Source organism: Denticeps clupeoides, chromosome 19, assembly GCF_900700375.1.
Source record: "Denticeps clupeoides chromosome 19, fDenClu1.1, whole genome shotgun sequence".
NCBI lineage: Eukaryota > Metazoa > Chordata > Actinopteri > Clupeiformes > Denticipitidae > Denticeps > Denticeps clupeoides.
In genome coordinates, this window is record NC_041725.1 from 12,426,397 (window position 1) to 12,568,512 (window position 142,116).

The following is a 142,116-nucleotide window of genomic DNA, read 5'->3' on the forward strand; positions in this document are numbered from 1 at the left end:
AATTAAAATAATCAAGAGGGGTTCATATGATTATATACTGAGAACTATATCCAGTGACATTTTGCCAACTTTACAAGATAGTGTATGACCATATTTTAATCTAACTTTATGAGTTAATTTTTAAAAACATTCTTTGAACACAATATTTCTACAATTTTACATTTCAAAATAGTCACAAGAGCCATTTTGGCAGCAACTGCTGCTTTTGGTTATATATTTAAAACTAAAAATATATTCATATTTTTAGCCAGTTGGAATAGTTGATCAAGCTCTTACATTTGATATATGTATCTCAATTTAGCCCAAAATATCACTTATGCCAATATAGTCCTCCCATGTCGATATATCAAATGTTCCTGTTATGCAGACAAGTCAATATATGCCAATATGAATTTTTTTTTAGATACTGTTCATTTGTGCAATATCCTTTCTGATGTTCAAGCTGATATAGCTGAGAGAATATGACTGTGAAAAACAAAGCATGAAAAGAAATGAAATTCATAGATGGTTAAAGTGCGCCGAACACAATCCTGGCGCATGCAGGCTTTTAACACATTTGATTAAGGAAAGGAAGCTGCCCTTATCTCCCCAGACTCGGGGAGCGAAACCGGACAACATAAATAAACATGAGGGCCTTTGTGCCAAATGCCAGAGGCCATGGATGTGCCTACCCATCCCATCCCCGTGGCCCAGCCCATCCTGGCAGGCAGCCATCATCTTTTAATGCACATGCACACACACATAAAATCCCCTAACCTGTGACACCCTTCACACACCCATCCCTCCTGACTATTAAAACCAGACCGACTAGTTCATTAGGAACGCAAAATGGAGCATCTTGTTCAGGGCTAAAAGTCCCTGTGACGAGGTGGAATACCAAAGCAGCCCGTGTTGTCCTTGTAAACCAAACAGTGCTCGGCTTTCTGTCAGTCTCCGAGACGTGAGCATACCATGGAATGGACTTTAATTGTTTTAATTAAAGGAAGGGTGAAGACAGCTGTGCATCTGAGGAGCGGAGAGAGCAGAGGCGGACAGGAGCAAAGACCACCTCCTGCATATTCATGGACTCCACCTCTATCGTGACCTTCCACTGTAAACAAAGAATATGAAATGCGGCTTTACTCCACAGCACTCTAACGTACATATATTACTCCAGTGGCGTGAGTGACTGGTTGAACCCCTTCTTGCATAAAATATTAATTAAGGGAATATTTCTGAGGACAACAGCTTATATAAGGGGTGGCTTACTGACTGCATCTGCATGACTGTCAATGTGTAGGCAGTAAGTTTTGTAATCTTATATAATCAGTTGTGCTTCTCTGATCTGGCATTGTCTGAGGATTTAATCTCCAGTGTATCTTCATTAGGTATTAAAGAATATGTCAAAAATCATACTTTGTTCCTTGACTAATGAAAACACATAACATATTTGCAGTTATTCACTTTTATGAATGTTTGGTTAATTTGGGTATTTTTAATCAACCATCCATTAAAATGTGTTCTGTATCAAGCATGACAGCACAAACAAAATCGAAAGAATTGATTCATTTAGTTTCAGTTCTGGGGCCTTGTCTGGAATAGTTATAGAACCCAAAATGAAGCATATTTTTGGAGCGTAAGAAATCGGCATGAATTGCTTACAGTTATTCTGTGCCATTTAAAGTAATAAAATATAATTTTACTACATTATACAATAATTCAATTAATTGGAGTAATGGGATCTTGACATTCTGTTTGTATTTTGGTGATTCATCAGTTACCATCACCAAGTGAACCTGGGCAGTAGGTACACCATAGTAACTAACAGCAAGATCGGTCACCAGCTTGTTGGTACTAATAGAAAATCTCTGTGGACCCTCGGGGCCCCGTCCACTGGGATCTGCTGTTACCTGAAGCCCCTGTAAACAGCTGACAGCTCCAACCTGCCCGAATCGCACGACAAGTCCTTGAAGCAGGAATGTGGGTGAGCAACCATGCCTGGCTGCTGAGCCAACTGCTTACACTCCTCTTCATCCTATAAGCATCTGCTGGGACAGCTGTCAAATGTGGCATGCGTTATTTCCTCCCACCCGCTCCGTTTGTCTCGCTCTCTTCTGCTCCCTCTCTGCAGTTAAAATCATCTACTAAACGGGGCAGAATTAATCAAGAGCATGGAAACACGAATACATGGGCACAAAGTTCAGGTTCATGATGCTGATAGATTGTCACTATGCACCAGGAGATGGCCAGAGTGGAGAGTGCTGCCATTGTCTGTATCAGGCATGGCTGGTGAGCTCCCTCTATTGGCCCTTAGATATTTGTTTGGCCACTAGATCACTTGCACTTATTATTTTCCCATGCACAGTGTGATTATTCAGTGGTGGAGTATTGAGCAATAACTAAATGTCATTCATAAATATCAATATGATGAATATGATAATCACACGCATTGCCATAGTTTGCATAACTCGTATCATTTGGCCGAAAAGAAAACAAACATTTTTTTTTTATTTGAAAAAACTCTCATAAGACCTGAATAATGGTGTAATTATCCCTCTTGAATAAATGAAATGAAAGATTATTAATAACGCACGTACTAATTTTAATTGTGTGTCTTTACAGATTTTTGCGGATTTACACTGCGCTCAAGACTAGGCTTTCCTAGCAAATTAAAAAATGCTTTTCAAATGAGTAAAATGTTCACAGCATGAATAAAGCAACATATTACAATTTTAATTTTATGGAACAAAAAGGTAATCACCATGGTTGGTGAACCCACATTTGAATGTTGTACACAGTTCGCTGTTTTGGATTCAGACGTAGCCGTGTCTGTTGAATTGAAAAAGATGGCAAAACTTTGTAGGAAATTGGAAAGAACAGTTTGACACCCCCCGATACCCCTACCCCCCACCCCTGTGGGCTACCCTAACAATGAAGAGTGAGTAGGATCTTTTTTCAAATGGATTCAATCCCTCCGTTTGATTAGACATGGCTAATCCTAACAGTCATCTAATCACAATGTCAGTCAAAGGGGCCATGCTCCTGAACGTATCACTCTAGTTATGAATTATGCATGGGGCTGTGTCGCAAACCACAATCCATCTATCAGAATCGGAGAGGGGGGGGGCAAACAAAAATAATAAGCAAAACAATTTCCAAAAACAGCATGCCATGAAATCCAGCCCAGTCTCGTGGGTTTCATTAGTAATTCAAAGAGCGTGCCAGATTGCATTGAAGAGCAGTTACGACGTTTATTTAAGCTTCCTGCAAACAGATCCTGATTTTTCAGCTTCAGCAGCAGCTAAATGGGCATTGCACACCGCATCCTCACACACCTCACAGAAAAAATAATGTTAGAATAATATTCTGCACTTCCTGGACCCTGCAGGACATGAGCCGAATGGCTAAGGGGGTTGTGCAAGGTGAGTGCATGTATTTACTCTATTCCGACAGCTAATAGAGACCTGAAATAAAGTTGATACATGCATGTAGGATGGAAGGTGATTAATTCAAATCCATTGAGATTACGTCCCTGATCTAGGGTCAGGGTCGTAACAAAAGGGAAAGGGGGAGCATAGGCTTCAAAATGACATGAAGATGCATGTGTTTAATGGTTTATTAAAAAACAAACAATAAGTACTTTACTTTATTACTTTACTTTATTTTGCAGATGCTTTTCCAAAGTGACTTACAGGGGGAAGACACCAGCAATTCTCGTTCGATTTCTTATAGAGCTTGAGTTTACAATAGAGCTAGAGAGAGAGAGAGAGACAACCAGAAACAGACACACCAACCGACACGGGACGTCACAATTTATGAAAACAGTGGGTCAGACAAGACATTTTCTCAACAAGTGGTCAAGTGTTCTCATACTATAAAGGCCTGAATGCTACCATGGATTGGGCCTGCTTGTCACCACTTGTCATGAGGTGACCATCACAAATAAATGCATAGTTATTGTGAGTGATCATTTTAATCTAATAATAATATTTAATGATGGCAACACCAGCCTAATCACAATAGCTGAATAGCATAATAGCTGAACTATGATTTTATATTTCTAAACTTGTTACTGATACAGCTTGCCATGGAATTTTAATTTGAAATTTAAATTTGAACATTAAGCATTTGAATTGCATTGAAATTCACGTTCAGACAAGACATTTTCTCAACAAGTGGTCTGTCAGGATTGCCTGCAGCTGGGCTCCACACCGGAATCCAATCCTGACGCCCCATAAATGCCGGAAGTTTCCGCCCGTTCGGGGTCGCTGGCATTTTCGTGAACTTCAGTTGGTAACACTGTTTGTAATTTGAGTTCTGGCAATCGCCACACGCCTACGGGTTAGTTTTAGTTTATCTGTATTTAAGTTTTCGGCCACCGCGCCATTGTTTATTTGTATTTCTTTGTTTATTGTATAATAAAACCCCCTTCCCAGTATGTCAGACCTCTGCGCTTCCTTCCCTCGTAAGTCTGTAGTCGTGACATGGTCAAATGTTCTTGAACTGTAAAGGCTGCCATGAATTGGGTCCACTTGTCACAGCAAATCATGGTCACAGAAAATCAATACATAGTTCTTGCAAGATATCATTTTTATCCAATAATAACATTTAATGGCGACAACACAATCAGTATCACCTAATATAATAGTTTTCTATTACTGATTCACTTTGTTGTATTTTTTTGATGGCTGGAATTTGGATTAAAAACTTTTCAAAGTTTTATTTGAGTCAGGTATGTGCTGAAAAGGGACAGAAAGTTTCCTTTCTCTGTCACACACCAGTGGCTGCTGTTAAATGTATGAACTATGCGGCCGTTGTGAGGGACAGGGTGCATTAATGTTTATTGAGCAGGAGAAGAGGATAGGGCCGCCCCAGTTCTGGCCACCGCACACAACTTGACTTTGAAAGGCTGTGTGCTGTACGTCTTTGAGGCGTAACAAGCGTATTTTTTTTTTATTTTATTTTTTTGTGCTAACAGAGAAAACATTCATTTCTGATGTATGCCGCTATTTCTCACCCCACCACCTTTGCCAAATAACTGTAACTGTTACCATGGGCACGCCTAACGTGTTCTGAGTCTTGCATTGGTTGGGTAGTCATGCATACAGACTCCCAGTGTGTCTGTTGCATGCTGAGAGGGAAAACAAGTTGTTGTCCCGGTGCAATTGAAATGCAGCACAGTAAAAAGAAAAACATGAATTTTCAGGTGGAAAGCCTCTGGGCCCACATTTTGCATGACCTTATCTGCCAAGATCGGGGGCATCTTTTCAGGCAAGCCAAATGGCAGGAGCTGACGGGGCGATGCCTTTAATGAGCTGTGCCGGGCCCCTTCCTCTCTCATGGTTCCTGGTTTAATTAGGCAATTATATACCTGCCCAGGGAATTACAGCATATGGGGTCACCAGAGAGATTGGAGGGGCCTCGCTTTTTCCAGGGTGCATCACTGTCAAATAGATGCGGGGGTTTGTTCTCTCACAGGTGAGACCTTGTGAGGTAGCCTACCTGAACCTCTTGCAAATGTTAATTTATTAGAAGGGCTAAAATTCTTTGTCTTTGTCTGCCATCCATTTGCTTTCTAAAATTGCTTTTCAGTTCAAGGGTTACATGTTACCTGGAGCCCAGCCCACCATCAGACAATACATATATTGCAGTAAAATGAATGAATATGAAATTCAGGCAACAAGAATTCAGCAAAGTGCTGAGAACTTTTTTAGCCCACGTTTTTCTCAGTTACATAAACACTTCATATGGTCTCAAAAGCATCAAAGATGATTGCCGAGGTCCCCATGGAAACCAGACGAGAGTCCAATCTTTTGATGGTGAGGCTGGTGGGCGGGGTGGAGACATTTGGAGAGGATGCCATGTGATGGAGTGACAGAACAACATTCCTCCGGGCCCATGCTGCACACCAGACCGTTTTGATTACAGATTCATTGCCATCTGTTGTCCATGTTGGTGCCTGCCTATGCCACACCGGCACCAAAGCCCATACCAATTTCTCCCCCACCACCTGCCTTGTACTTGCATGCAGAGAGAATGTGTCCTGAATTGCTGGGTTTGGGATTCTGCAGCGGTAAAGCACTCCTTTGTGCTCTTCTCCTCAGGAGAAGAAGAACATTACTCACTGACAACAAATCATCCACGATGTGAACAAGTACTGAGAGTAAATCAATTTCTGTGATTTACGGAGCATTCTGCTAACAAATACTCTTTGGAAAAGAATCAAAAGTGGCAAATGCCTTTCATTTTTTATCTCTTCTTGTCTTCTTGTTTGGGGTCATGCGGTGGTCACAGGCAGTGAATCTCAGCCCAGCAGAGGGACCATTTCTCAGCACATTGCTTAATTGTGCCAAACGTCAGCAATATTTGAACTCACCATAAAGGTAAAAACAATAAATCATTTATATTTGCAGCCTTAATTGTATTTAGGCTATTGTACCATAATAGTTTTAATAGAAATTAACACAAATTTTACAAAGATTACTTTTCTTCGTGATGGAAAACATATAAAAATGCACTTTTAACTAGTGGTGACTAGTAAATAATATCTTCTGATTACCTATTAGTGGTAATTATTCCTGGAGGATATGACTTACAAACTTAATAAATGTTCCAAAATATTGTATAAAAGCAGTTTGTAACAGTATTTATTGTTATATTAAATTACGTTCACCAGGCACGTTCAAAATGTTAGCATGTTATTCTAAATTATATTATATGAGATGTCACCATGGCTCAATGTGTAACTTATGTTTCAGAGCATAATACAGGGGTTGCGAAATGTTTGCTTCTGAAAGGTTCTGCAAGGCACCCTATGATCTTCAGTTGATGTTTGTGATGGTGGCCTGCAGACATCCACAGAAGACATGGGATGAAGCTAGAACAAATGGCACCTTGTGAGCTCATGACTAAGAACCACCAGAGTTTTCATTTCATCCATTATGCAGGAAGCATTTATTATTTGTTTTGTGTTCGAAAAAGCCCCAAAGACGTACTGCTGTCTATCTGTCTGAAAAGGAAGAGCTAGGGGCAAAATAATTGACGTTGAAGATAATTTAATAGAATAGGTCCAACCAAATACTTCCTTAAATGCATAGAAAAACGCTTGCCCAGGGGATGATTTAGTTATAATAGTGATTATTAATCAAAATTGCAGCGTTTTGCTTGATGCGAGGCCGTTTGTAGCATGTAAATGACCGAATTCATGAATAAAAATGAGAGGAGAAATCATCAAAATGGCTTTTTTGTTTACCGCTCTCTGCTACACAGAAATGTGTTGGGCTTGCATCAGGAAAGGCCTGGATTGAGCCAGTAAACGTATACAAGCAGGAGCTACTGCGTGATGAGAACGTCTTCGGCATGCTACTCAAGGTCGTGGCTATTCCATGCTGTGCCTCGCCTCCATATTCAAGCTGCTGTGCATCGTGCCTGCATATGAGGCCTTGCTGCCTCAGCTTTCTGTCATGCAGCCCTGGCTGCTCGTCCCCCTCCAACTGACATCAACCTGTCCACCTCACCGTCCCCCATGCATCCAAACAACCCAATGGATTCTAAGACAACAACAACATTAATTTCTCATAGAGACCACATACAGTATGTCTCAATGGGCTTTGACAGGCCCTACAGCTGACACCCCTTGGACTTTGACACTCTCTGCACACAAGGAAAAACCAGAATTAGAGAAACCTTCGGCAGGCGTGATTCAGAGAGAGACCCATCCAGGGTAGAGTGAGCCTGTGATTGTGAGGTGTTGTAAGGGTTTGTAATGATTTGAGCAAGAAAAATAATAGTCCAACAGGTGTCGTGGTAGGAAAGTCCAGTACAGTGCAGCCTACAGCATTTATCCATGTTTGGAGGCACTGGACAGTGTAGAGTAGGTTTTAGTCCAGTGTCATGGTCTACATGTATAATTCTACTGGTCCATCTGAAGATCCCTGAAGCTTCAGCTGTTATGGTGATGGTGGCTGTGGTGACCCTCTGGTCAGCAGCTCAATGACAGGAGCCAGCTACTAGAGTGACTCGAGAGAAACAGATTAGGCTGGGACTGAGTGGTTATGGTAGATGTCGAGTGCAACAATGGCCCTGGTGGCTCTCATCTCACCTAGGACAGCCTAGTATATGTGTGTTTAACTGTTATGGAATGCTTAAAAAGTAAAAAGATGTGTCTTTAGCCTGTACTGAGATATTGACATTGTATCTGAGTTCTGAGAACATTAGCTTTGGAAGTCTGTTCCAAAGCAGGGGAGCTCTGTAGCAGAAAGCTCGTCCACCTGCTGAGAGTGGAGAACAGTCCTCCGGAGGTTGAATGAAAAGTGAGCGATGGTGAAATTGGGAAGTCTGATGGATGAGAGTGAAAAGAATGAGCCAAGGAAAAGGGAAAGCTTTTGAAAAGCTTAAATCTTTCTTTGAAAACGTATGGCTACATTACTTTAGAGTGGAAGCGGCGGGCCTATCTTTCCCCATTTGTTTTTGCTCTTGGCTGTGGTGGGAAAAGGAAAAGGCAATTTTCCCCACGGGCTTCCATTCAGCACTGACAAAGTGTACTTTTAAAAAGTGTGGAGGTAAGAGCATTCATCACAAAGGACCCCCCCCCCTTCCTGCCGTCTGTCCCCCCCTCTCTGCGGTAGCTGGTAAAAGCTTGGAAAGTCGAGCTCCTCTGATTAATGACTTTCTCCTTGTGCCGTTTAACAGCGAGTGGTGGGGGTGCACTCACTGTCTGTCATAAGTGGGGCCAGCAGTGGGCTCTGCTCCCACCTAATTCGCTTACTGAGCACTGGGCAGCGCGCCCGCATGGTGAAGACATGAAGCGGACTGTCTGAGGCCGTCTGACATTACCTCAGAGAGCGCTCGGCCTGCCTCTGAAGGCACCAGAACGGAGCTTCACTCCTCCTGCCATGCAGCAGTCAAAGACAGAGGAGCTCAAGGAGCTCAGAGAGACTCAGGCAACCGACCACAACGAAAAGTTGCTGAAATGCTGGGACTAGGAGGGTGGAAGAACTATTTATGAATGTTTTATTTTTAGGGGTGTAACAGTACCAAAAAAAGAGCACTGTTCAGTCCAAACAAATAAAACATTGAACAAAATATACAAAAAAAAAAAAGTCAACTCAAGGTGCATATTATCTAAATAATAATTGTATAATAATCACTAAAACTCAATTAAGTTTGTCAAAAAATGTTGAGACATCCACAACAAATTGTGAACTTTATATGCTTACTGCATACATTTTGATCATTTTGTGTGCAGCCCAGTAACACTTTTGGACTTATGTTTCATTTCATAAATTTGGTTTTCATTTTGTAGGTGGCGTGTCCAGAGAATTTCATCATTGCATAAAAGAGAAATACTTTTCTTAACAATTGAGCTATAAGGGACTGCAAAGTGCTAACTTACAAAATTGTGGTAGTAGCCTAGTGGGTAACACACTCGCCTATGAACCAGAAGACCCAGGTTCAAATCCCGCTTACTACCATTGTGTCCCTGAGCAAGACACTTAAACCTAAGTTGCTCCAGGGAGACTGTCCCTGTAACTACTGATTGTAAGTCGCTCTGGATAAGGGCGTCTGATAAATGCTGTAAATGTAAATGTAAATGCTGACTTCCAGAAAGCAATTCACACCACTATTATCTAGATTTCCTTATCAAACCTTTATCCCAGGGGCATGGAAGCTCAAAAACCAAAACACCTACAACGTCATGACAGAATTCTGTACAATCAAAATCAAACGTATACTAAAATGATATAGATGACCCTCTATGCCCCTTCAGGTTCTGGCCTGTCAGTGCACGGGCAGGACTGGGTCTAGAGATCATATAAATATTGATTACACCTGTGTTTATGGTGAGGTTATATGAGGGCTCACTTCCTTCTCTATTGGGCTCACTTCCTTCTCTATTCAATAAAACTATTGATTACTCTTACCTTACATTTTTCCCTTTTTTTCTTTTTTTTCTGCTTGCTGTTCCTGATTTTCCAAATTAAATGCTATTTGCTTTAAACTCTGAACTGGTGAGGGTATCCCTTTTATGTTGTGGCGTGGCACAAGTCTGCCGTAACAATAAAGTGAAGTGATTGTCACATGTGATACACAGCAGCACAGCACACGGTGCACACAGTGAAATTTGTCCTCTGCATTTAACCCATCACGGTGAGTGAGCAGTGGGCAGCCATGACAGGTGCCAGGGGAGCAGTGTGTGGGGACGGTGCTTTGCTTCTGATTACGGGGCCGCTTCCTTAACCGCTAGGCCACAACTGCCACAATAGCCTAAAACAGCCAGGGGGGAATGGGTGTCGGCATTATGACTATCTACCAAGTGCTTTCTCTCTTTCTTTGCCCATTGATCCAGTCCCATCAGAGGTCTTATAAATATTAATAAGCAGCAGGCTTTGTTTTAGAAACCCATGAGGAGATCAGAGAGCAGATGAAGGTTTTTTTTTTGGCTATGTACAGGAGGGTAGTCCCATGGCACAGACTGAGAGGAGCTAAATGAAGGGCATCTCAAGGGGACTATATACTATATGAAACTAAAATACTTTTCAAATTAGTCATCAACACATGAACCTCCAACAGGCTAATCATCTGTGAACTAAAAAACCACAAAGTCAAACCCAACCTACTTCCATTATGTCCCTGAGCAAGACACTTAACCCTGGGTTGCTCCAGTAGTAACTACTGATTATAAGTTGCTCTGGATAAGGCCACCTGCTAAATGCTGTAAATGGAAATGAAAAAATATAAACTTTTATTAGTTAAAAAATCTGAACGATGAACATTGATATTTGTTCATTGATCGTTGTTTGGGTATGTCCCTTTATGGATAAACAACCATGAGATGAAGGTACGGTGCCGAAAAGTTTACTGCACGCACAAATGCATTTGGGAGCTCCGCAAACCAGATAAAAGAGGCACAGAGACTCATGTCTCTGCTTTCATTTTATAGTGCCCTTTTATCTGTCCTGATAGCTAAGGGAAGAGAATGTTTTTTTCCTTTGTGCAGTCTTTTCAGTCTTCTCTTCTCCAGATATGGTCCCACCAAAACTGAACTTATATTCATTCCAGCAGATTCTTCACCACATCAGGATCTTGCTATTTACCTGCACAAGTCACAGCTCTCTCCTTGTACAACAGCCCGCAACCTTGGAGTAACAATAGACAACCAACTCTCCTTCTCGACTCACATCAGCAATCTTTCCCCCTAATGTAGATTCCTTCTCTACAATATCAGACGAATCCGCCCTTATCTGTCAACCCAGGCCACCCAGATACTGGTTCAGTCCTTAGTAATCTCACGACTGGACTACTGTAACTCCCTTCTAGCTGGTCTACCTCTATGTACCATCCGACCTCTACAACTCATACAAAATGCAGCAGCACGACTGATCTTTAACCTTCCCAAATTCTCCCACACCACCCCTCTGCTACATTCCCTCCACTGGCTCCCAGTAGCTGCACGCATCAGGTTCAAAATACTGATGCTGGCCTACAACGCCAAACATGGAGTAGCACCATCCTACCTCACAGCCCTTATTACACCTCGCACTGCACCTCGTATACTCCGAGCCTCCAGTACTGCTTGCCTGGTCCCTCCATCTCTGAAGGTACGAGTAAGACATTCATCTAGACTCTTCTCCGTCTTGGCCCCTCGGTGGTGGAATGAACTTCCTCAAGGTCAGAACAGCTCATTCACTGAGTACTTTCAAATGGCAGCTCAAGAACTTCCTCTTTAGAGAATATTTTGATTAACTTGTAACCTTCTTATTGTCTGACTTATGTATAGAAACAACAGAGTGAATAAAAAGATTGTATTCATAGTTGGGGTCCTAATGAACCGGAACTGATCACTTCATCGATGAGAACTTGAAAGCAGGATATTTATCCATCTCCTGCACATATCACTTTATGTATATACATAACTTATTTGACCTGTATCCTGCACTTGCTGCTTATTGCACTTCTGGTTAGACCTAAACTGCATTTAGTTGCCCTGTACTTGTACATGTGTAATGACAATAAAGTTGAATCTAATCTAATCTAATCTAATCTAAAAGTTGCTCTGGATAAGGGCGTCTTCCAAATGCCTTAAATGTAAATGTAAAATGTGGAGACACAAAAAAATGATTGTAAGTCACTCTGGATAAGTGATTGTCATTCTACACACTGCATCACAGCACACAGTGCACACCAAGAAATGTGTCCTCTGCTTTTTAACCCATCACTCTTAGTGAGCAATGGCCTAGCCATGACAGGGGACCTTTTTGGGTGGAGGGGGTGTGGCTATGAAAGTGACATATCTTTAAAGCTCAGAGGAAAGCACTTTATCCAGATTAGCTCGCTGGCTCTTGGGTGGTAGTAGTCTAGTGAGTAACACACTCGCCTATGAACCAGAAGACCCAGGTTCATACCCCACTTACTACCATTGAGTCCCGCAGCAAGACACTCCAGGGGGACTGTCCCTGTGACTACTGATTGTAAGTCGCTCTGGATAAGTACGTCTGATAAATGCTATAAATGTAATGTAATTGGCTCTTGTAACATTGCCCCAGTGTAAATGGCACCATAGTACAGCAAAAAAAAACATAGTTAAATAACCAAATATTGCAATTATCCATATATTACTTTCAGAGGATCACACTAGATAACACCCAACAAACCTGCAAACAACCCCCTCCCATTTCCAGCCCAGGAGTCCCTGTGGCAGACCCCACATCAGCCATGTCACGCTCCGATAGCTTAATTTAAATGGAAATTGGATGAACTGCTTGGAAGTGATCCAGCCATCCAGAACAATTAACCCATATTACTGGCAGGCCTTGAAGGAGTAATTTGACTTTGAATGAGTATGGAGGCAGAGCCGGAGGTTCTTAATGGAGCAAGCGGCGAAAAAGGCCCTGGAGTCCCGAAATCGTATTCTGTCCCGTCCAGTTTGTGCCTAAATTTCTTTGTATTTTCTCACAACCTCCCCCTTCTTATCACAAAGACATTAAGCCATACTTCCTTGTTAAAGAGCAAATTAACATAATCATTCACAGACTAATAAATCACAATAAATAAGTCAGCACCAGGTTTGCTTGGCTTGTTTCCTGGATGGAAGCTGAGTGAATTTGACATGTTCTTTGTCCTTGACAACTTTCTTTACACCAGACCAATGTTGAATCTTATCGAATTGGAGAGGTTCTACGTTTACATTTGCAGCATTTGACAGAGGTTCTTTTCCAGAGCGACTTGGATAAGTGCTTCAAGATGAATATTAGGGGTGTGTATTGGCATGGATCTCATCTCACGAAATGAATCACGATACATGGATCAAGATATGATATGATATCACAATATTTTCTGATGCTGTACATATTCCGATATTCTACAGTTCACTGAAAATGTAAAAACATTTATGATCTGTATCATATTAGATTAATAAATATTGATATTTGATGTCCCTGTATCGATACAATATTTCCACGTAAAAAATTGCAATATATTGCTGTATCAAAAATTTCTAATGAATATCATTGAAATCCCACATTTGGTTCACTAGGACCCAATCTGTGAAGTCCAGGGAGTCAGGGACATATGTTTTTTTTTTTTTTGTGCGCCATGACCAGCCTTTCAAAGCACTTCATTTGAAGCATGCTGGGACACAGAGACAGAGTACCTGTTTGCTGAAGGGAGGTATCAGTTGTTCCGTGCATCAAAACTTTGCAAACACACATGCGACTGTGCGTCTCTAGTACTGCTGTCCATTGATTCCTGCTCATAGGTCTGCTTAGCTCTCCTCTCTGCATGAGACAGGTTGGCTATGGCCAGTCTGAGAACAGCCTTGTCTCCAGATAAAAAAGCTGCATTTCTGGTCTTAAGCAAGCATGCACATTTTTTTAGATTGGCTTTCCTGAGGATGTCCTTTCAGGCAGAGTGTACTCCTCTAGTCTCCATTTGTAGTAGCCTACCTAAAAATGTCCAGAACCAGACGGCCACACTCTGAAGTTCTTACCGGCTGGGTTGGTGCGTCTACGTGAACCATACACTCATTGATATGGAGTACGGGGGGTGGTGCATGGCATTGCCTTGCGGCCCCAGGAAAATTTGTCAAAAGCAAGTAGCCAGTGCTTTTTACAGATCCGAATAAAAGCTCCTGATATCCAGTCTGAGGAGAGACATTCGGGTAATGGGCAAAACTGTGGAGGCCAAAGAGCTTATAAACCAGGGGGCTGGCGTTATTTATCTCTGTCTCAGAAGGTTCCCGTGGAAGAAGAGGATCACCGAGTAAGAATCAGCAGGTCCCACCCTCAGCCTCTCCATCAGGTCATTCTCTGCAGCAGCACGAGTCAGATAGTGGGATTGTCTTTGTGCCGGGCTTTCGCCAGCATGGCAGAAGTTCATACACTACAATTTTGGGAGCCATTTAATGTATGTCTATGCAAAATGTTGATGAAAACACTACTTCCTCTACTTGCTCTGAAAACAGCATCTACAACTAGTCTAATGCCCCAGGACTAGAAAGGAATTTCAAAAGGAATGAGGGGAGGTGCTAATATTGTTGCTTCATTGTTATTCCAATCCCACTCGTCTACCCTCCCCAGCAGCCACCGGTGCACCGCTCAGGGTTATAATCACGCCTGTTGTCAGGCTAGTATCCCAACTGAGATGCAGTTGATTGCTTGTGCAAATTTGCAAGTAACAATGCAATTTGCTGCTGAATACCAAGCGGGCATTAACTGCAGCCTGCAGGACTGTTGCACACCCCATGGGGGGATCACCATACACATTGGAGGTGACAACAATCACCATCTATCTCCATGTTCTGTTAAGTTAAGCATATACTTAATTAGCGGACCTACGTAAACTGGTAGACACTGGCTGATAAAAAAAAGCATGCGTGTGTGTGTGTGTTCAAACTGCAAATTGTGAATAATAGTCATGCACTAACAATCACAGCCACTGGCAGAGAAAATGGCCTTTCATTTGTACAGATGACAGTTCTATTTAAATAAAAGTGGCTAGTTTTAACAAAGAAAGGGGGAGGATATAGAGGTAGGAAAATACATTACAGTTCCAGTTGGGTCAGTGGTGACCTAGCGGGTAAGGAAGCGTCCGCGTAATAAGAAAGGTTGCCAGGTCGAATCCCCTCCATCTATACGGGCTGGTAGGAAAATTATTTTTCACCACTGTGATGTGTGCAGGGAACACATAGGGTAAACTGTGATAGTAGTACATTGGTGCTACAGTGGCCTGGTACCCTAACTAGGACAGCCTAACTAGGGTGAATTTAACTTTGTCTGTGTCTGTGTCTAACAGGGGGACTCTGTGATAAACTGGACTTTATAATTGACACTGTGTCAAAGTGAAGTGAAATGAGTGTCTAGGACTTTAACAAAAAGCCAGAGAAAACAGATAGGTTTTGAAATTGGAATTTGCCCACTGAGTGAGCAGTGGGCGGCCATGACAGGCGCCCGGGGAGCAGTGTGTGGGGACGGTGCTTTGCTCAGTGGCACCTCAGTAGCACCTTAGCAGATCGGGATTCGAACCGGCAACCTTCTGATTACGGAACCGCTAGGCCACCACTGCACCTAAAGTGTCTAGTGCTTCATGTCTGACTTGGGAGTCAATTTTTTACATGGACCAATCATCTGCAGTCAACATCAGTAGGAAACACAAACACGTGCATGTGCAAGTCACCATTTAATGTGGTCACAGTTTAGTTGTATTCAGACACAACTTAGGGATTTAGCCAAGATAAACATGTTATACTTAAACATCCACCATCCCCAGCCATTTTCACACAGTTGGACATAGTTACTTACATAGAGCATAACAATGAGCAAATGTAGCACAATTTTGTTAACATTAAATAAAACTCCCAAACTTTTTATGTAACAGTTTATGTCATTTCAACACTTGAAAAGTTTATGTAATTGGCTGTAAACTTTGTAAACATTTGATTGGCTACCTTTTGAAAAAAAACACTTGTGACTATTTGTGCATCATGTTATTAGTCGAAAAATGTATTTGTGAATTTATTTGTAAGTCATAAATGATCTTTGTGAATGTTGTTACATTGTTTGTGAATGGTGTGATATTTATTTGTGAATATTAAAACTAAACCATCTCAAAATTTGAGTTTGCTCAACATCTGTTGATTCATCTTTATCGGGTTACAAATATGAGTAATGATGCAAAAGAATAGTGTCATGTGATTCCATCCACATGATGGGTAGCAACGCAAAGATGAGACAACGTGACGCGTAACATGGCAAGATGGCCACTGCCAGCTGCTCAGTCATTGATTGCTTTAGTTGGCAACCGATTTGGCAGCAGTACCCCAAAACAAAGTAAAAGTTATCTTGTTTATCCTCACCTCTCATCTCATTCCTGTCGTCCTGTCCATTCCCCAATTCAACTTAGAAGGCAAACATCATCATCTGTGGGGTGTTGCGGCTCACAAAGGAAACTAACCTGCCTCCTTGCGTCCATTCGCACCAGGGTTCCTTGTTTCTTCTCACATGCACTCACGTTCTGGTACCGTGAAAAATAGCAAAACGCATGCCATTTTTTCCTTTAAAATGCTCTGATGCTTAAAAATATTTTATCCCCGTTCAAAAACCTGTGTTTATTTAGAGCCCACCGCATATAAATAAACCAGTGACTATATTGAATTTTTTATCATTATTTTTGCCTCACATACTGTACCTTCTTAGCTATTTTTGTGAGATGTGAAGTAGACATCCCTAGAGGCTGAGCATCAGGCAGAAAGGTTGCCCCCCACTGCACTTGGGGAGAAAGCAATGTTCCACAAGGCTACACATTCATTACTCCAAATAAATCTCCATTACGTAAATGGAGCTATGCATAATTATAGAAATAATTATAATAGTGATTATTTTCCCAGGGAGATGAACGTGGCAAATTCTGACTGACAATGAGTGAATGGTAAATGCAAAATGCGCTGACGCTGGAATAATAACAGTTAAAGCAAGCAGAGCCATCTTCAAAATGTAAGAGACAAGGCTTTTGCAAGGCTGGTAAAAGACAAGGCTGCTGTGATGGCTGTTGAAATTCAAAACTGTGAATGAAAAATGTGGAGCAGTGGTGGCCTAGCGGTTAAGGAAATGGCCCCGTAAAAAGAAGGTTGCCGGTCCATGTCCCGATTCGTCAAGGTGTCACTGAGTAAAGCACCGTCCCCACACCCTGCTCCCCGGGCGCCTGTCATGGCTGCCCACTGCTCACCAAGGGTGATGGTTAAGAGCAGAGGACACGTTGTGTCACCGTGTGCTGTGCTGCAGTGTTTCACAATCACTTCACTACAAACCAGTTCACAACTCCTGTCTCTCCTCTGTCGTTCAGGGGTGCAGATGTAGAGTTTATTCAGGAATACAGATGAAAATTGGTTCAGTGAATGTCCCAGCAGATATCACACCACAACAACCACTACTGATTTTCTACTGTCCAGAGCAAATCTGAAGCGATCCAGCAGACAGCACCGCCATGTGATATAAAATTCACTAAATAGAAAATGTTGAAATAACTGGAAATAAGAGGAAGAGTGAGTAGAATCATTGTAAAATTAGTTAATTTTGTTAAATTGACCAAATTGAAGTTTTATTTACATATTATTAACACAAAGCGTCTCAAGGAATTTAATGACATTAGGAGTATGTTGAAAAAAATTAGCATTCTAACATCAAATAAACAAAAATGTGGTAGTTGCCATCAGTTGTAGTAGCCTAGTGGGTAACACACTCATATATGAACCAGAAGACCCAGGTTCAAATCCCACTAACTGCCATTATTTCCCTGAGCAAGACACTTAACCCTAAATTGCTCCAGTGGGACTGTCCCTGTAACTACCGATTGTAAGTTGCTCAGGATAAGGGCGTCTGATATATGCTGTAAATGTAAAAAAAAGTATGAAAAGGGATGAAAAAGAGGCAAAGAAAATAATTAATTTTGTGGAATGGGTAAAATGTAAAAAGTTACAAGAGCAGAAAAAAGTGGAATCTTTGTTAAAATAATTAATTTCATGCAATTTGTGAAATTGTAACATTTTTAGAAATGAGAAGAAGAAAGCATGAAGTGAAGTGAAGGTGAAGTGATTGTCACTTGTGATACACAGCAGCACAACACACTGTGAAATTTGTCCTGTGTGAGCAGTGTTTGGGGACGGTGCTTTGCTCTGTGGCACCTCAAGTGGCACCTTGGCGGATCGGGAATCGAAACGGCAACCTTCTGATTACGGGTCCACTTCCTTAACCGCTAGGCCGACACTGCCCCTAATAAAGAGGAAGAGTGAAATCACTGTTTAAAAAGGAAATCATAATTTGCATATTAATAACATAATGTGTCACAAGGAATTTGGTGACATTTGGAGCACGTCAAAAAAACAGCAGGCTAACATTGAATACACAAAATTTGGTAACAATTCATGCATGGAGAAATTTTTACATATTAACATGTTAATGCTGGCATGCTAACATTAAAAAATGCTAACATGACATGGCCATGATAAATCACATAAAATTTGTTGAAGTTTTCGAGCATGTTGAAAATAATTTGCATGTTAATGCTAGCATTCTAACAGGGCATGGCCACAATGTGTCACATAAAATGTAATGTAAATGTAATGTAATGTAAATGTTTAAAGCATGTTAAAAAAATTACCATGTTAGCATGTTAATGCTAACAGGGCATGGCCATTATGCGTCACATAAAACTTGGTGTGGTGACATTTCAAGCATGTTGAAATAATAGCATGTTCATGTTAGCATAAAATAACAGGTAACAGGGCCTGATGCATCTCAAGGAAGTTAGTGACATTTGGAACATTTACAAAAATGTGCATGTTAATATGCTAATGTTAACATGATAAAATAAAAAATGCTAACAAAAAGTAGCCACAGTGACTCACATAAAATATGGTGATATTAATATATAGTAACATGCTAACATCAAAAGTGCATGATATGCATGGTAAATGCTAAATTTATCATGTTAATATGTTAATGTTAACATAGTAACAAAAAAATGTGACAATAATTTTGTGACGTTTCAAACATGTTTAAAAATTAACATGTTGTCATGCTGGTGCAAGTATGCTAACAAAAAATATGCTAATAAGGAGTGCTGCTAGGCTAGGCTAAGCTAGCAAAGCTATGCATTCCTGTGTTCAAGTCAGCCTCCAAACAACGTTTTGGCTAAACGTAGGCATTAACTATTTAGACTGTTCTTAGCTGTTTAGTTAACTTTTCTCAAACTTGGAAGGTTTCCTAAAGAAATTCACCTCAGTTTACAAATCTTAACCTTAGCTAAGCTAGCAAAGCTATGCATCCCTGTGTTCAAGTCAGCCTCCAAACAACGTTTTGGTTAAACGTAAGAACTATAATACGGGATTTTATAATGGCCAAATATAATCAAAACAGTTGTTTAGCCTTACCAAGGTTTGTCATTCGACCGTAATGTAAAGAGTTTTTTGTGATTATTTAATTTAGTAGAATATTGTATTTTGAAAGCACTGCTCCTGGCTCGGAGTGTTGCATTTCAACCAGTTCCTCGTTACAGTCTTTTTACATGCCAGTGTCATTGTTTTGAATTTATATACATGGCTTCAGACATTGATCCAGGCATCAGCCCCAGGAGCATAATCCTTAGAACTTGTCCTCCTTAGTGGAGGATTGTTGTATTGCACACATGATATGCCATCCACTCTCTGACGTCTGAATGTTCAATTCTTGTTCCCACTTCAATTCATCATACAATGAATGAAGCACCGTGCCAACTGCTCTCTCAGGGTGATGGGATAAAATGCAGAGGACAAATTTCACTGTGTGCACCGTGTGCTGTGCTGCTGTGTATAACATGGGGCAGTGGTAGCCTAGCGGTTAAGGAAGCGCCCCCGTAATCAGAAGGTTGCTGGTTCGAATCCCGATCCGCCAAGGTACCACTGAGGTGCCACTGAGCAAAGCACCGTCCCCACACACTGCTCCCCGGGCGCTGGTCATGGCTGCCCACTGCTCACTCAGGGTGATGGGTTAAATGCAGAGGACAAATTTCACTGTGTGCACCGTGTGCTGTGCTGCTGTGTATCACATGTGACAATCACTACACACTTTAGAACATGTGACAATCACTTCACTTCAACCATCTCAAATCCAGTACCCGTATTGCGCCTGTAGGGGGCGATGTTCAGCTAGGATTACAGTCAGGAAATCTTTTTCAGAAATAAAGAACATTTTAACTCTGTATATGGTGATGATCTCTGTGCCCACACAACATCCTGAACTATTAGAAATGGTATCAAGTGTTACCTGTCTGGCCCAACGCCGTTTTCACTGAACTTGGAATCTGTGCATTGGATCTGTGCATTTCAAGTTGTTGTAAGTAGTTTCTATGTTTCACTTTGAAATTAAACATTTCACTATTAGTAATTTGTATGCGACTTTTCATTGATATAGAAGCAAGTGTCCTTTATCGCAATCGCATATTGCAATATTGATCTCAAAAGCAGCCCTACTAATAAGGTATTGTCACAATACCTCACATAAGATTTGGTGACATTTGGATAGCATGCTAACATAAACATGCTAACAGGAAATGGCCAGTATGTGTTACATAAAATTTGGTAACATTTCAAGCATGTTAAAAAAATACATTCTAGCATTCTGCCTTCTCATGGACAATAAACTAAACCGGTCTGCAGCACTATGATGAACTGTGTTTAGAATAATGTTTTTGGCTGGTTTCGTCATAACATTGTATATATTACTTTAGTTATTATTGGTCAACTAACAAAAGTTCTAAAATGCTGCTTACTGATTGGCTCATTACGGCATGACATTGTTATATAATACTTTTGTTCTTTTATGACAATAACAAAGCTTGTTGATTGGCTTGTAACACCATGACATGGCACTATATTTTGTTCTTATTGGTCACCAAAGATTCTTAAATAAAGCTTGCAGACGACGCCTCCATCGGATATAAAATTCATTAAACAAAAAATGTTGAAATAACTGTAAATTAATTAACCCCTTTCCATGACACCCGCTAAAACACTCCCTTTTAAATAATATGTATACCTAGGTCTTCTGCAACACTATATTGCACTATGTTTAGAATATTACTCTTCATGAAATACAACAGATTTATGTATACTGTTTTTAATTCAACAGCATGACATTGTGTATATTAGTTTTGTTCTTATTGGTCAATAACAAAGGTTCAAAAATGCAGCTTGCTGATTGGATGTTTATACGAAGACATCATCATACATGTCTCTATGTAAGAAGCCAACTTTACAAGAGGCCTCAGAAACGATTCTTCAGGAGTACTGTTCACATCTATTGGAAAGACTGAAATGCATCCAGACAAACAAGCCGGGCCAGTGAAGGCCGCCCCCCGGTGGAACATCACCATCCTTATTACACCCCGCAATTACACCCCGCAACATCCTTATTACACCCCGCACTGCACCTCGTTTACTCCGAGCCTCCAGTACTGCTCGCCTGGTCCCTCCATCTCTGAAGGTAAAAGGAAGACATTCATCTAGACTCTTCTCCATCTTGGCCCCTCGGTGGTGGAATGAACTTCCCCTCGAGGTCAGAACAGCTCAGTCACTGAGCACCTTCAAACGACAGCTCAAGACCTTCCTCTTTAAAGAATATTTAGATTAAATTGTAATTTTCTTGTTGTCAAACTTTGTGTACAGAATCTACAACAGAGTGAATTAAATAGATGTATTCATAGTTGGGGTCCTAGTGAACCGGAATTGATCTCTTCATCGATGGTAACTTGAAAGCACGTTGTAAGTCGCTCTGGATAAGGGCGTCTGCCAAATGCCGTAAATGTAAATGTAAATCACCGAGAACAATGACTCAGCACACCAGTGCAACCAGTGTGGCAAGAGGTTTCTTACAATGACCTCACTTAAAGTCCACATCAGAACCCACACCAGGAAGAAGCCATATCGCTGCACCGAATGTGGCAGGGGCTTTTCACAAAGTGCAAATCTTAAAAAACACCAGCTACTACACAAAATATATATTATACCGCCATCACCACCGCCATATGACGAAGATACCTATATGTGGTGATCAGAGCAAATCTGAAGCAATCCAGCAGACGACGCCTCCATCGGCTATAAAATTCATTAAACAGAACATGTTGAAATTACTGTAAATAAATTAAGTTTGAATATAAGTGACCTTTTGTTTTCATTATTATTTTTTATATACAGTTGTGGTTTAAGCACGCTTGATTTCAGTTCTTGAAATTGCTTAAGGCCACATGTTGAAAAGAGGAATTAATTAAATAACCTCGCTGACACAATGCTTATACATCGCCAGCATCAGGAACAATATATTTTATTATTTTAAAGGTTGCACATATGAGTGTGAGTTTTAACACACCTTGCTTCCAATGACACATAAGTATATACACAAAGATATAAAACACTGTAAATTCACTATACACATTTGCAGAAACATACAACTGTACATATTAATTTCTCAGTATACTGCATATTTTATCTTACAGATAAAAACTCAAACATTCAAAAGTCACAGCAAGAACCAGACATGAATCTTACATTGTACATGGGTGATTCACTGAACAAAAACATGTATCATTTATGAAGCTAATGCTAATCAACAGATCGTTCTTTCACAAGCCAACTTCCCTCAGATTGACAAAGTTCTGTGCATGCAGAACGAAACGTCTCGACATTAAAGAAAGAAAGTCCAGTTGCCATGACTCAACTTTCAGACGTCATTCTTTCATGCTAGTCACGAGTTTCCCCGCTAGCAGCTTAGCTCCGTAGCAATAAGCAACAGACAGTAATATCACAAGGCACTTAGAATTCTAAGTGTCTCGAAAATGCACAACTTTACAATAAAACACTTATGTTGCAAGGGTGAACGGACTCAAGCCATAACAGACGAAAATGGGAAAATAGTTAAATAACCTCGAGAACACAAAGCTTCCCCCTCGTCAGCCTCAGCAAGAATGAAGCATCGGTTCGCAAGTTGCCCAGGTACTATCAATCAACCCAGGCTCAACAAGTAGCTCACAGATATGCAGCAAATAAATTAACCCCTTTCCATGACACCTGTTAACACACTCCCTTTTAAATAATATGTATACCTATAATATACATATACATAATATGTATACTCTTCATAAAATACAACAGATTTATGTATACTGTTTTTAATTCAACAGCCTGCTGGTTGTCTTGTTACATCATGATATTGTCATATATTGCTTTGTTCTTATTGGTCAACTAACAAAGATTCTAAAATGCAGCTTGCTGATTGGCTCATTATGCCATGACATTGTTATATATTCATTTTGTTCTTATTGGTCAATAACAAAGGTTGTAAAATGCAGCTTGCTGGTTGGATGTTTATGCGATGACATCATCATACATGTCTCTATTTAAGAAGCCAACTTTACAAGAGGCCTCAGAAACGATTCTTCAGGAGTGCTGTTTACAGCTATTGGAAAGACTGAAATGCATCCAGACAGACAAGCCAGGCCAGTGAAGGCCGCCCCCCATGGGAACATCACTCAGCACAATGGTAGCACCTCCACACACCTCCCAGAACATGGGAAAGCACACCAGTGCAACCAGTGTGGTAAAAGGTTTCTTACAATGCCCTCACTTAACATCCACATCAGAGCCCACACCGGGGAGAAGCCGTATCGCTGCACCGGATGTGGGAGGGGCTTTTCACAAAGCGCAAATCTTAAAAGACACCAGCTAGTACACACCGGTCAACAGCCACATAAGTGTGAGATTTGTGGTAAACTATTTTCACAAAGCTCTAATCTCAAGACCCACCTCAAAATCCACAGTGGAGAGAAGTCCCACAAGTGCAACATGTGTGGAAAGAGCTTTACACATAAAACTACTCTGCAAAATCACGAGAGGCTGCATACTGGCAAAAAGCCATACCAGTGTGCTGAATGTGATAAGACATTTGCACACCAATCCAGCCTGAAAATGCACGAGAAAAGACACAGAGAAAAAAAGAAGCTGCACATGAAGATCCACGCTTCAGAGCAGCCATCGAGCTCCATGGAGCATCAGGAGAGCTGTTCAGTAGATTCAGAGATAGAGTTCCACATGAATTTATATGCGCAATTCTTCGCTGAACAGGACCAAGAGCAGCAGTGTCATAAACAGAATCAAGAAAACATACCACCACCCGCGTACCACAACAAAGACGATTTCCAGACTCTGGTGAACATACCACCATCACCACTACCACTGCTCTACAACGAAGATGCCTTGCACCAGCCGCAGTGGGATTTACAGGATCTGGTGAACATACCACCATCTCCATCACTGCTCTACAACGAAGATATCCTACAGCAGCTACAAGGGGATTTACAGGTCCTGGTGAACATACCACCACCGGACCACAACGAAGATTCCCTACAGCAGCTACAAGGGGATTTACAGGATCTGGTGAACATACCACCATCTCCATCACTGCTCTACAACGAAGATATCCTACAGCAGCTACATGGGGATTTACAGGAGCTGGTGAACATACCACCATCTCCATCACTGCTCTACAACGAAGATGCCTTACAGCAGCCGCAGTGGGATTTACAGGTCCTGGTGAACATACCACCATCACCACTTCCACTGCTCTACAACGAAGATGCCTTGCACCAGCCGCAGTGGGATTTCCAGGATCTGGTGAACATACCACCATCACCACTTCCACTGCTCTACAACGAAGATGCCTTGCACCAGCCGCAGTGGGATTTACAGGATCTGGTGAACATACCACCATCACCACTTCCACTGCTCTACAAGGAAGATGCCTTGCACCAGCCGCAGTGGGATTTAAAGGATCTGGTGAACATACCACCACCGGACCAGAACGAAGATTCCCTACAGCAGCTACAAGGGGATTTACAGGATCTGGTGAACATGTTACCACCATCTCCTTCGATGCCCTACGACGAAGATGCCTATTTCTGGTGACGAGCAAATCTGAAGCGATCCAGCAGATGGCGCCACCATCAGATGGCGCAACCATCAGATGGCGCAACCATCAGATATAAAACTCATTCAAAAGAAAATGTTGAAATGACTGTAAATAAATCAAGTTTGAATATAAGTGACCTTTTGTTTTCATTATTATTTTTTATGTGCAGTTGTGGTTTAAGCACGTGTGATTTCAGTCCTCTTGATTTCTCCATGAAAATGACCATTAACAGATGTCCAGGGCTCCTTGCTGACATCTTTTACTCTGCATAGTTCTTATGAAATCTTATGAAATTGCTAAGGGTCACATGTTGAAAAGAGGAATTAATGAAATAACCTCGCAGACACGATGATTATACCTCGTCAGCATCAGGAAGAATTTATTTTGTTATTTTAAAGGTTGCACATTTAAAGACACATTTTAAACAACACACCTTGCAGATAAGTATACTGTATACACAAAGATATAAAACACTGTAAATTCAATACATACATTAGTAGAAACTGCACATATTGGCTTCTCATTAACTCGATAACAGCTTACTGCATATTGAAAGCATGAAGGGGAAGAGCATAATCATCATTGAATTAATACATTTTGTGGAATGGGTAAAATTGTAAGAAGTTCAGAGTAGAGGAAAAAACAAGAAGAGTGGAATCATTGCTAATTAGTTGATTTTGTGAAATAGAGGAAACTCAAAAATGTTAAGGGATGAGAAAAAAAGAATGAAGAGGAAGAGTAGAATCATTGTAAAATTAGTTAATTTTGTTAAATTGACCAAATTGAAGTTTTATTTACATATTATTAACACAAAGCATCTCAAGGAATTTAATAACATTAGGAGTATGTTGAAAAAAAAATGCATTCTAACATCAAATAAACAAAAACCTGGTAGTGGTAGTAGCCATCGGTTGTAGTAGCCTAGTGGGTAACACACTCATATATGAACCAGAAGACCCAGGTTCAAATCCCACTTACTACCATTATTTCCCTGAGCAAGACACTTAATCCTAAATTGCTCCAGTGGGACTGTCCTTGTAACTACTGAGTGTAAATTGCTCTGGATAAGGGCATCTGATAAATGCTGTAAATGTAAATGTAAAAAAAAAGTAAGAAAAAGGATGAAAAAGAGGCAAAGAAAATAAGTTATTCTGTGGAATGGGTAAAATTAAAAAAGTTACAAGAGCAGAAAAAAGTGCAATCTTTGTTAAATTAATTAATTTCATGCAATTTGTGAAATTGTAACATTTTAAGAAATGAGAAGAAGAAAGCATGAAGTGAGGTGAAAGTGAAGACAGGCGCCGGGGACCAGTGTGTGGGGACGGTGCTTTGCTCTGTGGCACCTCAGTGGCACCTTGGGGGATCGGGATTCAAATCGGCAACCTTCTGATTACGGGGCTGCTTCCTTAACCGCTAGGCCACCGCTGCCCCTAATAAAGAGAAAGAGTGAAATCACTGTTTAAAAAGGAAATCATAATTTGCATATTAATAACATAATGTGTCACAAGAAATTTGGTGACATTTGGAGCACGTCAAAAAAAAAAAGCAGGCTAACATTGAATACACAAAATTTGGTAACGATTCAATCATGGAGAAATTTTTACATTAGTTAATGCTAGCATGCTAACATAAAAAATGCTAACATGACATGGCCATGATAAATCACATAAAATTTGGCGAAGTTTCGAGCATGTTGAAAAAAATTGCATGTTCATGCTAACATGCTTACATCAACAATGCAAACAGGGCAGGGCCATGATGTGTCACATAAAATCTGGGGACGTTTCGAGCATGTTGAAAAAAATTGCATGTTCATGCTAACATGCTTTCATCAACAATGCTAACAGGGCAGGGCCCATGATGTGTCACATAAAATTTGGTGATGTTTAGGGTGGTAGTAGCCTACTGGTTAACACACTCGCCTATAAACCAGAAGATCCAGGTTCAAATCCCACTTACTACCATTGTGTCCCTGAGCAAGACACTTAACCTTGCTCCAGTGGGGACTGTCCCTGTAACTGCTAATTGTAAGTCGCTCTGGATAAGGGCATCTGATAAATGCTGTAAATGTAATGTAATGTAAATGTTTAAAGCGTGTTAAAAAAATTACCATGTTAGCATGTTAATGCTAGCATGTTAACATCAACAATGCTCATGAATTGTTGCCACAATGTGTCATAAAATAAGGTGATATTTGAACCATGTTGAAAATATTAGCATGTAAATACTAGCATGTTAACAAAAATGCTAACAGGGCATGGCCATCATGTATCACATAAAATTTCAAGCATGTTGAAATAATAGCATGTTCATGTTAGCATGCTACTTTCAAAAATAACAGGTAACAGGTTCTGATGGATCTCAAGGAAGTTAGTGACAATTGGAAAATTTGCATGTTAATATGCTAATGTTAACATGATAACATAAAAATGCTAACAAAGAGTGGCCACAATGAGTCACATAAAATATGGTGATGCTTTAAACATTTTTTAAATATTAGCAAGTTAACATGTTAATGCTTGTGAAATCATTGTTAAAGAGTGAAATAATAATTTGTATATTATTAACATAATGAGTCTCAAGGAATTTGGAGCATGTCAAAATATTATCATGCTAACATGAAATATGCTAACATTCTAATATCAATAATGATAACAGGGCATGTCCATGATGCATTTCAAAAAAATTTGGTGACATTCGAAGCCTTTTAAAACATTTGCATGTTAATATATAATAACATGCTAACATCAAATGTGCATGATATGCATGATAATGCTAAATTGATCATGTTAGTATGTTAATGCTAGCATACTAACATAAAAAAAAAATTACAATTTATGTTACGTTTCAAGCATGTTTAAAAATTAACATGTTGTCATGCTGGTGCTAGTATGCTAACAAAAAATATGCTAATAAGGTATTGTCACAATACCTCACATAAGATTTGGTGACGTTTTGACCAAGTTGAAAAATTTATATTTAAATGATAGCATGCTAACATAAAAAATGCTAACAGGGCATGGCCAGTTTGTGTCTCATAAAATTTGGTAACGTTTCAAGCATGCTAAAAAAAAATACATTCTAGCATTCAGCCTTCTCATGGACAATAAACTAAACCGGTCAAAGTACTAGAACAGGATGTACCGCCTACAAAGGCTAAGATAATTCAGAGTCTGCAGCACTATGTTGAACTATGTTTAGAATAACATTGTATATATTATTTTAGTTATTATCGGTCAACTAAAAAAAGTTCTAAAATGCTGCTTACTGATTGGCTCATTACGTCATGACATTGTTATATAATACTTTTGTTCTTTTTTGACAATAACAAAGATTCTTAAATACAGCTTGTTGATTGGCCTGTAACACCATAGCATGACACTATATGATACTTTTGTTCTTATTGGTCACCAAAAAAAGATTCTTAAATAAAGCTTGCAGACGGATATAAAATTCATTAAATAAAAAATGTTGAAATAACTGTAAATTAATTAACCCCTTTCCATGACACCCGTTAACACACTCCCTTTTAAATAATATGTATACCTAGGTCTTCTGCAACACTATATTGCACTATGTTTAGAATATTACTCTTCATGAAATACAACAGATTTATGTATACTGTTTTTAATTCAACAGCATGACATTGTGTATATTAGTTTTGTTCTTATTGGTCAATATCAAAGGTTCAAAAATGCAGCTTGCTGATTGGATGTTTATACAATGACATCATCATACATGTCTCTATTTAAGAAGCCAACTTTACAAGAGGCCTCAGAACCGATTCTTCAGGAGTACTGTTCACATCTATTGGAAAGACTGAAATGCATCCAGACAAACAAGCCGGGCCAGAGAAGGCCGCCCCCCATGGGAACATCACTCAGAACAATGACTCAGCACACCAGTGCAACCAGTGTGGCAAGAGGTTTCTTACAATGACCTCACTTAAAGTCCACATCAGAACCCACACCATGGAGAAACCGTATCGCTGCCCCGAATGTGGCAGGGGTTTTTCACAAAGCGCAAATCTTAAAAAACACCAGCAACAACACAAAATATATATTATACCACCATCACCACCGCCATATGACGAAGATACCTATATCTGGTGACCAGAGCAAATCTGAAGCAATCCAGCCTCCAGACACCTCCATCGGCTCTAAAATACATTAAACAGAAAATGTTGAAATACCTGTAAATAAATTAAGTTTGAATATAAGTGACCTTTTGTTTTTATTATTATTTTTTATATACAGTTGTGGTTTAAGCACGCTTGATTTCAGTTCTTGAAATCTTATGAAATTGCTTAAGGCCACATGTTAAAAAGAGGAATTAATGAAATAACCTCGCTGACACAATGTTTATACATCGTCAGGATCAGGAACAATATATTTTATTATTTTAAAGGTTGCACATATGAAGGCGAGTTTTAATACACCCTGCTTCCAATGACACATAAGTATATACACAAAGATATAAAACACTGTAAATTCACTACACATTTGCAGAAACATACATCTGTACATACAGGGAGTATTTTGTCCACATCATCCTCTTCATGCATGTTATCTTACTCCAAGCTGTATAGGCTCGAAAGCCTACTACCAATTAAGCATATTAGGTGATGTGCATCTCTGTAATGAGAAGGGGTGTGGTCTAATGACATCAACACCCTTTATCAGTGTGTGCATAATTATTAGGCAACTTCCTTTCCTTTGGCAAAATGGGTCAAAAGAAGGACTTGACAGGCTCAGAAAAGTAAAAAATAATGAGATATCTTGCAGAGGGATGCAGCACTCTTAAAATCGAACAATCAAGCGTTTCATTCAAAATAGTCATCAGGGTCGCAAGAAGCATGTGGAAAAAAACAAAGTGCAAAATAACTGCCTATGAACTGTGAAAAGTCAAGCGTGCAGCTGCCAAGATGCCACTTGCCACCAGTTTGGCCATATTTCAGAGCTGCAACATCACTGGAGTGCTCAAAAGCACAAGGTGTGCAATACTCAGAGACATGGCCAAGGTAAGAAAGGCTGAAAGACGACCACCACTGAACAAGACACACAAGCTGAAACGTCAAGACTGGGCCAAGAAATATCTCAAGACTGATTTTTCTAAGGTTTTATGGACCGATGAAATGAGAGTGAGTCTTGATGGGCCACATGGATGGGCCCGTGGCTGGATTGGTAAAGGGCAGAGAGCTCCAGTCCGACTCAGACGCCAGCAAGGTGGAGGTGGAGTACTGGTTTGGGCTGGTATCATCAAAGATGAGCTTGTGGGGCCTTTTCGGGTTGAGGATGGAGTCAAGCTCAACTCCCAGTCCTACTGCCAGTTTCTGGAAGACACCTTCTTCAAGCAGTGGTACAGGAAGAAGTCTGCATCCTTCAAGAAAAACATGATTTTCATGCAGGACAATGCTCCATCACACGCGTCCAAGTACTCCACAGCGTGGCTGGCAAGAAAGGGTATAGAAGAAGAAAAACTAATGACATGGCCTCCTTGTTCACCTGATCTGAACCCCATTGAGAACCTGTGGTCCATCATCAAATGTGAGATTTACAAGGAGGGAAAACTACGGTGGCCCTGAAGTGCAAATCACAACGACAAAAGAAGAATCACAACGACAAATTGAGAATCACAATTACATTAAGAAACCGGAAAGGGTAGGTACCAGTCAGCAACGGGAGACATCACTGATTGGACGACAGTCTTTCGTCTTTGGAACCGGACGTCCCTCTGCCTGTAGCGCATTTCGTTTGAACGGCGGAATGTTTTGTTCAGACTGTGGGAAAAAGTTGGTGGAGGAGTCACCGAACTTTTGCAGCGGCTGTGGCAAAAGGCTTTATGATGCATCTAGCATTGGAGACACTTCACTCCCATCGAGTAAGTTAATAAGCATGATAAAAGTTTTTTTTTTATGGTTGTATTAGCCTAGCATTAGCTGTTTCCAGACCATAGCAGACCTGAGGGCTGTTCCACGAAGCGAACTCGGAAAATTGAGGCTCATTTGAAAATGCACACCGCTGTCAAAAATGACTGCTCAAGACCTTTCTAGTAGTGAAGGTTTGGGGGCAGTTCTAGTGTTAAACAAACCTCACAGCTAGGGTGCCACGAACCAGGCTTGTCCACAAGCATATTGCATAGTGAATAAGCTGAACGACTGCATGTTAGCTTGTTCCTTTATTGAGCCGTGATTTTCAGAGTGAGCCTGGCTTTTGGGATTAGTTTTTTAAGTGCACTGCAACAGCATTCCAGTGTGCTGACCCCACTCATATGCTTCTCTGCCAAGGCCCTGACTGCTTCAGAACTGGAGAGCATGTTCAGACCAGATCTCAGCCCAGCAGGAAGCAACAGGCGGCATAAGGAGGTCCTAACACTTGGCTTTTGGGCAGATTATCTCCTTGATTCTGAAGGCTTGAATGGATACCTTTTTGTTTATAGTTTTATGAAAGGAGAGGTAAGGAAATTAATTTTAATGTACTACAGTGTTTACTTTCTTCTTTCAGAGAAGGCAACAGCAGTGTCTGGAAGATTTGATGATGTTTGCCACAGGGCTGACGGCAGTTCCACCGGCAGGAATGACACCACCACCACCATGCATCCAGTTTTTAAGTGATTCGCCTTTTCCAGTTGCAAACACCTGTGCAAATACTCTGAAGCTTCCCATCTGTGACTCATACAGCATCTGTAAGGCCAACATGGACTTTGGAATTCAAAATGCTCCAGAATTTGGATGTTCTTAAATCACCAAGGTCATGTTACAGTCACTATGTTACCCTGTGAAGTTCAGCTGCCCTTGGCACATTACTTAACACATTCATGTGAGAAAGCAACTTCCATCTTGTTAAACACTTGTTTTATTCTGAATATTGTGTATGTTGGAAAAGTAACAAATGCTGGACACTATTTATAAATGGTTTTATTAAAGAAAATTTAAAATGTTTCCTTGTGGTTAAATGTTAATATTTAAATCCATACCAGGTGCTGTATATTATGAACAATACTATATTCAATTTAGCAAGATGGAAAGGAACCACTACATACATTAAAAACTGAAGGAAAAACAGAAGGGCTGGAGCACTCCATTGAGTCCAAAGGTTCTATTAGGTGCAAAAAAGGAAAGGCACTAAAGTGTCAACACAGTGTGTGTCTTCGTCAGAGTAACTCTGACCCTTCTGTTTTTCATTATGGCTGTCCATCAGCTGTAGAGCAACTCATGAGTGGATGACGCACGGAGTGCCTTATTACACATTCAAAACTGAAGTTCAGTTAGTTGGTGTCTAAAACCCAGCTATGTCCTTCAGGGTTAAATACAGTTCTGTGGCTGATTCCCAGTCTTGTGGCTGCTGCAGTGTAGAGCCTGTTGTAAATATTCCTCAATGTTTGGATCACCACACAATCCAACCGGTAGCCTCTCCTCAGGAAATGCATCCAGTTCCCTCTCCTCAACAGCAAATCCACAGTCTCTTGAACCATATCTGCAAAATGAAAATAGAACAGTGAAGGATTTTTTTGCTGACAATATGGAACTATGTAAATCAACGCATGCAGTGACAGGTTATAAACTGCTCTATCATACTTGTGTAAAATTATGAATATATATTAACCAACTTAAGCAATAAGATAACAATTTGCATTTAGTTTAATGCAAAAGCTTAATTCATTTTGTTAAGAACTCAAATACCTGTGAGGCAAGAGACAGAGTTCGTTTGGAATCCTCCCTGGACACGATGCAAGTCTGCTTGGCCGGATCCTGTATTTGTTCCAGAGGTCTTTGCATTCATCCAGGTCTGTCTGTAGAACCCTGCTGAAGCAGAATCTCAGCAAGCATTGGTGTTCGTGGCTTCCATTGAAGTTTCCAGAGTCTCTTAGGTCTCCAAACAAGTCCATCCAAAACTGAGACCTGGGTATATAATTAGTAATATTTAAGTATCAATTTAGCTTTGTTCTTGGTCATTTTATAATGTTTGAAAAAAAATATCCCGTGTTACATTTTGGTCTAATTTAAAACATGCCACAAATGGATTTCAAACAAAGTAATGCATATTAGTTTTCCATAAATATTGTAGCGACCCAGCAGTAATGTTATTGTTAAAATGTTGTATTCTTTTCACTCTGCTCTGTGTGTTGGTTGTGAGGAGTGGAGAGAGTTTGGTCTGAGTTGCGGTGTGTTTTTTTTTTTTTTCACGAAGCAAACTAATCCCAAAAGCCAGGCTCACTCTGAAAATCACGGCTCAATAAAGGAACAAGCTAACCTGCAGTCATTCAGCTTATTCACTATGCAATATGCTTGTGGACAAGCCTGGTTCGTGGCACCCTAGCTGTGAGGTTAGTTTAACACTAGAACTGCCCCCAAACCTTCACTACTAGAAAGGTCTTGAGCAGTCATTTTGACAGCGGTGTGCATTTTCAAATGAGCCTCGATTTTCCGAGTTCGCTTCGTGGAACAGCCCTCTGGTCTGCTATGGTCTGGAAACAGCTAATGCTAGGCTAATACAACCATAAAAAAAAACTTTTATCATGCTATTTAACTTACTCGATGGGAGTGAAGTGTCTCCAATGCTAGATGCATCATAAAGCCTTTTGCCACAGCCGCTGCAAAAGTTCGGTGACTCCTCCACCAACTTTTTCCCACAGTCTGAACAAAACATTCCGCCGTTCAAACGAAATGCGCTACAGGCAGAGGGACGTCCGGTTCCAAAGACGAAAGACTGTCGTCCAATCAGTGATGTCTCCCGTTGCTGACTGGTACCTACCCTTTCCGGTTTCTTAATGTAATTGAGATTCTCAATTTGTCGTTGTGATTTGCACTTCAGGGCCACCGTAGAAAACACTACACCTCTCTGAACAGTGTCTGGGAGGCTGTGGTTGCTGCTGTACGCAATGTTGATGGTGAACAGATCAAAACACTGACAGAATCCATGGATGGCAGGCTTTTGAGTGTCCTTGCAAAGAAAGGTGGCTATATTGGTCGCTGGTTTGTTTTTTTTTTGTTTGTTTTTGAATGTCAGAAATGTAAATGTAAAATAAAAATAACAACAGCATGAAGTGAAGTGAAAGTGAAGTGATTGTCACTTGTGATACACAGCAGCAAAACACACGGTGCACACAGTGAAATTTGTCCTCTGCATTTAACCCATCACCCTTGGTGAGAAGTGGGAAGCCATGACAGGCGCCAGGGAGCAGTGTGTGGGGACGGTGCTTTGCTCTGTGGCACCTCAGTGGCACCTTGGTGGATCAGGATTCGAACCGGCAACCTTCTGATTATGGGGCCGCTTCCTTAACCGCTAGGCCGACACTGCCCCTAATAAAGAGTGAAATCACTGTTCAAAAGGAAATCATAATTTGCATATTAATAACATAATGTGTCACAAGGAATTTGGTGACATTTGGAGCACGTCAAAAAAATAGCAGACTAACATTGAATACACAAATTTTGGTAACGATTCAAGCACGGAGACATATTTACATATTAACATGTTAATGCTAGCATGCTAACATCAAAAATGCTAACATGACATGGCCATGATAAATCACATACAATTTGGCGAAGTTTCGAGCATTTTGAAAAAAATTGCATATTCATGCTAACATGCTTACATCAACAACACAAGGATTTAGGATGGTAGTAGCCTACTGGGTAACACACTCGCCTAGACACTTCACCCTAAGTTGCTCCAGCGGGGACTGTAACTGCTAATGTAAAATGTAAATGCTAATCGTAAGTCGCTCTGCATAAGGGCGTCTGATAAATGCCGTAAATGTAATGTAATGTAAATGTTTAAAGCGTGTTTAAAAATTACCATGTTAGCATGTTAATGCTAGCATGTTAACATTAACAATGCTCACGAAACGTTGCCAAAATGTGTCATGAAATAAGGTGATATTTGAACCATGTTGAAAAAATTATCATGTAAATACTAGCATGTTAACAAAAAATGCTAACAGGGCATGGCCATTATGCGTCACACAAAATTTGTTGTGGTGACATTGTAAGCATGTTGAAATAATAGCATATTCATGTTAGCATGCTCCTTTCAAAAATAACAGGTAACAGGGCCTGATGCATCTCAAGGAAGTTAGTGATATTTGGAACATTTAGAAAAATTTGCATTTTAATATGCTAATGTTAACATGATAACATAAAACATGCTAACAAAGTGGCCACAATGACTCACATAAAATATGGTGATGTTTTAAACAGGGCGTGTCCATGATGCATCTCAAAAAAATTTGGTGACATTCGTAGCCTTTTAAAAAATGTGCATGTTAATATATAATAACATGCTAATAACATCAAAAGTGCATGATATGCATGATAAATGCTAAATTGATCATGTTAATATGTTAATGCTAGCATACTAAAAAAAAAAATGTTACAATACTTTTGTGACGTTTTAAACATTACATGTTGTCATGCTGGTGCTAGTATGCTAACAAAAAATATTGTAAATAAGGTATTGTCACAATACCTCACATAAGATTTTGTGACATTTTGACCAAGTTGAAAACGTTATATTTTAAGTTGTTGATGATAGCATGCTAACATAAAAAATGCTAACAGGGCATGGCCAGTATGTGTCTCATAAAATTTGGTAACGTTTCAAGCATGTTAAAAAAAAATACATTCTAGCATTCGGCCTTCTCATGGACAATAAACTAAACCGGTCAAAGTGCTAGAAAGTTCAAAACAGGATGTACCGCCTACGAAGGCTAAGATAATTCAGAGTCTGCAGCACTATGTTGAACTATGTTTAGAATAATGTTTTTGGCTGGTTTCGTCATAACATTGTATATATTACTTTAGTTATTATTGGTCAACTAACAAAAGTTCTAAAATGCTGCTTACTGATTGGCTCATTACGTCATGACATTGTTCTTTTTTGACAATAACAAAGATTCTTAAATACAGCTTGTTGATTGGCTTGTAACACCATGACTTCACTCAGATGAAGATACCTATATCTGGTGACCAGAGCAAATCTGAAGCAATCCAGTAGACGACACCTCCATCGGCTCTAAAATACATTAAACAGAAAATGTTGAAATAACTGTAAATAAATTAAGTTTGAATATAAGTGACCTTTTGTTTTCATTATTATTTTTTATATACAGTTGTGGTTTAAGCACGCTTGATTTCAGTTCTTGAAATCTTATGAAATTGCTTAAGGCCACATGTTGAAAAGAGGAATTAATGAAATAACCTCGCTGACACAATGCTTATACATCGTCAGCATCAGGAACAATATATTTTATTATTTTAAAGGTTGCACATATGAAGGCGAGTTTTAATACACCTTGCTTCCAATGACACATAAGTATATACACAAAGATATAAAACATTGTAAATTCACTACACATTTGCAGAAACATACATCTGTACATATTTTGGAGTATTTTGTCCACATCATCCTCTTCATGCATGTTGTCTTACTCCAAGCTGTATAGGCTCGAAAGCCTACTACCAATTAAGCATATTAGGTGATGTGCATCTCTGTAATGAGAAGGGGTGTGGTCTAATGACATCAACACCCTTTATCAGGTGTGCATAATTATTAGGCAACTTCCTTTCCTTTGGCAAAATGGGTCAAAAGAAGGACTTGACAGGCTCAGAAAAGTCAAAAATAGTGAGATATCTTGCAGAGGGATGCAGCACTCTTAAAATCGAACAATCAAGCGTTTCATTCAAAATAGTCAACAGGGTCGCAAGAAGCATGTGGGAAAAAAACAAGGTGCAAAATAACTGCCCATGAACTGTGAAAAGTCAAGCGTGCAGCTGCCAAGATGCCACTTGCCACCAGTTTGGCCATATTTCAGAGCTGCAACATCACTGGAGTGCTCAAAAGCACAAGGTGTGCAATACTCAGAGACATGGCCAAGACACAAGACACACAAGCTGAGACGTCAAGACTGGGCCAAGAAATATCTCAAGACTGATTTTTCTAAGGTTTTATGGACCGATGAAATGAGAGTGAGTCTTGATGGGCCCGTGGCTGGATTGGTAAAGGGCAGAGAGCTCCAGTCCGACTCAGACGCCAGCAAGGTGGAGGTGGAGTACTGGTTTGGGCTGGTATCATCAAAGATGAGCTTGTGGGGCCTTTTCGGGTTGAGGTTGGAGTCAAGCTCAACTCCCAGTCCTACTGCCAGTTTTCCATCATCAAATGTGAGATTTACAAGGAGGGAAAACAGTACACCTCTCTGAACAGTGTCTGGGGAGGCTGTGGTTGCTGCTGCACGCAATGTTGATGGTGAACAGATCAAAACACTGACAGAATCCATGGATGGCAGGCTTTTGAGTGTCCTTGCAAAGAAAGGTGGCTATATTGGTCGCTGATTTGTTTTGTTTTTGAATGTCAGAAATGTATATTTGTGAATGTGGAGATGTTATATTGGTTTCACTGGTAAAAATAAATAATTGAAATTGGTATATATGTTTTTTGTTAAGTTGCCTAATAATTATGCACACACAGATATCCCCCTAAAATAGCTAAAAATAAAAACAAACTAAAAACTACTTCCAAAAACATTCAGCTTTGATATTAATGAGTTTTTTTGGTTCATTGAGAACATGGTTGTTCAATAATAAAATTATTCCTCAAAAATACAACTTGCCTAATAATTCTGCACTCCCTGTATACAACTTACAGATAAAAACTCAAACATTCAAAAGTCACAGCAAGAACCAGACATGAATCTTACATTGTACATGGGTGATTCACTGAACAAAAACATGCATCATTTATGAAGCTAATGCTAATCAACAGATCGTTCTTTCACAAGCCAACTTCCCTCAGATTGACAAAGTTCTGTGCATGCAGAATGAAACGTCTCGACATTGAAGAAAGAAAGTCCAGTTGCCATGACTCAACTTTCAGACGTCATTCTTTCATGCTAGTCACGAGTTTCCCCGCTAGCAGCTTAGCTCCGTAGCAATAAGCAACAGACAGTAATATCACAAGGCACTTAGAATCCTAAGTGTCTCGAAAATGCACAACTTTACAATAAAACACTTATGTTGCAAGGGTGAACGGACTCAAGCCATAACAGACGAAAATGGGAAAATAGTTAAATAACCTCGAGAACACAAAGCTTCCCCCTCGTCAGCCTCAGCAAGAATGAAGCATCGGTTCGCAAGTTGCCCAGGTACTATCAATCAACCAAGGCTCAACAAGTAGCTCACAGATATGCAGCAAATAAATTAACCCCTTTTCATGACACCTGTTAACACACTCCCTTTTAAATAATATGTATACCTAGGTCTTCTGCAACACTATATTGCACTATGTTTAGAATATTAATCTTCATAAAATACAACAGATTTATGTATACTGTTTTTAATTCAACAGCCTGCTGGTTGTCTTGTTACATCATGATATTGCCATATATTGCTTTGTTCTTATTGGTCAACTAACAAAGGTTCTTAAATGCAGCTTGCTGATTGGCTCATTATGTCATGACATTGTTATATATTCATTTTGTTCTTATTGGTCAATAACAAAGATTGTAAAATGCTGGTTGGATGTTTATGCGATGACATCATCATACATGTCTCTATTTAAGAAGCCAACTTTACAAGAGGCCTCAGAAACGATTCTTCAGGAGTGCTGTTTACAGCTATTGGAAAGACTGAAATGCATCCAGACAGACAAGCCAGGCCAGTGAAGGCCGCCCCCCATGGGAACATCACTCAGCACAATGGTAGCACCTCCACACACCTCCCAGAACATGGGAAAGCACACCAGTGCAACCAGTGTGGTAAAAGGTTTCTTACAATGCCCTCACTTAACATCCACATCAGAGCCCACACCGGGGAGAAGCCGTATCGCTGCACCGGATGTGGGAGGGGCTTTTCACAAAGCGCAAATCTTAAAAGACACCAGCTAGTACACACCGGTCAACAGCCACATAAGTGTGAGATTTGTGGTAAACTATTTTCACAAAGCTCTAATCTCAAGACCCACCTCAAAATCCACAGTGGAGAGAAGTCCCACAAGTGCAACATGTGTGGAAAGAGCTTTACACATAAAACTACTCTGCAAAATCACGAGAGGCTGCATACTGGCAAAAAGCCATACCAGTGTGCTGAATGTGATAAGACATTTGCACACCAATCCAGCCTGAAAATGCACGAGAAAAGACACAGAGAAAAAAAGAAGCTGCACATGAAGATCCACGCTTCAGAGCAGCCATCGAGCTCCATGGAGCATCAGGAGAGCTGTTCAGTAGATTCAGAGATAGAGTTCCACATGAATTTATACGCGCAATTCTTCGCTGAACAGGACCAAGAGCAGCAGTGTCATAAACAGAATCAAGAAAACATACCACCACCCGCGTACCACAACAAAGACGATTTCCAGACTCTGGTGACTCTCATACCACCATCACCACTACCACTGCTCTACAACGAAGATGCCTTGCACCAGCCGCAGTGGGATTTACAGGATCTGGTGAACATACCACCATCACCACTACCACTGCTCTACAACGAAGATGCCTTGCACCAGCCGCAGTGGGATTTACAGGATCTGGTGAACATACCACCATCACCACTACCACTGCTCTACAACGAAGATGCCTTGCACCAGCCGCAGTGGGATTTACAGGATCTGGTGAACATACCACCATCACCACTACCACTGCTCTACAACGAAGATGCCTTGCACCAGCCGCAGTGGGATTTACAGGATCTGGTGAACATACCACCATCTCCATCACTGCTCTACAACGAAGATATCCTACAGCAGCTACAAGGGGATTTACAGGTCCTGGTGAACATACCACCACCGGACCACAACGAAGATTCCCTACAGCAGCTACAAGGGGATTTACAGGATCTGGTGAACATACCACCATCTCCATCACTGCTCTACAACGAAGATATCCTACAGCAGCTACATGGGGATTTACAGGAGCTGGTGAACATACCACCATCTCCATCACTGCTCTACAACGAAGATGCCTTACAGCAGCCGCAGTGGGATTTACAGGTCCTGGTGAACATACCACCATCGCACCAGAACGAAGATTCCCTGCAGCAGCTACAAGGGGATTTACAGGATCTGGTGAACATGTTACCACCATCACTTTCGCTGCCCCACGACGAAGATGCTTATTTCTGGTGACAAGAGCAAATCTGAAGCGATCCAGCAGATGGCGCCACCATTGGATATAAAACTCAATACATAGAAAATGTTGAAATAACTGTAAATAAATTAATTTTGAATATAAGTGATCTTTTGTTTTTTATTATTATTTTGTATGTATGTAAAAATTCACATTTTTAATGAATCTGTGAGCGCATGTGATGCCACGGTGCCACTGGTACATCAGGTGGCACAACTGTCCTGATAGTCGATCTTTAACCCTACTTTTTAGTTTTGGTTGACTACGACCACTATTTTACGTTGCTTTTGCTCCATTTTCCTTTCTTGCATCACCTACATGATGTTTTGTTTTGTAAGTCTGTGTTCGGCCATGAAGCAAATGGTTTTTTTTTTGTCTCAGAAAAGACAGGATAACCACTCCTCCGCCACTATAACTGGCACAGGCGATATCTGTGGTGTCTGTTCTACCTATCCTGCCACATTGGTAACCTTCCTTATGGTCGGTATTTGCCCTTGAGCCTTTTCTGTTTTTCAAATAAAATGATGTTCTTGTAGTGAGCTTGTGCTCTTACATTTACATTTACAGTGTTTATCAGACGCCCTTATCCCCTTATCCAGAGTGACATACAATCAGTAGTAACAGGGACAGTCCCCCTGGACTGTAGTAAGGGGGATTTGAACCTGGGTCTTCTGGTTCATAGGCCTAGTGTGTTACCCACTAGGCTACTACCACCCACTCTTCTTGCAATGTGACGTACTTTTATAAAACTGAATGAAACTCCCAGACACTGGAGTTGGAAATAAATTTAAGTTGAGAGGAGTCCACTTAAACCACCCTGGCACCAGTCATTTGGGGGTCCATCAAATCCAGCGCTGCCCTTTTGAATGCAATCTTCCTGTTTCACATGAGTTCGGGTTGCCTAAACATATTTAATTAATCCATGACAGGCCTCATTAACAAGCATCCAGCAAATACAAGATTTTTTTCACATTTATTATTGTGCAGTGACTTTTATATACATGTTTTACACCACATTTACACAGTTTTTTAAATAATCAATTTCCACCCTTCTTGTGTCATTAGTTAAAATTATTTACATTAAGGGGAAAAGAGTTGTGAGAATTATTTCCAGTTCTAACAAGTCAAAAAAATGCATTATTACAGCCAACAGTACTGCTTGATTGATTGGTTAGTAGGGATTCTGGAGTTGATCTTAAATCCACCTTATATATTATCATCACATATAACTATATAAACTAACTGCAACATACAGTGGGTACTGTAAAGAAAATAAATAAGTAAACAATATAAAGAATTGATAATAAACATTTATATTCCTGCCTTATATTCTCTGGTGAACAGTATCTTACCTACGAAGAGGCAATGTGCAACATCTATGCAGTGTACACTATTACTGTGTTCAAAGGATACAAAAACACACATTTTCTGAGACGAGTTAAAAAAATGTAAATAAACATTTAAGGTAACTGCTGTGCAAGATCACTGTACAGGGGTGGTTGGTTTGGGAAGGTACTGAGGACACCAACATGCTGTTAGTTTAAGGAAAGGCAAGATCTAACCTACTGCACGTTCACATCTATACAGACATTGAGATCAGCATGACATGCCCTACACACTCACAAACTAAACACATAAACACTTCAGGCCCAAACAATGACATGAAGACGCTCGAAAAGATCCTAAATGCTGGCAACTGGTTTTAATGTAGTGCTGAGCACTTACTTTTTCGCTTCTTCAAACATGCAGTGTCTGGAACAGTCAGTGATAATAATGAGGTGTGGTTGACATGCAGTGCTAATTTGATGGAAATGCTGGGTAATGTGTTTACGGAATGATTATGTATTAGGTAAACCTAGGGTTCTTCTCGCAATCAGTGCTAACTAGGAAGGCAGATTATTGCAGATGAGTAGTGAGTCTAACTTCCCCACAATTATACACATATATAAAGCGCCACTTCACAAATGACTTTGAAATTATGTCCACATTGCAACGGCTGCACTGAGAAGACTCACGGAAGATCAGTTGCTAAGGCTCAATTGGTTGTACATAAGACCAAATCTAGAACCAACTGGACACCAATTCTATCAATGAGATGCTGGTAAGGTCTTAGGAATGTTAGGAGTTGCCTGGTAACATGCTATGACTAATCAAAACGCACAACCATAACAACAAGACTACATGTGAGTAGTTATATCATGTGACTGTACTAGGATACAGTGCTGAATAACCTAGATCAGTTCACGCTTGATTTAAACATTAAGACATTTGCCTAGAGCCTTTGTTCTCAAATGGCGGTACTCTGGCTCCCTCTAGTGGTATGCCCACAGTCTCTGAGACTTTACTTCAAGGCAGCAAAGTTATTAATCAAAGTTATTAACACCCTCAGTGTAGGACTGTTAATATCCTCACTTGGTGTGTGTTTGACTGCAGTATTGACAGCAGCAGACAATCATTGATAAATTATATTCTTATTACAAATGAAATTGCCCCCTGTGTAAACAGTGCCGATTTGTCAATGTCAGTCATAGTGGTGGTTGTTTGTGTGACAATTGAAAGTTATAGATAGTTTCCTATTCACTATTCTAACTCAAGTGTAAACCTGACTTGTGTACAATAACATGAGGTATGGCACCCTGATAACTGGGAACTTAATTGAAATGACAGTACATGCATTATAACTGTGCATTAACCCAAGATCAGAGGAAACACATCATTGTACTGCCATCAACAACTGAAGGGTTTGGAGGCACATACATATAAGCAATCTGATTGGACAGTGCTCTGGGGGAAAATTGTTTTCAGCACTGTGTTCTGTTGGTTTACATTTGAAATGAATGGCCAGTGTTTAATTGAATATTGCTCAACAATATTGCTGCAGGTCAGGAAGATCTGACATTTGCCATGTTGATACAACTAGCCGCATTGTGCATTATTCAATAAACAACAAGCATTACACTAAATACATACAGACTGATTTAAGACAAGTGCATACAAGGTACAAACAATGTTTTGCTTTTCTAACACCACAAAACACTACATCCTAAGTTGAGTTATCATAATGCTATCAACCGATACCTGCAAACAAGGTTACACTTCTTTAAATCTAAAGTGTTATACATTTCATTGTATAGTGGGGGGCCCTACATCTCCATCTCTACTATAAGTGCATACTACAATTCTTCTCTGAACACAAGTTGAATGTTAGTGTTAAAAAAACAGCCAAAAGAAAAAAAAAAAGTTAACGGAAGAATGCAGCAAGATGCCACAAACTGTCTTATGTAGCATCAAAATCATGTAAACATCCACATGTCATGAATCTTTTGAAGTCAATACATAGTCAACTGCAAGTATTCAATTCTGTGAGAACTACAGCTGACCAGTGAAATGAAACGTAAAAAAATTAATCTCGGTTCACCAAACGAACTGAGTGGGCTGTTGCTTGGTGTGTGTGTGTATGTGATGAGGGGTGTTGTCTCCTCAGGGAGACAGAGAGCTGGATTTGTAGGGCATGAAGCTGCCCAGGAGGCTCTGCACTCCTTTGCGGACGCGCCGGGCCACCGAGTCAGCTGGAGGAGTGGGAAGGCAGGAGCTCAACGTTGAAGGCCTGGCGTCCAGACACTTCTGATAACGGAGCTGAGGACAGATCACAGGTAGTCAAATACACACATCACATCTCTAACACAAACACAAATAACCACAAAAATATTTTATAAAAATGACTGCCAATTAACTAGCAAATTCTGGCTTTCAGTGTTTTTTCTCTTGCAATCTTTCTGCATTTTTACACAAGGTGACAACGAGGACAAGATAAGACAAGACAACAGCCAGGTCTCCTAAGACGTGCATCACTGTGTGACACTCACCATGCAGGCAGCCTGGACGGCCTCGCTCAGACTGGCAGCATTGGGCTGACACCAGAACATGTGGCAGATGAAGTCACCCGGGCCTTCAGCCATGATGAAGGCAAAGGTGTGGACGTCCTTCCCCACACCCATGAAGGACAGGAAGCGCACGCGGCACTCAGACAGCACCTCCTCAGTCTGCAAAGAGGAAATCATTACATATGATATGTGTACGGTGCTTCAACACTCAATTGCAAGACTCTTCTTATTAATCAACAAATGATCTACTTTTAACATAAATGCAATACCAACTAAAAGACACTTCGGGGCTATTTCTTATTAAAATGGGAGTTATGAGTTAATGTCAACTGCCTTAATTTAATTGGAAGATTGATAAGTAATTTTTTTTGAGCAAGCACAATATGAATGGCTTTGAGACATGTATGCTCCCATCAAAACTACTTCTTAAGGACAACACTCAACACACAAATGGTGCAGAAGCCTGACCTCTCGTTTGAAAATAGTTAGAGTTGCTGGGGCTACATTGACTGACACGGCCACCCACTCGTGCTTCTCTTTGCTGTCAAGTGCAGTCTGCAGGGCCTCATTGATGGTGTCCATACCTGGGTGTTCACAAATTCCATCACTTTAATGTCAATAACCATAACAATTCTCAGATCCCCAGTTTCGAGGCAGTAGATTATCAAAATACATTAAAGGATTCCATTACCAAACAGCTCCTTACCTATCGGCTTGGTAACAGGCACATTCCCAAGGTAGTTCACATGGAAACGTTGAACTAGCTCATTTTTTGGCACAGGGAATTCTGGAATGGTATGAAGAAAGCTAATTCAAGGCACATAATCACGACATATATATCTTGCACAGCATTATATCACACTGAAACCGTACTAATGTGGACTTTAGTCATCCTTGGATACAACCTTTAGGAAGAACCTTTAAAATGTCACATAGCCCTGCAGTGCCATACAATGTGAAGAGCAACCAAATCCCTTCAGACTCAATAACTTTCATCAGCAATGACTGCAGTATTTCCTGTAGTTATTGAAGAGTGCCAGGACACAAGGATAAATTTTGGCTCAGTGTTTCATGGACAATTGCGATATTAGTTGTTTTAGTGAGCATAATCGCAAATCACTGCCTCAGCAGATCAGGAGTAGGTCTAGCAGATCCTGGCTAAAGTTAATTAAACTCTCTACGTCTGGCCCAGTCTAGTGCAGTCCGTAGTCAACTATTACCTTTAAAAATGAACTGCAATACAAAGCGAATAACGGACACTAAACATTATACATTTGCCTAATTTATATAAGCAACTATTTATATTTACCTTGAACAGATATTGCACCAAGTTTGGAGGGGTTGGAGTTTAGTCTGTTAAGACAGGGCTTTGTTGATTTTCTTTCTGCCATTATCTGCACAAAAAAGAACAAGACAGCTTCACAAAAATGTATCAGAAAAAAAAATTACATGACATTTCTTTTCTTTCACAAGCTCTCCAATCCAGCAAAAAAAAACACGACCATCCTGCTTCTGCTTTATTTGACTCACCTTGGAGCACATCTCATGCAGGCTAGTGGCAATGTTCTTGGCAGGGGTGTCACATCGAAACACATGGCATTTAAGAACCTGGGTCAGGTCGTCTCGTGCAACATAAGCAAAGTCCCTGATAGTAAAAAATAACAATGATTTTTTTCATTTCCTGCATTTACATTGTTTATATACATAAAAAAGCATTACACAGACATCCAGAATCAATATTAATTATCTTATAAACTGTATGACAGACAAAATAATAAAGAGTAAGGGCAAGAATACTGTACCTTTCTCTGAATATGACAGCACATGGCAGCAGGTTAGAAAAAAAAGGTAATTAATAGTTTAGTAAAGAAATGCAATGAATAAAACTCAGATCTAAACACAAACCTAATATATTGTTTATCTCATATTTCTTATGATTGGTTTTTATATTAATTTATTATTTATGGTTTTATTACCTCAAAGCAACTTTATTTCTAGCCACTGGGAGGCAGTATGAGAAAACTGTTGGAGATTTTGTCAGGGTGCCAGGCACGGAATGTGTGTGTACTTGTATGTGTGTATGTGGGGCCGCCGCTATGAGTCATGGTGACTCATGCTGCTCCGTGTGCTTTACTTTTAATGGGCACAGAAGAACTCAGAAGGAAACTGCTCCCTCAGGCAGCTGCAGAGGAGGGAAACGTGCCCCGTGGCATATGAAAATTACTTTCTAAATTTAAACTCTGTTTTGCTCTGTAGCATGCTTCCTAGTAGGTTTTTTGTGGTAAAATTATAAATGATAATGATTTCATTCTTAAATTATTATATATAACTTTTTACATTTTTACCAAAACAAGATGAAACTAAATAAACTATTATTTCTTTGGAACGATGACAATGAGGTACCGTACATGTAAAAATGTTTACAATTCTAAATTTAATTATACATTTGGGCAACATTCTTAAAAAAAAAAAAAAAAAAAGTTTAAATAAATCTGAAAGAAAAAGAACAGAACTGTATGTCTGGAGACTGACCTGCCATTGTCACGTCCCACACCCCACACACGGATGCTGACAATGGGCTGTGTGTGCAGGAGAGTCTGGCCCAGGGGGTCGATGAGGTTCATGTGCTCATTCTCCAGCACCATCAGCATGTCCTTACCCTGGACAAACACAACACTTCAATCTCACAAGACTGTCTGCATCCAAAGAAAATATTCTGGTTATTTTGTGAGGTTTCAGTTCTGGAATGGCTGGATTCTACAGGAACTTGAAGTGATTTAATCCACATTTGCACTCACTGGTATCTTTATATTTACATTTACAGCATTTATCAGACGCCCTTATCCAGAGTGACAATCAGTAGTTACAGGGACAGTCCCCCCCTGGAGCTACCTAGGGTTAAGTGTCTTGCTCAGGGACACAATGGTAGTAAGCGGGATTTGAACCTGGGTCTTCTGGTTCATAAGCGAGTGTGTTACCCACTAAGCTACTACCACCCTATTATATTGCAAATGGCTTCAAATAATCAAAAACCAGTCTAATCTACAAAGTGTGGTCTACATAAACGATTCCAACATGCTTAAGCAAGGGACGCATAACTAAGCAACTTCAAACACAAGTAGAAACCTGCACCCACCATTCCAGCCAACAGGAGATGGTGTCCCCAAATAAACCCCACTGCCTTTTCTAACCACTGCAACCTGTTCCAGACTCACCTCTCCCCAGATCCCAGCTGTGTCATGCAGGTTGTGCTTGTGGTATGACAGTTGTCGTATGCAGTTGTTAACCGCAAAGCTGCTCCTTCCCGGGGCCATGTCCTCTTCAGACATCTCCACCCAGCCCAAGGAGCGCACAGCAAAGCACTAAAGCAGACACACACATGCATGGGTCAGGAATCAGTCAATTGTTTGTGCATGTTGAAACTTGCAAAAAGGAAGTCTTTATCAACACCAAATAGTGTTTTCAATTATACCTTTGCCTCCAGATTAGTGCAGAAGTTTCCAGGTTTCTCATCTTCCTCCGATTTAGAGCAGGTACTATAGGAGAGGCAACAAAACATGATGAAAGGTTTATTCCAACAGTCAGCAAAGGTTCTGGTCAAATGTATACAGTCAGAGAATATCAAACAGGAATCATATTCTTGCCTCAAGTTGATAGATGCATAGCGTAGAGTTGCTCCTTCAAACTCTTTCAGGCTTTCATCAGAAGTGACCTCTTCTTCCTGTAGCCACAAACATGCAACATGGATTAATTTTACAGAATTAACATTTCTGTAAAATATTAAATATTCACAAATTCATATAAAACATTTCTATGATTAGGGGCAGTCTAAACTAATTTGCAATAACACAAGCATAGACTATTACCATTAAAATTAAGACAAAAATGTCAATTGACCAGAGGTCACATATAAAATTATTTTTATATTTTTACCTTGCAAGTTTCATCTTCATCAAAAATATTTGGACGAGTTGAGTTTCCCCAGGTAATCTGGAAAATAAATAGCCCAAATTTTCTCAGACCAGGCATATAATTATGAGCTTAATATTGAGTATATCCCCTGAACAGCCCTAAACCATCAAGGCAAGAACTCCACTAAACTCCCTGAAAGGATGCTGTGGTATCAGTTACTGAGCTGTCCGTACCAGATCAAGTTCTGTGAGTTGTCAGGTATCGCCTACTTGGATCAGACTGGTATGTCCAGCAGATGTGTACAATCATTTGAACAATTCTTGTGGAAAGTAGAGGTGTGAACCTTCACTGGTCTCACGATTCGATTCGATTACGATTAGCAGTGCCTCGATATCGATGCATCGCGATGCATCCCAGCCATTTTCTACATGGTCACATGATGTTTCCAAATACCAGAGTTAAGGTCTCTTGCGCCTGTGTGGACGCTCTGATTTGCTCCAAAACAGAAAAACTTGTTACGTCCGCACTCACCTTGTAACAGTTATATATACTGGTAGTTCTCCTTTAAATGCACACGGCACTATGTTGTGGGCGGAGTTAATCGTCTGCCCCGATCCTGATGCAGATCGACATCTCCACCAAGCAGAGGAACCGAGGTCCTTGTATTATTTCATTTTGTATTACATAAAAGCAGTAATATTTGGTACGTGTAATGTCCAAATTGGTCACGTGAAAATACGTGCAGCGTAAAACTCCTACCCGGAGTGGCGCTGTTCCCAGATCAGGCTGAAATTGAATTCCACGTCATCATGATATTATTGATTATGTTCTGCACTGCATCGATGCAGAATCGTCCACATCTGCATCTCGATGCATCGATTATACGATTCATTTTAACACCCCTACGATGCAATATAGCCCACGTCTGCATCGATTATACGATTAATTTCAACACCCCTAGTGGAAAGGCACATTATCCTGCTGAAAGTGGGCACGGCCATCAGAGAATATTGCTTCCATGAAGGGCCCAAGATTTCCCAGCAGAACACTAACCAAGGCATCAAACTGACTTGACCAAACGGTACACCCTGGCACCATGTCTTCTCCACGTAGGTGATACACATGTACCTTACACTTGACAATTTTTCTGCTTTTTTCTGCAATTCTATTTAGGTTAATATTATAAGAGTAATTTGGTGAAATAAAAAAAATCTAGAAAAAACTGTCCCACACCTCTTGCTCCTCACACGGGGTCGTCTCTAAAGACATACTGGAAGACATGGTTGACTCGTCCACCTTGTCTAGGGGCAGAGGAGGGTCCCACTGAGTGGTTCCTGTGGGGATATGCCAGTAGTAGGTCCCAGATGTGTCCCGCACCCGCATCCATCCCGGAGGTAAGTCACTGTCAGTCTCAAATGCATTGGAGTCCCAAATAGATTCTGCACGAATAAAAAAAAAAAAAAAAAATGTGAGGAAGGTTTAAGGATAAAGCATTAATCTGAAAAGATAAAGATAATCTGAACATAGTAACATTGAAGAAAATGATAAGAAAATGAAGTCATACCACCATTGCCATTTGGAGATTTGTCACTGCTGTTGTCTTGTGACATTGTCGTCCAACTGCAGTCTTCCTTGCTAGGTGTCCTATTCATATTTGAAAACAGCTGGCAAGTATCTTTCCCACCCCCTTCCCTCGGTGGCTCCACGATAGTTGGTGACACATTTTTCTCTCCCTGGCTTGGCAGTAAAGTCTCTTTCTCTTCCTCCTGGTCCAATTTGCACTCCTCTTTGTCATTTTCATTCTCTTTTTTCTCTTCTGGATCCAGGGCTTCAATGATCAGTGGCTCGTTTAAGATGTTCTTGGTCTCAACTTCAAGGCTCAAGCGCAAGGATCGCAGAACCTTGGAAGATGTGATTTGTCCCTCGTTGTCCTGCTGGTCATCTTGGTTATTCTGGTTTGGGCAGTCGTCTTGGTTCCAGTGGATATTGTCATTGTGGTTGGGGTCCTGCTGCTTCTCAGCCACTTTGCGCTGCTGGTTCTGGTCCTCCTTGACCCATTTAGCACTGTTGCCAGTGGGCTCCTGGTTACTCCACTGGTTGTTTTCATTTAGCTCCTCTGCCCCCCGCTGCTTATTGACGAGATGGTTTGACATCTCCTCATCATGGCCACCCATTTTCCTCTTCCCTGAGGGACAATAGTTAATAATCTCAAAAGGGTTGATTGGTGAATGCACCCCAAATAATGGGATTAAAGTAGCAAACCTTAGTTCTGTTGTAAATTAATCTCTACGTGACTCTATAATACACATAGTAACACAATTTATTTATGATGTACAAATTGAGAGTATTTATGTACGGTATCTCATAAATGTGAGTTCACCCATGTTTTGTGAATTGTTATTAAATCTGTTAGAACACTGAAGATACAATGTAACACAATGTAGTCAGTGTACAGCTTCTATAACAAATGTAAATATGCTGTAAATTCTGCCCCTAAAATATTTAAACACACAGTTAGGGTGAAAGTGATTATCATCGTGACAGCAGCATAACACACAGCTCACACAACGAAATGTGTCCTCTGCTTTTAACAATCACCCTTAGTGAGCAGTGGGAGCAGTGTGTGGGGACGGTGCTTTGCTCAGTGGCACCTTGGCAGTTTGGGACTCTAACCTTCTGATCACAGGCCCGTTTCCTTACTGCCCCAAGGGTTGGGAAAATGTTAAATCATGATACACAACATATATCACAATACCTCGAAATTTTCTCTAAATCAATCACTCTATAAAGCCTAAATTTGTCCCCCAAGGAAATATATTTACAAAAGTGTAATGGGTGTAATAACTTTTGTGAGACACTGTATTTAGTTGCTGCCTCTCTGGAGTCTCCAAAATATGACAATCAAAGCGTGTTTTCAAAACAGTGTGACAATATGCATGTTAAAACTGCAAACTGGCATGTACACCGGCAGGTAGGCCTAGGCCACAGCCTACATACAACAGCGTTTTTTCCAGCCCAAACAGTTAATAATCAACTAATGATCAGTGTAACACAATCGATTTAATTATAACAGCTACGATTTAAAACGAAATGTAATTTGCTCCTGGTGCGGATTTTCACGCAGCCTGAGTTCTTTTTTTTTTTTTTATTTAAGCCTCAGTTGTGTTTCAATTACAGACATAAATGGCGTACAAATCGCTCACCTGGCAACCTCAGGTTAGTCCCGCCGCAGCGGTCAGTACTACAGGCTGCTAAGTGAACTTAGCAAAATGCTAAAGAGCGTAATGACAGCACATCCCTGGCCAACTATAAACGATAATACACAAAACACACATTGAGCCGTATGTGTATGCGCTCTTTCCTAATGTCATGTGTATCCCGTTATTCAAAAGCCGCCACACAGAAACATTTACATAACATGGCATTTAGCTAGCATTTTCAAGTTAGCCTTTCTCGCTAGCTGGATGTGGGCACCGTCCGCCATCAGCCCGCATCACCTTTCGCTGTGAACCACAGTAACCGGAATAAAACGTCACGGCGGCGCGGGACGCCCGAATAAAGCCGCACACTTACCCTCGCGGCTCGAGGCGTCCTTTTTTATGACATTTTCATCGTACAGGAGGAACCACACGAGCGTGGCATTCAGTCGCCGTAAACGTACATTATGGGCGGATGGAGAGGGGGGGAGAGCGAGAGAGAGAGAGTGGCGAGGTACCGCACGCTGCGTCACTGCAGTGTCACACCGAACCTCATCGTGCAGCTAATGGAACCCAATTCCTGCGGCCACACGATAGAGATCCACAGTTCATTCATTAAAAAAAAAGGTTTTATGTATTGTGCTGTTCTGAAGCCTTTCTGAAAGTCGAAAACAAATGTTCTTTATGTTTTCCATCAAAAAAATCATTCAAGTTTGTTTCAATAGTGTTGAGCATCAAGTTCAGTCTGAGAATTACTTTAATTAATGGAAATGTAAAACCTTATATTAAGGCAGCATCACTATTCTAAAAATATAAAAATAAATTATAAAATAATAAAAGTGCCAATATGACATGTTACAATATCCATTTATCAAAATATATTTTGAATAAAGTCTTTTGATATTGTTGCATATGATGTGTGTCAATGGAGGTATTTTATTGGTCCAACATAGGAAACAGACCAGATGCATGTCAATCAGAAAAAAAAATACGGATAAACATAGACATAGCCTTTCTTTGTTTTCTTTTATTTTGACAAAGACATATTAACAGAACCATTTTGTTCATTGTATCCAAATATATCTGTTCTGTTCAAATAGCTTCAAGTACATATGTTATCCTATTAAGTACTAAGCAAGATCCCATGGGTTCCAGATGAATGAAACGTAATATATGCATAAAGACAAGGCATTTCAATCAAGTACATGGTCTTTAAAACACACATATAAATTATATAGATTTTATGTCATGCTTGGTTTTGGCTTGTTACCCATGCTTCAGCATAAGCAAGCACATTGCTGGGGAAATGTGTACAAAAATAAAGAGGACAAATGTTTAAGAAAAAAAAATATATAAATCATAATGGCTAGTATAAAGTAACACTAGTTAATTAGCCCTTAATGCATCTCAAAGAGAAGCAAACAAAGAGAAGCAGAGGAAACAGCCTTGAGAAATTAGAGACTGTTCAGGTATTTGAATTCATCATATTTGTTGCTTCTTATTATTTAAATAGACCTGGACATATAAATATTAAATGATTTATAAGCGCTTATTTTCTCAATTTAAAAACATAGCACTTTAACATTGAGTTGAATATCTTCCAATGTGATAAACCATTAATGTAGTTATTCAAATATTTAATTTCCACAGTTGAATATTTAAGTGAAATGTTATGGACGCATAACACAGTAATACACACATTTTCTAAGATACAGAAATTAAGATCAAGGCTTTAGCCGTCTTCCTCCAAAATCTCAATATAAATGAATAACAGAGGGCCTGAAGTTGCATATTTCTCGATCACAGTGAAATTACTGAACTTACACAGCAGCTTACAACAGTTGCATAACTTATTGAGGATGATAACATTTGGAATGAAATGCAGGATTTGTTCGGAATGGCATTAATGTACACTGGTCATTCACAAGTTGTCTTGCCATAGTGAAACCATAGTGAACGTACAGCACGTAATACGTAAGAAGAAAATGCATTTCTCTTTTTCCACAGTGTGCGTCTTTCCTCATGCCTTTAGTTTAATGTTAATAAAACAGACCTGGGTTTGCTACCATATTGTCATTTCACCTACAAATGTCTTGTTACCTGTTGCTGCACCAAACCAACTTAATGAAGCATGTAATTGAAAGTGTACACGAACACAGTACATTATACTGCAGTAATATAATACACAAAATCATACAAGAATGCCATTCTGAACCCAATTACTGTCCATTCAATCCTGTATTTCACCTCCTACAGTTAGCAAAAACCAGGTGCCTTCACAGTGTCAGACAGATGGTTTGAAAGCTACTCTTTTAGAAAAACAGTCGTTGAGAATGGAAGAGAAAAAAAAAAAAAAAAAAAAAAAAAAACAGCAGTAAAATGAACTTACGAGTGAAACATATATACAGTAACAATGATTGTCATAAAAAAATTATACGACATCTTCGGTGAAATCAATATAATAATAAAAACAGACTTTAGCTGGAGTGATAAAGTAAGGTAAAGCGTGGAGAGGTGTAGTAAAATAAAGGCATTTAAGGCAATACTGGCAATGCACCGCATATCTGGATAGAATCCAGGTTTGGATATATCTGGTAAGCCAAGGTATGATTATGGGGAAGGGGAGAGAGAGCAGGTGGGATATTTTTCACTTGTCCTGCATTTTCTCAAGGATCGGCACAATCATGTCAAACTTTGGCCTTTTGGCAGGGTCCTCATTCATACAGATCTTCATGAGTTTGCAGATGTGGGGAGATATGCCAGGTGGGATTGTAGGACGAAGACCTTCCAGGGCAACCTGATGCCAACAACACAAACACATTAAATCTTGATGCATGAGTCTTATTTATATATGAATACATTAATTAATGAATTCAAAATGAAAACCACTACTAGCTTTTCAAAGTGTTGGAAGCAGTCACCTTCATGCCTATTTCCATGTTTGATAGGTCAGCGAAGGGGACTTCCCTGGTCACCAGCTCCCAAAGAAGCACCGCGAAACTCCACATATCTGCAGAGCGCCGGTTGATCTCTTCAGGTTTCTTCTGCAAAGCTGAATTGTGGTAAGAGACTCTCAGACAGCATTGTCATTGCAGCACCTGGACTTGACAAAACTACATTACTGTTTACACATTTTAACATAAGTATGACAAAAATATGCAATCTTTTCAGGTACTTCCCATTGTTTAAAAATAAAAAATATAATATTACACTAAAATTCAACAAAATAAGGACAGGGTACCTTCAGGGGCCATCCAAGCAGGTGAGTACAGCCTGCCAGGACACTGGAAGGAGAACTTCACATCTGCCATGCTGACCCTGGCCGTCATGTCCTCATCAATCTATGTAAAGCGAAGCCAAAAAGTAAATAAATAAATGAAACAAAACTTTTTTCTACAAAAAAAAAATCTCATTAATCACCATGATGCTTTTGCTGTTTATACAGTGGCGAGGAATCATTGGTTCCAAAGTGTGCAGGAAGGCCATTCCACAGGCAATGTCCAGGGCAAACTTAACCGCCTGCATCTGGTCCACGACAAAATCTGTTAAAAGAGGAGATCCATGTCAATCCTTCGACCAACAGACCTTTGTTACAAACGTCAGTAATGCTGAAATTTAAAACGCAAAGATTTTAGAAATTAAGTGATAAAAAAAAGAAAGAATGTGGTACTCACTGGTGCCTTCATGTAGCACATTGAAAAGAGATCCATAAGGCATCCAGTGTGTGATTATGATGGGGTGTGGGGCAGGGGGGGCTGGACATGCCCCCAGGACAGGCAACACATTGGGGTGTGAGAATATCCTGGGATTAAACATCAAAATACACATTAATTACATTTTCGGCTTTTTCATGGAGCTGGTATTAGTGTTGGTTTTCAACTGATTTACATATTCCTTGCAAAAAAAAAAGTGTCTTTTACAGTATTCCAATGAACAAAGAAGTGTCAATTAAAAGCAAACAGAACAAAAACTGTTGGCCACAGGTCTGGAAAATGTACAGCATCACAAGACAACTAAACATAAAGCAAAAAAAAAAAAACTAATAACAGAATGGTGGGTCCAACTGACCTTAACTTGGGGGACTCCTCATTGAAGTCTCTGCTCTTCCTAGTGGTCCAGTCACGGACCTTTAGAACTTTCACCGCAATCTCATTGCCTTGCCAACGGCCTCGCCATAGCTGCAATGGGAAGAGGGCCAGCATGAATGAGACAGAACAGAGCCGCAAGTGAGCAAACGGAAGAGAGACTTAAGAGCGGCCTCAGCCGCTACCATATGAAAAAGTATTTATTACATATGGTAACTGCATACCTCTCCAGAATGGTTATCATTTCTCTTTTGTGTCAGAGCCAGCTGTCGGTGGTCAATTCCTGCTTGCTTGTTTAGTGTACCGTTACCTACCAGACACACAACAGCACAAGTCACTGAGCTGAGAACCAACCAACAAACCCGTTTTCTCTGCAACACAGTAAACATGCAATATGACACCCCTTTCAATGTACTACATACAGGGTTCTTATACATTTTTACTAAATTGTCTAAGGCAAATATTTGTGACCATACATTCTCTGAATTTCCGTGTAAAACTAAACTTATGACAAAGGCTGAAAGGCTTAAAGTAAACAGCGTTTCTTGCCCCAAGTTCACGGAAGCCCGAGCTCAAGTGAAATGTCAAAAATAATCAGCTGTAATTTAAGTGACTTTTAAAAGGAGACACATGACTGCAGAGTTGCTGGAATACAGAAGCAACGCCATTGTCATTGTGCACGGCACAACACTGCAGCACAGCACACAGTGACACAATGACATTGAAAGCTAAAAACAATTGAAAGCACGTTGTAAGTCGCTCTGGATGTAAATTTTTTAACAATCACCCTTGGTGAGCAGAGGGCAGCCATGACAGGCGCCTGGGGAGCAGTGTGTGGGGACGGTGCTTTGCTCAGTGGCACCTTGGCGGATCGGGATTCGAACAGTCAACTTTCTGCCCATGTGACGTGGTTCACTATATAAAGCGATAGAACTGCACTATTTTTAAGCATAGAATAACGTTTCTTGCACAGTCTTACGGGAACTAACTGACTTTTCGTCTGGAAAAGTCTCTTTTCAAATTCCAAGATTTTTCCATTTTTTTAATGACTGTAGGATCCTTGTACATATTCACACAAGATGAAAACGAACACAATCAAAATACAAATGGGTTTAAATGGCTAAGTAGTTCTTTTTTTCCTTCCCTGTTTTGAAAAAGTGAAAATGTGAAAAGTTTCGGCAGGACTAAAGTGAAAGTTTTATAGATTTATATAAACAGGGATATAAACACAGCCACTGGGGTCCCAAGCTTGGGTAAATGGAGATGGTTGTGGATGAGGAAGGGCATCCGGTGTAAAACTTTTGCCAGATCAATTGTGCGGACCTCAGGTTCAGCCGAAAGGAAGAAGAATAAAATCAGTGATTTCTTGGCTTTAGCTAGAACTAATTCTGCTCTAGAACTGCTCACTGCAGTAACTGGCTGCTTAGTGCCTAGAACGTAATTCAGCGAGTGTGACTCACGGGGCCGTGTCCGGGTGGTGCCTTTCCAGAAGGTGTCCTTAAAAGGCACCTTGTTCAAGTTCTGTCCAAGCTTCTCTGCTTGCTCTGAAGGAAGGAAATTCCAGTCAGACAAAACACAAAATTATTCACTTGCTTGAAATATTGAGGCATGACTGTAAAATGTCATAACACTGAAAGGTTAGGTGCCTCACATGTGATCAGACATAGCGTTTGATATGAGATACCTTTTAGAAGCTCCCGTAGGTGTGGTTTGCCTTTATCCATTGGGGTTTCTCCATATTTGTTGCAGACGCTCACCTGTGCTCCGTTAGTCACCAGGTCCTGAGGGGAAGAACGCCATAAAAGGAAAATGTTCACACAGGGCACAGCCGTGGTCGTTGGAGAAGTCATTGTGTCAACATGAAAAAATTATTAGAGGAGCACTAGGTGGCGCTCTAACCTCAGCCACTAGGTCATGTCCCCAGAAGCAGGCATAGTGCAGTGGAGTGTTGCCATGCTCATTGGTTGTGTTTGTGTCTGCCTTGCACTGGATCAGCTGCAGGGGAGGAGTAAAAAAAGAAAAGGACACACACAGAAGTTCAGTAAAAACACAAAACAAGATTACCCGGATGCTTGTTTAAACGCCACACATATTTTATGTTATATAATTTATCTCGGAATATGCTTATTATTCATGTTTAGGACACTGCACAGCTATTGTGTTGCATTTGCTTGTCTTGAAACATGGGACAATGAACCCAGAGGAATGAGACCATTTATGAGGTCTATGTCCTACAAGTCTTACAAAGCTTGGTATTCCTCGCAAATATGTTCCTCCACCAAGCAACCCCACACCTCACTGAACAAAAAGAAAATCACTTCATCTTTTGAGCCCAAGTGAACATTTGTACAAAAAAAAAATCCCTCTCAAGGTATTCATGTGATATGGAACAAACCTACACCTCAAAGAAAACACAGTGAGACCTAGTCAGCATTCGCCTTCTCAACATTCCCTGGATGATGCTCGACATTCCACTGGGAAAATTCAACTCTGGTGCACTGAAGTGCCAACATGAATGTGCATGCAGAAAGCTGGGAATGGCCTCGTCTCAATAACCCACATCAAAATAATTTAGCAGGTGACAGAGGATGCCTCACCTTGCTCACAATGTCGCGGTGTCCATGGCTTGAAGCCAGATGCAGAGGCGTGTCGTCTCCACGGTTCATGACATTGATGCGCGCTCCCCTCATGATCAACATGTCTACCACATTGGCGCGTCCCTCGCGACATGCCCAATGCAGTGGGCTGAAGCCATGGTCATCTCTAAAGGGAACATACAATGAATCATGAAGGGAAAGTGAAGCTAAAGTGAAGTGATTGTCATTCTGATACACAGCACAGCACAGGGTGACACAACGAAATGTGTCCTCTGCTTTTAACCATCACCCTTGGTGAGCAGTGGGCAGCCATGACAGGGGAGCAGTGTTTGGGGACGGTGCTTTGCTCAGAGGCACCTCAGTGGTTCCTTGGCAGATCGGGATTTGAACCGGCAACCTTCTGATTACGGGGCCGCTTCCTATACCGATAGGCCACCACTGCCCCGCATCTGCATGCATGTATTTTACAATAAACACAAGACAAACAGTTGTCATCATTACAGATAAAAAAAATCACACACAATACTATTGCATTCAGTATTGTAAATCACTGTAAAATGATAACTGATCTGTAGCATATAGTAGAATATTAGTTATTAAGGGTATTGTATGTGTCATTGATCGGATCTGAATGTAATGACTTATTAGGCGTGATCTGTAGAAGTCTGTAAAAGATATTCATTATTAGTTTTTTATGGCAAAAGGGACAGGAGAGTGTGAAGACAAAGGAGTTCCTAACTTCAAAGTCATGCTGGTCCCCATGTAGTTTCTGGCAGCCTGTATTAATTTTAGTTTTAGTGTAGTCTTTGAGTCAAGATGTTCTTTTAGTATTTATTAGTCACGTCCATACTCATTTTAGTCTAGTCCAGTTTCAGTCGAGTTTAGTCTTAAACTTAGCCAGGACTATCCATGAAAATTTTAGTCAACGAAAACTGATAAATGTCCACATTTTTGTTGTTGTAATGCAATTCTATTTAAACCAGTCTATATAGTACAAGTACCTAGTAGAACAGACAAAAGGAACATTTTCTTTTAGTCAAAACCATTACATAATTAAAACAAGGTTCGTCTTCTTATTATATTATTGTTACCTTATAGATTCAAAAATACACTACATCCATTTCAGATACAAAAGACGTGCTGATTTGTTTTTCCCACATTCTGCTTTCTTTTCCACTTATTTGTTAAGAAAGTGCGTCCAAAGATCGCTTCAATCTTTTTTCTCCCAGCCATCTGCTAAACCATCAGAAGTATTCTGAAATTGAATTTATTCAGCGATTGTGTATTGTCAAAGTGATGTCATCTGTGCGACTGGATGGGAGAACAGGAAACGACGATATAAAAACGCGATTAAACAAAAAGAAATTAGTAAACAACATTATATGATATATATTGTTATAGTTACATAGAGTTACGTCTCATCTCGATCATGTCAAAAATGTTTGTTGACAAAAACAACACTTTCTGACACAGATCCCATTGTCAATGGATCAGAGACCTTAGACAGAAGGAAAGGGTAGGGTGGTAGTCGCCAAGTAGGTAACACACTTGTTAGGGCTGTGCGATATGGCATACAATTCATATTGTGATATAAATTTAACCATAGACTGTATATATTGTGGAATATAATTGTATCCAACTGCAGCAGGAAGCTGTATAATAAACTTTTTACATATTCATCGACATATAGCATAACCTTGTACCAGAGAAAACAATATCTGGGCAATTATACTGAAAATGGACTGTCACATCCATCAAAAAAAAAAAAAAAAAAAAAAAAAAAAGTGAAGTGATTGTCACATGTGATACACAGCAGCACAGCACACGATGCACACAGTGAAATTTGTCCTCTGCATTTAACAGTGTGTGGGGACGGTGCTTTTGCTCAGTGGCACCTCAGTAGCACCTTGGCGGATCGGGAATCGAACCGGCAACCTTCTGGTTACAGGGCCGCTTCCTTAACCGCTAGGCCACCACTGCCCTAAGGCCAGTGAAATACCAGGAAGTTGTATGACGCGAGTGATTATCTAAAATGTTGTCAGAAAAATAATATAAATTACACTTTGCTTGTTCATAGTTTATCATGCAGTCCCTCTAGGATTCCAAAATTTGATTTTGTGATATTTAAAATCATAATGACTTTTTTTTTTTTCTTGCACAGGGCACCAAACAGGCTAGGACCTCCCCCTGTGCACTGTCAGTAAGTAATAAGTACAACTTGCCGGATTGGTTCCGCACCTGTGGTGGTATGGATTGGGCACTGACATGCTTAGTAAATCTGGAAGTGTGCAGCGGCCTATTAAAGCCTTGTTTGTATTTTATTTATTGAGTCTGCAATAGTTTTAAAACTCTAGATTTATGGATTATATTTTTAATGATATTTAAGGCCTTATTTTATTGGAAACTCAATTTTTGAGTTATGGGGAAACCCAGGTGATATGACATACCATTTATACCCTAATTGCGGTATATAATTTAATCTGTAAATTTAAATGTAACCGTTTTTAAAAGGGTAATTATGTCCATAGCAAAGTGACTGCAGCAGGAACACTTTTCAAAGTAGAATATTTATTGTGAACGTAGAATATTTATTGTGCAAATCTGCAATTATAGAAAAAATATAACATCTCTCCCATAAAGGTCTTGACTACAGTTGAGTTAGCAGTTGATCCTGTTTTTGACAGACATTCATAGAACTTTGCTGGATTTTCTCTCACTCATTAAAGAAATCCTAGAAATCTCCATTTTGTGAAAGTGAACTTACACACACACGCACACACACACGCACACACACACGCACACACACACACACACACACACACACACACATACACGTTAATTTTTGAATTGCTGCAGATGATAAATTGTGAAAATGCTAAATAAATAAGCCTAACCCCAAACGTAAACCTAGCCCTATTATGTGAAAATAGTGTGAAAGTGCATGATGTATATTTAATTGGAGTGGTATTTAAAAAAAAAATAAAAAATACAGGACCCTCTTCTAACTTTACTCAGGTCAGATTATCGATGCTGCACCACTCTTTTTAACAAGCCCCTCCTCTGTGTTCTCGTTCATTTCCCAAAAAGAATGAATCGTGATGCAAGTAGGCGTGTATTGCAAATGTGATGAGGATATTTCTGCAATAAGCCGGTATAATCAAAATCTCTCCTGTTAGTCAAATTTATATTGCACACCGTTTATACTGCACATTACATTACACAGGTTCAAATCCCACTTATTAGCATTGGGTCCCAGAGTGTCTCCAGAGGGACTCTCCCTGTAACTACTAATAAGTCGCACTGAATAAGGGCGTCTGGTAAATGCTGTAAAAGTAGGAAGAGTAAGTGGGCACGAAGAAGGCAGGAGAGCGATAGACAGACCAAGACAGCATAGTGTTACAGAGTCAGGAAAGGAAGGGGAGAGAAAAGGGAGCCTGGATATCTCCATCAGCCCTTATAAGGCTCTAGCAGACTTCCTTCACTCACACACACACACACACACACACACACACACACACACACACACACACACCCTCCCACCCAGCTGCTGTGCCGTCTCCACTCCCGTCCAACGGACCTCCGGCATCTCACACTGCGTTTTATTAGAAGAGACCCAGTCAAACAGAAGCTGGAGCTCATCAGCCTACGTGTGTAAAGAATGTAACAGGACTATGACTCACTGCTGCTGTCACAAATTGAATTTACTAAAACTGGCTCTGATTTTTTTTTTTTTGGTGGAAATGACAATTTAGGGACTGTTGCATGTTGCTAGTTGTCACAGGCCAGGCTCTATTCAGAGGCAGAGAGTTAAGCACTGCAGGACACACAGTCAATGGCAGCTGTAATAAAAGGGACATTATTTGCACTTACAGCGAAACTGAAGGCGCTTTGTGCAGCGCAAGGGGGTCCACATACTGAATTTTATGGCCTGACGTCTTAACGTGGATAACAAAGACAGAGCAGAGGAAACCAGGGACAGCTGTTAGATGCTCTGTTCCAGGTTTTCACTATAATGCATGCAGTGCCTTGGTAGTAGGGCTGCACGATTTGGGGAAAGACATATTGCGATTATTGAGTTCAATATTGCGATATGCGATTGCGATATGATAAAGGACACTTGCTTGTATATCAATGAAAAGTCGCATACTAATAGTGAAATGTTTAATTTCAAAGTGAAACATACAAACTACTTAACAACCTTCTACAAAATACAATATTCTACAAAATTAAATAAATCACAAAAACTATTTTACATTACTGTCGAACGACAAACCCTGGTAAGGCTAAACAACTGTTTTGATTATGTTTGGCCATTATAAAATCCCGTATTATAGTTCTTACGTTTAACCAAAACGTTGTTTGGAGGCTGACTTGAACACAGGCTAGCTTAGCCTAGCTTAGCTAAGGTTAAGACTTATAATGGCCAAATATATTAAAAACAATTGTTCAGCCTTACCTATGAAATGTAATGCCCCCGGGATCTGGTTTGGAGCGTACAGCGGTTAGTACAGCCCCAAGCAGCACAAGAGTGAGGCATTTTTATGCACTTCTCTCCATAGACATGTATATGCTTCACGCCACAGCAGAGCCTATCGCAATATGGCGGCGACGTTGACGTACGATGCACCGCGTCATGCGGCATCTAACCATATGTCTCCGAATCGAAAGTCATGTGACCAAACATGTCACATCCGACTGAAGTAAGACTTCAGTCAGCTCGCAAACTTTGAGAGAATGAGACAATGGATCGGATATGTTGCCGATCCAATCCATGTACTAATCATTTAAATTGCAGCTTTTTGCGTTCATGTAATCGCACAGACTGACATTGTAATTGCGATTACAATTGCGATTAGATTAATCGTGCAGCACTACTTGGTAGGTTATTTTAACTCACATCATGCATCATTACAGAAATAGAAAATATTGATTGCCTATGACTGACCGCCCCTGCACACACTACTACTTTCAGATCACCAGCCCGTCAATCTGTCAATTGCATTGTCATTACAAACATAATTTGAAAATGTGCAGCCATACAGCTACATGGCCAACCTGTATGATAATGTGATACTGTTGATTTAGTGAAAGTAATCTTAAAAATGATACAAATGGTCCATTACACATTCAACAACAAACAAACAAACAAAAAGTTGATACTGGACACCAGTGCATTGAAACACATTATTTAACCATAAAATACCCAAATTCAAATTCTTTCAATCTGTCCTACACACTGTGCTGAAACTACTTCAATGGGTTAATAGGCAGCAGGAAGAAGTAACGGTCAGACACTCTTCACCACAAAAACGGAGGTTATTTCAGGGTGAAGCAGCTGTCGGCACAGCTCAGGGTGGCAGCCAGAAGCCAGACGAGTCTCCTGTCCACACTGTCTCTCAGCAGTGCGGCGTCACTAGATGCTCGGCACCCAAGCCAACACTACTACAGAAATCCCTACTGCACACACTGCAATATAGAAACGCAACATTTACATTTACAGCATTTATCAGACGCCCTTATCCAGAGCGACTTACAATCAGTAGTTACAGGGACAGTCTCCCTGGAGCAACTTAGGGTTAAGTGGGATTCGAACCCAGGTCTTCTGGTTAATAGGCGAGTGTGTTACCCACTAGGCTACTACAAGACACACATAGCACAACACTGTATATCACATAATAAGTAGGGGTGTTGGCAATACATATACATCAATACATTGTGATATTTTATGTAGTGATATTGTATCGATACAGGGACATCAAATATCTGTATTTTTGTATACAAAATTCACGTTTTCTTTCGTGAGGTCAGCAGAGATGAGAATCGGCGTGACAACAACCTCCACTACTGTAGATGGCGCTGTAAAGCTGGGCATTTGAGCAGTTCAGGCTTGGCATTTCAGGCAGAGTGAAATCGCAAAACACGACAGACCAATCAGAACATCATATTTTGTCGTATTTCAGCTCTGTTTTCACCTATTCAGGGAACTGTACAGTGATCTGAATTGTGAATACATTATAATCATATCATGATAGGAATCATATTGTGAGATCCTTGCCAATACACACCCCTAGTAATACGCTGATACAAGCCATATAGTCTTCTGCCCATGGTTGTGTGCCTACACCTAAAAAGTCCATAACGATTTCAGACAGCGATGAAGCGATGAGTAACGCTTCTTGAGTGAAATGCTGCCATAATAAGCCTTCAAATGACTGGCACATCAGTCCCTCCAGAAATTCCCCTGCCATTTATGCATACACCACCATGTTTCTGCATATGTCCTGTCTCTTCTGGATTCCACTGATCATAGCAGACAGCTGCAGTCAATCCCGCAGTTCTGCCGAGAACCAAAACTTTTATTGAAATAGCCTAAATGGCCACTTAATGCTGAATGAATATTTTTATATGTATGTTTTTTTTAATGTATATACATTTCAGCATTTATCAGCACATTCCACTGGATGCAAGTGCATTTTTACATTGACAGCATTTATCAGACCCCCTTATCCAGAGCAACTTACAATTAGTAGTTACAGGGACAGTCCCCCCTAGAGACATTCAGAGATTAGTGTCTTTCTTAGGGACACAATGGTCATAAGTGTGGTTCAAACCTGTGCTCTTTTGATTCATAGGATACTAAATAAAAAAAAATAAAAAAAATCACACACAGCACCATCAAATAAACAAGCAGATATCACGGATCATGAATGCCTCACATTCCTGCCTCGATGTCACCGAGAGACTTGCCACTTTCACATCAAATATTCTGAAGGAGCAGAACAAACCCTCCCTCTGCATTTCCTGCAGTAACGCACACAACATGAATCCCACCACACAAACATGTGACAGTTTAAGGAGGGAAGGCGGAGCCAGCCGACCTTTCGTCACCGCTGGTAACGAACGCGCGGACAACCCCCCAACTCGCCCCTCAAATGCTCTGTTATCAATTTCAGCACGAGGAGTAACGCCGAGAGGAAATGAGAACGCTATCAAACGCCACGGGGGGAGGGGCAGGGGAAACAGAAGCCAGCGGACGAGAGTAACGAGCTACGATACGGTCTCCTCCGCGCCGCCTCCCGCGAATCCCCTTGCTCCCCCCGCCCAGTTCCTCTGCTACGTTTTTTGGCGAGCCGCAGACCATTCCCCCCGGGCCCTGCGTGTTATTCCATGTAAGGGCATTTTGCAATTCGGCAAAGCTATCTAACGTTCGAATCTGCGTGCAAGGCCCTCTAATATAATGCTGCGTCCGTACGGACAGGGGGGGGCGGGACAGCGCGCTACCAGACCACAGCGATCTTAATTACCGCTCCAGAGTGGCTTTCGGCTTTTAGGAGAACGCGCCATCGGTCAATGAAAGGCTGCGCCGAGGGGCAATCAGCTAATGGGTTTGAGCGGTGAATATTGATGCTTAGCCTACAACCAAACAGTTCGCCAGCGTCACAAACATTTTTAACAAAATAAATGTTATTACAATGAATTCTGCATACAGTACTGTGCAAATGTAGGCCATCCTCTCAACGGTAACTCACAAGTACTCGTACATTAACAGCGAAAGTGGCAATGTATTTATGTGGATATCTAGGGATGTGCTACAAGAACTGGGGGGTTGGTCTTCCCCCAACTAACGAACGACCTCAGACAAGCAAAAGCCCTACAGATGGAGAACAATACAGCGTTGCTGCTCAGACACCGATGGGAAGACAGAGACTCTTTCTCTTCACACATGAAGACATTCTGCAATAAATCGGTTGGATCAGCGCTGTTGGGTTGACAAACTTGCTTGGAGCTCAGATGAAGAGTTTAATTCTTTTCACTGTACACTACATGCATCAGATCTGTGTAATATTTAATTCAGTGAAGAAGAAAAAATGTGACATTACAATTCAGCACAATTTTACTGTAGATTAGACAAAATGTATCATCGTCGTCGTCTTCCTCCTCTTATCCGGGTCCAGTTTCTGGCTCAGCTCCCTCTTCACCACGACAGATCGATTCAGCGTCCGCATCACTGCAGACGCTGCCCCAATCCGCCTGTCGACCTCCTGCTCCCTTCTACCGTTTTCCGGTCGAGAACCATGGTCTAACTAACGGTTGAACTATTCGTTGAACTATTCCTTGGGCAGTGGTGGCCTAGCGGTTAAGGAAGCGGCCCCGTAATCAGAAGGTTGCAGGTTCGAATCCCGATCCGCCAAGGTGCCACTGAGGTGCCACTGAGCAAAGCACCGTCCCCACACACTGCTCCCCGGGCGCCGGTCATGGCTGCCCACTGCTCACTCAGGGTGATGGGTTAAATGCAGAGGACAAATTTCACTGTGTGCACCGTGTGCTGTGCTGCTGTGTATCACATGTGACAATCACTTCACTTTACGTTGTGTATGGAATTTTGGCACCAAAATGTAAGCCTTACCCCTGGTTGAGGTCATTCTCGGTGTTGTCCAGCCAAAGGCGAACTGCAACAGCGTTGCCCTCCCTGCACTGGGTGAATATGTCGTCCATGGTGGCTCTTCGCAGCTGATTCCACGGGCCGGCTAGCTTCTGCTCTGAAATGCGGGGGCAGACGCGAGTACACGACACAGGCAGCCAGGCGAAGTCGGACGCGGGCCGGACACCATTCGTCCGTCCCCCGGCACAGCAGCAAGAGACGCCGAACGGTCCTGACGGCGACAGAAAAGTGCGAGGGCAACGTTACACAGGAAACGAGGCAGAAATGTGGACGTTTGCAGTGATCTACGGATCACACCATACGGATCACATGTAACTTTATTAGGTTAAGGAAGAGAGGTACAGACACGGGATGCTGCCGGTTATGAGGTCATTCTGGGTAGGATGTCCATCACGACCATAACCCACGAAGCTCTGGTTCGAATTACGAGTGTCTGACATCAGTTCTGATTGCGTAACGCCGTCCACCGTGTTAAAGCCAGTCTGTGGTTACACGACGTACTGTGGCCAGTCAGTACAGGTCTACAGTTCCCGGAGATTACACTTCATTACAGTATTTATATATGAAAATATATATATATATATATATATATATATAGTTAATTGATCTCATTACTAATCGCTCGGCCCTCGGGGAAAAGCAGATCGGCTTTGCGTTTAAGTAATCTCGCTGTTGACGGACGTGGAGGGGGAATTTTGAGGAGACGATCGTTTCGGAAACGTATCTAATCGGGAATCACGTGGAACAGGAGCAGCGATTTTCCAGGATAACCCGCAAACCTAAAACACACATGGAAGGGGAATTATGAGGAAAGCGTGACACCTTGAAGAGTTTAAGCACAGGAGCTCGGTAGAAACTTTTTTTTTTTTTTTTCAGGAAAACTGAGCAACATTAAGTGCGTACCGAGGCGTCACAGGAGGTTCCCTGAAGGGCAGGGAAACGGCGACGAGGCGAGGCGACCTTTACTTCAGCAGTTAACACAGCCAATGACAATAAAAACACATCGCTAGGAAAACGAACGACTTTTGTTGTGTGGGGGGAGAAGCGAACTTTAGCGACGCTGCTAGAATTACGCAGCAGACCAGCCCGGCGCGCCTCGGGGTGTATATATAAGTATACATACACAGAATATTTATATATATATATATATATAGAGAGAGAGAGAGAGAAATGCGACCGACGTTGCGAACGAAGCGCACGTCTTCCGAACGGCAAAGGCATTAGAGTGAGATATAATGCACAGTTCCATAAAACGACTTACCCGGGCGAACACTGTTTTAGCGTTAGCCGCTAGTTAGCTGCTTCGAACGGTCCACACCCTCCTGTAGCGCTACGTGGGAGAAGAGAGGAGGCCGGACACTGAGCAAAAAAAAAAAAAAAAAAACGTTGTTTTTTTTAGCCCCACCGGCAGCGTCCTCTGGTGGACGTCGGCTGTTCAAGTTACACAGAAGTAGACTATATTTTTCCTAGAATATTTTCTTCAGCCGTCATTGTTTGAAACACAAAAGGAATGCGACTAATATTATGTTCCTGCAAATTGTACTACCATTCGTCACTGTACTCACTTTGTACTAGCCATTTAAGTGTGAAGGCTTTATTGTCATGGCACAATCATAATTAGTACAACGGTACAACGAGATTATGAAAACGCACATTACAAAGTAATATTATAATAATTATTTGCAAACATTTAATCTAAAACATTTCTAGTGTGTTATGATTCGCAACAAATTGTTTAATTTATTATCTTTTTAATTTATCTATTTATTTTCTATAAATTGTATTAGGACGTATGAGTAGTTCATGCAAAGTTTACTGCCAACGAAGTGAATTAAACCGGAAACTACAATCCCATAAATCCGTACCCTAACAATGACGTCACTACCGTGCGCCATTCGAGAGTCGCGTGTTGCGCTGTGCTCGCTGTCGCCAATGTGGAAATGCGTCGCATTCTCTGATTTGAATGTTTCCAGTTAAATGAAGAAGACATGCATTTGTCTTCTTGTCCACTTACCATTTCGGACTGCGACATAGTTCAATTCTAAACGCTGACGGATTACGCAAAGATATAAAGCTGCACATGTAAGTTTTTAAAACTGATGTTCCTGGATTTACTGCTATATTCTGGATCAGCGCTTCCCAATCCTGGTCCTGGAGGAACGTCTACCAAAGAGTCTTCACTCCAGCTCTACATTAATTAGGTGTCACTTAATGACCTAATAATGAGTTTGGCAGATTGTGAACCAACCTTGGGAAACACTGTTGTAAATTGTAGAACATCACGGAAATGTTCACTGCGTTATTTTTACTTTTGCGTAGTCTCCTTGCGCCCCTTGGTTTATCTCTGCACCATGTTTGCTGAGGAGGAGTGGAACGATGCTCCAGAAGCTGAGGCTTTGACTCTGTCTGTACTTAAAGGATCCAACGTGGCCCCTTTAACCGTAAGTTCAGACGTAACGTTTAGACCCCCCTGTGTATTTGATTGTGCACCCCTGTTTGTTCTCACCGCACTGAATTATGTTTAGAAGAATGCAGGGACTGGAAAGAAGAGTTTGATGAGGACACTTCAGACCCTGGGCTCGGTACCAGATTGGAGTAGTTGCACAGGTCATGATGAAAGTGAGAGTGACACAGAGGTGGCTTCTCCAAACAAGAAAAAGAAGAAACGAAGTTACAAGCGCAAAAGAGCTTCAAACATGCAGCATGAGCAACCTGGTGACACAGCTACCGTGCAAGAAATGCCCAATAAAAAGCAGAAAGTGACTCTTAGACCAAAAGGTAAGTGTTCTTCGCCCACCATAAGACTACCTACTTCTGCAATGGTATGAAATAACAAGAATATGTTCACCTCTCTGGCCCTTTAGGATCAGGAAATCCAGGTCAAGAAACAAATTCTTGTGTCGCTGATCATAAGCAGGACCTAAAAATGGAGCAAAAAACTACCAAGAACAGTGCAGATAACAAGCTTGGACGAAAGCAGTGGAAGAACAGGATGAAAAACAAAAGAAAGTGTAAGAATAAATACAAGCCAAGCACTGCTGAGACACCAAAGGCGAATGAGTCTTTGCAACAGAATGTTACGCTGAAAGAAAATGCTGCATCTGATGTGAATGGCAAGAAACAGTGCATTCAGTCTACAGATGATATTGGTAAAAGTATACAGAAGACAGAGTCTAGCAAGAAATCACAAAAAATTAAAAATAAAACCAAACATGTCACTTCCTACACGGACAGAGATGCAGTCTTCAGTAGTAAGGACACATTAAGAACTGTAAATGAGCAAGATCATATAAAACTAGATCATTTAAACATGAAGTCACATGAAGTAATTAATGATCAGTCACAACCCACTAAAATGAAGACAAGTAAAGAGAAGCAAAATCAAACTGAAAAGCTAAGGCAGATGTTGAAGGTGAAGATTAAGGGGTGTGACCGCTTCGAAGAGTCAAATGAAGAAGCAACAGAAGACAAGAAAGTTGAGGAAAGTCATGAAACAGGGACACCGGACCGTTCAACTTGTCTGAGATCAAAGATGGAGAAGCGGTTGGAGGCGGCCAGGTTTCGCTACATTAATGAACTTCTGTACACGTCCACTAGTGGCGAGGCCAAGCGGATGTTCAAGCAGGACCCTCAGGCTTTTGACATTTACCATAGAGGCTTCACCAGTCAAGTCCAGTACTGGCCTGCAAATCCAGTGGATGCAATCATCTCTTACATTCAACGGAAGTAAGTTAACAATTTTGCTGGGTTTAGTTACTATGTGGTAAATATACAGATTTGAGGTAAGCTACAGATATACAAATATTGAGTGGGTAATGTGTTTTGTTCTCCTTTTTAGACCTTCTCATTGGGTGGTGGCTGACTTTGGCTGCGGTGACTGCAAGATTGCGCGCAGTGTTAAGAACAAAGTGCATAGCTTTGACCTGGCACCTACCTGTGAACTCGTCACAGTGTGTGACATGGCTAAAGTGAGTAAACTGAAAATGGTGTCGATCCACTGTTATGTTGAACACTGAATCTCTGTGCAAATCTTCCTTTTGGAAAGAGAACACCCAAAACACAGTAGACAGGCCGAGGACCAGTGCAATCCTTTATTGTAATATGGACAAAAAATTATTTGCCTTTGCATTAAGCATGATTCTGATTAATTAGCTGCATGGAATTTGATGCTTGGATGCATTTGCATTGTTCAGATTTCTGCTGCACCCACAATCTGAAATGGACGCTCTCTTACGTTTGTCATACCCAGTAGAGGATATTCTATGGGGCAGTGATGGCCTAGTGGTTAAGGAAGCAGCCCCGTAATCAGAAGGTTGCTGATCCGCCGAGGTGCCACTGAGCAAAGCACCGTCCCCACACACTGCTCCCCGGGCGCCTGTCATGGCTGCCCACTGCTCACTCAGGGTGATGGGTTAAATGCAGAGGACACGTTTCACTGTGTGCACTGTGTGCTGTGCTGCTTTGTATCACATGTGACAATCATTTCACTTTATTATTGTTAGTCACCATCATCCATATAATTAATATAGAAAACAGCTACACATAATGTCAAAGGCACATTACAAACCATCTGTGTTTGTGGTCGTAAATACAGACGTTCTATTTTACTCTTTATCTGTTGACAGGTCCCACTGGGTGATGCTACTGTGGATATTGCAGTGTTTTGCCTGTCTCTGATGGGGACTAACCTCAACGACTTTCTTTTGGAGGCCAACAGAGTTCTGGTTATGAGGTAAGGAAGAGCCATACCAAACTTTACTGTAATATGAACGCTTTATTCATTTTCACTTATTTTGTTTACCTACATGTCTAGTTCATGTTAATATCTGTTATTTGACTTTTCTGATTGCATTGCAAAATTGTGCTCTTGCACATTGCTCAGCAGATATAATTGAATATTGACTGCTATCAACTGCTATTTTTGTTCACTCTGACATCTTTATTTGACAACTTTTTGCAGAGGTGTGCTGAAAATAGCAGAGGTGGCCAGCAGATTTGAGAATGTCCGCAACTTTACCTGTGCCTTGTCTAACCTGGGTTTTAAGTTAAATTCAAAGGTAGGACACTACAGAGCAGCTTTTGGCTCATGTTTTTATAGGTCGTTTGATTATACTTTTTTTCTTCTTCATCTCTTCTCAGGATACAGAAAACAGCCACTTCTACATTTTTGAGTTTTCTAAAGTTAATGATGCTCCAGAGCGTGCTAAGAAATCAGGTTTGGTACTGAAACCATGTCTGTACAAAAAGAGATGAGCGGTTATATTCAAAACAGAACACCTGATACACTCAACAGATAATGTGGAATTTGTTTCTTCTGATTTATAAGCATTCATTTTTGTTTCATTTATGCATGTTCACCGTGACCAAATGCACGTGTCAAAGTGTTAAAGGTTTCAGCATTTTAAAGCTAATCTGGTTTGTATTTTGTATCTTCTGCATTTTGCTTTCTGTATTTTATAAATAATTTATGTATTCATTGTAACTAGTTTTGGTTAGTCTGTGTATCTGTACAAAAATACATTTCTAAAACTGTTAAATGGACTCCTATTTTTTAAAAGGATAAAGGGTGCTAACCAGCCTGACTCGTCTCAGGACACAGAGCAAAGGGTCAAGCTTAGCTGCGAGAGGAATGTAGGTAACTATGTTCTGCTCGGACAGTCCCCAGCTGCCAGCCTCAAGCTCCCTGTCCAGGTACAGTGGGCACTTGTACAGGGGAAGAGACGAGTCGCTGCCAGGGGACTGGACTGGACTGTTAACCATCATGCAAGGCCTGACCCACAGCAGGGGTATTGGGCAGGATTTAGAGGACAGCGTGCTCTGCAGCGCTCCAAGGCTTGTATCCCAGATGGCACCATGCAGCTCCAGCCCACATAGATATATTCCATTAGTGTGGAGGGAAGATACAGAAGCGCCAAGTACCTTAGGACAAAAAAAAAAAGAAATATTCATGCAGATGTATTTTACTGAAAAATGAGTAACCTTAAAGTGGGATAAATACATGGTCATTAACCCAAATGAACGTCAGGTTAATGATTTTACTGAAACATAAGCAAGTTATTATTTATACCTGATAATGAAAGGACATGTGGCTGACATCCTTCCTCTCAGCTCGTGCCATACTTCTTATCAGTGAATCCAGGAATCCCTTAGGGTTTTGAAAAGCAGAGAGGCAGTAGATTTTGGGCGTGTGACTTGCAGACCCCTCCCACAGGTAAGAAATTAGCAGTTCTGCTTGCTTTTCCAGTCTCGAGAGATTGTGAACAGTCACAGAGGATGTCCCATTCCAGCCTGGGCAAGAAAGCTTAGTCAGGAGGACAGATACAGTTTCCACCAGGTCTTCCCACTCCATTTTCAGGAAGCAATGCAAGGGCTCTATAGCCACCACTTCTCCAATGTGCTGTCTGTATTTCAGCCTCTTCTGTAAGGCCTGCAGCCTTTCACATGCTTCCATATAGCCTGCCATCTCCGTTCTAGGACTCAAAGTTCCAATATGACGTCGCACCTCAGAGCTGGGGCTCTGTGATTGGTGCAGGAGGATACGCAGCATGTTACTCTGAACTCTGACTTGCTCCACGGCTAATCCTGAACTGAAACCCAGTATCGTTGGATCACTGGAAATGGGGATGGTGTAAATGCAGTGCTCAAGCCGCTGCATCATTCGTCTTCTATCTGTAGTAATGAGAAAAAAATGGTCACCACAGTGGTCTTACTGCTGAGTGGAAAATAACTGACTTGTGTCTAATCAATAATCCTATATAAGACATTAATTCTATTGCATACCAAATTGCCCAGAGCCAATAATGGCTTCTGAAAGAGTGTGAGGGCCTCTTCCCCAGGAAGGAGGAGCTGGTTTTAGGCAGGCTCTGGCCACCATGTTTATGGTCTCCAGGTCAACAGAGTCGGTCACATGACCTCCATACACAAGCTGGGCTGTATGAATGAAAGATAAAAAAAAAAGTGTTCACTGTCACAGAACAAGGTCTAAAGAAACATAAGAGTGGCTAAAGACAATGTTGTTGCAAATACGCTCATTTTATCTGGAAAATATAGCAAATAGCACAATTACATTGTACAATAAATGTTAATCGTGAAACATTTGACGCAGTTCATTTGAAGAGATGGTGAATAAGATTTAGGAAAAAGCAACACTACCTGCAATGAACTCCAGGGCACCAAATGGGTCATTACAAGGCTTGCAGATATGATTATAAGCATCTGTCAGTGCCAAGAGATCTTCCTGTGTCCTATGGGGCCGATAAAGAACCACTGAACAGGTTGTAGTCACATAATGAAACCATTTACCATATTAATTATAAAGTTATAAAACTGACATATAAACAAAACTTCTGGAAATCCTCAATGACTGTGCTTGTAACTCACCAGCTGTAAATGGCACCATGACCCAGATGTCTGAACATCTGCCTTTGCTGGAGCACAGAGTGTAGAACTGCACAACGCAGTGCTGGCTCTAGCATGCTCCAGGTCTGGTCATGTGTGAGGACAGGGGGACTGAAGGACACAACTTGACTTAATGAAGAGCACAGCTCCTCCCTTAGGTCCCAGGAACTATCGCACACCAAGCGTATGGAATTCATCCTAACCACAGCTACAATGATGCATGAAAGAAAAACAATTAATACACCCAATAAGCATGTTATGGGTTGAAAGTGGAGTCAATTGTTTTTGATCCATCACTAGCTAAAGAAATTTTAATGAATAAAGTGTTAAATCCCTCTAATCATACATTAATGTGTCTGGATGAACAACCTGTGTCATATAGCCATACCCCCTTCTCCACATCCTCTCTCTCAGTCCCTTATCTATTTTTTAGCATTTCAAAATTCCAGTGTATAACATTTCTTAAATTACTGTACATACCTGGTATTGTGAGTGGGTTTTGTCCTTTAGTTACAAACCACAGTCTGAAGACAGGATGCACCTGAATTGCAGACCCTACGTCAGATGTCAATAGTCCCTCCTCAACCCTTGTTCGGTGTCCTGAAAGTAAATATGAGACAGTTGGTCCATAAACAATGGATATGGAGTTCAAATCCAGATGTATGCGATGAAATAATAAGTGCATCAGCTCACCATTTGTTTTGAAGGGAATCACTTTACTGATCTGACTGACCACCTCTTCATCCCATTCATCCAATAAATGACAGTTATTTAGCACAAGCCAATGGCCATCTTGAACAGCTTCCTTTAAAGCTGTTAGAACCTTCTCCTTCTCACAAGCATTTCCAAAGGAAATGACTTTAAACTTTACCAGGAAAAAAGCAAAGCATTGGCAAATTACTTTAGGCATTAAATATATAAATGCTGTCCATTGTTCACTGTAATTGACTGTAATTAACAAAATAAAATGACTAATGCTGCACATTTTGTTAAGTTTTTCTGTTTGGCTACATGATAAAACCATTACTGAAAAGATAAGTCAGAAGAAGCAGTGACTTCATAAAAACCTACCTTTATCCTGTTATTGTCAGCATGAGCCACTTGTTTCAACCAATAAAGAGGGTCCATGCCACCCAGTACTTCCAATTTAAAATCAGGGAGATTAATAATGACAGGGTCCTTATTTCTGGACAAGCTTGAGAGCGCCTTGGCACATTGTGTACTGGACGAGAAGAAAAGCTGGTCCAGCTGACAAGCAGCAAGGTCTTCAGCCACTGCAGACAGGCTGTTTGGGACAAGGGTCTTCCAGAGTAGAGCACGCTGTAGAGAGCAGAGGTGGGCATGGGACTGGCATGGGACAGGACCCGTCACAGTAGAGGAAGGGAAATGCAGGTACTGCTGCCACAGTTGGGAGTTCACTTTTAGTGAACGCATCAGACCCTGGAAGGCTGGAATTTCCTCAAGGCATTGGAGCTCATGATAGACAGTGTGAGGGATCCAGCCCAGAAGCTCATGGTTAGTTGCCTGAGTAACCTTGAGGGCAGGCAGAGGATCAGGGAATGCCCACTCTGGAGGATGTATATCACTAAGACCCCGGAGAAATGCTACCCTTTCCACTTCAGAGCAGCCTTCACTCTTCAAAAAGAGGTTTACAGAAAACAACAATTTCAGCACTGTGGCGTGATTCTGAAAAAGACAGGGCCGATACTGAGCCAGCAGGTGGGAAGCTATCTGGAGGCTTATCTCATCCACATCTGGCAGGGCCTTCTGATCCAAAAGCCCATGCAATGACAGTAAGAACCCACGCAAAGTGAATAAGTAGAAGGGGGACAGGCGAGCCACCTCCTGCAGGGCCTGATAGAAGCTGGCAGCCAGTCCTGCCAGAGAACGGAAGTCAGTCAGCAAGGGATTGTAGAGCTCCAGCTTTTTGTTTATCGCAGCAATGTCTGCTTTCAGCTTCTCAGACGTTTCCTGGCACGCTAAGACTCGTGCAAGGAACTGATGGTCCTGCAGAAGTGGAGTTATGGAATGTAGGATGTACTCCGTCAGGGAGACCTATAGGGTTGAAATAGGTGAAGCTCATTAACTAATCAAACTTCATTGAAAAATCTATTATATATCTATCTATAGTTGGTGTGCATTTGAAATACTTGTACTATTATTAGTCAAAAATGTAATGTGTTTCCTTGATAACACTTTACAGCATTTATCAGACACCCTTATCCAGAGCGACTTACAAGTAGTTATAGAGACAGCCCCCGTGGACTAAATGTCTTGCTCACATGGACTAATTAAGTGCCCTAAATTATTGTTCATTTAACATAACCACTTACAAAATTGAAGAGATCTTTACCTCCTCCTTATGCATTTTTTCCTGAATCATCTGCTTGCCGGCCTTGAGCTGACCCAGCTGAACACACAGCCCTGGACTGTGAGACTGCACAAGGTCGGCCAATATGAATTCCTTCAGTTCACTTGTGCTCAGTGACATATCAATGATCTGCACCTCATCCAGAATCAAAGGATGGATCTCTACAGGGAAATAATTCTCAATTTTAAAAATAATTGGAAAACTATTGTCTTAATCATAAAGTTGTTTTTTTTTAACCTTTTAGCACAGAGTGTACAGGCAGGGCTGTGCTGAGAAACAGCCTGAACTCTGGATGAGTAGGTGGGACAGGATGCACAGGAGCACCGTTACCAACTGACCGCACCATGAACTTCATTAACTCAGCGCAGGGGACAAGACACTCCACATGAGTAACCAACACACTCAGACCTGCCATTATAAACAACATAATGCATTGCATTCATTCAGTGAAAAAAATACATTAATAATATTTTGTTCTTTAGGACAGGCATGTGACATAAACCTTTTTCTGCTCGTTGACCCAACGTTTTCAGCAGATCAGGGTCAGTGGCAGAGACCACAAGCCCAAACTCATCCTCTTTCAGAAATGTGCACCCCTCTTGTGGGAGCTGATCTAAAACGCAGCAGTAGAGTGTTACCATTTCGGTGTCATTGGCTTAATGATCTTCAAGACTCTTTAAGCTTACCCATCTGTAGTATAGTCTGAGAAACGAAGTCCTCATGTTGGTCTATGTCTGCCAGCAATGTGCATCGCTTAGCCGGAGGCAGGTAGCATCCCCAGATGAGCAGCTTCAGCAGTAATCGTGGGGGAACTTCCACGTGCTGCAGCCTCAACCCCAGCACCCGGGCCATGGTGTCCTGCAGCTGGGTGTTCACCGGGATTGGTACGAATGGAGGACACTGGGGAGGGGCCGTAACAAGGCCGCTGAGTAATGATGCTCTGGGGTCCTCTGGGCTGACGTTTATAATGCCAGAGACACAGAGATCATGCCACTTTGCAAGCAGCTCCCGTCGAACATCGGGTCCAAACGGGCCGAGGTAAGTGACTGAGGCTGCCAGAATCAGAGCATCACCGGAGACAGTCTGGTTGTTCCTTTTTACCAGCTTAGAGCATTTAAAATAAATACAGTTAAGTACTGTTGGAACCAAAAATCTAAGATGATGATATACTGTTCACAAAAAATGCTATTTAAATATTCCACAATTATATTCTTGTCATTTATGCAGCATATGCATTCACTCAAACTCAAGTCGTTGTTCATTTTAAAGCCTCACCCCTTTAGCCTTATTCCATTCAGCTGTGTAGCATTCCACCTGCTGTACAGTGGTTTTGGCACTTCGCTCTTGCATCTTGGCTCGGGCTAGCTGATTGGTTAACTCCTTGATTTCACCAGAGACAACCTGATGCTGGTGCTTTAGGTTTTCTAGACGCTCCCGCGCCGCTTCCTCCCGTTGCTGGGCAACACGCAGTCGACGTTGCATGTCCACCACTTGTTCATCAAGCTTTTTGCTATAACCCATCTGTGAGGCCATGTTGCGTAGGAAGCAGGCTTTCTTGTAAACTGCCCGTACCCAGTGACAGAGCGACTCGCAAGCCTGACTCTTGGAACGCACGGCTTCTGGCAGGAAATCTAGTGTCTCCACAATTAGAGCAAGGTCTTGAAGCATGGTGTCGCTTAAGTTGGGGTCGTAAGACTCAAGCTTCTATAGGTGCAGACCAAAAATGAAAGGGACATTAAAGCTTGAAAATGAACATGGGGTCTTGATGTTCTCAATTCAAAAGCATTTCTCAGGTGTCCTCTGACCTGGAGAAAGTTAGGCTGTGACATGATCTGTCTGCAGCTTTCCCAGTCGGGCGGGCGATTGAAGAGCAAACATACAGCCTCCACTATCACCATCAAACCCTCCGGCGGGTACCGATATCGCCGCACCTCGTCCAGATCCGATTCCCTGAGAGACTGCAGTGCCTCAAGGGCTAACTTGTGCAATGGACTCACCTTCATGCAAAACATAACTTTTTCACTTCTACGAGGGAGAATGTTGCACCTCCCACTGGTGATACTTTCAGCAGCACAGCACAGTCAGAAACACACAGACAGCAAGTACACGTTTTCAGATGGTACATACGTTCAAAGACAGATGGGCTGACGGGTCATTTTGTAAGGAATATGCAAATATGAATATGCCCTACCCTTCTGAAAGCGTCCTGGACCTGTTGATGGGCGAGCTGAGACTGTTTCTTCTGATGGGACAGGAGATACTGCTCGTGGAGGCATTCTTGGTGCGAACGCTTGAATAGACTATGCTCTACTTCCAATTCATGATTCAAGTGACTCAGGCACTGTAAATATGAAAAACAAGAATTTCAGCATCATTTGCTTCTCAATCATTTCCCAATGTAGGAAAGAGTATGAAAGTGACTCCAAACACATTTTCATGGTATGCCTGATCAATGATGTGTGGGTGAATTTTACCTCTTGCTTCTCATTTAAGTGCTTCTTCAATCTCAGAATTTCCTGACCATAGCATTCAGTTGTGTCCATCATTTCCTTTACGCAGCCTAAGACTGTTGCTAACCTGACAAGATAAAAAAAAGGCTGTGTGTGTAATAGAATGACATTTATTATTTAAACTGATGACACACATAATAAATGCACTGACATTTAGCACTCACCTAGTGGCCTGGATTTGGCCTTGCTGACACAGGTGGTCAGAAATGTAGAAAATGTGCTTCATTAGCTCCATATAGATTCCAGGGCTAAACGCTGTGTGCCCAAGATGGAAAGATGCAAATCTGACAGCAGATTGATGAATACTTGCCATGGCAAAAGAGATGCTTCTGGCTAAGCCATCCTCATCAGCTTAAGATAAATTAGATAAAAGCAGAAAAAATACTTAAAAAGATGTAGCACAGTTTCTTGTTTTTTTTGTCAAGATCAGTTAACATTTACATTTACGTGATTTATCAGATGCTCTTATCCAAAGTGATTTACAATCAGTAGTTACACGGACAGTTCCCCTGGAGACTTGAACCTGTGACTTTGTGGTCTTCTGGTTCATAGGTGATTATGTTACAAACTAACTACTACCCCTATTTGTATTTAAATAACAAATATTAGTAATTGTAGTTCACTAAAACATCTCACCTTTAATGTCAGAGCCAGGAAGACTGTCCTTCAAGTGATAAGATGCTATCTCCATCAAAGATTTAGTGTTCCATGGCCAGTACACCTCAACACAACAACTGAGACTCAGAGCTTTTCTATGTGCTGATATCACTGAGGTGTCCTGGACGGTCCCATCAGCACTATTCCTGAGCAGTGGCAGTAGCAGGAACACATGCATATTCCTCCGAATGTTTCTGAAATAACTGACACAGGATGAAAATAGCATGGAAACTGGCTATAGAAATGTTTTTGTTCATAGGGCAAGTAATCATAACAGCCCTCAGTAGATAGTAACTGTCATATTGTCTAATTTAATATGCTTTAGCTAATAATCTCATGACATTTACTTAATATATTCACAATACGTCAATACATCTTTTAGACTCTTCTTAGCATTAAGCTTGTAAATTCCGTAATAAGCATTTATCTGTTTTTATCTGTTTCTTGGTTTTGTTTTCCAAATGTAAGCTGGGAATTGAGACTATATTGAGACTTAAAAATAGCTACAAAGTATGGCAACATTGCAACACATCATCTTACTTTTCAAGAGCTTGATTATCTCCTGTATGCCAGTGAGAGGTCTTCACAAGCTCTTTGATCTTCAGAGCCACATTCATCAGTTCATCATTTGAGTATAGCCCTGGGAATGTGCCTTCAGCCATCACAGCCTGAATGAAATCTCTGACATCCTGACCCACATTCTGATGGACCATGAAAATGACCCTCAAACGCAACACCCCAGACTGTATACCAGCTTCTTTCAGCATCTCCCTGAATCTGTTTTCATTTCCAGAGTGCACTTCAATCAGTTGGTACCCTGTCAGACGGGCTGTCAAACGCACCAAGGTTTTTCGGCCGGTGCCCTTAACAGTGCTGAAGAGAACTCCATGACCACCTGGCATGAGTAGAGCACGAAGGATGTGAAAAAGCTGGCACACCCTGGTACTGTGCACAGCATGACTGGGAATACCAGAGAAGTTTTTTTCATCCTGAATGTCTATGCTCTTCACCATGAGGACCAACTTTTGCACCAATGAGTTCAGATCTCTTTCTTGGTACAAGGAGTTGTGTTTGAACCTCTGCTGTTGTGCAATGGTGTTAAGAGGTTCAGACAGCTCTGGGCCAAAAATCACTTGGTGAATGGTGGCACCCATGTCTTTAAGGAGCTCCACATGAAGACAAGAATCTGCTGGCATGGGTGAGACTTCTTTATCAGTTGTAATTTCTGGAGATAGAACACTGCTAAAATGCCTCTCAGATGTTTGTGCTAAAACATTTTGTAGTGAATGAACGTCCTCCTCTGCGCAAAAACGATCGCCAAAGGTTCGCATACATTCGTGCATCCAAAGCCTGATGATACTGAGCATGTTAGCAGTAGGCTCTGGGACAGCGTTATTTGCTTGGAGTTTCTGTTGAGCCGGGTTCGAGAGCATCATCCCCCGAAATACCTTTTGGATGTCGTGCAATGAGAAAAGAAAATGGGGTCGGGCTGCGCACGAAGGAAAATGTTCGCCCACAGCATGGTAAAAATCAAGTGTTGCTGTGATTATACATTCTGCCAAATCTGGAAGCTTCGAGGTGAATGGATACTCTCTGAGCCAGTTCTGTATGGTAGGTGAGTGAATTGAAAACAGAATGTTGTCAGTCAGGGGGGGTAGGACCAGAATGGAAAATAATCTAGAAAAACGTGAGGAGATTTGGTTGCCAATGCCATTTCCTGGTCCGGGAGGGCTGCAGGTGCCTAAGTATGTAATGACGCCAGAGCCAAATAATTTAAAGTGATATCCATTTGCGGTAAAAACACCACCTTTCGAAATACTTTGGCGTAGGGTCTCCAGCACCATAGACGTCTTTCCAGAAGGGTCTGAAGAGTTCAGAAGACAGGAAAAAGTTCATCTTGCCATATTTTATATAGTATTTACTATGGACTAGTTTAGACCAAGAAAATTGCATTGGCAACTCACCACATGAAGCTTCGTGTAGGTCGTCAACAAACAGTATCAACTCAGGCTTTTTCCTGTCAATTCCTGTTGACTTTTGGCACTGCACACTCTCTAATATTTTCCGCAATTCAGAATTGGGGAGGCATGAGTGAAGAGCTAGACGCCAGTATGAACGATGTCCGTTTAATAAAGACTGACATAGCTTGGTCTTTCCTGAGCCTGTTTCTCCCACGAGGAGTGTGGATTGCCCATTGTCCAGAAGAAGACGCAGTAAACAGGCATAGCTCTCATACTGTAAAAGAACAGTTAACATACAAAATACAGCCCATGCTCACCGCTGTAACATTAACCCTACTATTCAAATCTGAAAGAGCATTACTAACCTGTGGAATACATCTAAAGGTCAGCTGTGGACGTGTAATCCTGTAGCAGTTATGTGTGTTAATAGTGTCTCCATTTCCACCTTGTTTGATGTTCATGAAGTGATCAAACACCAAACCGTCTGAAGGTACTTCCACCTTATAGCGACACTCATGTAAAGCTTTACGAGCCAGAAGATCAAACTGTGGCCAATGTCTGAAATAACATGATTCAAGCCATCAATTCATCGTAATACATTTACACAACAATATTAACACAGTCCCTAACACTATTAAGTGAACCCTTACCTAGGATGCAGATGTCCACCAAATCCCCATACATAGGCCAATGCAAACATGTTTCTATTTTGAAGGTTGTGTTGTCTAGGCAGGCAGATAGAATCACTTGGTGCATTCAAAGATGTACAATGTCCATCTACCAACAAAAACAATTCATTAAATGACACAATTTAATAGAATTTGTTCTCTACCTAAAAAGCCACAATCATACCTTGTTTGTTAGTATTATCCGGTCCATTCTGCTGTAGCAGAGCATGAAGGATCCTGAAGAATGACATAATTTCCTGAAGTCCATATGTGACCCCATCTCTGGGTTGACCTCTGTTATTGGCCATGGCTGATGCTAATCCATTGTTCTTAAGCAACCTAAGAGTGACTGAAAAAAGGTCCTCGGCCATGCAACTCCATATTGTAATTGTCTCATTTTCCAGCACATACCCCTTACAGAGTGCCTCCATTTCAACTTTCCATAAAGACATCCACACGTTCTCTCCTGAAATGTACATGATACTGCAACGCGTCACTGCAGATGGTGCAGCATTGCTAAGATCACTGACTTCAGCCAAAATCCTGATATTTTCTCTTGATAAATGAACCTTCTGTCCAGATGATAGGGAAAGGTGTGCATCTTCTAAGTTTCCAAGGCTGCTAAAACTATCCAACCAACCAGGCCTAGAATGTGGCTCTCCATCAAGAACCACCCATTTTACGGTTTGTGTTTTCTCCTTAATAGACAGATGACCTGATAAGTCCTGATTCTCTGAGTCTCTCAGTAGTTTTGTGAAGCCCCCATCCATCCAGGAGCCCCATTGCCCATTGTAGCCACCAAAAAGTTCATCATGAGACAATGCATTTGGGAATAAAGTGACTCTATGCACAAAACTCCAACCTGACCTTAAGAATTGGCAAGCTGCCTCATTTGAATTCCTTGTATTACAAGGATTCTCGGTTTCTTCATTTGCTAGTTTGCAAAGTGCACCAGCCAGAGACTGAATGCAGGTTGTCTTTCCACTGCCAGCTGGGCCAACCAGTAAGACTGTACATGAGACCTTCAGGGCATGAAAAAGTGCCAGAGCATTCTGAAGTATACTAGCATCAGCATGCAATCCATTTTTGTGAAGTTCTTTGGTCAAGGCCTCTTTCAGGCGGTCACAGTCATTTTGCCCAATGAGTTGATTAAGTACTGGTAAGCACAATGCAGTTGGAAAAATTTCTTCAACAATTTTGCAGAACTGTGAAGCCTTCTTCACTTGAAATATGGCAGGCAATAAGACTGATAGTACCCCTTTAACAACTGCCTGTTCTTCCACCAAAGCATTTACAATCTTTGCAGACTGTTTGGTTTGCAAGGATGCTTGTTCTGTGACTATTCCGTCTGATTTCCCAACATCAACAGCTTCTTCCTTGTATAGAATGTCCTTTTTGATGGCTTCCAATCTAGCAGCATGCAAATAAGTAGACGAAACAGCTATGACTTTCTTGAGAAGAACAAGCCATGACGTCTGTCTATCACTTATAGAGTCTGGGAGGCAGACTGAGCCTCTTGCAAGGGTAAAAAGTGACATTAGCTGATGGCTAATAGAGGTCTCTGTGAATCCATGAGTTAGAATCATCACCTTCATAATTATTTGGTAGTCTGGCAGTGTCAAAGAGACGGGCCTGGTAGCCACTCTTAAGTTCTCTGGAACTGCAACAGAGTAGACGCATGATGAGGTGATTACACAACCATAGCTTAGATCAGGCAAAATAGTCTTCCCTGCAAATGACACTTGGCAGACGTTCAGACTTCTGTTGTCTTTTTTGATAGGATCTTCTGTACTACCTTTGGTCCAATGCTCTTTTTCTTTGTTTAAAGCTGAATCTTCTGACAAAGCTTGAGGTGTGAGATCTGAGGTATCTGGCAAGAAGAAGTCATGTATGTCTGCTAAATGCTGGCCCAACAGTGACAGGACCCTGTGTGTCATACTCTCAACAGATTCAAGTACAAGCCAAGAACCAGTTTGCAATGCACCAAGCAACATCTGCTGGACAACAGATGGACTTGTGTTTGCAGTGCACCGTAAGGTGATCACCTGCCGCCCTAAAGCTTGTCCTAACTGTAGAACAGTTGTTCTTTTTCCAGACATGCAAGGCCCACTTAGAAAGGTCCCCCTATAACTGGTGAGGGCAAGAAGAATACCCAAGATAGCCCGATCGGTACAGGGGGTGCTCACCATCATCCAGTTCTCAGGTCCCATGTACTCATAGCCATATTTCAGCTGAGATCCCATAACGTCAACATAACATGAAAGATCACTGTTGATGCTTTCTGTTTGAGAAATATGTCCACTCTGGTTTGGGTCATCACTCAAAGGTATGTAATACTTCATAATCTTCTGCCATTCAAATGAAGTCTCAAGGTCATGCTTAATCTCGCTCAATCCTGACAACTGTTGGGAATGTTTCATTGTAAGCAACACCAGAGCACGTAATGCAGCTATTTGATTTGAAACCACTGACTGTCCATTACGCTCTGAAATTCTGTTCTGAATTGCATGACACAAATGCTGAAGTTTGGCAGAATTTCTGGCCTTAACATGTGTCCACTTGCATCCATCAGAGTTCATGGAGCTGTTTCTTATGTCTTTGCACCACATGGCTTCCTCACACACCAGAAGGCACTGTACAGGGAACTGGGGTATCAGGTTGAGTATTTCATGTAGGCCACTGAACTCAGTTTCTTTTTCCTTGCCAGTTGGACTTGTAAAGTGAGATGGGTCAGGTGATAAATTATCTCTGGTGGATTCTTGATAGTGGCATGTGGACCCACACTGTTGATATGCAATCATGCATTTTCTCAATAGCTGCATCATTGTTTGTTGTAGCTTTTGTTCTAACAGACCAAGCCAATGAAATGGGTTGATGTTTGGTTCCAGAGGTTGGAGAAAAGGCACATATTCCTTAAGAGCACCAAATACACCAAGCAGGAGCAGATTACTGTCTGAACATTCTGGTCCAGTGTAATCATTGGTCAAATTGTGCTTCTCATGCATGTCTCCAGTGCTGGCAACTTTAAAGCTGCATATCCCCTGAAAGCTCTTGCGTGCTAATGCCAATAGCGCAGAGGACATTGGATTCAGTGACAAAAGTTTAATCACCTCATCATCACTGAGGAAGCAGAGCCTGGGAAACTCTTCTCGTGCATAATCTAGGAAATTATGCATCCTACTGGAAATTTTGTCCATAATGGATAAGCCATTAGTGAACATCTTACGCAAGTTGCTCCCACAGAAGTGACAATTTGACTCATTTGTCTTGGGTCGTACAAAATTCAGCACATGTGGATCAATTAATATTTTCAGAGTCATCTCCTGGAACTTGATGCCTAAAGACTGAAATGTTTCCAACTACAAGAAAAAAGTACAATATACAAAGTCAATGTTGCTGTGAAAAAGTAAGTGTTTTAAAAAAAGAAAGGTTCACCCACCAGGTCTGCGTCCACAATGTTTCCAGATGTTCCATAAAACATTTTACTCAGGAACACCCATTTCTGTTGGAACCTCTGACAGAAATCAAACAGCTCTTCTACAGGTTTAAAATAAACAACGGCTTAGATGAAAGCAATCATTGCTTAAGCACATTGTTTGAGAATTCGTATTACCAAGCTCTTGCAACATTTGAATCCAGCAGTCAACATCCTGTCCAAATTCAGCAGAATATGGAGAAAGCAACATGTTTGACAGAGTCATTAAGCTGTCCTCTGTCCTGGCCAGGAGGCTCTCCAAACCTGATTACAACATACATTTCTTGTCACTTCATAGTTCCTTGACTTCAAAACAGTGCAAGTGAATTATTTAACATTGACAAATACTAATAGGTGGCTTACCTAATAACTATTAGCTAACACTGAACCAATAAAGATACAATTTCTTCCATTGAATGAAAGCACACTAACCAATTATTATAAAAGCATCGCTATCCTGAACGTAATTTTCAGAGCAGCTTAATCTCATGTTTGATGTCTTATTTTCAGGTGCTGCCACTGTTTGGAATTTATCTTCTAGCCACATAGTAACAGCAAACTTGGCAAGTTGGAACTGCATTCCTTCCCAGCATTGCTGAAGGCTCTTGAAGTTCTGTTCCATGTCTGCCTCTGCCTCAGCTTCACTGCAAATCTGAAAGCATTCCAGCAAAAGGACAATATTAGTAAATGTATTACATACAAGTCTATATATGCATATTTGACAGAATTAGATTAGTACTGTTGTAAGACATTTTAGTAAGAAAACCGTTTAAAATATTAACTTTGAAACACACCTTAATAACATCACTTTGCCGCTGTATTACATTTTGTGACATAAGTTCACCTACAGTCATTTCTGCAGTGCCCTGCATTCCCAAGCCTGCAATATGAAACAACATGAGGATCCAAAATGATTTCAGTCTTACTTGTGTGTTTTTGTGTCAAATGAAGGCTTTGCACAAAAAAGTACAGTCAATAAAGGTTATTTAAAAAAGTAGATTGTCCTCCTACCCTTCATTATGTGTGTATAGTGCTTAGGCTTGAGTGCTGGACTGCAGAGTTTGTGAAGCACAGACAACTGATGATTAAACTCATCTATAACCTGCAGTGTCTTCTGCAGCACCATGTCCTCAGAAGGTATGGAAGCTGACAGTGAAGCTACCTGCTGAAGCCACTCGTTTACTTTCTTTTGAACTCCTGCCACCACAAACTGCCAAGGACATGTTGCATATCATCCCAGGAACAATTATCTAACACAAACAATGACCAATAATTCAATAACTATAAATACGATTAATAATAATAATAAATCAAGGAAAATAATACTTTATGAAATTTCATTTGCTTCCACTTTTGGATTTGTGCAACTGAAACGGTCATTAGTTCCCATAGTTCCTTGCGACCTTCTGTCTTTTTAGCAGCTGTTTCCATAAATGTCAAAGAGATGGGTACACCTGTGAATTTAATAAAAATGTGAGTAAATTCTGCAATAAAGGAACAAGTTGAAACTGTGTTTTGTGTATTTCTCACCTCTGAGGATTTGGCTGGCCTGGCTTATCTCCTTCAGTTCTACAGACACCACAGACATCCGTCTGCACAGAGCCTTGAGGTTGGCAAGCATTTGCGCAGCATCCTGTTTGGGGTCCAGGTACGGACATGAGGTCACATCTGACACTATGACCTCTGCCTCTTTTCTCAGGTAAAGATGGGTTTTGTCCAGGGTTTCAGACATAGAGGGAAGATTTTTTCTGACCATCACTGCTGCTTGCTCCATAAGAGATCTGATGTGCTCCCATAAGTCTGTCAACTGTCATCATCCAAAGTACAAATATGATTATTAGTAGTAAAAGGGGTGATATTAGCCTAGTGCATAACATAATCACCTAATAACCAGAGGACCACAAAGTCACAGGTTCCCCCCTTACTACCATTGTGTCCGTGAGCACTTAACACTTAACCCTTGAGCACTTATCCCTGAGTGTCTCCAGGGGGACTGTCCCTGTAACTACTGATCAAACGTCTGCTAAATGCCGTAAATGTAAAAGCATGTTAACTGAATCTCTTCCCACATGGATTTGTTGTACATGTTGCATACATTAGATCTTGCATGACATAAAACATTTGCTCACATGCAGTTCTTCTTCTGACTCCTTTAGTGTAAGTTGTCTGTAGTTGGTGCAGATTGTCTCTTGAAGTGAATTAAGGTACTTCTGCTTCTTCTGCATATACTCAGTCTTCTCCTCCCAGTGTTTCGCCTGCAATGCAACTTTATTGACTCATGTCTATAGGACTACATGCTGTTGTCAGAGCTCTCATGACGAAATAAAAGTATTGTGCAATTTTTTACATTTTCCTTTGGTGTGACCAAAAATACATTGACTGAGCACATGGACCTCAGGAATATGGCGTAAGCCTAATCTATTGTATTGTTACTTATGCTATAAAACAACCACTTTACCAGGCTGGCATAAAGTATAAAGTCCCTGAAATCGGTGGGCTGAACCCTAAGGTCGTCCTCAGCTCTTTTTAATTCTGACACAAGCATCTGAGTTCGTAGCTGAAGTTCCTCAGTTAGCAGGGTCAACACATCATTATCAATAGATCTCAGCAGTGGACCTAAGGTTAAAAAAAAAAAGAAAAAATTAGGTTAAGAAATTATTTTTTAGTTCCTTTAGATTCCAATCTCAAACTGACCTATTGTCTTCTGCATGTGAGAGCAGTCAACAGTCAGAAGCTTGTTGGCCGTGGTGAAATACTGTGCCATAGCATGGATCTGCTCTTCCCAGCGGTGCAACTTCTGGATGCTCTCTTTGTATTTTACTGATGGCCAGCCCCTCATGGCTTCCAAAGAGGCTACATTCCACTGCCTGATGAAGACGCCGATGTCCACCAACCAAGAGTAACTTTCACACAGCCGATGAATTTCGAAACCAGCTTCCTGTTCAGGAGTATTAACTTATGGGACTATATACAAATTAGCAAATGTATACATATTTATCAAATGTGCGTATGACAGAAAAAAGGTTGTACGGTCGTTTCCACGTCCATTTCGAGATTTGTCAAATCAAAGTGTACAACACACAAAAGTCCACATCTGATCTCAGACCACATAAGCACTTCCTGTTTATTATTCATCTCTACCTTCCATTTTTTAATCTCCACCTGAATAAATTTACATCTTCATTAATTTTGGGCTTTGTGCAATAGTCTCTTTACCTCAGTTGAAATTATTTCAATTTCCACCTTCTTTTCCTTTTTTTTGGGCAGAGCCATGTAAACTACGCTGGTTTTAGCCATTGGATTTATCAACACATACTTGTGTCTCAGGTACATATGTTTCATGAATCATAAATTAGGTGAAAATTTTTACACCTAAATACGTGCTTGTATTGATAAAGGATCGTATTGATACCACCCTCATGGAGTCTGTTTCTGACAGTTTGAGGTCATTTTGCAGGCTCTGGTAGTGCTCCTCCTGTTCCTCCTTGCACAAAGGCAGAGGTAGCAGTCCTGCTGCTGGGTTGCTGCCCTCCTACGTCTCCTTCTGATTTACTGGCCTGTCTCCTGGTAGCTCCTCCATGCTCTGGACACTAAGCTGACAGACACAGCAAACCTTCTTGCCACAGCTCACATTGAAGTGCCATCTTGGATGAGCTGCACTACCTGAGCCACTTGTGTGGGTTGTAGATTCAGTCTCATGCTACCACTAGGGTGAAAGCACCGCCAGCATTCAAAAGTGACCAAAACATCACCCAGGAAGAATAGGAACTGAGAAGTGGTCTTTGGTCACCACCTGCAGAACCACGCCTTTACCATCATGCTGATTGCCTATCATTTCCACCTGTTGTCTATTCCATTCGCACAATAGCATTTGAAATGTATCATCAATCAATGTTGCTTCCTAAGTGGAACGTTTGATTTCACAAAAGTGTGATTGACTTGGAGTTACATTTTTCTTGTTTAAGTGTTCCCTTTATATATTACCTGCATCATCGTAGTTTGGTCTTGCAATAAGTCCTGTGTTCCATCACTGAGTTTCAGCTGCCACTCTAGCTTTTGTTGTGAGAGTGGGTAGTAGTGACCTTGCAGTCTCCGCCCGTGCACAATCAAATGCAGTGTCCTGGATACTACACGGGCTTGTTCTGTGATGACTGGGTCATGCATGAGGTCAGGGCTGCTCACACCACTCACACTGTTCTCATCTACGATGACGGAATGAAGAATGTAGTGTTTATACTCGGTGTATTAGTTCTAGTTGTTGTCTCACTGGTGTTTACTACCAACCTGTGGTTTCAGGTACATCAGGCACAGCTGAGCTACTTCTAAGGTCTTGTGAGCTGCATGACTCAAGAACCTGTGAGAGAGCTCGAGTTATTCATTTAGAATTTTGAAATCCCGTAACCCAAAAGAAAATAGTTTGCTCCTGGTAGCAATAGTTTGGTGGTGGCCTAGAGGTTAAGGAAGTGGCCCCCCGTAATCAGAAGGTTGCTGGTTCGATTCCCGATCCGCTCAGTAAGGGTGATGGTTAAAAGCAGAGCAGTGTGTGGCAGTGTTTCACAATCACTTCACTTTCACGTCTCACCTTTTCAGGAGAGTGAGAGTGGCACCTTGGCGGTTAGGGATTTGAACCCGAAACCTTGCGATTACAGGTCCTCTACCTTACACACTAGGCCACCGCTGCCATACAATTAAGCAATTGTAAAAGCAATGATGTTTAGGAGATGAGATTGCATTAGAATGACAGATGAATCATTGTCACCTGCAGGGTGGAGTCAGCCACTGATGATATTGCCTGATTCAGGACTTCCTCAAACAAGTGTATTGGAGGAAATAAGGTCAGATGATTGTCCGATCCAAACATCAGCTCAGTCAGGAATAGGCCACCTTGCTGAGGTCGATCTCTCTGTCAAGTAAATAAAGGAAAATAACTCCCTCCTGAAATAAATTCTTCTATTTTTTTTCTAATCACTAATAGTATTTATAATACTTTGGAAAAACATTTTATTTGACTGAGAAGTATTGAAACAAAATGAGCACTTGCTGTTTCACCTCCAGCATCTGGCTGAAGAAAGTGTTGATCTCATGATGGGTAATGGTGACAAGATTCTGAACAATCACGCAGTCCACCAGGGTGCCGAAGTTGCCCAGTCTGTGCAGGACAGAATCAGTGCGAGCTAGATCCATACGGAGATCACTACGCTGGGAAATCTGCACGTGCTGTGGCAGCTGGGCCACCCGCACTTGAATCTCCTCTCGGGCAGCGAAGCTGTGATTTTTTACCTGGACGAGTGCAGAAAATATTAAATGCAACTGAAGGGCAGATCTTGCTGGAGAAAAAAACTCAGAAGGAAGCCCAAACTGCTCCACATGACTAAATAAATAAGGGAGATACAAATAATTATAACAGCAGTTAAAGTTGTCTGGTCAATTGGTACCTTATTTAGTATCTGTGCACGGTGCTGCAAGAAGGTTTGCAGTGATTGTCGAGAGTCTTTGTTAACCTTGAGTAGAGCTGTCTGAAAATCCAAAAGTGTGTATGTCTTCGAGTCGTCCTGTGGCAGCCAATGATCTTTTTTCAAACCTTCAATTTTTCTTAAATTCCAAAGAACAGTTATATTTAATGATGTATTAGTAATGAAATGACAATATAGTCTATTTTTTTCAATGAATCCACATATTGTGTTGCATCTGGTTTCAGTTCTCTTTCTCTCAAACTAATTGCAATTAACATTTTGGTTTCCAGATTATACAAAATAGAAAATTCGGAGTATAGAGATGGACACCTGAAGAGTTGAAAGAGAGCTTCTCTGAAACAGGGCACAGCCATGAGCAACTGGTCCCGGAGTTTATCCCCTTTACGCTGAAAGACCAGCTGACGCACATTTCTACGCCACCTGTTCCCAAAAAGACACTTATTTGTTAAAGCATGAACGCACAATATATTTGTCTTTCGGATATGAGGCAAAGTGAGATTTGATTTGTAACGATGTTATAAACTCTCCTTAACAGATGGGTGACACATGAAATTACAAAGTTGCCAGATTACAGAAAAAACAGAGTTGCCAGAAAAAATCCTCTGTATCTGATTGCGTTCACCAGTGTTGGGTAATAGGAGACACCACTATCATCAGAAAAAATGCTCCAGCGTGGGATACATGTGATCAGGTGGATCATATACACCCAAAAATTTATTTCACAACACATTAATTTAAGTTTTTATCCTTTAAATTGTTAACCGTCACTTTTGCCTTTGATACCAGGTGGCTACCTTGCAAAAAACCTGCGAAGCATATACTCCCTGAAGAACGGGATGTCTCTGAGTGCTCTCCACAACACAGCCTCACGGTGCCATTCAGCCAGAGTCAGGAGCTCCACGCAGCAGCCATTTTGCAGGTGCATAACAGAGGTGGGGGAGAAGATGTAGTGATCTGAGTCGGTCTTACACTGGGGCACCACGTGTAAGTCATAGGGCCTAAAAACACGTTGTGCAATATGTAAAATGTATTCATTTAGTGACCAAACTACTCAAAACAAGATCACTTACCTGTAGGGTCCATCTTGAGTTTTCTGGAGGTAAAGAAACTCTAATTCTCCGAGTTGTCTTTTCTTTGCAAGTATTTCTAACACTTCAAGACCCGTGAGACTCTGAGCCTCAATGTGACTCTGAATTTCAGCAGTAGTCCCATCATCATTGTGGCTGCCATGTGTCACAAGGGGCGCATCTTCATCTATGGTCCTGAATAATCAAAATGTGACCTTGTTCTTTAAAGAAATCTTACATGATTAAAACAGACAAACCATGAGAAGTTAATTAAACTGTCTAAACCCATTTTGGGCTGAGCGAAACCCTCCTTTTGTTCAGAACAATGTTGCAGTGACTTTATCAGTGATTTTGTCCAGTTTTTAGTGGATCACTTGTATTTGCATATCAGAAAATGCGGCTGGAGTAAACAATTAACTTTTTTTTTTTAGTCCATGCAACCTTTTTAGAAAGTCTATTTTTCTAAAAAGTTGTGCAAACATGAATGGATGGGCTTGCTGCATCAAAAATCACAGATTTTCAATGTCTTGTGCATTCACTTGGTGTTCCCATATTACTATTGTTATACTATATTATTATTATAATACGTGGTGAAATGCTTTTTAAACATGAATGTGCATATATAAATGTCTAAATTTGAAGAACGTTTTACTCACCTATGTGGATTCATGTCTCTCCATGCTGTCCTTTAGTTTGTGGTCTCCTTGGTAGCAGAAGAAGGCTTGTGGAGGTTGCCAGATCAGTATTTTTCCTGTGGAATTTGATATTTTTCTCAACTGTACTACTTTTTTGAGGACCAAGGGGCCACTGTTTTGAATAAATTCTGTACAGTTGGTCACTGTGAGCTTTGTGTTGTTGAAAGCCTAATGATCTGTAACTACATTTTAGACACCGCATGTCACTAGATATTGCAAAATTGTCTGTAGTCAGCATGTCATTTCACAACCTTCACACAACGGTTCACTAATGCATGAAACCCATTCTGAATGTTTGTATTGTTCGTGGCCTCTGAGAATTTTTTCACAGTCATGATAACCACAAGAGGGCATTAGAAGGCAAGATGTGTGCACAGTGGACAGTGGAATAAAATAAAAATGCCTTTATATTTCCTCTCTGGCAACAGTGCTTTGTGGTGATGTGAGCATGAGTGCATTGTGGTAGGGGTGGTGCTAGTTTAGTGGGTAACACACATGCCTATGAACTAGAAGATCACAAAGTCCCAGGTTCAATCCCCACTTACTGCCATTGTGTCCCTGAGCAAGACACTTAACCCTGAGTGTCTCCAGGGGGACTGTCCCTGTAACTACTGGTTGCTAGTCGCTCTGGATAAGGGCGTCTGATAAATGCTGTAAATGGATTGTGCTGCATATGTAGTGTGTGCAGTGCAAGACGTCTTTTCTCATGTTTTAATATAACAGATTAGAATCACATGTGTGGCACATTGAGACCTCGAGACACTAATTTCCACTTCATTACATCTGGCCACGCCCAGCCAGACTTAGGAAAGTCTTCCCACAGAGGGGATCTCTAAACTGGTCTCCCAACAGGCAACACAGGAGAAAGCAGCAGGCATTTCTGTGTTGGAGTGGTGTGTGAGGAGGGATTAATAAGTCTAATTGAGTATGTTTGCATGTCACATGCTGCAGTGTTTATATATATATACACACACACACACACACACACACACACACACACACATATATATATATATATATTTATTTTTATTTTTTTTGAGGACATCTCTTCTGAATTTGATCGATTTGAGTTCAGTGTGCGGTTCAATTTCACTGTCCCAGCAGATGACAGATGAGAGACAAACTCGAATCCTCCTCCTCAATGAGAACACAATAACATGGAATTTAAAAATTGGATGTAATAAGGGGAGTGGTGGCCTAGTTAAGGAAATGGCCCCCCTAATCAGAAGGTTGCTGGTTTGAATCCCAAGGGTGATGGTTTAAAGCAGAGGACACCTTTCATTGTGTCCCCGTTTGCTGTGCTGCAGTCTATCACAATCACTTCATTGTCAATTTCAATAATGCTTTCGGTGAACCTCATCTCAGTGTAGGTTCAAGCAAGTGTGTGAGATCAATAGGAACCATAAAGCGTATATATTCTTAATATCTGCTCGAATCGTTCCACTCTTACGTGGCGTGCAGAGATGAATGGGATGAGTCCTTAAATCTCCACTCGTCGGCGTGTCAAGCCCTCATCTCGCGGTCTCCAGAAGTTCCTGGTCGCGCCAACTCCTCCCAGACGGACGTCCGTGGCCTCGTCTCGTCTCGCCTCGTCTCTGCAGCAGGAGAACTAAATGACACTCGGGCAGCATGGAGTGGCTGATCGTGCTCCTGATGGCCGGGGACATGGCCGCGTATAATCTGGACGTCGCCAAGCCGTCGGTCTACAGCGGACCGGCCGGAAGCTACTTCGGCTTCTCGGTGGATTTCTTCACTCCGGACGACAGCCAGTACGCACGTATTCAACTTAACTTGCCGACAGCTACCGAATGTGTTCACAGTAATATGAAGTTGTCGGAAATGACAGTAATTGTACTAATAATGACGCTGCGGGATGGTTTTTTTAATAACGCGTCGTTTTCACGTCGCGACGAAGGCTGAACCTCGTGGTCGGGGCGCCCAGGGCGAACGCGTCCGGATCCGCGCTGGTGGAGCAGGGCGCGGTGTTCAACTGTCCCTGGCAGGGCGGCCAGACGTGCCAGCAGCTGAGCCTCGACAGCGCGGGTGAGTCCGGCGTTCGGAGCGGGCGCGTCGCGTCGCGTCGCGCGTAATGCGCGGTCGTGTCCGGACACGCCGCGGCACGCGTGACATTGCCGATCCGGCGCTCACGGTGGCTCGGAATGCGCGGAAGAGGACCCTGAAGCCTCTCTTTTTTTTTGCCACAAGACTGAGTTGCAGAGGATAAATGGAGACGTTTGCGCAACAGTTCGTGGAGACCGTGGTCAACTGAAGCACTATGTATTCATTCAAATTTTATTTGTCACATACACAGTCATACACGGTATGATATGCAGAGAAATATTGCGAAGATAACCAAATATTACAATTTTAAGCTTTTAAACATTACACATAAATATGTGTAACAGGTAGGGAAAAGGTGTGCAAGTGCTGGAGTATAGTAGTTCTCCCACACCGCCCCTCTGCTAGGTTCCCTCCACAGTAGCTGCAAGCATCAGATTGAAAATACTGATGCTGGCCTACAAAGCCAGACGTGGAGTAGCACCATCCTACCTCACAGCCCTTATTACACCTCGCACTGCACCTCGTATACTCCGAGCCTCCAGTACTGCTCGCCTGGTCCCTCCATCTCTGAAGGTACAAGGAAGACATTCATCTAGACTCTTCTCCGTCTTGGCCCCTCGGTGGTGGAATTAACTTCCCTTTGAGGTCAAACAGCTCAGTCACTGAGCACTTTCAAACGGCAGCTCAAGAGCTTCCTCTTTAAAGAATATTTAGATTAACTTGTAACCTTCATATTGTTTGTCTTATTGAATAAAAGATTGTATTCATAGTTGGGGGTCCTGGTGAACCAGAATTGATCACTTCATTGATTGTAACATGGAAGCACGTTGTATGTCACTCTGGATAAGGGTGTCTGCCAAATGCCTTAAATGTAAATGTAAAAATGTAAATGTTGTCGTTGAGAGCTTGTATAGCCTGCGGGAAAAAGCTTCTCCTCATTCTCTCCGTCTTGGCCTTCAGGGAGCAGAAGTGCTTCCGTGATCGCAGCAGAGAGAACAGTTCTTTTTTTGGAGTGACTGAGGTCCTTCACTACCTTCCTGGCCCTGGTCCAGTAGATGTAGATGTAGATCGATTGAAGGTCAGGGAGCTTGGTACAGATGACGCCTTCAGCTGATCGAACCACCATCTATAGAGCTCTGGTGACACAAGACCCATCGGTTGATGCTCTCATCCATTTACATCTGACTCCACCCCCCCATGCCAGAGGCCTAGGTTCTACACAGTACCCGTCAGGGCACGCCTGCGTCGGCGTGGATGGGGCGTGCCCTGCCCAGACACCAAGACTTCAGGTTTCGAAACCCATTCCGAGGCGAGGCGGGCGTGTTTGTCTCCTGCCGTTTGCATACCCTGTGGGCAGGTAAAGTGGAGAGCAGAGCCAGGTCCAGGAAGCCGAAAATTTTTGTAACTTTTTTGCTGTGTATTACTCAGTGTTAACATACTCGCCTATGAACCAAAAGACCACAAAGTCACAGGTTCAAATACCACTTAGCAAGAAAATGTCCAGATTGTATCCAATTAGTCATTTTTTTCTCATTGAGGTGCTACGTGGTGATATCAATTGCTCCAGAAATTAAATTCAAAGGTTGAATGATTAATTTTTTAGTAAATTATGAAGTACAGTACATTGGTATTTTTCATATACACAGCTCAAAAAATAAAGGGAACACAAAAATAAGACATCCTCGATCTGAATGAAAAATTCTTGTGAAATACTTTGTTCTGTATATAGCTGAATGTGCTAACAAAATCCGATGAAACAAAAGTGATCAAATTTATCAGCCCACAGAGGTGTGGCTCCAGACTTCTATCTGTGAAGCGCACTGTTCCAAATTTGCCAATCTTTGTGTTCTCTGGCAAATGCCAAATGTGCTGCACGACTGAAAGCACAACCCCCACCTGTGGATGTCGGGCCCTCATACCACCCTCATGGAGTGGGGTTGTTGCCCTGCTGGGTTGTTGCCCTCCTATGTCTCCTACACGTCTCCTGATGTACTGGCATGTCTCCTGGTAGCACCTCCATGCTCTGGACGCTACGCTGACAGAAACAGAAAACCTTCTTGCCACAGCTCGCATTGATGTGCCACCCTGGATGAGCTGCACTACCTGTTGTCACCTGTTCTATTTGTAAAGCAGCCTGTGAAATTGATATTCAGTCAGCGTTCCCTTTATTTTTTGAGCAGTGTATATCATACCTATAGTGTGACATTTGATATCAGTGCCAGACATGACGAATCTATAACAATGCTATATTCCTTTTCAGTGGAGCGAAAGAATTCAATGGGGGTCCAAGTGGAGTTCAAATCTCGCCAGTGGTTGGGTGCAACTGTTCGCTCTGATGGAGACAACATATTGGTGAGACTTTGTAACACGTAGCATCAACTGATTATGGGCTCAGTAGAGCCAGCATATGTTTTGTAATAATGTGATGTGTGGTGTTGCTTCAGGCATGTGCGCCATTGTACAAGTATGGCACCGCTGATCAAGAGCCTGTAGGAACATGCTTCCTAAGGAAGGGTGGGAAGACTGTTGAGTACTCACCATGCCGTACTGGTATGTGTGTTTTAGACATATCCTTAATACAATATTAATGCATATACAGTATATGAACATAGTATATGAATTGATTTGGGGATTATACAAATTATTTTTTATTACTGTACAGTAGATATAGGTATAACTCCTGTTAAAATGCCAAGTCAAGATGTGCCATGCTAATAGACTTCAAGCCAAGAAGACAAAATGAAAAGATGCTTAAATTAAATATTAGTTAGTTAAGACTAAATATTAGTTTAAGGCTGTTTTTGTTTTACATTAAAAAAAATGCCATTTTAATCTGTAGTTGCATTTTTTTAATATTCACTGTAGTTTACATTATACAGCTGTAATCATAGCAAGTCCTGCATGGTGAGGACCCTGAATTTGTCAGCTGAATTAGACTTTCTGCATGAAGTTAACCCAATTAAGATGTCTTCTCCTGCTTTTTGATGCAGGGTTGATTTGGCAGCTATTCTTCTGTTCTGTTGCTTCTTACTTTTTTTTTTCATGAACACGCATTAATGTTTTTCACAGGATCATCTGGTCCACAAGGGCAAGGATTTTGTCAGGCTGGCTTCAGTGCAGACTTTTGTAAGGTATGTATGTTAAGCTATAAAATATGTAATTGTATTCATTAACCAAAACATTTTTACATGTATTTATTTTATATATACACACACACACACACACACACACACACACACACACACACACATATATATATAAAGAGAGAGACTACATGTGTTTCTGTATGAATGTCTTCACCTTCAACAGAAAGGCTGAGATTTTCTTTCTTGTTGCCTCCTCCTGAAATAGAAAAATAGGGTGGTGACTGGAGGACCAGGAAGTTATTATTGGCAAGGTAACACTGACTAGGCCATAATGTATTAACACATGGTTTCAAGATGTACCCTAAGCTATTTAGTCATAACTTCCAGCAGGATGGGTTCATGTTTGAGGGTGCACATTTTGTTGATTGATTCACAAATGAATATTTTTTTACAGGGCAGCTGATCTCCAATGACATTTCTGAAATAATTACCAGATTTTCTGGACAACTTGTCACCCCCTATGCAAACCAGCAGGCCACCCTTCCAGCCACATATCATTTTGATGACAGTTACCTTGGTAAGTATGTGATGCCACGGTGCCCCTGGTACACGGCAAATGTTTTGCATTTTAATTAATCAAAACTGCATTCCCCATCAGGCTGTCACATGGAAATAAGGCCCTATCAATAAATTCATTGTAATAAACCCATATCAGTCCATATTATACTCTGAATAAAGGACCATTGCAAATCTGACATTATTTAGGTGCCCAGTGTGCACATGACTTGCAACATAAAATGCACGATCAGCTTAATCCATGGTATGTAAAAGTGTATGTTTTTAATACTTTACATATATTTTGTTTAGGTTACTCTGTTGCTGTTGGTGATTTTAATGGTGATGGTGATGATGGTAAGATGACATCAGTTACACACTGCAGAACATTTAGTTAACAGCATAAAATAATTTTTCCCCTATTCCTGCTTTTTATAGATTATGTTACTGGAGTGCCTAGAGGGATTGAGACTCTTGGTTATGTAAGATATTTTAACTTTCTTAGTTTTTTTTCTCAAATGCCACTGACCAGTCAGGTCTCAGTTTTAATAGAAGCCAGAAGATCACTTTCTTCTCATATTGTTCAGGTGAACATTTTGAATGGGAAAAACATGAAGTCTGTTGCAAACATTTCCGGACTACAGGTATGTACGCGAGCAGTTGAAACCAAAAGTTTACATACACTGTATAAAAATACATAGAGCTTTTTCTTACTGTCTGATATTAAATCATACAAAACCCTTTCAGGGTTTTAGGTCCGTTTAGAGATGTTTTTATTACTTTCTTCAAAGTCAAAAGTTTAAATACATTTGCTTAGTATTTTGTAGAATTGCCTTTAAACTGAATGACTTGTTTAAGTCATTCAGCTTTGGGTATCCTTCCACAAGCTTCTCACAACAGTTTAATGGAATTTTGGCCCATTCCTCTTGACAGAACTGGTGTAATTGAGTCAGGTTTGTAGACTCTGACCACAAATTTTCTAAGGGATTGAGATCAGGGCTTTGTTATGGGCATTACAAAATATTGACTGTATTGTCCTTAAGCCACTTTGTAACCAATTATGCAGTATGCTTAGGGTCATTGTCCATTTGGAAGACCCATTTGCGCCCAACTTCCTGGCTGATGTCTTGAGATGCTGCTTTAATATTTAAACATACTGTTCTTTCTTCATGATGCCATCTATTTTGTGTAGTGCACCAGTTCCTCCTGCAGCAAAACACCCCCACAACATGATGCTGCCACCTATGTACTTCACAGTTGGGATGGTGTTCTCAGGATTGAAGGCTTCCCCCCTTTCCCTCCATATATGACGATGGTCATTATGGCCAAACAGTTAAATTTTGTTTCATCAGACCACAGGACATGTCTCCAGAAATTAGGGTCTTTGTCCCTGTGTGTATTTGCAAAGTGTAATCTGGCTTTTTTTACATCGCTTTTGGAGTAATGGCTTTTTCCTCGCTGAGTAGCCTTTCAGCGCATGTTGCTACAGGACTCGTTTCACTGTGGATAGTGATACACTCTTACCAGCTTCAGCCAGCATCTTCACAAGGTCTTTTCTGGGATTGATATGCACATTCCACACCAGAACACGTTCATCTCTTGGACTCAGGAACCATCTCCTTCCTGAGCGGTATGATCGCTGGACATTCCCATGTTGTTTATACTTGCGTATAATTGTTTGAACAGATGAAAGTGGCACCTTCAGGGATCTGGAAATTGCTCCCAAGGATGAACCAGTCTTGTGGAGGTCCACAATTCTCTTCCTGATGTCTTGGCTGATTTCTTTAGACTTTCCCATGCTGTCACAAAAGGAAGCAGTGTTTTGTGTGCCTTTAAATACATTTACATTTACAGCATTTATCAGACGCCCTTATCCAGAGCGACTTACAATCAGTAGTTACAGGGACAGTCTCCCTGGAGCAACTTAGGGTTAAGTGTCTTGCTCAGGGACACAATGGTAGTAAGTGGGATTCGAACCCGGGTCTTCTAAATACATCCACAGGTGTTAAGCATATCCTAGCGGTTAAGAAAGCGGCTCCGTAATCAGAAGGTTGCCGGTTTGAATCCCGATCTGCCAAGGTACCACTGAGGTGCCAGTGAGCAAAGCACCGTCCCCACACACTGCTCCCCGGGTGCCTATCATGGCTGCCCACTGCTCACAAAGGGTGATGGGTTAAATGCAGAGGACACATTTCACTGTGTGCACTGTGTGCTGTGCTGCTGTGTATCACAATGACAATCACTTCACTTTTTTTTCACTCAGTTGGTGTCAATTAAACTATTAGACGCTTCCCTTCCAAAGTCATGACATCATCATCTGGGCTTTCCCAAATAGTTTAAAGGCATAGTAACCTTAGTCTATGCAAACTTTTGACTTTGAAGAAAGTAATAAAAAAATCTCAAAAAAATTCTCTCACACATGATTTTAACACTTAGCAAATAGAAATGATTTTGGGCATCTGAATAGGCCTAAAACTGAAAGGGTTTTGTATGATTTAATTTCAGTTTTATGTCTTTTTATACAGTGGATGTAAACTTTTGGTTTCAACTGTATGTCTCTCTTGTGACTTAGATGGCTTCCTACTTCGGCCATTCGGTTGCTGCGGTGGACATAAACGGTGATGGGTGAGTGAAAACTCTACTCCTGTTAGGCGTGGTAGGTTTACCTGCTGCCTATTTTCATAGTCTGTGTCCCTTACATTGCGTTATTCAATCATTCTTAGGTCGATGGACCTATTAGCGGGCGCTCCTCTATTTATGTATCCTGGATCTGATGGTAAAATCAGAGAGCTGGGGCAGGTTTATGTGTATCTTGGAAAAGGAGGATTTTCCTTCCAGCCGCCATTGTTTTTACTTGGCTATGACATCTATGGCCGCTTTGGTAGTGCCATCAGTCCACTTGGAGATCTGGACAAGGACGGATACAATGGTAAGCCATATCAAACACATATGTTAAGCCGAAGCATAAGTTATGCAATACAAAATAATTTAAAATAAATTCAATCATTTAAATGATTTCCCAGATGTAGCAATCTCTGCTCCATATGGTGGCCAAGATGGGAAGGGTGTTGTGTATGTGTTTAATGGGCAAGCAGGAAGTTCAGGGCCAGTACGCACCCAGATCCTGGTAGGTCAATGGGCCTCAACCTCCACATTACCACCAAGCTTTGGCTTTTCTTTGCAAGGAGCGACTGACATTGATAAAAATGGCTATCCAGGTAAAAACAGACTACGGTGAGAATATGTTTCATAAACAATTACAACAATATGAAATGTGTTTATTTTGTTATATGTCTGTCACAATGCAGATGTGCTTGTGGGAGCATTTGGGTCAGATAAAGCAGTTTTATACAGGTAAAACTTCAATACAGATATCTAACCATTTACTTTAATTGTATATTGAAACAAATAAATTGAGGTTTTAATAGTAAACAGTGTGTTGCAAATTGAGTATGCTGTTCAAATCAGTTGGTTTGTATATATCTTCTTTTTTTTTTTTTTTGCAGGGCACGTCCCATCATCTCCATCAATGTCACTCTGGACCTCACTCCTCAAATTCTAAGCCCAAAGGACATGTCTTGCACTCTTCCACTCACATCGAATAAAGTCAGCTGGTGGGAAATATTCCAAATAATAAAAAAAAAAATTAAAATGCTAGCATTAATACTGTTATTATTGTAATATTTTACTATAACATTTACATTTACAGCATTTATCAGTATTTATAAGTTAACAGCATTTATAAGTTAACATTCAATGCAAACTTCTTGGAAAATGCCAGTTTAATGTGTCTGAAGTGTGGTGTCTTCGACAGAAATTGAATTTGTACTGCATGAGGGCTATTTAACAAACTAGTAGCACACTCTGATGAAAATCAGTCTCGGACGTTGTTGAGGAGATACTGATGTTGTACATGTAGTGACAGAGATGGCTGATGATTGGTTCCCGATAAAGGCTTAACTTGCAATACAGCCAAGGAGCCTCAACACGGCATCCACATTTTTAGGGCCAGCATCAGTTTGACTGAGAGGTATGCAGACGCTTTCAATAACTTCATGCATATGACTTGTTTTATTGCCTTTTTCAGCTTTAAAGTTAAATATTGTCTGATGGCAAAAGGCTATGGACTCTCCCCTACTTTCAGTGAGTGGCTTTGTTTTTCTGTTTGTTCCAAATGTGTTTAAGCATGCAAATCACATTTTCTGTGAAATGAGGAATAGATGAATGCAAGCATTATAGCATCCCTTGCTTTTTGTCCCTTTTCTTGTCTAGGAGATGCACGTTGCTTGTACATTTCCCACTTGTGAGACTAATAAAGGGTCATCTTGTCTTATTTTAGAGGTCACGGTTAATGTGTCACTTGATTGGTTGAAGCCGAAGGTGGCCAAAAAGAGAGCTCTCTTTTTGCTAAGCAGCTCCTCGCTGAACAGCAAAGACATGACTGTGTCCAGCAACAGCCAGCCCACATGTGACCTGCTGGACGCCTATCTCATAGTGAGTTTGTAGCATTTAACCTGATAATTCTGCTAAGCTTATCAGTCAGTCAATAGTCTGTAAGATGCCACAAATCTTTGTGTACCTCAGGCAGACTCAGAATTCAGGGATAAGTTCACACCCATAGCCGTGTTTCTGGAGTACAAGGTGGACTACACCAGTGCTGCAGACTCTTCGGGCCTCCAGCCCATCCTCAGCCAACTCAGCTCAAGCAACATGATCAAACAGGTTAATGCGAGCAACAAAGGGACCTTTACTAGTGGTGAGTAACATAAGACTAAAAAAAATGAATGTGTTCCCTGTGCCTTTGATGCTTAGGTTAGTATCTTACTGGAATGTGGCGAGGACAACATTTGCATACCAGACCTGCAGCTTTCGGTTAAGAAGTAAGTTTTTTTTAAAAATCTGTTTAAGTCAGTTTGAAAGTAACACAGATTATGTTTAACTGTCTGTACTACTATGAAGAAGAAAGCAGAGGATCTCTACTTAGGTCACTGGACATGTACCTACGTATACTGCACACTTTTTATAGGTTTGTGTCCTTACCTATGACTGTGTGCTATTAGTGACAGGGACCAGGTCTATATTGGTGACGACAGTCCAATAAATCTGGAGGTCACAGCTCAGAATGCTGGAGAGGGTGCATATGAAGCTGAACTACATGTTATCATACCACCACAGGCAGAGTTTAACCGCATGGTTAATCCGGTACGGTTGCACCAACCAAATTACTACCTGTAACAATAAGCTTAGATAATTAAACCTTGACCATAGGTAATTAAACAAATGCATGCTGTTTTGACAAAGGGAACTCATGCATCATGTGCCTACAAGCAAGAGAATCAGACAAGAGAAGTGGTGTGTGACCTTGGAAACCCTATGAAATCAGGAACATCTGTGAGTAGCCTGTCACAACAACACTCTTTCAGTAACTGCTGTAGTTAGACCACTGAAGTTGGCCATGAAATTAGAATGGCAGCTTTACAACTTTTCTTCTTCTCCTTCTCTGCCTTTTTCCTTTCCATAGGTCATTATTATTCTCCAATTCAGCTTGAACCAAGTGTCTGACGTTGACACGGCAGTGACATTTCAACTGCAGATCCGCAGGTCCAAACAGATACAGTTACATAAAGCTAATTATTGCTAGTTCTGTCTAAAGACTTTAAGAGTCATTAAAATGTATGTTGTTTTATTAGCACCAACCAGCAAAATGGAATCAGCAGCCTCATTTCCTCCACCACAAAACTAGCTGTTTTAGCCACAATTGACATCCGTGGGTAAGCAAAATCTGTATGCATTCATATGCCATTATGACCATAGTACCTAGAAAATGTCCAAAAGAGACTTTCAAATGCTTGAAATTGAAACAGAAAAAAATGGTTCTTTCAGTGTGTCGTATCCTGATGAGATTGTCCTACCCCTACCGAACTGGGAGCCAAAAGTTCCCCCTGAGGTGGAAGATGACATTGGCCCAGCAGTTGTGCATACATACCAAGTACTGAAAAATTTGTCATTTACTGTGTGTGAAGTTGGTTAGTCCAGTGATTATTAATCACATATGTCTGACGTCGTATTGGAGAATATTTGATAAGATCATCAATATTATCCAATGGGTTGTATTATTCAGAATATATTAAATCTAAGGGTAGCTATGTGATTACATAAGCATCATGTTAGCAACGCCTATACACAAAGTTACTATACTATGCAAAAGATTTAGGCAGTATTGAAACTAAAGAAAGGTCACTCTGAAAATATGTAAAACACACAAATTCTGAATTCAAATGCAGGGGCAATGGTGGCCTAGCTGTTAAGGAAGCAGCCCCATAATCAGAGGTTTGTCGGTTCGAATCCCAAAGCGCCAAGGTGCCACTGAGCAAAGCACTGTCCCAACACACTGCTCTCTGGGCGCTTGTCATGACTGTCCACTGCTCACTAAGGCCGATAGGTTAAATGCAGAGGACACATTTCATTGTGTCACCGTGTGCTGTGTATGACAATCACTTCACTTTCACTTTTCACTCCATGTTAGAATAAACAGGAGGTTGTTGTTTCGTCACTGACATCCTTCTTTTAAATCAACCAGCTGGTGAATATAGGACCTAGTACAATAAGCAAGGCTGTAATGGAGGTTCAGTGGCCATACAGCTTCACCAATGGGTCGCTCTTGTACATCACGCGATTCCAAACTGATGGTCCAATACAATGCAGAACAGATGCAGTAATCAACCCACTTAATCTTACTGTGAGTACCCACATGTGTACAAATACAGTTTGAATGAAAACTAATAGGCTGACCTAGTCACTGGTTTTATTTTGGGGGGGATATTATGTACTTTTTTTTAGGCAGCGATTGACACAAAAAACCAAACCACCCCAGATGGTGGAGATCGGGGAGAAGGACGAACGCGTAATCGTCGTGACATTGACGAAAAGCCAAAGGAGGATGAGCTTGTGATACTGGTATGTTACCTTCTAAAGATTCACCAAACCGATATGACCAATAAGCTGTTCTTTGGTTTATATACATTGCATTTTTAATGCTAATAGATAAACACATAATTCTAAAAAACAGTACTCTTTATGTAAAATGTCTAAAAAGATATACATTATTCTTTGTAGGACTGCAGTAAGGCCTTATGTTTGAAGCTAACATGTGATGTAGGCCGTCTGGAGAAAATGATGTCTGCCACACTATATATACGCTCACGACTTGCCGTGGACACCTTCCTCAAGGTATCACTAATTCTTCTTGGTGTGTCCTTTTTTGAACTTCTGCATGCAGCAACTCATACTAATATTATATTGATTACAGATAAATCGTAATCGTGGCGTGAAAGGTTACAGAAATATAAACTTTCATCTCTTACACTCTTTCTGTCTACAGCTGTAATGGTTTTAGTTTGTGTGTGTGTTTGTACTCACTACATTGTGCTGCCGATTCAGGAAGAAAATCAGAACCGCTCATATTCTGTCATCTCCACCAGCACCTTCTCTGTGAAAGAAATGCCATATAAACAGCTGCAGTACACACTGCCTTCCGGCTCAACTAAAGTAGGTGTTCACACAAGTGTGCATTTTCGATCCCAAAGAAATAAGCACAGTCTGAAGTTAACATACAGTAATGCATGTTTCTGCAGATCACTACTCTGGTGGCAGCAGTGATCCCTGGAATGCAGCTGGCAGTTCCTTACTGGATCATAGTTCTGGCTGTACTGGCTGGACTTGCACTGCTGGCTCTGCTCATCTTTATTATGTACAAGGTTGGTCCAATTTCTGTGTGTATATATAAATATTTAAATAATAAGGCATTAGCAACTTTATTGCAGATCGTGCAGGTCACCGTGCTATTTGTGTGGTTTGGAGTGCGTCCTCTGCTGCCATGTCTCTTGTCTTGTTGTGGTCTTGTGTTTAGATTCCCCTCCAGCGTTACTGCCCTTTTTTTATGAACTTACTATAATAATTGGTCATGGGACGCTTATCAGCGTAAGCCAATGCTTTTCTGTTAATCCAATCTTTTTTGTTACATAAATCATATCATTTTTTTAGAAATTTTGTCATGTCTTTAAAATATACATACTGGCCTTCCTGTATATTTCAAGTGTCCCATGGTCACATTGATCAGCTATTGCATAGGCATACTTGTGCAAAGCATGGCATCCAAACACCAGCAAAGAAAAATGTATTCACTAAACAACATTTAAAATAAAAGATTATTACATAGAGTAGTACTGTAGTCATACATTTTTAAAATGCATTTCAATTATCCATTCTTTTGGACTGATGTTACTGTTTATTATCTAAATCACTTAAAACAGTTCTAAACCTGTCTGTGATACAGTTTAACACCGGGCTCAGGGTGGGGCAGCAGCTCAAGGCTGTGTGATGCAATGTCCTATATATTTTTCTAGAAATAGTAAGAAATAGCATTAGTATTGGTCTATAAATTCATAGACATTAGTAAATAGTCATCTGTGTGGCTTTGCCTTCTAGTGTGGATTTTTCAAGCGAAGCCGTCCCCCTCAGGAAGGTGACCAAGAGCAACTACAGCCGGGACAGAATGCAGAAAACAGTGGAGAAACCAATGCGGATCCCTGAGCTAATGTCACCACGTCATCCTGCAGCAACTCAAACAGGGAAATAAGTAAGGAGTGGGCGGCAGGCTCGATGATTATTCACTGAATAGTTATTATAAGCCCTTTCCTTACAGACAGCCTATTCAGAATCAGAAAACTTTATTAGTCCAGAAATTGCTTATTTAATGACTGGCACAACACACAAGTGTCACACTCACACACGTGACAACAAGATCACAAACAGACATGACACACAAGAGCAATAAAAAACAAATCATAGGGAAAATCCCTGGGATCCGTATGAATAAATTAGACATAGTAGCACTGAGGCATTAAACCTCCCACTACGTTTAGAAAAAAATATATAGAAACTATATAGAAATATATAGGAACTTTAAAAAGTTCCTTTTTATGCTGAAAGTTTCAATAATTTTTTTCTGTGATGCTCATCTCTGGGCTTTAAGGGGTAAACATTTTGTTGAACATTATTTACAACACTGCTGGTATAAGTCTGTTGTAATACATACTAAATAATATAGATCTGAGCATTAAACTGTACAACATCTGAACATAAAACATGTTGTGAGATTAGAAATGTCTGTTGCGTTGTCACATGCAAAATCTGCTGTCATGGTACAAATATGGGATATTTATAGCTATATCCTAAAAGTATGCACTGCTTGGCACTAAATGGATTGCAAGGGAATGGGCATGAATTCTCAGGGTTGGTGAATATTATTGAATTTTGAAAATAGTTTACACTGTTTTTACCTGCTGTACTTACTGTAGTCCTCGGCAAAGCTGGTTCTTATGGTCAATGTCCTGAAAATGTCCACTGGATTACAACACATTTACTCGAGTTTGGATTCCGGTCCTGTAAACAGGCTAATCATGGAGGTAGTTAGTAATTCCTAGAAATAATAATTTGTATTTTCTTGTGACCATTGTCACAACATTTATCCGCCAATGAATAAACATCATGTGAATGAAATTCTCAGAAAAATAAAAAAATAAAATGTTCTGCCAATTTAAAATATTTTTGTAATTATTTCTTTAATTGCTGACCTAATTTGTTTACAGTGTTTAGTATGCAACATGTATAGGATCAGACGTTTGTTCAGGTTGTCATGTTGTGTTTTCACCGCAAGATGGCAGTGCCATCCTACATTTGACAGCCATGAAATTATTTTTTATTAACATCATAAAAACATTTATAAAATATACAACAGAAATGAAGAATCCGTAGACATTATATGATTTCATTTCCTTTCTTTCAGGAAAATTGTAAATGACATATATTTAATTTACATAATAATGTAAATGACAAATTAGATTCCTTTATTTAATGTTTAGTGCTTTTTCAGCAAAGACAATTATTTGAATACTGAATGACATCCTGAATTACACTGGTTTGTAATACCACAGTGCTTTTAGTCAACATGACATACTTCATATATATATTGTCCAAATTTAATAGGTAGGGAGGCATGAGTCAGTGTCTGCCTCCTAACTGTGCACACTGTGGCTGGTTCGAAGGGGTCATTTTCCCCCTGCTGTGCTGTCGTAATGAGAGGTTTCACAAAATAAACTGCTTTCTGGAGTCCACTTACTTACTAAATGCCGCATGCATAAGCTTTTATTAGTGCAGATACACAAAGAGTAATGTCACAGAGCATCTCATTTATTTTAATGTTTATTACATGTGACATTTCGGAAATGTAGCTTCACCCAATTTGTGTTCATGTTACCTTAAATACATTTTGTTTCCCCGTTCTGGTTCTTTTGCAAAAGACTCTCGGCCTTTTATGGTCACTTTGTGAGGTATTAGCTGAAAATGTGGTTCCTGCATCCAGGCATTCCTGCAGTTGTAATTCTTGGCACACGGGTTGAGAGAACTCAATCACAGGGCTGGCACAGGCATAATGCTGCTCACAGCTGGGCATGCAGGTCCACAGAGGGCTCTGGAGAACTTGCAGGCCTGAGCCTGGGAACAATTTACCCCTGTGCACGTGGACAACAGAGCCCTCCACCAGCTCAGAGCAGTGTTATGCTCGGCCTCTTCCCCACTAGCCTGACATCATCCAGGAAATATGTGATTGGTTCCTGAAACTTCTCATTAACAGGTTGCCTGTTTAAACCAGCCAGATAATCCGCGAACTGCAGTTCGCAGGGTTGTGTGGAAGCAAGAATCAAACAGCATTTAAAGAAAAAAGACACTGTCTCATAATACATGCATGCTGGAATCTCGACATGTCATGTTTATGGCCTCTGTTGAGTATACAACATAAAATATTAATTTATCACATAACGGCTGTGTCCGTTTTTTTTTTCCAGATTAATTTTTTGCATGTGAACAATATCCAGCTCGGGGACTTGTACATGACAAGGAATAAAATATGCCAGCCTCATATCGCCACCTTGAGGCTGCTATGTTAGATGTCAAAATATTACCAGGAAGAAGCACAGTAACTATCTGAGACTCTGCTACAGAGCATTATTAAGACATTCATGTAATGATTTATTGGGGATGTCGGCATTTTATGCATATTCTGTGAATGTACATTTTTATTTGAACGTTCCTTTTTATTGGAATAAAGTGTTGACAAGTGCAGGAGGACCATGAACAGAGTACGGTTCTTTATTACAACAATACAGTCTTCATGATCCTCCTGCTGCTGTCATCGCTAAGATTCACTTTATTTGGTCTCGGTCTGCAGTTTATACTATTTGTGTAATGACTTTTTTTTGCTCAGAAATTTATATGGTTCATGTAGGAAGTATATGTGCATCACATTCTTCTTGTGTAGTTAAAAATAATTGAAGGAGCTAGAGTAGCATGAAGAATGTGTTTTATTTATTTATTTTTGGCACGTGATGTCATGTATTTATTCACTGCTGGTTCATGTGTAATGTGTAAGTGAGTATTACACATATTATAGATGGAATTTTACCTCAAACGATCAGACGTCTTTTTACAGTTTTATTTTAATATTTTAAATATTTTACTTTAATTTAATTTAATTTTATAAACTGGGCCTGGTTTCCATAATCATTGTGACTGAATTTCAAAGTTGACAAAACTGTGAACTATAGCAGCAGACTCCCACTTAGCACAGAATCAGTACTGAAAAACACAACAACTTGCAGGAAACAAAGTGACATGTGGAATGAACATGAAAACAAGGCCCATCAATGCCCTCTGTCCCCTCAGTGCCTTCATCACGACTCCAGGCCAGGATCTCAAATTAGTGGGGTGAGCATGTTATCACTGGCAATACAGCAGCTCTCCTCTGGACTGTTGCCTTTAGTAAGCCACTTGCTCAGAGGCAGAAGTCTGGTTGAAAGTGGCTGTCCTGTCTATTCTATTTTACTCTTCATGCTGCAAGATCGAGTTAGGTAACAATGGGAACAGCGATGGGATTCAAACCTGCAACCTTCTGATCCCAAACTGCTTGTGTATTACATGGTTTCATGCCACAAAGGCGTGTTAATTCATAAAATAGGGGACATTCACACATTATCTAATGCAGGAAACTTGATCTACAGTCTCTGAAGTGTGAAAGTCTAAACATTGAAAACACATAGATTCCATGTCTTTAGCTCAGTTCATATGCTACTAATTAAAGTGGTGAAATTGTACATTTCAGTTGAAGAAGAAACAGTTTGTGCTTCTTGGAAATATGCTTCGTAGCCCTGGAATTATTTGGAGTTAAGATTTTTTTTAAATCCCATGACATGAATCATGAGGGAAATGCTTCAAAGGGTGTCAGACTATTCAATGTAGCAGAAAATGAGCAATCTCCAGATTATGTCATGCTTGAATGTAAGAAGTGTGTGACCTCCTCAGAGCCATTGCCTGAAATGCTCGGCCCAATCAGTTCTTTAGATTCTAAAAACTTGAAGAGAAAATGCCAGACTAAATTTAACTTGCAGAACAATATAGCTGCTTCACGAAGCTACGTGGGAAATCTTTGATCGGATTGCGCAAATTCCTCTGGTCAGTTGGGTTAGACAGACGTTCATGGGAAAGCTATGAAGACCTTCAACCTAATCTCATCAGATACCATTCCACCCCAAAAATGAAAAACTGAAATTCCAATAGTCTGGACTGCCCTTCTGCCAGCAATGTGCTCTGACTAATTCTTGGAATAGAACATGTTTTTTTTTTTTTTGTGTCTTCCCATGCTCTTATCAATCTATTAACCATACATGGACAATGCATCCTTTAACAATCATTGGTAAAATACAATAACCTATACACATGCAGTTATAAATTTATAATCCAATGAGACAAATTTATGTAGTATGGTGATTGCTCCAATATTCTAAATGATAACTGATAATGGCCTAAAACTAATGTATATTTTTATGATACCTTCATTTCACCTAAAAAACTAATTACAACGTCACATCTTAGTTGACTGCGTTCCAATTTGCATGCTGGAAAAACAACATAGATAACTAGGTTAGCAATTATCTATTGTTAGCAATACCTGTTGATGAATTCTATACATTTTAATTTTATACATTCGTATTTTAGACATTTGAACAACACTGCAACACATCCACATGTTGCATGTTCAACAGATTTAGAAAAAAAAGTTACAAACGAGTACTATGAAAACTAACTGAAGGTAGAACTAGCCACAAATTGAACCTCATTTAAATGAACTGTAATGTAATTAAGAATGTAGTATGGGTTCATAAAAATTGCATTTAATTCCACACAATTTAACCTCCACGGATAGAACTGCACAAAACACTTATGTTCACTATAATCGGAATTACACTCAGACATTTTACAAACAGAAAGTTGGCCGCCTGCTCTGCGGTTCGCCTTTACGTGCAGTGAAATCATGCTACACGGTCCAATGAGGACATGAGGTAACGAGCAGCATCAAGCGGGTCCGTTTCACAAGTAAAGAAAATGATTTCATTTCTTATTCAAATGATTTTCATTCTTCAAGTTTGTAGTTCCACAAATGCTCCAGACTTTCCTTCAGACGGGCACAGCTGTACAAACATCTGCTCTAATAATTCTTCCACAGAGCTGAGGAAAAATAACACGGTCATCCATTCGCGATTGTGAACATTAGGGAATGGCTTCATTCTTTGCCTCCTTCTGAAAAGCCGGGTGGATCTTCGTACAGTATACGCCCTGCCTGGTCTCAGGCCTTCCAGTCTGTCTTCTGTCTCTAAGCGTTGCTTTCTTTGGCAAAATTGGTCTCATATAGATGACTATCAGTGTTTAAGGAGACTGTGACAGAGATGTGAGAAAACACTACAGATGCCTGAATATTTTTGGATGTTTTTTTGCAAATTGGCTTTGTAAATCTTACATCATAAATTGCTTTGCCGGATGTTCTTCCTTGACATAAAGCTTATGCGCTTATGATCATGGCTCAAATGAGGTCACCAAGTACAATGGATGGAAACATTTAAATAGTTCTGAACATTCTTTGTTCCGCAGGGTCAGTGAAGTGAAATTAACTTTTTTTTTACGTTTTTGATCTGTCTTTAGATCGAGGGTTCCAGGGTGCATTTCTCAAAGCTTAGGTTAGCTGTTGGACCCATTCAGATGCATGCAGATGCTACAAGCAAGCAATTCTTTTGGGAAATGTACCCCTGGATCCTTCCTGACTTTTTTCAAGTAGAGCCATCCCACAATTAAACTGTCTGTTACACAATAATGTTTTATACTTATTTTTTTTAAACCTGAGCTGTGAAAGTGTGCATCTTACTTTTCAGCACAGCATTTTTTTTCTCATATAAAAACTTTGCCATCGCCCTGAGTACCTTCAGTTCCTTGTTTTCGTGGGTGGGACATTTTTTTTCTAGCATTGGATTCTGACTCTAGTTCTTCAGTTAAAATTCCTTTGTTGCATGACCTAAAGCATAACACTGACAGGAAGTGAACTGAATCCTTATGAAAAGATGTTCTATATTGGAAACACAGTAAAGTGATAAAGTGTTCACAGTGACAGTCAGCAGCAAAAATAGGGTCCTTCTGGGGTCTGGAACGCTGCTCAAGAGCGTTTCAGACCGTAAACCCTGCACGATCAAAAGGAAACAGTTTACATTTACAGCATTTATCAGACGCCCTTATCTAGAGCGACTTACAATCAGCAGTTACAGGGACAGTCCTCCTGGAGCAATTAAGGGTTAAGTGTCTTGCTCAGGGACACAATGGTAGTAAGTGGGATTCGAACCCGGGTCTTCTGGTTCATAGGCGAGTGTGTTACCCACTAGGCTACTACCACCCACGTTCCAAGTCCAAGTTCCAAGTCCACATCCTTTGAACAGAAAAGATGCTCATGACATTTTTTTTTGTTTTTCTTTATGACTTAACTAATTAAATGTCCCAGTTAGCAGAAAATAGTACGATGCATGTAGGTTCTGATCGTCCATACTGACCTTTTTCAAGGTTCCAGTCTGAATTCAGATTTCTATACAGGTGGACAACTTGGTAGGAAATTTGTTGATTAAACTCTTCTTTGATTTAGTGAAACCAATAGACCTGTTTTGTCCAGGTTTGCTGTAAATAAAGTTCCTTTCTGTGGTTGTCTTACAGAACCAAGTATGCCAGGATTTTTGCATTACATGAGAGTGGGTTAACCTTTTGTTCTAGCCTAATCTGTGTCTACAAGATATTGTCAGTGACCTCAAGCAGCAAGGCAGATGTCTTGCAACAGAGGCCCTTTGTTAGTGTAGTTCGTATTTAGAATGTCCCATGGGTGCAGAGCTTGAAGTAGCCTAGTGGATAAGACTATCGCCTATGAGACCACAAAGTCAAAGGTTCAAACCCCTCTCTTTATTACCATTGTGTCCCTGAGCAAGACACTTAACCCTGAGTGTCACCAGGGGGACTGTCCCGGTAACTACTGATTGTAAGTTGCTCTGGATAAAGGCATCTGCTGAATATAATGCAATTGTAATTTTTTATTTCCACATTCCTGTTACACGTTGCAAATTTCTTGTAAATTTTGCATCCTCTGACTTATTATCCTAATTGACTATTACTATTGGTATTTTTTGTATAAATATATCAGGTCATCACAGAGGAGTTCTGAGAGAATACATGAAAATATGTGGCTGAAAAAATGAAAAACATGAAACACGTAAAAATGGCGCTGATTTCCTGAACCCATTCCATTGGCTCTAAAACTTTTTCTTGACACCACAATGTTTTTACATTCCCACAGTTCACAGGCAGTGCAATTCACTTGAGGTGTCAATTCAATCAATCTCCATGGCTGCCAAATGCCATTGAGCTCTAATTGCGTTTGGCAGACAAGGGTTTAAAATAAGTGAACCCCATGGCCACACACACACACACACACACACACGCAACTTCTTCACAGCCAATAAATGTCCAAAAAATTATAATTCCAGTAAATTCAGTCAATGTCTTCTTTGCATTTATGTGACATTCAGTACTGTCCAAGACTGCAAACATTTTATGTGCTCTGCTTGAGAGGGTCACAGATGATTCAGTTCAGATCAGACCAGAATAGCTGTAGTGAGAGTGGATGGTTTAATATATTACCAATCTGGCAGGAGAAACGTGTTGGAAAATGGTGCTACCTCATCTTGTGGTAGTTTGTTGTGAATAGGACCATTGTCTTGTTGCAGCAGGCTTTCAATGAAACCGTTGTAGACAAACAGTAAACAGGACACATCATCTTCCTTCATTGCAGTCATAAGCACGTCATTTAACTATAACTAGCATGATCGTGGAAAGAAATGCACTTAACTATTCACTATATTGCAGAGCCATTTGCATTACATTCTATTAGTGACATTTTGCCAGATACTTTTCCTCAATCACTTTATCTGAAACCCATTACACCATTACAGCCAAATTCTCCTCCAGGTAAGAACTGGGTAATAATTAGATAATTGATTTGGGGAAGAATGTTGGGTTGACGCATGATCTAGTGAAGATGTGGATTCTTCTCAGAGAAAAGTGCATTCAGATGTTCTGTAAACCATATGTGCAAGCAGTTCATGGCTAAAGGACTGACAGGACTGATAAAAGGACTGATATATTGTTTGGTTGCAGTCATATTCCAAATGTATCAGCTCAGCTCTGACTTGGAAAAGCTGGCTAGACCCAGGAAGTATTCCATGACAGCAGCACTGTGCCCTGTTAGAGTACTGGGAAGCTGGATATATCATATATCATACACTTATATCATAACCTCAATTCATTGTCTATTACTGAAATTAAAATCTTATTTACCATTTTTTTCAGATTAGGGCTTGACTGAGAATATTTTTTTAATAGTGCAAAACCACATATGTGTCTCCAGTGAGTAGAAGTGTTAGACCTCAACGTTAATGCATGAATTCCAATCTGACAGGATTTATATAACATTCATAAAACGAACATAAAAAACCATGCTATGTTTATGTGAAAAATCAACAGTGTCAGGTTAGAGAAATGGCAGGAGAGAAACAATGTATCACATACTTCATTTAATTTGTGTATTTTGTTATGCCAATAAAATCATCTGCTCACACCTAGATCATAGCAAAAACATACAAGTAAATGTTATTTTATTAACAAGATGGATGTGCTGGACCACTCGGACAACACCTTCAATTAACCCCTTAAAAACTCAGGAAGCAGCACCATAGACAGCTCCTATTTATTGTTCAACTACATCCTGGTCATTGATCAGCTACTAGGACCGCTGACCTACTGAAGCATCAAAATTCTAGCATACATTGCGTCTCCAAAGCCATGGTGGTATCTGCTCGATTGGACACCTGAAATACTAATCAAATTCTGCTTGGAAGACAGAGCTGAGACAGGATTTTCATTTTACAGCAACCTGGGGACCTGGAACTGTATCAAGGAAAGTCATTACTCCAGAGCAGGTTGCCGGAAGATGATCAATACCATAAAACCAGAGATGTGCCTGCATGTGCCAAAAACTGATTTGCTACATTGTAATCATGCTGAGTGCATTTAACAAATCTCTTCCAAGTCACATTAGCACGTGAGGGTCTCGCTCCCAAATTAGAATGGATTTCATTTCTCATTTGAAGCCTTAGGTTGAGTTGCACAAGAACGATCTGTTCTAAAATGACCCGCACAAACATACTGTCAAGCAATCAGTGCCTATAATGTAAGTTTGCAGATGTCAGTACTAAAGGGTTATGGCACTGATCAGAGGAAAATCCATATAGTGTGATGCTTCTCATTCTTTCAATAGCACGTGGCAATGCATAGTGAAGATATGTGAAGAAATTTCCCATGTATTGTTAGGCTAACTGAGTTTAATGTATTTTGTTACATATCAGATTTTTAACATAACATAAAATATATTGTTAGAGTCCGATGTTTCTGTATTGGTTCCATATCACTGTGACACTTATGTTCTCTGTAAAATCCCCTCACTACTTGGACTACATATCTGCCCACCTATGTATTAGGGTCATTAATTGAAAAATAATTTAAATCACTTAATTAATTTATCATGATTTTTATATATTTAAAAATAATAAATGGCTGATCTCAATAGTTCTGAGATTCCTTTTTCCATCTGGTCATGTTACCTTATGTCACCTTATGCAAACAGACTTTTGCTATGCTGCCATTGAAGGATGGGGGAGCTTCCTCAATTATGAATAAACAGCACATTCCTACACAGGGGGAATATGGTTTGCATTAGGAAACAGAGTGGGGCATTTTTGCAACTGTTTCAGACAAAAAAAAGTGCTCTATATGAAGCACTCCAAGCTGAAGACAAAGAGGGGTAATGGAAAATTGAGTGAGCATAAAGTGAACATTGAAGGAATTTTTGAACAAGCCACATCCAAAAAATTTTGTGCTTCATAAGGGACGATCCATAAAAAATATATAATTTAGACAGCAGTTCCTACCAATAGAAAAAAAACATTCTTCCAATATTCTTGGGAATCAGTCATCCCACTTCTTATGCTTTCCAATAGCAGAAGCTTGAAAATACAATTTTGTTTAAGAAATCCCATTAATCAGATTAAACGTAATAAAATACATTTGCTTTCTGAACAATAATTGTTTGTATATATAACAGTTTCTCAGTTTGGAAAGAACATTTTATAATAAAATATATTTTTTGTTAATACTAGCATAATCAAAGTTTCACATTTGTGTTCAAATTAAATAGCAAACTTGGCATTAAATAAGCAACCAGCCTTGGGGACACAAGCTGAATTTTATTTCTTAAAAAGCAGCCAGAACCCCCACCAACTTAGGTTCCCCTCCTGTGTTCCTCAGATGGCCGGTTTGGTGTTTGTTTGGCAGCAGGGAGTGGCATACGGGTGCTGGTTTTATAATCGAATAAACAGGATTTGCTCATACGACTCCCACCAAACAGCCAAACACAACGTCATAAACAAGCCATGCATGAAGAAACCACCTTGGCCCATTCGCGCTTTACTCCAAGGAACGATTCGGCTGTAAACATGAATCTTATACAAAACACCTTGAAGAACATCTCGTTTTTTTTTTCTTCCAAGAATATTCCAATGAAGTTGCTGTCTCGCCGCGGGTTGTTAAACACACACATGTTTCTGATGTAACAGAAAAGCCTGCTGACTTTGATTTAGTTAGAATATATAAGTGGTACCCACTGGTGTAATCTGTGGTGTACTGGGAGCCTGAGTCACTCCAAATTGATAACCTCAAAAAGCTCCGTTGTGTACTTTGGTTTGTAAAATGAAGATGTGAAGCTGTAAATCTCCTTTTTTGATCAGATTGACACATGCCAGAGCATGAACAGACAGTTTTGTTGCTACCAAACAAGGATTGTATTGAAGCCTATGTATGGAAAATATTTGTCCAATGAACAGAACATTTGCTGTTACACTCTTAACGCTGCACAATCTTACAAATTCAAATGCAAATCCTAATGTATGCTCAAGTATCCCAGAAAGTTTCATATGCTGAAGATTAGGCTCCCCCTATAATTTATGGGCCTGAGATGGGATGGAGAGTAGATGACTTTTGGCATAAAGAAAAATGTCAAAACACTCAGTACATTTATATGACATTTGAGAAGATATAATTTTTTTTCTAAGCAGACTTTTACCACTTTTAACAAATAAAGCATTATAAACCACTTTTTGAACAACAACAAAGCTGACCAAAGTCCTGTACAATACAAGTAGACATAAAACATGACACACAGGCAAGTGAATAAAAGAGACACATTCAAATCAGTAATAAAATAAAATAATATAATATAAAAAATAAAATAAAACTAATGCAATAAAGAGCTATACAAACAGAATAAGACAAGTACAAAAACCACATAAGTCACCACCACACAATGGGTCGAAGGCCAGGGAGTAAAAGTATGTTTTTAGCTTTGAACTCTGAGAGTGTAGGGGCCTGCCTAACAAAGCTTGGCAGGATGTTCCTATCACCTCTGAATTTGTAATATGATTTTGGTACAGATAAAAGCCCCTGGTCTGCAGACCTGAGGGAACAGGATGGTATCTAAGGGTACAGGAGTTCAGACAAATAGACTTGGGCAGAGCCATTCAAGACTTAAAAACAAATAAAAGAATTTTAAAACGGATTCTAAAATAAACTAGAAGCCAATGAAGTAAAGCCCATGTTAAAGTGATATGCTCTCATCTGCTTATACCAGTTAAAAATCAAACTGTGGCATTTTGCACCAATTGAAGGTGTGCCATGATGACCTGGCTGATTCCGAAGAAAAGGGAATTGACAACCTGCTCAACTGGAAAAAGCAGGACTTCACATCAGCAGTTACCTGGTTAATTTTAGTGTAGTTCCATTCTAACACCTAGGTTTAAAATCAAGGATTTCTTAAAAGGGACCATAGATTAAAGGTCAGTACATGGGGGTCTGCTAACACCATTGGGACAAAACAGATAAACCTGACAGTCATCTGCATAACAATAAAAGGAAATATTAGATTTCTAATAGCTTCAAGTGGCAACAAGTACAAAGAAAGTACAAAGAGCCTTGTGGAGCCACGCTGAGGTGGAAGTGAAATCAATAAAAACACAAAAATTGTCTATCTGAAAGATAGGATCTAAACCCCTGGAGAGTAACAGAGGCGTTAAAGAGAACATGCTGGTGGTTGGTGTGGTAGAGGAAGATGCAAAGGAAAAGGTGAAATGGAGATGGTTGATACACTGTGGCGACCCTTAACAGTGCAGCCAAAAGTAAATGAGGATTTATTAATAACAGATTGTTTGCTGTTTTGGTCTGTGACATTATAAAAGCACAATACTATCAAGCAAATCATCAATCTAGCCTCTTGGGATGCACATCATAGCCCGGCAGGGTTGCATCAGGAAGGGCATCCGGCATAAAACCTTTGTCATGGCAATAACAAAAGGGACAACCCGTGAAGGGGGTTCGCCGAAGGGAGAAGAAGAAGAAGACTATCAAGCAAATCATCACCTATCAAAGCTGAGTCAGACATACATCTAGCCATTGAAGAAAAGTTAGAGTGTGGGGGTTTCACCTTTGACATTTAAGAACGATCAATTCTATTACACTTTCAAAACATATTCTTGGTCTTGGTCACATTTTTTCATGGGCTTTTTAAAGGCATTGATGTATTTTCTAGGGATGCAAAGGTCATGTGAAAATATCCAGTTGCCATGTTTTACATTCTGTGTTATTTATCCAAGTTTAACAGTCCATGTGGCAATTATTTAAAATTCATTTACAGCATTTATCAGATGCCTTTCTCCAGAACGACTTACAATCAGTAGTTACATGGACAGACCCCCTAAATCAACTTAAGTGTCTTGCTCAGGGACACAATGGTAGGAAGAGGGAGCCGGGTCTTTTGGTTCATAGGCTAGTGTGTTACTACCACCCTAAAATTTTGGAAATGCATGCAAGTGATTGGAACATTTATGTGGCCCTGCTCATAAAAATGGGTAATACTAACAACACACTAACGTTGTGGCGCCCAGGGGCCTCTGGGGTGACACAGTGGTTGCAGATGCACCTGATGAATGACTCCTGATCACTCGGTCTAATCAGTGTCAGTTGAACGTGATCAGGACTCAATAATCGGGTGCATTTAATACCAGACTCATTAAATATCATGCGGCACCAGTGAAGGACAGAGCTGTTTTCCAACATATAGCCTGAGGTGTTCCCTTAAAGAGTGTGGGTGTGAGTTGTGTCATACAGTTGCAGTTCAAGTGTGTCCCCCTGAATTGATTTGTCTGCCAGTCAGTTTGGATGTTCTCATTGACCCAATCAAGCCGTTGACTTGTGGCAGGTGACAAAGGGGCAGTAGTGATCTGCAGTCCTGATTGACACACATCAGAACCCCTGACTGGGATACCATTCAGCGCTTGGTGTGGCAGCTTGTTTATCCAGTTTGCTTTTGTTCCAATAAACTCTGCTATCCCTTGTTATCCATTGTCAATTCCCCCCTCGTTCGTGACAAACATCTCTTTTTAACACAAACTGATTTTAGAAAAATGTCAATTAACATGCAGCAAATAAAGACCAGATTGCAAAAGTAAAAAAAACACTAGTTACATCTTTGAATGTTTGATTGGGTATTTGGACAGACAGGTGATTACCAGAACTGGACGGGGAATTGCAATGTGTCTAAGATTCGGACAAAAACCATGGGTCCCCAAGGAGCAGGGATTGATGTACTGTACACCACAGCAGACGCTTACAGCACATACTTGGTCTCTGAGTCAGAATATGTGTTAGAACGTAAGTGACTGCTGAGAGGGATTAATAATTCTGTGATATATCTGCCTGGGGAGGAACGAGGGTTGATGTATGGTGTTCAATAAGTATTGGGGCTCTAGCCATGCTTCAAATGGGTTGCGTCTGGTTTTTGAAGTGCTTTTCTTGCCGGTGAGCAAATGCCCAGTCGTATTTGCCTGAAAAAGGACCTTCCGTTTCATCTGAACCTCTAACTGTCCAAGTCCGAGAGCTGCATTTGATTTGTTTGATTTCATTATTCATTTTGTCTGTCGATGTGACTGATACATTTCATATCTCTTCCAGATGCTCGGCTGATCTCAGGGTCTACTCTCTCTTAGAGCTATTAGGTCATTGTGTTTCGAGCAAAACAACTGGAAATGGCTTGCATATTGTTCTGCGAGCCAATTCTACTGGCTTTCACAAATGGAAAGGCTTTCTCCATATTTTGGAACAGGCACCCACGACTTGAATGGTCTGAATTAAATTCTATAAGAAAAAAAAGTGACAGCTTCTCAAATGATGGGATGTATTTTGGGTTATGTAGCTTATATTTGGAAAGGAGACAGTTTAACCACGCCGAGCGTTGACATGTGCATACAAAAGCCATATGGAGCTAGTGTAGAGCCTGAATAGTTGCATGAAACCACACTATAACATCAGCACAGCATCCACTACTGCAATGCAAAAAAAAATAAAAAAATAATTTTGTAATTAATTTGATTTTGTCTTGATTTGATCAACATTCATCACCCTTGTCCTAAAACTCAACACCATAATTTGATGCCTCTTTCACTATGCAGAAATGCCTGGTTGAACCAAGTCATGTGAGCCGCACCTTCAGACCCAGATCAAGTAGTAAAACTTTTCTGGATCACAGATAAAATATAGCGACCCACAAGTAGCCTCTCCAACATGTCTCATTAATTCATTTATGCCTTTCTGCCCTCGCAGAGGCCCATACAGTATACAAAAGCAAAGACACACCACGAGTTGGGCAGCTGAGGCTTAAAGACGTCACCAAGATGAGGTATCAGCTAAAACCGAGAGTCGAGTCATGAGTAAAACAAACGCTTGACACCAAAAAACAAATTGTGTTTAAATAACGGCTGCTTGAGACTGAATCAACAGTAGTATGTCAGCAAAGCAAAATTCTGTGTCCACTGGTATTTACGAGATAGCGGACTTTGGCAAGATTCTGCCACTTGACATCACTTTCTTGTGCACTTTTACTGTGTCCTGGTGGGAGTTCAGGATGATGCTCCATTTGTCATTTAAGTAGACTCTGATGTCTTTAGGTGCCATCGCTTCATTCCTGGTGCCTTGATGCAGCCTGTACTGCATCTCACAAACTGCTGCAGACTCATGCATATTTTACCTACCGTTGATTTATAGCATGCACATAAAATTAATGATAACAGTTATTAATGTATACTAATAAAGAGCCAGGTCCACGTTTGGATGGGAACGTGCGATGCCTGCAAAATCTCAGTCTCAGCTTTGAGCTCATTGTACCCAGTATGAGAGTGCATGTTAGTCCAAAACCTCAGGGTGAATTCATACATTGATTGTGACCTAGTTGGAAAAATTGGAATTGGAATGTTCATTCAGCTGTTAGTGGGTGTAATTATCTGACAAGGGAAGGTTTTGTATATTTTCTAGTAAATATTGTGAATCATGCAAATCAAGTGGAGGTTAGTCTGGCAGAAACATTGCCTTACAGCATTCCGGCATCTGTGTGTGGTAAGTGTGTGGTAAACTGGACCACATGCACACCAGTAAACTATATTTAAACATCTAAAATATGTATTTTCTTCAGGTTTGACGAAACTGTGACTATATGAGTCTCACCATCAGATATCTGTACATGTGTGTCATTTACAGGTATGTTGTAGAAGAGTATGGGATAAACTCTACTTCCAGTTTTAGGGTCTCACTATTGCTGCCAGGACAACACCTACTTTTAGTTTATTAATACCAACTTTTCGTTTAGGGCATTTGGAAGAGATTTTTGAATGTGTCGCAAGTTTGGTTTCAAAACTCCAAAGGGCTATGGCCAAACCGCATCTGTGTGCAGAGACAAATTGGCCCCAAAGATCTGGATCATGGAATCATGTTTATGCAGAAAATAGATAGTGACACAAAGTATGGTTTTGTACATTGTGAACAGATGTCACAGAGACGCAGGTGGTGGATATGGTAAGCTGATTTCTGGCCTGATATATGGTATTTTTGCTGTATTGTGTTCAATGTTGGATGCACTGATGCTGTCCCAACCACAAGGCCTCAGTAACACAACACACTTATCTTGCAGTCTTCCCAGTGCTTCCCCTCGGCCTTGGCAGCAGAAGCAGCTTTCCTTGTGCCATGACAGTTGAATTATATTCTTCAAATTGATGGATTATCATCTGTTGCTCTTGTGACAAATAAAACACCAGCGGCTCCCCTGTTTCACAACATTGGCTGTTTACTGTGAATGTCATGCTTAAAGTGGAGGCACTTGGGGACTAATAATAGCTGGAGCTATTATTAATAAACCTAGGTCATACCGTCATAATACACATGACACTGAAATTGCATTGTCTGCTGGGATTGGTTACAGTTTCCAATTTTGAACCTGTGAGAAACAAATCAAGTTACTTGAAGTGTTACTGAAAGAGTTACCAGGTCAGTTTCCATGTAGAATCCTGTGATAAGCACTATGACATTGACAGCAAATAGTATGATGTTGTACATCAGCACAACTTTGGAGGACGGCATACAAGAAAATTGACATTGTTTCATGAATTATTATTGCAAACTGCTTAGATCAAATGTGCCTCTGGAAAGGCCCAAGAAGCCAAGAGTTTTTGCACTGTAGTCAAGAATTTCAAGACTAACTTTTTGGTCATTTGTAATGTTTTTTGTATTCAATGGAGTGGTGAGAATTTACTTCAGACACTTCCAGAGCATTTTAGGTCATTTAATTCCAGTGTGAGCGCCGAACATTCAGATCTCTTTATACCTTCACTGACGCATTAATTGATGAACAGAAACAGCGAAGAGACGCTGTTCATGCCAGAGAATCTGTGGACTGAAAGAACAAGTAGGTATTAATAATACGAAAACAATTCCAAGCATCTGTCACTGTGTTATATATTTTTGGCAACTCTTGACTCATTTATACATTAAATCAACACTAATCGCTCATCTGGGTGGGCTAAGGGACATTGCTTCAAAAAAAAAAAAACAGGCACGTGCAAATACATCCAATTTACATGGGATTGATGATGTGTCTGGCTGCATGCATCTGTCTTACGGGAGGAACTTAGATAAAACTCAGACAATGAAAGAACAATGAAGGATAAAGTTATTCCCAAACTTATACACAACAAAAAGAGAAAGATGGATGGTTTATAAAGAGCATGTTATGGATTTAAGTATGGACATTAATCAAAATGTCCATTAAGGATTTGCAGCATTTACTTACAACCTATACTTCAGTTTACAAAAACCCTTAATGACAGATAGGTATAAAGGTATAAATGTATAAGCAGCATGGAGTCCAGCAGAGCTGCTTCCAACGGCCCACAGACTCTTTACTCCCTGCTTTGAACTGTCAATACCACTGCCAGCAGACGCAATACAAACCAGAGCAGCATGCTGCCGTGCCGAACAGATGCCAGTTGCCCATGTAACTGCTCCACAACAAGAGCTTTTTATATGCCATCCAGAGGGACCTGACCCAACTCTTGGGAAACACTGTGCTTGCTAATGTCTGCCATTTTATGACTTCATATATCCTGTGTGTTCCTGGTAGAATATTTGCTTTTATTCTTTATTTTGATAACAAATACTTGCCAGAACCCCAAGCATTAGCCATTAAGGAGGCCTTTGTGAGGGCAAATTGTGAGAGGGGTTCCTTGCCCCAGGAGATGTTCTGGTTGAAACAATCTGCTTTAAACGCTTAACAGTTTCGTTAGCATTTTCACCTACTGAATCATCTTGTAGGCATGTGAAGCAGAGTATGTCTGGAATTTAATTGCTCATTTTTGCCGGGGATAACATCCTGGTTTTTATACTGGGGTAACCTGAGCTGCCTTTATAAGGCTTCTGTATCTGAGGATGATCCTGTAGTAATTCAGATGAGTGTAATTAAGATATTTATGAGACCTTTTATGGCCATTTATTTGAAAAATAAGGAAGTGAATTCAGGGAACTAAGTGAGGTAATTTATGGTATTTGTGCACATTTAAGTGCCTCAAATTGAACAAGTAAAGGCTGTCCACCACACATGAGGGAGAAATCACACCAGACATAGTGCTAAACCTAAACCCTATCTCTGCCAAAGGGCTATCAAACCTCGTGCTGCATTGCCAAGAGTTTGATCTCAGCTGTCTGAGCATGAGTGCGCATATGCCATGGATTGTTTCACTGAAAGGATTTTATGTTGTTTTCCTGGACGAGTCAGTGGAATAAGTCGTCCAGGGAGGTTCCGTGCCTGTTTCCTTGAAAACAGCACATAGCTTGATAGGCCCCCACTGTGATGAGAGGTGGGGGAGAGAAAGAATAAGGCTTCGTGGTGACAATCACGTCATTCTGGCTCCTTGGAGAGTCACGGAAGGGCCTGAAAATGTGAGAGACTGAAGAAAATCTCTGGGTGTCTGACATTAGTTACATGAGTATCCGGTGCATCTGTGCTCACGTGTAGCCGAAAGCTTTACATCCTGAGGACCTGACAGGTGGAGCCCCCTAGAGGCCGATGGTGTGGAGTCTATGGTTACAACCACACTTTACAAGGCACACGCAATATCTACTTTATGGTGGCATTTACAGTAAGGCTTAACGGCTGACATTCATAGGCATCATCATTTCTGATGGATTTAGTGTAACCATGAGATAGCAAATCCATGTAGATAGACAAATCCAGCCCACATGGTGCAGCCATTCCAGTTTGACATTTTTAGATCTATGTTATATATATAGACCACACAGATTTACTGAGAGAAGGTTTTAGACATTTTTTTAATGCATAATTTCTTCTCTCAGTACATCTGTGTGGTGTGCCTGTGAATTGACAATTCAAGTGTCAATGGAGAATTGGCCCTTTTGGGTGATCAAAGTAAATGATGGTCCAGATTCTTTTTTTTTGTCCAGCCAAAAAATCATCTCTGTCTCTCAGACAGACCCTCCCTCTCTGCACACATAGTTTTTGGCAAATCAAGAGAGAGCAAAGCAGTGGGTCTGATTGGGATGGACAAAAAACAGCCGCCTTTGCACTCGATAACAGCATGACTAAGGGAGAAAGCATTGGGAGCAGAGCAGCTGGCCAGATGAATTACATCCACAAGACAAAGTAGACCTTATCAGTGGCTGAGTGGTGGAGCACATAAAGCTCAGGATCCCGGGAACAACCTGGTCTTCAAAATCCCATGAGGTGTAAGCTCAGCCTCAGTCCTGTATTAAACTAAAGGGCTCTCTGCAGATCACCAGCCTGAGGATCACCACTGAAAAAGTATGTTTATTATATGTAATACAAGAGAATTATGGTGTTCCAGATCGGGGCTCTAATGAGGTACATGGTGTTGTCATGGCAAGATCTCAGCATCTTCCCAAGATGTCAACATCTGCCATTTAAAGGTGTGGAGGCTATAAGGATGCAAGCGATTTGTAAAGTAATCCTAGAATTATTTGTAATAAATGATTGTGAGGAATAATTAAACAGTGCAATAGATTTCAAATGACAGCCTCAAAATTTAATCACAATATTTGGCTAGACTGTTTTCCACAGCTCCATCTGTTTTCCAGCTACAGCTCCATCATCCCAACTGCAGTGAGGGGGGGGGGGGGGGGGGGGGGGGGTAACCAAAGCTGACCCTTGTTTTTGGAATATCTGGCCATGCCCCCCCATCTCCTCCTCCTCTGCATTGCCGATAACACTGACTGCCACTGAGGTTCTACCCATGAGTCTGAGCATTTACCTTTACAACTAGAAGGAGGCTGGATAGACTTGATCTGCATGGGTGAGCCAGGAAAAAAGCCTTTTATGTCCAAAAAGAACATTAGAGTAAGATTTCAGTTTGCCAACAAACAAGTAATGTGCTCTTGTTGTTTGGCTACAGCTAAAGTACACATGCTTGGCACAGACCAAATAGAGCTTCTCAGGAGAAGGACCTCATACCAATTGTGAAGCATGGGGATGTAAATGTGGTTTGGAGCTGCTTTGGTGACTCAGAGACTGGGCAGATTGCAGTTATTGAACTGAAGCTCATCCTGTGCATCAAGAATAAGGTAATGTGTTGCCATGTGTCCAAAAGCTGAAGTTTAACCAAAGGAGGACCAGAAGAACATTCTAAGCATTCTATAAAATCTACTAAGGAATTGTTCAAGAATATGAGATGCACATGGGAAACTTGGTGGAAGTCCTTCTTTATTTTCTTTTTCTTGGTTTACCACCAATTTTTAATTAAGATAGAGAGCCTGATAGAGGAGATAGAGGCTCTAGAGAGTCTGCCTATCCAGGTTGGTGCCTTTCCCAAACCAAAGCCTTTTTTCATGTTTCTACCTTGTCAATAGTGGTCATCCACCCCCAACAAGACTTTCCTGTCATGGCACCTCAGGCCATATGTTGGCCTTTTGGAACCCTGTTGACATCTCCTGCTTACTAGCTCTTGAGGCATTTAAGGTGGCACTCTTGAGGCATTTAAGACACAAACAGGCTTTCTTCATAAGGAAGTCAATGTGATAGGATGTGAAGACTAAGGTACTGAAACTATTTAAATCCTCCTCTGGGGCGATTTCTGAAGTCCATTATCATCACCTTCCCATGGCTGAGTAGTGTTGACAGCTAGCTGGAGATCCACTCAAACAGTGATAAGCACATCATCACAGCTGAGGTCAGGTCTTCTGGGGGGTAGTTTTAGATGCAGACAGGGTAGCGGGAAAAGGTTCAAAATGTCTATGAACGTCAATGCTTAGCTGATCAGCACAGGCTTTCATGCCACCATTAACAAACCAGCCAGGGAACAGGGTTATTTGGATGTTTGACTACACTGGAGGATATTGATCTTAACATTCACTCAGTCTTTGGTATGGTATGGTGATTGCCAAGAAACTGTGGAAACTAAACCCCACATACTGTACAGGCCCAAAGTTTGGACACACCTTCTCATTTATCCTCCAGGTTGGTTTCACCTCACTCCTGCCTTGAATAGGCTCGTTAAGGCAGGAGTGCGGTGAAACCAACCTGGAGGATAAATTTGTGGGCAGAAGCAAACTTCCCTCAGATTGACAAAGTTCTGTGGATGCAGAATGAAACATCTCTACATTAAAGAAAGAAAGTCCAGTTGCCATGACTCAACTTTCAGCAGATTCACCTGGATGACTGAGAATTTTCACAGACATTGCCATTACACCATAAGACAAGACTGACCTTATGAAAGGTCAGAAGAAGTGACAAACTTTTACAGTTGCTCTATGATCATTTTTCATACAAATTACATGTATTACAAGTTTACTTACACATACAGGTTACTTAAAAAATGCAAAATAATGGAGCAGCATTAAAGCAGCTTGTGGTCAATGATATGTGTTTACTGCCCAAATTCACATTTTAGAACTTAGACCACTGATTCACATTTAGATATTTTAGGTGAAGCAATATGAAGCCAATTGTGCATTAAAATGTGGTCCTATTTATGCCTCAGGGAATTAACAGAAAACAAATGGCCTTGTCATGCACCCACAGTTTGACAACTTTCCTGAAGACCAGATAAGTGGCAAGACTTTGGCACTTTTCTACTGATTCACAGCTCTTTTGTCATTGGGTTGTTTATTTTTCTCGTTCTCTCACTGAAGAGGAGAGAGTGACACTCAGGGCTTGCTTCATTTCTGGGCTCAGTCTCGGTCAGCCCAGCTCAGATTCCTGTAAAACACCAAAACAGCCATTGGTGCTTGACTGCACGGTCCCAGACTCTCAAGCAGTGAGGGACGATAAGATAAACAGAAAGGGAGCCACTCTCACTTTCAAGAGGAAGTGTGCAAGTGCGCAAGTTTCCAGACCTTGAAAGTGATCTCACCAGTTCAGGGGCACTCCACTTTTTTCAAAGCCTGAGCCCCCCAGATATTTTACACCGAACACTGGTCCATGTTCAACAAAGAAGGAGTTTCACTTGCTGCTATTGTAAGCGCTATGTTCACATTTGCATTGGAAAATGTGATTATTTGGCCAGACGTCCTCATCCACGAGGAGATACTTTACATGTACAGATGAAGGTCAGACATGTAGGAGAGAACATAAAAAAATTAAAGATTCAGGGACCAAAACAAAAAAGCATTGGCAATGGAATAACGAATAACGTTCACCGAACAATCCTACTAAATATTAGATGTCTTAATGACATGCAGATCATATCATATTGTGTGTGTCAGTCCAAGACAAATTCTGGCCTTTTACACAATGTCCGCTATTTTGACGTCTAACTATGACCCCACTTGGATGCCAATATGCAGTCAAACCCAGACTTGGTAACTTTTTTGGACATCATGGGGACGTCTAACACACATTATGTGTGACATTATTAATGAACATACCACAAAATACAAATTGAAGCATCATCTTTTTCAGGTAAGCTTTGCAGTAGACCTGTAAAAAATTGTCAAATATTAGTGTAAATTTTAAGTAGACAAGACGTTCACAATGACCTCATTTGGACTAATGTGAGCCCTTATACAGTCATCCTACAAACGTAAATACTAGACGTTTGGAAAACAGAAGTCACCTGGCATCACAGTCTGCACCTTCAGAGGATCAACCGTGGATGTGCAAAGATGTTTTGAGGGTTTTCTGTTTTTTGGTCTGAATAATGACATTTACATTATGACATCTTTTTATTAAATTATTTATGATTATTTATCCAATACGTAGACCAAGAAATGTATACCTTTTGTTCAGTCTTTGATTTTTTTTATTCTTGCCAAATTGTTAAATTTATAGTTGCACTTTAGCACTTCCCTCAATCCTTGGTTCTCAAACTGTGGTACATGCACCACTGGTACTCGATCTTCTGGCAGTTGGGCAGGAGTCTGAGATTCTTGTTAATATTCACAGCATTTCTGTGTTTTTAAATGCAATATAGTTATTATTCTTCAAATTATTATTCTTAATATTTATTATTCTAATGTTATTAGCACTGTCCGTTAATAATATTCTTAGTGGACAGAGCAGAAATACATTTCACGCTAGTTATTAAATTGCTTCCTCTGTAAACACCACTGTTTTGTAGCATAGTCATAACGGCTGATAAATTTGAGCTGTGGTATTCATTGTGGTCTAGAACAGTTTGTTCATGGCTTAAAAAGGAAGGTGGGAGGTTGTAAGCAGAGTGAATTCCACCAAAATGACAGATTGAGAAACTTCCACTCCTTTTGTTTTTCGGCCATTTGAGTCAAACCAACACAAACAAAGTGTCTGTTTTTCCAAAAGGCAACTGTGCCAGGTCACCTGAAGAGCCGTTTTCAAAAAAAAATTATTTTACGCCTTTCATCCATAAACCCGCTGGTAATTTCAACAGGACGCTGACAAAACGGAATTGTGGCCGATCATCAGTTACAGGCCAAAATTGCATGCAGCTGGCAGGAGTCGTTGATATTCAAGTGATGACAAGAATAATTGCAGCATCACAGAGAGTGAGTCTGCGTGCCTTTCAGGATGCGCGCCTTGGTATGACTTCAGTTTGCGTGATGCTCTGAAATTTTAAATTTAGACAGACATCCTTCATCACATGCCTCATTGTAAGAACAGCCCTATTTTCGTAATCCAATGTAATTCCCCAATTCCTTCATACTATGTGTTGATTGTAAAAGATGGAGATGAAGAATTACAGTCAAGTACACAATTCGACCACTGCCTTGGCATATAGAGTTTGAAGGAAATGCAAACATCTTAAGACAAATTTCTTCTCAGATTGCCTTGGTCCACCTTGGACCATCTCAGCGGCATTGTCCCACAGCGGCTTTTTACAGATCCTCCAGTGCTTATACCTTGAATATTGCTTTTCTGGCAACTGTGCCCCATACTTGACTGTCATTTATTAGATGAAGAATTATCATTTTTCTATAAAATTATAAATTGTTCTTTTTCTTGGCTTAAGATAATGAGAATATGTTAGCAACATTGGAAAGAAAATTATCTCCTGTGTCTGCTCAAAGTCACTTGCTCCCATAATGCATAGCATATCTGCATCTGTCATAAGAGAGGGCCGCTGTGCTCTTCCTGATGATGATAATGCTGATGAACAAACCTGAAATTGTTTATGATGCGTGTCAGGGTAGCTGGAGTTTATCCCAGACATCTTCAGACTCGTCCCTCCTCTGCTGCTGGCTGCTTTCCACATAAGATACTGCAGAAAACCAATTTCTCAGTGTACGGTACCATAGAACACACCCATGTAAACGCAGCAGAGGTGCGCACGCGTTGAGGTCAACTCAGCTCAAAGTATATTTCTTCGAAATGTTCAGTGCACTTCTGACGAAATAATAATTTTACTTTATTCTTAGAACTTCCCAAAAGCATGATGAAAAATAGCATTCATTAAATGTATATGCATGATTCACTTGCTAATATACAGGTTTAAACTGTGCAACTTTATTTAGGCACAAGACTGAGTTATTCTTGATGCTCAGTGTTTTTATGTGTGGAAATAACCTCGTTCAGCAGTGCAATAATCCTATTCAATTACATCTGTGCCACAGTCCTTTTTTATTTGGACGCTTAAAATGGAAAATAGCTTGACTGAATGCAGGCCTTGAACAGGTTTTATATACAATATTAGAAACCAGTATGGTTTATTGGTTTACTGCATGTCCCAAGGTAACACATTCTTTGCATGAAGCACAACAGGTTGCTCAACAATTCGTTCCAACCTAATTCTTCAATCCCAAGCAATATTCTTATTAGATGTTTAAAGGGGTAGCTGCACTTGAAAATACAGTAGGCATCTCAAATATCCACTCCAAGCAGCCAAAAGCACCTCATTATCCCTGTCCTCTGTTTTTCGAGGTCAGTATTTTTAAACTATGGCATTTGCAGACTAAACAGATGAACATACTGGTGTTGAAATCAACTGTTAAAGGATTTGGGTCATATTTTAAACTTTTTTTTTAATCAGGAAAAATATATCTCAGGCTGTGCACCCAATGACCACATCTTTTGCCAGTTTTAAACAAGGGGTGTAAGATTGAAGTGTTTTTGTTGGCCCTGCTGTCAGCTATTAACATATTTAGGGTATGTTTGTGTTAATGTAGTCTCAACAATACCTCACTGTTTAAAGTATGTTGATACTAGGTCAAGTTTTCCATCAAAAATTGCTTCTCCACATTAGTTTAATTAGGGTGACAAAATGCTCACCTTGAATCATTTGTCAATGAAGTTTTGACCCTTTCACTCTCACAGTTTCACAGTGACCCTCAAATTTCATATCTAGATAACTCGTAGGAGAGGAGATTAAAATTTAAATAATTTAACTAACCCCAACTGTTTTTAACAGCACACAGCTAGCAGGAGGAAGCATACAATACAGAAAACCAATTCAAATCCAAATTTTATTTTACACATACATAGTCATACACGGTATGATATGCAGTGAAATGCTTTTTTGCAACTGCTACAGACCACAGTATTGCAAATGTTGCAAGTATACAATGAAGACCAATATGCAAATATTGCAAACATAACCAAATATTACACTTTTACGTCTTTAACATAAAATATGTGCAACAGGTAGGGTGAAGGTGTGCAAATGAGTGAAAGACAACGTATAAGATAATAAAAAGTAAAAAGAGCAGAGATTGTGCAAAGAGAAAAAAGTGATTTTGTGCAAACAACAATTAACAACAGTAATTTTTAGCTTGCAATTTATACAATCTCAGTTCTATATCTCTACAGGGTGGGACATTTATATGGATACACCTTAATAAAATGGGAATGGTTGGTGATATTAACGTCCTGTTTGTGGCACATTAGTATATAAGAGGGGAAAAACTTTTCAAGATGGGTGGTGACCATAGTGGCCATTTTGAAGTAGGTCATCTTGGATCCAACTTTTGTTTTTTCAATAGGAAGAGGGTCACTTTATAAAGGTTACTTTATTCTTTCATGAGATATTTACAAGTTTCTGACCACTTATAAAATGTGTTCAATGTCACCAACCATTCCCATTTTATTAAGGTGTATCCTTATAAATGGCCCACCCTGTATATCTAATGGCCAATACAGTGACTCAAACAAGTTTTTTCTCTGACAGACAATGGGCCCTCTGAAGACTCAGATGGGCTGGCCCCTTGACCTCTTAGACCAGGGGTGGGTAAACTTTTTAGCACCACATTGACTTTTAATATTTGACAGACGACCAGGCTAGCACCATATGCATACATATCAGACATAAACATAAAAATGTACACAATCGAAAGTTGTGTAATGCAGAAAGCCAAGAACAGATCTCCTACAGACCAAACAACCGAACCCAAGTAAGCATTCTTTTGTACTTCATGATCATACTGGAATAAAATATTTGAGATGTGCATTTTGTGTATTTGAAGTGTGCATGTTTAATGATATGATCGGTTTCTTTATATCTAGTAGTACAAAGGAATGAAAATGCATGGATGAAATACAGCCTCTTTTCATCACATAAGTATATGCCACCTAGTGAACGTCTGACTTTCTGCATTACTGACTGGGTCCTGACAGTTCAACTCTATTTGTTGTGAAGTGCACAGGACTGAGACTATTAAAATACAAGAAAACTGAGTTTTTACGCTATCCTGGGGAATGTGCGACCATGTGAAAGGAAGATGGAGCAGTTCAGAACAGCACTCACACAGACGGCATTTTATTTTTAAGTGGCTTTACAAAATGCCATTTTTTATGCTGTTCTGTTGCAACCTATAAAAACGCGTCATTAACCTGGAAATTATTGGCCCTGACTGCTTGCCATGCATGAGTGCTCATTTACCGTGCAAGCCAGTGTAAAAACCTGCTGGGTTCTGGGCAAAGATCTTCAGCTCTATCTGCTTCTAATGCACCACCTGGTATAATCCAGGCATTACAGGAAAATGCAGTTATAATTATGGGTAATTCGGTACCAATCTATGGTGGGGCAGATTTAAAAAAAACAAAGTTTTTGGCCAGATTTGGCCTAAGACTGAAGGACCTAAAATAATTGAGTTGAATTTTATCCTGAAGGGTTATCCTGAAGGTTACTGCAATGAGTAAAGAAAGTTTAGAGAATGGCACTGAAGAAGGATTTGGATCCAGAGTATTTTTGCGATATACAATCCCTGACAAAAGTCTATCTATTTTGTAGAAACACCTGCTATTGACCTGACTTTTAATTAATCAGTTGGTGTTAGAAATAGCTCATATGAAAAGCTTAAACCCTACCAAATGATGTTTAATGCATTGAAATAAATGCGTATCACTGAAAAATGATTTTTTCATTTAATCAAGAAAGGTCAAAAAAGTTTTGTCACCTATACAGAAATTGAACAAATTTCCTGCAAATACAAAAATGTGGCAGCAAATGAAGTAGTGGTGCTATGAGATCCAATTTTAATATCTTGTATGACTCCCTTGAGCTTGAAGGACTGCATCCATGCGGTTTGGCAAGGATTCATACAATTTATTGATGAAGTCATCCGGAATAGCAAAGAAAGCAGTCTTGCATGCCTCCCAGAGTTCATCAATATTCTTTGGTTTCGTCTTCCATGCTTCCTCTTTCATCCTACCCCACACATGCTCAATGACGTGGGGCAGTGGTGGCCTAGCGGTTAAGGAAGCGGCCCCGTAATCAGAAGGTTGTCGGTTCGAATCCCGATCCGCCAAGGTGCCACTGAGCAAAGCACCATCCCCACACACTGCTCCCCGGGCACCTGTCATGGCTGCCCACTGCTCACTCAGGGTGATGGGTTAAATGCAGAGGACAAATTTCACTGTGTGCATCGTGTGCTGTGCTGCTGTGTATCACATGTGACAATCACTTCACTTTACTTACATTACATTTACGGCATTTGGCAGACTTATTGTTACTTATTGATGTTCATGTCTGGTGATTGGGCCGGCCAATCCTGGAGCATCTTGAACTTCTTTGTGTCACGTCCATGCGGGCATGACACGGCGGGTAAACGGAAAGCAGGACGAAGAGTGACGAGGAATGAAGGACGCTATTACCTGACATCACGAAACAGGGGTTTAATAGTGAATCACAGGACAGGGGAGACATCCAAGACGTTGACATTGGTGAACACGGAACATAACGTCAAAGACCTGACGGCGAACAGAAACTAACAGGGCAGCTTTATACAATTAACACAGGTGAAAACGATTAGGGAACATTACACAGGACAACAATTAAACTCCGGTCCGGATCCAGGACCGGAGTAACCCTTTTTCGGACCGGATCGTGACCCTTTGCCTTGAGGAACTTTGATGTGGAGATGGAAGTATGTGATCGAGCACCATCCTGCTGCAGAATTCGGCCTATTTTATGGTTGGGACTATAAATGGTGCTAAGATTTCTTGGTATTTCTGACTATTGATGTTGCCTTCCAACCTGCAGATCTCTCGCACACCCCCATACTGGATGTAACCCCAGACCATGATTTTTCAGCCACCAAACTTCACTGTTTTCTGGGTGAATCTCAGATCCATGCGGGCTCCAGTAGGTCTCCTGCAATATTTGCACCGACTGTGGTGTAATTCAACAGAAGATTCATCTGAAAAATCCACCTACTGACACTTTTCCAGCATCAATCCTTTAAGCAGGCTGTGGCCGTTGGCAAACTCTCTTTTCTTTAGTGCTGGCCTTTGGGCAGTGATTCGACCGTGGATGCCATTTTGAGACAGAATCCGACAAACTGTTCTGGTTGACACAGGGACTTCAGGTGACCAGGTCTCGTGGAGCTCTGCTCAAGTGGAAAATGGGCTGGCCTTGGATTTTTGAGCCAACAAACGGTCCTCTCGAGCAGTTGTTTTGCCGAGTCTGCCTGACCTGGGCCTGTCAAGAATGTCTCCAGTCTAGTGTACTGCTGTTCTTTTTAATAATGTTCAGTTAGGTCTCAGGTGTGTACAGTCACAGGTGAAGCTCATATGACAAGGTGACAAGACTTATGTCTTTGCAAAAATTGACTCAATGTGCTTTACCAAGCTTTGAATATTAGAATACTTTTTGACAGTTTCGTTATGCACTGAAACATTATTACAAAAGCTGTTGGGAATTAAATGATTAGAAATATATTTCAGTGGCACTTGAGGTCAATTTGTACACAAGCGACAAGACTTTTGACAGGGACTGTATAACCGTTATGAGCTGACATAACCTGAACTGAGGAAATGGGTCACTTTTTCCTTTGTGCTCTTCCCAAACAGGCACAGCTGCCTCAACAGTGTGACTCCGACATGGATTCAGCCAGGCACTTTTTTCTTCTTTCTGTTCCCTCTGGATCTGCACCCTCTCTCAGAGTCGGTCCAAGCTGGCAGCGTTGTCGTTCATTAGCCCTTACACACTGAACAATGATGGCAAAGACTTTCACGACAGGTTCACTGGAGATAGCACAGACATTACGTACAGGATTTGCACTATTAAGCAACCTGTACAGTACGCCAGGAAACATGGCCAGCAATTAGCAATCGCCTGATCCTGAACAAGGTCTGATTCTATCTCCACTTATGTGAGCTCCGCTGTGAAGTTACCAGAGAGATTCCAGGTGCAGACAGATTGAATATTTGACCATTTTTTTGCAAGGGCAGAATTTTTGTACCGCTTTTTCATGTATTGCAGATTTTTCTACATGTTTTCCATTGGATTGCTTGCCAACCTTTGATGAACAGACCCGAAGATTGGCAGCCGGGAGGTAAGTCTTGGAAATTGGGGATAGGAAAAGTTGTTTGTGGAATTTAAAGGGATACCATTTCAAGCAACTCTGGTTTAATAAGCAGCAGTTCTTTGCAAGGTTTTTAACATTTACATTGAAGAAGCAGATGCAGATGGATCTTATATTCCAGCTCAAAAGATTAAAAATATATATAAATAAAAAAAGTTTGGGACATTTCACCAGTTTTTGATGCCTACTTTTGAAAAGAATAACTACTTAATATGAAATGGTGAACATTTGATTCCTGCTGAGGATAAGACAAATGTTATTTTCGAACTAAACATTGTTGTCAGACTCCTTAATTGAAAATTGATTGGGCAAATAGAAGCGATTCCGCTGCGTAGGAAAGAATTGCCAGAGATATGTTGCATATAACGTCAGATGTTTATGCTTAAAAAGCCGACCTAACCCAGACACATGCATTATGCTGAATGATATAAAGCCTCCGCACTTCCTGTTGAACATGGTGTAAATCAGTGCATTCACCTCAAGGGATGCCGAAACCAAAGTACTCATGTGTAATTAACAACAGGACTTGAATAACAGTGTTACATATTTCATGCTGTAAACTGTTTCACTGGAAAGAATGAATTAGTTTTGCTGCCCCACCAAGAGTAGGCAATTATCGTGATTATAATGAAAACTGTCAGATCTGATGCATTTGCATTTGGCCGAGTCTTTGTATGATTTGGCAGACTGTCTGTATGATTTAGAACAAACAGTGGTGCGCATTTGCTTATATTGCTGCCCTGGTTTTGTACAATAACGGTATTGATTCAAACAAATATCATGTTCTTGTATATAAACTGTACCAAAATTGTACTGGAGTTATTACTAACCTTCAATTTACAATTCTTGCCACACAGGTCCAAATGGAATGTGGGATCAACCCAGGACACCCTTGTTTCTTACCTTGCATTCAGGCTACATCACTGCTGTATGTTTCAGCTGAATTTCCTACTGGAAAAAGGAGTTGACGGACTACTGCACTGTCCAGCCAATTGTCCCTGGGGATGTCCCCATACGTTACTTCGTCCGTTTTGCTATTTTATGAGCTTTCCAGTCCCTGAAGCAGAGAAACTTCTCCACAATATGTGCATATAAAATCCTCTTTAGAGTCTGCTATCTGCCTTCTTATCTTTTCAAAGAGCTTTCCCATGTACTCATTATACCTCTGTGATGGATTTAACAGCACAACTGGGAATATCTATTGTCTTTATTTCCTCCTTATTGGTGCTATTCAAAACACTTATTACAGATTTGATAATGAGTGTTGCATTTCCTAATAATTATATAGAAATCAACAACCACGTCTAGGGACCACCCAAAGACTGATGAGTTTATTGTACAAAGATTCAGATCTTCCTGAGATACCATTCCTTCCTATTGTGATCCATGTGCTTTCTGGAATTCCAGTAGTCATGATTACCTCGTTATAAAACAAAGATGATTTCACATCTTCTGAAATCACATTGAAGCATATTGAATAGACCCAAAGCACAACACCAGTCCACCAGTTGGTTGTGGCCACTGTTGACCTTAGGCCAAGGGAACAGGGACTGGGACCGGCACATCACAATAAAATGTCAGTTTGGAGATATGACAGCCAGAAACACCTCACTTCAGAAAGTTCAAGTTCAAGTAGGTCATTCCAGCCATACACATACAGTATACAGTGAAATGAAATATCGTTCCTCCAGGTCTATGGTGCAACACAGAGCAGAACATATATTCACAGTTTCAATATAGAGTGAGTGCAGTATCTGGGTTAGCAGCAAGGGTTGATTGTGCAAGATGCTGAGGTTGTTATATACATATGCAAAATGTGGAACAGAGTTAAATGACCAAAAAAATTACAATAAATAGTATTGTGTGCAAATTTGACAGCAGCAGAATTTGAAGTCTGAGTTATTGTGTACAGTTTTGGTTGAGGAGTCTGATGGCCTGAGGGAAGAAACTGTTCTCCATTCTGGCAGTGGATGCCCATATGCGACGGAACCTTTTGCCAGATAAGAGGAAGAAGAGGGAGAAGAGTCTGTGTAAGGGGTGTGTGGGGTCATCCATAATGCAGGCGGCTTTGCGGATGCAGCGTGTGTTATAAATGTCTGCCACAGAGGGGAGAGGGACCCCTGATCTTTGATGATCTTTTCAGCTGTCCTCACAATCCTCTGGAGGGACTTGCGGTCTGAACCATTGCAGTTCCCATACCAGGCTGTGATGTAGCCACAGAGAATGCTCACTATGAGGATCGGGGGTGGGAGGTGTGCTCTCCTCAGTCTCCGCAGGAAGTAAAGACACTGCTGGGCCTTTTTGGTGATGGAGCTGGTGTTGAGGGTCTGAAACTCCTTCCTTATTACAGTATATAGTTAGTTGGTAATTGTCCTTGAGTCTTGCTAGATTTATTTGACAAAATGTATATTGAACTAAAGCCATGCATCGTAAATTGTCTGCATTGTGATATGTCTAAAGTATTTTGAAGAGAAAAAAAAATCATCATAAGGGTGAAGAGAGTGCACATGTGCAAAGCAAATACACTGCTGTCATTACATCATATGAAGATATTTGCAAGCTGTATTGTTGATATTCTGCATTTAAAAGTACAATTTGCATATGGTGGTGCATTCTTTCCTTGTTAAGTTTTGGTCCCGATGCTTTCATCGTGTGCCGAGTACGGTTCATGTCTCTTTAAAGTCCAGTCAGGTCTGTCTGTTCGACCGCAGGACAACCCAGCTGCGGTCTGTGAGAATTCCCATGGTTTTGTCAGAATGCAAATTAATTAATTGGGATCCAGTCAGGCTGAACAGGGGCCAGGAGAAACATGCAGCCTCAGTGCATCCCTCGCTGCGAATGGGAAACAGTTTTTCCCTGAGGGTTCTGTGGGGAGCTGCTCTGGCTTTGCACATTACCTGTTGAAAAAACTACTACTTAAGGCCTCCAGCCAATTACACCAAACTGCAGACCTGGGGTGTGCAAGATCCATAGGGTGTGCATGTGCTCACAAAACCAGTGCCAACTCAGGCAGCTTTGTCCACTGCAACCGAATGAGCTCATGGAGCAGTGCGCAGTAATCCTGAAACAGCTCGGATGTGGTATTGAAGCAATTATGTCTTTCAATCCTGTAGAGGAACATCAGAACGCATGAATTAATCTGCTTGTTGATATTTTGACTATTTTTGATATTTTTCATTACATTTAATATGCAGGGAATCTTAGTGAAATGCGTCTGGGTTTTGGGAAATAAATTAACTAATATGCATTAGCAAAGGGCAACTCAAGAGTAGGATAGGCCCGCATTGTGAGAAGTTTTTCATCTGACTTGGATCCTAAGGTAATCCTAAGGCCCAATCAGGTAATACATTAAAATAGCGATCAGGATGAGTATGAGTCACATTAGTGACTACATCAGTTACCCTCAATTCACAGATTGAGTTAATAAACTGTAATAAAAGTAATAAAATGTGTTATTACAGTATAATGCAGCGCTGGTTATTGCCTACTGAAAGTTACTTTCATGTCCAGCATGCTATGGATCACTTCCATGGCCCAAATAGTGATCAGAATTTGTGTCGTAGGTCATGGGCCTTTTTATTAAATTTATAAATTTTATATGAACATTTCTATTTTATCAGTGTTTAATGTAAGGACAGTTGATGAAAAACATTTTTGTAAATTTCTGTCAAGCAGGAAGGTGGGAGATTGAAAGTGGGTTTAGAGTTAAACTAATCTTAAATGTTCTGAAACAAAAAACATATTTTAGGGTTATCAAGGAACTGGCCAGTTAGGGACAGATTTTTAAAAATACAATCTTGCAGAAATTGCATTGTTCCTCTACCGTCAGTGTTTGTAGAGCCATAGACATTATCCAATTACCTAATTAACCTGCACTCCCAGTAGCAGGTTTTTACTTTTGCACAGATCTACAGATGTTCTTACAATAACAAATGTGTTGAGAAGCATCCAACATGCCAGATACTTCAGCTGACACATAGCCACTTACAGTACAATCAGGCAACAACTTAATTTCCCTTTTTCTTTCCTCTGCCGAAGCACCAATCCAAACATATTACAACTCTCAAAACCTCTGTTCCATAGACAGGCTGTTAACACGGGTGGTTGATGACATTATTTAGTTGTGATACATCATATTTATATCAATCAGCGGGGCAGTGGTGGCCTAGCGGTTAAGGAAGCGGCCCCATAATCGGAAGGTTGCCGGTTCGAATCCAGAGCCACCAAGGTGCCGCTGAGGTGCCACTGAGCAAAGCACTGTCCCCACACACTGCTCCCCGGGCACTTGTCATGGCTGCCCACTGCTCACTCAGGGTGATGGGTTAAATGCAGAGGACAAATTTCACTGTGCTGTGCTGCTGTGTATCACATGTGACAATCACTTCACTTTAATAAAAATGCTCTGCATATTATTGTCAGACACACTTAGTTATAATATCTAATATATTAAGAAACAGTGTATAACAGGTAAGAAGCACAGCAGCAACATTGAAACAAATACAGTTAAATTCAAATCAAAAAGTTTCAAATCAAAAAGTTTGAAAATGTGCAACAAAAAAAGGTACAGGTTGTTCATCTGTGGAACAGTTATATTGAAAACGACCCTTTATGTTGATAAGGACATTAGGGAATATGAGTCTTGCCAGATTTATCCATTTCAAAGAGACGAGTGAAGGCGATACCCCAGAATTTTACCCAGGCAAGGCAAACGTTTCATCTCATGTGACCTCAGTCTAGAGTAAACATCCGACCTGGTGTGTGACTTTTAGCAACTGCCCAGGGAATTTTCTCCCATGTGGAGGTGCAGACAGCACAGAAAAGTCTCAGTAGGGGTGGGCAGGGCTTCATACAGGCACTAGCACCTCTTAAAAGGACAAAAAACCCAAGGGGGTAACAGTGGGATGCCCAGTACAATAATTTGGGCAATGGCAGGATGGAAAGGAAATATTTCTGGTTCATATAGAGGTTTGGTTAAGTTCAAGACTAATGCATTTCCTTCTGATTTTACTTAGATCTTTGGGCCTTTTATGAGAATACCATGTTTTTCTGCACTTTCTGGTCTGTGTCTGGCAAGTCAACAATCTCTCAGCTTCTTTGAACTGTGAATCAAAAGCAAAAGGTTGCACGACCCATGTTAACCGTATTTGTGAGACTGCTAATGAGCCATACCGATATCTGGAGCAACAGCTGGTGGGTTTGGGGCTTCAGCGTTTTGTAGGGAATACTAATGGAAGTTCAGAGATAAAAGATGATATGTCCATGGGGAAAACATCTTATGAGCTTGAGTGTTTACTTTTTCCTGTGCCACATTGTTCTAGGAAAAAAAAAACCACACACAATTTCCTCTCATAAGAGCCATCTGTAATGCATGCTAACAGGATGTAAATTCGAAGGCGCGATCCGGCGCTCAAAACAATTCCTACCCTGTGCAGTCAAACGGTGCATTGTGCAACAGCCGCTTTTATTATTGATTTCTAATTGCGTGTTTCCCTGATCAAAAACTTCAATTTGGAACATTCATCTTTCCAGTGTTCCCCACGCTATTTAAAAGTGGTGTGGTTGTTCCGCTTCAGATGGAAGTCTTTAGTTTCTCTTGATGAATTAAAGGCACAGAGAGACCACAGAGAAAAGTTTTAAGATAGTTTATTGCTGTTGTTTGCTACAAAACTGAACACCCCTGAAGGGTTCACAAGACATACTGCGTATTGTGCAACGGCAGAAAAGTGCATG

At 40.7% G+C, this 142,116-nt stretch overlaps 5 protein-coding genes and 1 long non-coding RNA gene across 8 annotated transcripts; 2 read left to right on the forward strand and 4 right to left on the reverse strand.

The window, feature by feature from the left end:
- Positions 1–32,035: 32,035 nt before the first annotated feature.
- LOC114769587 (uncharacterized) lies at positions 32,036–33,651 on the reverse strand. Its single transcript, XR_003743233.1, has 3 exons — positions 33,502–33,651; positions 32,650–32,868; positions 32,036–32,443 (listed from the first exon to the last, which is right to left on the reverse strand). It is a non-coding gene; the product is annotated as an uncharacterized LOC114769587 (long non-coding RNA).
- Positions 33,652–41,385: 7,734 nt separating this feature from the next.
- LOC114769568 (amyloid-beta A4 precursor protein-binding family B member 1-like) lies at positions 41,386–51,584 on the reverse strand. Its single transcript, XM_028962705.1, has 15 exons — positions 51,458–51,584; positions 49,449–50,069; positions 49,118–49,323; positions 47,906–47,962; positions 47,617–47,693; positions 47,445–47,508; positions 47,188–47,334; positions 46,505–46,632; positions 45,775–45,780; positions 45,503–45,617; positions 45,282–45,366; positions 44,679–44,759; positions 44,441–44,556; positions 43,955–44,131; positions 41,386–43,724 (listed from the first exon to the last, which is right to left on the reverse strand). The coding sequence occupies exons 2-15, from the start codon at positions 50,056–50,058 to the stop codon at positions 43,569–43,571; spliced, it is 2,025 nt and encodes a 674-aa protein (XP_028818538.1). The 5' UTR covers positions 50,059–50,069; positions 51,458–51,584; the 3' UTR covers positions 41,386–43,568.
- A 1,860-nt stretch (positions 51,585–53,444) lies between these two features.
- LOC114769013 (integrin-linked protein kinase-like) lies at positions 53,445–67,559 on the reverse strand. Its single transcript, XM_028961677.1, has 13 exons — positions 67,468–67,559; positions 66,171–66,417; positions 57,764–57,929; positions 57,066–57,161; positions 56,851–56,947; positions 56,627–56,710; positions 55,391–55,476; positions 55,150–55,259; positions 54,756–54,883; positions 54,502–54,623; positions 54,323–54,422; positions 54,003–54,133; positions 53,445–53,878 (listed from the first exon to the last, which is right to left on the reverse strand). Exons 2-13 carry the CDS (start codon positions 66,257–66,259, stop codon positions 53,729–53,731), a joined length of 1,359 nt encoding a protein of 452 aa, XP_028817510.1. The 5' UTR covers positions 66,260–66,417; positions 67,468–67,559; the 3' UTR covers positions 53,445–53,728.
- Positions 67,560–68,108: 549 nt separating this feature from the next.
- LOC114769012 (ribosomal RNA-processing protein 8-like) lies at positions 68,109–71,743 on the forward strand. Of its 2 annotated transcripts, none has more exons than XM_028961675.1 (8): positions 68,109–68,288; positions 68,526–68,647; positions 68,732–68,984; positions 69,071–69,932; positions 70,045–70,174; positions 70,832–70,938; positions 71,167–71,263; positions 71,346–71,743. In XM_028961675.1, the coding sequence occupies exons 2-8, from the start codon at positions 68,558–68,560 to the stop codon at positions 71,457–71,459; spliced, it is 1,653 nt and encodes a 550-aa protein (XP_028817508.1). In that variant the 5' UTR covers positions 68,109–68,288; positions 68,526–68,557; the 3' UTR covers positions 71,460–71,743. The 2 variants fall into 2 exon arrangements, with proteins under 2 accessions (XP_028817508.1, XP_028817509.1); XM_028961676.1 differs by having other exon boundaries at positions 68,735–68,984.
- On the reverse strand, positions 70,617–92,485 carry LOC114769634 (dynein heavy chain domain-containing protein 1-like). Its single transcript, XM_028962825.1, has 42 exons — positions 92,444–92,485; positions 91,791–91,982; positions 91,515–91,718; positions 91,030–91,140; positions 90,682–90,838; positions 90,296–90,526; positions 90,006–90,149; positions 89,531–89,600; positions 89,231–89,448; positions 87,941–88,184; positions 87,705–87,862; positions 87,376–87,501; positions 86,777–87,053; positions 86,573–86,700; positions 86,258–86,456; positions 86,041–86,126; positions 85,679–85,898; positions 85,385–85,510; positions 85,211–85,308; positions 81,956–85,130; positions 81,754–81,880; positions 81,469–81,661; positions 81,107–81,377; positions 79,683–81,006; positions 79,122–79,345; positions 78,650–78,836; positions 78,450–78,552; positions 78,167–78,316; positions 77,781–77,972; positions 77,251–77,679; positions 76,662–77,079; positions 76,478–76,588; positions 76,213–76,383; positions 75,958–76,136; positions 74,676–75,659; positions 74,298–74,469; positions 74,085–74,204; positions 73,587–73,812; positions 73,359–73,450; positions 72,987–73,136; positions 72,274–72,875; positions 70,617–72,125 (listed from the first exon to the last, which is right to left on the reverse strand). Exons 1-42 carry the CDS (start codon positions 92,455–92,457, stop codon positions 71,751–71,753), a joined length of 12,978 nt encoding a protein of 4,325 aa, XP_028818658.1. The 5' UTR covers positions 92,458–92,485; the 3' UTR covers positions 70,617–71,750.
- A 1,519-nt stretch (positions 92,486–94,004) lies between these two features.
- LOC114769394 (integrin alpha-V-like) lies at positions 94,005–107,788 on the forward strand. Of its 2 annotated transcripts, XM_028962359.1 has the most exons (30): positions 94,007–94,251; positions 94,398–94,525; positions 96,804–96,895; positions 96,988–97,093; positions 97,613–97,674; positions 97,895–97,940; positions 98,084–98,206; positions 98,497–98,541; positions 98,623–98,666; positions 98,772–98,828; positions 100,757–100,809; positions 100,908–101,113; positions 101,208–101,402; positions 101,493–101,538; positions 101,691–101,798; positions 102,272–102,327; positions 102,524–102,678; positions 102,769–102,906; positions 102,997–103,064; positions 103,245–103,386; positions 103,486–103,575; positions 103,706–103,785; positions 103,875–103,955; positions 104,068–104,173; positions 104,765–104,923; positions 105,025–105,141; positions 105,301–105,414; positions 105,625–105,732; positions 105,819–105,941; positions 106,672–107,788. In XM_028962359.1, exons 1-30 carry the CDS (start codon positions 94,112–94,114, stop codon positions 106,774–106,776), a joined length of 3,093 nt encoding a protein of 1,030 aa, XP_028818192.1. In that variant the 5' UTR covers positions 94,007–94,111; the 3' UTR covers positions 106,777–107,788. The 2 variants fall into 2 exon arrangements, with proteins under 2 accessions (XP_028818193.1, XP_028818192.1); XM_028962360.1 differs by lacking the exon at positions 106,672–107,788 and having other exon boundaries at positions 94,005–94,251; positions 105,666–105,732.
- The last annotated feature ends 34,328 nt before the right edge of the window (positions 107,789–142,116 follow it).

What these genes read in the sequence shown, in the direction of transcription:
- LOC114769568 (XM_028962705.1), bottom strand. Translation starts at nt 50,058, where the DNA reads ATGGGTGGCCATGATGAGGAGATGTCAAACCATCTCGTCAATAAGCAG. An exon ending in TGCATGAGATGTGCTCCAAG is followed by an intron (nt 45,367 to 45,502) that starts GTGAGTCAAATA and finishes TTTTTTGTGCAG; the next exon opens with ATAATGGCAGAAAGAAAATC. An exon ending in CCGTCCAGGCTGCCTGCATG is followed by an intron (nt 43,725 to 43,954) that starts GTGAGTGTCACA and finishes ATCTGTCCTCAG; the next exon opens with CTCCGTTATCAGAAGTGTCT.
- LOC114769394 (XM_028962359.1), top strand. Translation starts at nt 94,112, where the DNA reads ATGGAGTGGCTGATCGTGCTCCTGATGGCCGGGGACATGGCCGCGTAT. An exon ending in CTGATGGAGACAACATATTG is followed by an intron (nt 96,896 to 96,987) that starts GTGAGACTTTGT and finishes GTGTTGCTTCAG; the next exon opens with GCATGTGCGCCATTGTACAA. An exon ending in TGATAAAAATGGCTATCCAG is followed by an intron (nt 101,403 to 101,492) that starts GTAAAAACAGAC and finishes GTCACAATGCAG; the next exon opens with ATGTGCTTGTGGGAGCATTT.
- LOC114769634 (XM_028962825.1), bottom strand. An exon ending in GTGCACAGATACTAAATAAG is followed by an intron (nt 90,527 to 90,681) that starts GTACCAATTGAC and finishes GCACTCGTCCAG; the next exon opens with GTAAAAAATCACAGCTTCGC. An exon ending in ACTTAAATGAGAAGCAAGAG is followed by an intron (nt 78,317 to 78,449) that starts GTAAAATTCACC and finishes TCATATTTACAG; the next exon opens with TGCCTGAGTCACTTGAATCA.
- LOC114769012 (XM_028961675.1), top strand. Translation starts at nt 68,558, where the DNA reads ATGTTTGCTGAGGAGGAGTGGAACGATGCTCCAGAAGCTGAGGCTTTG. An exon ending in ATCTCTTACATTCAACGGAA is followed by an intron (nt 69,933 to 70,044) that starts GTAAGTTAACAA and finishes TCTCCTTTTTAG; the next exon opens with ACCTTCTCATTGGGTGGTGG. An exon ending in AACAGAGTTCTGGTTATGAG is followed by an intron (nt 70,939 to 71,166) that starts GTAAGGAAGAGC and finishes AACTTTTTGCAG; the next exon opens with AGGTGTGCTGAAAATAGCAG.
- LOC114769013 (XM_028961677.1), bottom strand. Translation starts at nt 66,259, where the DNA reads ATGGACGACATATTCACCCAGTGCAGGGAGGGCAACGCTGTTGCAGTT. An exon ending in ACCGCGACATTGTGAGCAAG is followed by an intron (nt 57,162 to 57,763) that starts GTGAGGCATCCT and finishes CCTCCCCTGCAG; the next exon opens with CTGATCCAGTGCAAGGCAGA. An exon ending in TAAACAGCAAAAGCATCATG is followed by an intron (nt 54,423 to 54,501) that starts GTGATTAATGAG and finishes CGCTTTACATAG; the next exon opens with ATTGATGAGGACATGACGGC.